Here is a 142979-nt window from a genome sequence, read left to right as displayed (position 1 = left end):
CAGGGTCACGAGTGGCAGGGGCAACTTCCTACCCAGGACTCTGACTCTCGGCCTCCTGTTCCTTCCTCCAGTGTGCACTGCCCTTCCTTCTGGGCAGATTTTCCAGCCCTTTCATGCTTTCTGCTATGCTGTGAGCTTCTGCAGTATTCCCACATGTTGTCTTTTGCAGCTTCAGAGAAATCCTTTTGGAATGTCCTGTGACTTCTCTCTCTCTGAGTTCCCGGCTTTGTTCAATTGTTCATGAGAAATTCCTGCCCTGCTGGGAGGGGCCCAGGAGGCTATTAAAAGAGTTTGCCAAAAATGGTGGTACCAGCTCAAATCCGAGGATAAGATTTCGACTTCTAAGAGGGCAGTGTGGATGGAAGCTGGGGCAGTGATCCTCTACTCCCTACTACTCCCAGATGCTGGTTTCTTTCTCTTTTTTTTTTTTTCGGTCTCTCAAACTGTACTCAGGAAGCCCAGGCATCTCTCTGTGATTCTCAGCCAATCAGGCTTGTGGTTCTAAGCATGGTCCAGAGGCTGTGGTACTACTCAGGCCCTGCAATGCCAGGGATTACCCAGAGTGGCTAGGAGACTCCCAGGCTCCAGCCAGTATTTCTTAGGAGAGCATTTGGTACAGGGTACAAATTAGGGTCAGTCACGTGCAAAGCATGTGCATTAACCCCTGTACTAGCTCTCTTATGTTTTCAATTTTTTTTTTTTTTTTTTTTTTTTTTGCGTTTTGGGTCATACCCGGCCATGCACAGGGGTTACTCCTGGCTCTGCACTCAGGAATCACTCCTGGCGGTGCTCAGGGGACCATACGGGATGCTGGGATTCGAACCTGGGTCGGCTGCGTGCAAGGCAAATGCCCTACCTGCTGTGCTATCGCTCCAGCCCCTGTTTTCAATTTTTTAAAATGTGGTACAGGAGTGTGTTGGGGGTAGGATTTGGGCCACACCCAGCAGTGCTCAGGGTTTATTCCAGGCTTTGCACTCTGGACTCAGGGAACACTTCTGATGTGCCGCAGGGGACCATGTGAGGTGCTAAGAATCAAGCTCAGGTTGGTCACATGCAAGACAAGCGTGTTACCCACTGTGTATCTCTGTGTTCTATGTTTTTTGTGTGTAATAAATGGAATCAGTCTTGTACAGACAGAAAAGACAGCAAGGAATAAAGAGGGTCTGAGAAGTGGGGGAAGAGAAAGGTATATTAATGCTTGGAGGGTTAATTGAAAGACCTCTCTGTCACCTTAGTGATATAAAATTTTGCATTTATTTTCTAGAACCATAGCTGATTATTTGTTTCAAAAGGACCATACCCAATTTTGCAAATGGAAAAAAAATAAGTACATTATCATGCCCCTGTGCTCAAAGTTACCAGATGTTGCAGGGATCAATGAATTGGGCCATTGAGACCACAGGAATTTTCTTGCTTCTTGCTTCCTTTATTGTTTCCTGGAAAGAGCATATTCTGAGTTAATGTTATTCAGGATGCCGGAGTTGAAGCAATGCCTTGAGGGTTAAATGCCACCCCTGCCTTGTTCAGTTTGCAGCATGATTGGGAGGTAAAATTTATCTCATTCTCTTGGATTCTAATTAACAAATGCAAAGAAAAAAAGAAACAGAAGAAGGAAAGGAAGAAAGAGAAAGAAAGGAAGAAAGGAAAGAAAGAAAGAAAGAAAGAAAGAAAGAAAGAAAGAAAGAAAGAAGGAAGGAAGGAAGGAAGGAAGGAAGGAAGGAAGGAAGGAAGGAAGGAAGGAAGGAAGGAAGGAAGGAAGGAAGGAAGAAGGAAAGAAAGGAGAAAAGGAAGAAAGGGAAAGAAGGAGGGAGGGAAGGAAGGAAGGAAGGAAGGAAGGAAGGAAGGAAGGAAGGAAGGAAGGAAGGAAGGAAGGAAGGAAGGAAGGAAGGAAGGAAGGAAGAAAAGGGAAAGCTGGAAGAAAATGCACACTGGTCAGAAAGCTCAAAGGTCACAGCCCGAGTTTTTTGTTGGGGGGGAACCCCAGCTCTGCTATTTACTAGTTACAGGAACTCTGACTCATTCCTCTCTTTCCCTGAGCCTCAACCTCCCTCTCTGAAAAATGGGATATACCACTGAACTCCCGGGGAGCAACAGGCTGAGAACTGTGTGTGAATCCTTGGCCATAAGCCCAGTATAGAGATGGCTGCTCAAGACATGACAAACTTCTCCAGGCGTGAAGGACTTTTCCGGCCCCCACCCCAGGTTGTGGGGGTACCTGTGCAGCTTCTGTACACAAGGTAGACAGCGCAGCAGGCTGTGGCATTGTTCTGCAGCCAACTCACTGCTTCCTGTTTACACAGACCCTGCCAGTGCACAGCTTGAACAGTGGACATGGATTTCCTGTGGTCCCCACGCCACGCGGAGCCGAGTGCCCTCTCTCACAGCTTTGTTTGTCTGAATTTGAGCTGAAGGCCTGCTGAAAAGGATTTGTAAGCCATACCTATCTATCCTGAGTAATAATTTAGGGCCAAGCAAATAGATTCTGTCCCTTAGGATACAATCCAAGCCCCAACCGACAGGTGAACTTCATCTGAGTTCTTCCTAAGTATGGGCTCTGTAATGCCATCTTGAGCCATCGATGTGCTCATTTGCGGAGGACCTACTATTTGCAAGACACTGTCATCATGAAGATAATGATTATTGGGCACCTGTACTCCTAGTTGTCTGTAATGATGATTCCGTTTTGAGTTTTGGTTTTAAACCCACACCCAATGGCTCTTAGGGCTTACTCCTGACTCGTGCTCAAGGATCACTCCTGGTGGTGCTTGGAGAAACATATGGGTGCTAAGGGTTGAACTCAGCAGCATGCAGGGCAAGTACCCTGCCTGGGTACTCTCGCTCCTGCCCTGCCATTTTTTTCAAAACACCTTCTATGTTTTCTGCATTTCTGTCACTGTCGCTGTCACTGTCATCCTGTTGCTCATCGATTTGCTTGAGTGTGCACCAGTAACGTCTCCATTGAGAGACTTGCTGTTGCTGTTTTTGGCATATCGAATACACCATGGGTAGCTTTCCAGGCTCTGCTGGGTGGGCGAGATACTCTCAGTAGCTTCCCGGGCTCTCCAAGAGGGATGGAGGAATCGAACCGGGTGGGCCGTGTGCAAGGCAAACGCCCTACCCGCTGTGCTATTGCTCCAGCCCAATCTCCATTATAAACAACTTTATTATAATAAATTATGCCCACCTTCCCTATGCCTCAGTTTCTTCATCTGTACAATAGATACAATAGAACATTGCCTTTTTCTGGGGGAGGGATCACACCCAGCTATGCTCAGGAATCACTCCTAGCATAGGAGGACCGTATGGGGTGTTGGGGATCAAAACTGGGCCAGTCCTGTGCAAGCAAGCCCCCTCCTTACTGTACTATCGCTCCAGCCCACATTAGTACCTTCCTTAAAAGGCTACAGTGAGGATTGAATGAGTTTGGGGCTGGAGCAGTAGTACAGAAGGTAGGGTGCTGGCCTTGCACATGGCCAACCCTGGTTCTATCCCCAGCACCCAATATGGTCTCTCGAGGTCTTTAGGAGTGATCCCTGAGCACAAAGCCAGGAGTAAGTCCTGAGGGCTGCCAGGTGTGGCCAAAAAATATGCAAAGCACTTAAACAATGCTTGGCATATAGTTGAGTTTAATAAATGTTGGTTGTCACCATTAATATTAATAGTTCTTAAACATGCACTACATGTGAGGTACTATGTTTATCCTTACTATGAGAATAGTTCCTGACTGAGCACTTACTGGGCCAAGTCCTTGTAATCAATATTAATCTAATTATTAAACTCCTACCTGAACTGGGGTAGATACAAAACACCTCCAGAGCATGGTCCTAGGTAAGGGTCTTACACCCTATTGGGGAAATCAAACCATTTTGGAGGTAGGCATCTCCAGAATGTGCAGAGGTGATTCTTACATAAAAGTGGACCTAGAGGGGCCAGGGAGAGAGAGTACAGTGGGTGAGGTGCTTACTATGCATGAGCTCAGCCTAGGTTTGATCCCTGACACCCCATGTGGTACCCCGTGTGCTCCCAGGAGAGATCCCTGAGCACAAACTCAGGAGTAAGCCCCGGGCATAACTGGTCCCAAAACAAAAACAAAGAAAAAGAACCTAAAGCAGTAAGAGGATGTCTTTGAGTGGCCACATCACAAGTTTGGAAATCAGAATATGCTGAAACTATCTCATGAACTGGGCCAGCATGGTTTTAACCAGTTGCATTCTTGTGGGTACGTGCCTTGAGAACGGGTAACTGAGGTTGAGGATCTGTTGCAGTGGCTAAGGTCTTCTCTTGGGGAAAGAAAGAATTAAAAAATAGTGAAAGGGATGTGCTGTACCACGGAGTTTTAAACATTTTTTTTTCTTTTTGGGTCACACCTGGCGATGCACAGAGGTTACTCTTGGCTCTGCACTCAGGAATTACCCCTGGTGGTGCTCAGGGGACCATATGGGATACTGGAAATCGAACCCTGGTCAGCCGCGTGCAAGGCAAATGCCCTACCCGCTGTGCTATCACTCCAGCTCCCTGTACCATGGAGTTTTGAACCCGGGGGAAGTCTGTCTTCAGAAACGGAAGAGGTGAATTCACTGGACTAGAGTTCCAGGACCTTTTCTTCTTCCTGCTGTGGGGTCGTCATAGTGATCTCATTATGAGAAGAGTCAGGCCCGCCACCTTCTCTGCTTGGCTATTGGGCTCAGTTACAGCGGGGCACTGCCTCCAAGACCCGCGGAACCTTGTTGTTCTCTAGGTTCTGCATTGTTAAACAGTGAGCCCCGCTCCAAACTCTGAGCTGCTGTCGGCCCTCCTATTTCCAAGGACGCTGAGAGTAGTGTAGAGTCCTGAGACCCGAGACAGCCCCAAGGCAGCCTGGGGCTCAGGAAGCCTAAGTTCTTTTTTTTTAATATATTAATTTTTAAAAAAATTTATAAAGTAGTAGCAATATTTGATTACATTTAATTTTCAAACACCAATCCCACTGCCATTATACCTTCCCACCACCATATTTCAGATGTGTCCATCCTGAACCCCAACCCCAAAGCAGATCCGAAATAATATATTTTGTATTGTTATGAAGGGTTGGAGTGATAGCACAGTGGGTAGGGCGTTTGCCTTGCACGCGGCCGACCCGGGTTTGGTTCCTCCGTCCCTCTCGGGGAGCCCACCAAGCTACCAAGAGTATCTCGTCCACATGGCAGAGCCTAACGAACTATCTGTGGCGTATTTGATATGCCAAAAACAGTAATGAGTCTCACAATAGAGATGTTACTGGTGCCGGCTGGAGCAAATCAATGAGCAACAGGATGACAGTGATAAGTGATACAGTGATACAGTGTTTGTTATGAAAAAAACACTTAAAATGTTACAAAAAAGTTTCCTTAGAGGAAAGAATTTGAAGATTGTTGTATTTCACGAAGGAGCCATTAAGCCCTTCAATAAGAGATCACTAACATGGTTCTTAAAGGTTGAGCCTTGTGTACTTATATATACATATATAAGTACATGTATAATACTAATTATATATAATGTATAATGTAATATATATTCTATAAGTACATATATAATATTAAAATTAAATATATATACTTTATATATTTTACATATATATATCTGTAAAAAATGTTTTCCTGTAAGTTTGGTTGTCTCCTACTTTGAACCCCATCAAATGTGGTGCGGTACTCTTGGAGTATGGGTAGGGTGTGTGGTATGAAGTGTTCAGGAATAAGAAAGTCTAAATTCTTTTTAAACTTTTTATTTCATTTTTTTAGTTTTTATTTATTTATTTATTTATTTGTTTTCTTTTTGGGTCACACCCAGCAATGCATAGGGGTTACTCCTGGCTTTGCACTCAGGAATTACTCATGGTGGTGCTCAGGGAACCAAATGCGATGCTGGGAATCGAACTCGGGTTGGCCTCATGCAAGGCAAACGCCCTACCTGCTGGGCTATTGCTCCAGCCTGAAAGCCTAAATTCTTGGGGGTAGGTGATCACTTTTCAGAGACAACCACTGGACTAGAGCTGTTACCGATTGGATTCCAGGGGACATCAAAAGACCGAGTGGCCGCCCACCAATGAGACGGTCAGACTTCTTTGTCAAAACCCTGAATGAACAGTTTGAGGCTCTTCCTGTTCCTGGAGTGAGCAGATATCACTGGGCTACACTAGCACGCGACAGGGACAAATGGAGATGTTACTGGCGCCCGCTCGAGCAAATCGAAGATCAACGGGAAGACAAGTGAGACAAGTGATACAAGGTGATCACTCCATTCTCAGCACAGGAAATGCCAGGATTATTTAGGACTAAGAAGAAAGACTGAGAGTCTGGTCATCCTTAGAGATCATCAGAGCTCTCTCTGTAATGCTAAAGAAGGGAAATAGAGGCTGAGACCACACTTAAGGTCTCAGGGCCGGTGATTCCAGACTGGGATCTAGACTGCAGCTCTGGTCTGCAGGATAGTGAAAAACTGGTTTACTCAGTTCCCAGAACCACATGTCCCAGGTTCCAAAACAGTTGAGTTTCTGAAGGTTTGGAGCTTTGGTGGGTCAGGGAATATGTTCTCCAAAACAGAACAAACTCAGGATCACCTCATTCTGACCTCCTCCCTCCCAGAGAGGGAGATGCTGGGAGATCCTGCAGACCTCCCCCCACTTTACCTGCCTGCACTCCCAACAGCCCCTGCTCCACCTGTCAGAATGTTTGCTTCACTTCCATAAGTGGCCCTGTCATACCTTGAGGGTTTTCTGTCATTATTTGTTTTGTTGTGGGGACACACCTGGCAGTGCTCAGGGCTTTCTCCTGTGTTCAGGGATCATGCCTGGCAGGTCTTAGGGGACCATATGGGATGTTGGGGATTGAACCCAGCTTGGCCTTGTGCAGGCAAACGCCCTACCCACTGTACTATCACTCCGGCTCCTTGCTGTCATTACTTCCATCATTCTGCTCACTTAGGGCTGTGCTAAAGTCAGCAATCTTGAAAAGAGTACGGACAGGGATTGAGAATGGATAATTAGTCTATTTCTCCACATGGACAAGGCTAAGGGAAGTTAGGAACCTTCCCCTGATCCAGTGAAACTTAAACCAAATATTCCAGATTCCTAAATCCCATAGGCTTCACATTCTGCTAACAGGTATAATTTTTCAGTCCCTTTTTTTTTTTCTTTTTTGGGTCACATCTGGCATTGCACAGGGGTTACTCCTGGCTCATGCACTCAGGAATTACTCCTGGCGGTGCTCGGGGGACCACATGGGATGCTGGGAATCGAACCCAGATCAGCCGCATGCAAGGCAAGCACCCTACCTCCTGTGCTATTGCTCCAGCTCCCCGAAAGTTTTTTTTTTTCCTTTTTTGCAGTGCTAGGGATTGAACACAGAGCCTCACACATTCAAGGCCTGTGCTCTACCACTGAATCACATCTGTAGCCCACCATAACAATAAAAATGTGTTGGAACATATAAAAGTCAGATTACTGGGACTGAGGAGGTAAGTTAAAGAATTGACTGCATGTTTTACATATGGGAGGACTGGGTTCAACCCTGTTGTCATTCGGTTTCCCCCAGCATCATCAGGGAATAGCCCCTGAACACCGTGTTAGGAGTAGCCCCCAGCATCATTAGATGTGCCTCTTCCTGAAAAAAAAAATAGATTCTAGTTTCTCATAAGGGGGGCAACAGCCTGGATGCAAAGATGTGGCTTAGTGGTCTAGCACCTGCCTTGCGTACATAAGGTTGTGAGTTCTACCCTACATGACTCACATCACTGAATCTTTCTCTGACACTGCTGAGTGTATTCCCTGGCACACCACAATTGTGCAAGAACCAAAACCAAGCACACTGCAGCTAAAAAAATAAAAAATTAAGGGGCTGGAGCAATAGCACAGCGGGTAGGGCATTTTCCTTGCACGAGGCTGACCCGGGTTCGATTCCCAGCATCCCATATGGTCCCTTGAGCACTGCCAGGGGTAATTCCTGAGTGGAGAGCCAGGAGTGACCCCTGCCCTGTGCATTTCGGGGTGTGACGCAAAAAAAATTAATAAGTAAACACTAAAAAAATTGTTTAAAGCCTAGTGAAAAGAGACTTCTCTTCCAAGGCTAATCTTAAAGCATCTCAATTCACTCAGAATAATAATGTCAGGAGGAAGAGGAGGAGAAAAAGGAGGAGTAGGAAGAAGAGGAGGAGGAGGAGGAAAAGGAAGAAGGAGGAGGAGGAAGAAGGAGAAGAAGGAAAAAGAAGGAAGAAGATAAAAAAGAAGAAAAAGTAAGACAATACCCCTTTGAGAGCCAGGTTGTTTTGATTAGATACTGGTATCAGTTCTCAACGCTTCCTACAACACTTTCATTCCCAGCTCATTTCTGGTCTGTCACCTACTCAGCCCTGTAATGTCCCTGGGTTTATTACCCCATCACCCCGCCCCCAGTCAAGATAACTGTTCCCTCAAAGGAGCCTGGAAACCAGCACTTTGCCACAGATCATTTATTTTCCGCCACTGGGGCCTGATGGTGTGCCCCCATTTCATGGCGGGTGTTGGTGTCACCACCAAGACGAGGGTTTGGAGACGGTCTCGGGAGCTCCCCAGCCCGAGCGAATGGCTTCCCAGAACTTGGGCAGTTGCCCTAAGGAAAAGATACCGTTGCCAAACAAAGGCACCTCGGGCAACTTGATCCCTGGCCTCTGTGGCTGTGCGGGTGCGACTTTTCGGCTATAAAACTGGTGTGAGCAACTCGTGTTGGAAGCGTTATCCACATACTCCAAAGCACGGGCTTCCCTGGGGACCGACACCATGCAGGTGCTAGCGCTGGAGGTATCCTCGTTGGCCAGAGAGCTGCTGGCGTTGGAGTAGGAGCGCGAGCAGGTGTGCTCCTGACGGCCCTGGTACATGGAGTTGGCCGCTCGCTCCAGGCAGTTGACCGCAAGCTTCGGCAGGCTCAGCGATGACTTCTTACAGAAGGCGCTGGTGGATCTGTCCAGGTAGTTGATGCCTTTGATGAGTTGGTCCAGAAAGGTGGGGCTAGAGGGGTCAGTGGGACGTTTTGTACACGGCAGGTACTGGGGGTTGCCACCGGAAGCTGGCTTTCTCGCCATGTGGTGGCAGTTTGCCACGTTGCTGGTCTCGACGCATTTGGACTTGTAGGGTTGGCCCATGCAGATCTTCTTCACCATAATGGAGCTGGGGTAGTTAAACTTCTCTACGGGGCTGCTGTGATCACTGCAGTGAGGGCCCCAGGGAGAACGGGGGTACTTGAGGCTGTTCGCCCTAGCGGGGCCGGTATTATGAGGCCATCCCTGAGTGCTGGCTGAAGGGAGAAAGTTGCTGGGAGGTTTCTGGCGGCTGTAAGTGTCGGAGCAGCTTAGGTGGCGTCCAGACATGGTGCTCGCTGCGCAGATCACACAGCTTCGAAGCACTGAGCTATTGTGAGCTCACCTGGACCTGGTTACCTGGGCCTGAGGGAAGAGGGGGGTGGTCAGCTCACAACGACTCTGCTTCCTGCTGCCAGATGCTATCTCTCCCAGGGTTCTCTCTGCCCAACACCACCACCCCTCTTCCTGCTCCCTGCCTTCCTCCAAAGCCCAGGGGTGTTCAAACTGGACAATGGATACCCTCTCCTTCAGAAAAACACAAAAATGAAGACTAGGATTTGGGGGAGGACAGTTAGACCCTAAGACAGAGTGCGGTCAGGAGGCCCTCCACTCTCGCCATGTTCTCTTGAGAATAAGTGGGGTGGATGCCTATTTTCTTTAGCTCTAGCCCTGAATCTGAAGTGCCCATTCACCTTCTAGCCGGGGACTCCAAAGAGCTCCAAAGCCAAGGATGGAATCTCTAATGGCAAAATTCCAGGCGTTGATATAAACCTTCTTTTAAGGGGGTATCGAGTTGCTACTTGTCAACTCTATAGCACTTTGGTGCTAAAAAAAAAAAAAAATCGTACATGTCTTAAAGGCAAGGCAAGCTATAGGCATTGGTTGGGCTAAGGTGCTTCCATGCATGCAGCCGGCCCCAGTTCAGTCCCCAGCATTGCATGGTCCCCCAACACAGAGGTGGGAGCAGCTCTCAAACACCACCAGGTATGGCCTCAAACCATCCCCCCATGAAAAAAAATAGCAAAACCCCCAAACTCTATTCAATCCCTGTACCACGCTCTTGGCTGGTTTCCTACAGAGAATTCTCACCACAAAGCCAAAGAAGTTGTTACTACTCTATTTCTCACTGACAGACGGGGAAACTGAAGCTCCCGAAGACGCTGAGACTTGCCTCAGCTCACACAACAGATCAGTGGTCACTACCTTGGGTGCGTCTGATGACCCCTGTTGTCAGAATGACTTTGCCCAATTCCCTCGTAGTCCACTAAGGAAGAATTTCCATCTCACTTGCTCTGCCCCTCCATTGAATGGAGAGAGAAGAGAGAGGCACCCTCGCTGACACCTCACTAAGCTGACCCCTAAAAACCCTAGAGGAAGGTGAAAAGGAGAAGACTACTAACTGGAGCTAGACTTGGGAGAGAAGAATCTTCTAGTACAGTTGGTCCCAATCCTCAAACAGGAAGTGAGCTCTTAACCCATTCTTCCTTGGGGTTCCTGCCCCTCCTGGTCCCCAAGTGGCCACTTCTCAGAGGCCAGGCTCACAACATGCCCATGGACTAGTCCACGGACCCAGCCCAGGACAGCACAGTCCTCCCCCCAACACCCCCCCTCACCCATGGCCCCTCAGTGCTCAGCACCCACTCCCACCAGGAGGAAGCTGATTTCTCTCCCCTACTCCCACCAACTTGATGCTCGTTTCCCATTTCTGCCTGGAGAAAACAGCAATATTTGAGTCTGTCCTACCCAGAAAACAGCTGCGCGTCTCTTTCCCAGCCCTTGGTGCCTCAGCTGCCCTTGTCCTTCGGGTCTGAATTGCCCGGAATGTCCAGACCCTGGTCTCTTCCCTCTCTAATCCAGCCCCGCCCCATCTCCTCCTCAGGAGCACAGGAGGTGACTGAGCACTGCCGCCCCCTCACAGCCCTGCCCTTCCCGGCGCCGCACCCCCCCCAGCTTCCTCTCTCACTGCTTTAGGAGGTAGATGGCTCAGCCCTCCTCCGGTGCTAAACGGGGGAAGCCCTCATAGCCACTCCAGACTGCTGGCCATGTCATAGAATCATAGAACCCTGGAGCTGGGAGGGGCCCCCAGGCGCCAGGGCCAGCGCCCTGTTAAGCCCTGCAGGACAGATGGGCCCTATTTTTAAAATGAGGCTGGGGGGGGGGTGGTTTCCTTGTGTTCCCTGCTGTTTTTCCAGTGCCTTTTAGGCTGGGGGGATTCTCTGAGGGGCTAATGTAACCCCGTGACTGTCGGTGGTGTCCGTGCTTGATGAAGAACAGTTACTGAGGACCCCTTAAAGGGCTGTCCCGTGAGAGACCTCATTCTTGGGCATAACAGCGACTTCTTTCTTCCCTTCCACGCATCCTCAGCCGCTAACAACACCCCCTCCCCAGGTCATCCCACACCGGCACTATCTAGAGCTGAGTTCCTTTCCCCAACGAGGAATTTGGGGCCTAGGTCATAGGGACATTCAGTACATATTTGTTAAGTTAAAAATCAAAATTTGGGTAGCCAAAGAGATAGTACTCTTAGTAGTGGGCTTGCCTTGCAAGAGACCCTATATGGCCCACTGAGGCCCACCAAGAGTGATCCCTGAGCATAGAGCAAGGAAACCAAAACACAACAACAAGAAAAAGGGGATGGGAAAGAAAGAAAGAGAGAAAGAGAGAAAGAAAGAAAGAAAGAAAGAAAGAAAGAAAGAAAGAAAGAAAGAAAGAAAGAAAGAAAGAAAGAAAGAAAGAAAGAAAGAAAGAAAGAAAGAAAAAGAAAGAAAGAAAGAAAGAAAGAAAGAAAGAAAGAAAGAAAGAAAGAAAGAAAGAAAGAAAGAAAGAAAGAAAGGAAAAAAGAAAGAAAGAAAGAAAGAAGGAAAGAAAGAAAGAAAGAAAGAGAGAGAGAGAGGAAAGAAAAAAGAAGTAGAAGAAGGAAAGAAAGAGAGAAAGAAAGAGAAAAAAAAGAAAAGAAAGGAATAAAAAGAAGAGAAAGAAAGGCAATTGCTCAACTACTGAGCCATCTTTTTGGTTCAGTTTTACTTTTTATTCCAATAAATTTTCAAACTTAGAGAAAAGTTACAATGAATCCCTATTTTACACTTCATCCAAATACACTGATTATCAAAATTTATCAGGAGTTATCAGCCCCTTCACACACACACACACACACACACACACACACACACACGAAGATAATGATTATTTTGAGAGTAACCTGCAGGACACCCCAGCCTTTTTAGCCTCTGAGTGTGGTCAACCTCTGACTTACTTAGAGAACATTCTCTGATGTATCTGTACAATGACCAGGAACTAGATAGGAAATGAGAACTAGCCCTTCCTACTGGAACCCCACATACAGGTCATTCAGATTTCATGGTCTTTTCCGGTCTCTTCCTTCAACCAGAAACAGTTCCTCAGCCTTTGTATTTTATGATGATGGTCTATTTTATTGTTGATGTTGTTTTAAGTTTTTGGTTTGGGGCTACTTCCACTGTACTATTACTCCAGCCCCAATGACAATGTTTGTTATATTGTTGTTTATTTGAGGGCCACACCTAGTGATGCTCAGGGCTTACTCCTGGTTCTGCACTCAGGAATTACTTACAGCAGTGCTCAGGGGACCATATGGGATGCCGGGTATCAAACTTGGGTCTGTAGCTACAAGGCAAACACCTTACGCACTATCATTCCAGCCCCAAGGATAATGTTTTTGAGGCATGCAGGCAAGTTGTTTGCGAGAACAGTTTCCAGTGTGGGGTCATAAAAAGTTTCCTGGTGGCCAGGGCTAGGACTATAAAACTCCTTAAGACAGAAAGCTGGTGGGACTGGAATGATAGTACAGTGGGTAGGGCACTTGCCTTGCATGCAGCCGACCCCAGTTCATCCCCAGCACCCAGCATGGTCTCCTGAGGGTTGGTGGGGTCAGTGTACAGAGAGAGGCAGTACAGTGGTTAAGGCACCCAACTGACATGCAGTTGACCCCAGTTCCACCCCAGCACCACATGCTCCCCTGCACACAGCAGGGAGTGACCCTTGAGCTCAGAGCCAGGAGCACAGCCAGCTATGGTCCCAAAATCAGTTAGAAAACAAACAAACATAGAGAGCTGGGCGTGTGTGCCCTTCCCGCCCTACGCCCCTCCCCGCCCCCCCCCCGCACTGTGTGAAGGGCCTTTTGTTCCGGGGGGCGGGTGGTTATAGTTCCTGACACAGGGAGCCCCTTACTGCTTCTCAGAAGGCGACTCAGAGGCCCAGGAATTGGGATCAACCGTTCCCTTGCAACAGCTCCCAGAGCCAGGCCTGGTTCAGCTCTGGCCTGGGGTGGGGGGGGCTGGGCGGGTCAGCCTCTGGCCAGTGAGAGAAACGGGCCTCTGTGCCACATGTCCTGATGGTACCCAGGCATCATGATCACTGGCCATTTCTGGCCTGGACAGTAAGAGCCTCTGGAAATAGCTTGGGCCCCGTATTTTAGGAAGAACGTGCTATTCCTTGTCTTCTCCGCAAAGCCAGGCTGTGTCAGGAAGCCGGTCCTGTGGCCTGCCCCCTGCAGGGCCACCCATGTGTCCCGGTTCCAAAGGGCCCATCCGCGCCAGCCGCTCCCTTTCCAGGGGATGTGCAGGGGTGTGGCTCTGTCCTGAGATCCCGGGTCGCAGGGCCCAGCCTGGAGTCAGGCGGGGCAGGCCGGGGTCCAGCTGACCGGGAGCCCGGGGACACAGAGGGAGAAGACGCTCGCCCCACCTCTTGCTCAGGCCCGTCCTAGAGAAGCTGTCACTGGCGGAGCACCATGTGACAGAACACCTGCCAGTCAGTGCCACGCCTTCTCACCCCCTGTTTACACCCACAGCACCCCTGGGAGGAAGGCACTTTGCTGACCAGAGGTCAGGGAGGCTCAGAGCGGACAGGAAGACTTGCCCCAGCATAGCCGGCAGCCCTCGGGTTCCAGACAGGCTCAAGCCCTACGTGAGAAAGAAAGTCCCCCTGGCTGGCTCCAAGACTGTCTGAATGCAGGTTTTGTGGCTTGGGTTTTAGGCTGTTTTGTTTTGTTTTGTTTTATTTTGGGGCCACACCTGGCGATGCTCTAGGCTTACTCCTGGCGAGGTGCTCAGGGATTACTCCCAGCAGGGCTCAGGTGCTGGGTGCTGGGGATTAAATTCAGATTGGCCTTGTGCAAAGCAAGTACCCTACCCGCCTTACTATGGCTTCGGCCCGTGAATGGAGTGGCTTTGGGAGGAGTACGGCTGGAGACTCAGATTTGGGGACACCTTCCCGGCCCGCCCCCAGTGAGCCCCATCCTCTCCCACAGAGGTGAGTTGCCGCTCTCTCCCTTTGCTGCAGAGTGGTGCCAGGGCCTCAGAGGGTCCTGGATGAATGGGGTGTTCTGTCCCACACAGTCTCGGGCCACGGCAACCCACACTGCCCACTTGCACCCAACATCAGCTCCTTGACTCCATCGCCAAGCTGGGGGCTCTCCTTCAGCCCTGCGCCCCCTCCTCCTGCTCCCTCTTCCCTTCTTCCTCACCCTGCAGTCCTACCCCAATCTTGGTGATCTCCTCCATGAATGACCCCACTGTGTCTATCAAGGGGTCCCACCTCAGGCTCAAAATCATCCTCAACAATCAGAGTGACAGTGTGTGGGTTAAGGAGCTGATCTTGACACAGCCAACCCCTGTGGCATCCCAGGTCACCGCTTACGGCCCCCCTCCCCACCCCGGTCCCCGCTCACAGTGACTCCTGAGCAGAGAGCCAGGAGCGAGCCCTGAGCCTGCTCCAGACAGGCTCTGCCTCCAGGGAGCAGAGGGTCCTGCTCCCTCCACAAGTGTCGCTGTCCATGCACTCCTAAGCCCCCCTCAGTGGCCGGGCTGGGGGAGGAGTGGCCCCTTGGCCCCCGGCTACCGGCTCTCCGGGGCTCTCAGCTCCCAGCGGCACACAGGTAAGGAGTGAGTCCAGCCTAGCAGCCGCCGAGCTGAGACGGCCGCCTCAGGAGACAGCTGGTTCCCATGGCCTTCAAACTCACTAGACTCCTGCGCGCTGCCTTTCGGGGAAGGCCTCTGTCCGACTGCAGGCTGGCGTGTGACTCCCCTCTCTGGCGTGGGGCCGGCCTGCCTACAGGACTGAAAACCTCTCCTGGGCTGGGATCACGCTCCCCACCTTCGACAGCCGCCCCCCCCCCCCACCCGGGTGGGATGACTCACGTGCTCATCTCCCCACACTCTCAAGGAGGGATGCTCGCCAGCTGCCAACGCAGAGCTGCCCCATGTGGCAGGTACAAGCCAGGACAGATCTGAGCTCAGGGACTGGGGCGGGTGTGGCTTGGCAGGAGCCCCGGTCAGCAAGCGCTTTCCTGCTGCCAAGCTGCCTCGGGGGCCTAGGCGTGGAGGTGCCAATCCAGGAGAGCACCGGGATTCCATCCTTCTGGGGCCCCGGGAAACTCCCTGGAAGGGATCCGTGGGACACGGTCCTGTGTTGGCTTATGCACAACCCAAGAGCTGAGACCATAGAACAGTCAAGAACAGCCTTACACAGGCTGTGACCCCTGCTAAGGAGCTGCCCCTTTCCAAGCCTCAGTCTTCTCTTCTGTAGAAGGAGGTAAGCACCGTGCCTGACCACCACAGCTGACTTGACTGACGTGCTGTACTAGCTAATGTTTCTGCAATGTCCGCGCTGCGTTCCAGGCACCCTGAGAACAGTGGAATGTGGGCACCAGCCTGTACTGGCTCCCAAGAACCAATCGTTCAGTGTTCTGGAATTTGAGGCACTGGTTGTTAAACCGTGTCCAACTTGATGTGTACCACAAAGGCTGGTGAATGCAACACACACTTTGATGCTGGTGGTGGGTTTTTGGTTTTTATTTCAAGACCTGATATATATACATATTGCTTTTTAGGTCATACCCGGCGATGCACAGGGGTTATTCCTGGCTCTGCACTCAGGAATTACCCCTGGCGGTGCTCAGGGGACCATATGGGATGCTGAGAATCAAACCCGGGTCGGCCACATGCAAGGCAAATGCCCTACCCGCTGTGCTATTGCTCCAGCCCCAAGACCTGGTATATTTACCAACATATCCTGGAAGCACAAAGGTGAACTCTTTTGAACCTGGTTTCATTTTATTTTTTTAGAGAAGCAAAATAATGGTTTGCGTTTTTGTTTTGTTTTGTTTCGGTTTTGATTTTATTTGTTTTTTGGGGGCAACACCCAGTGATGTTCAGGAGTTACTCCTGGCTCAGGAGCTCAGGAAGCACTCCTGCAGGTGCTCAGGAGGCCATATGAACGGGATGTGTGCAAGGCAAGTGCCCTACCCTCTGTATAACTGTCACTGTCACTGTCATCCCGTTGCTCATCGATTTGTTCGAGCAGGCACCAGTAACGTCTCTCATTGAGAGACTTATTGTTACTGTTTTTGGCATATCCAATATGCACGGGTAGCTTGCCAGGCTCTGCCGCTCGGGCTCGATACTCTCGGTAGCTGGCCGGGCTCTCCGAGAGGGGCGGAGGAATCGAACTCGGGTTGGCCGCGTGAAAGGCAAACACCCAACCGCTGTGCTATCACTCCAGCCCCCACAAAATAATTTTTATTTTTTTGCTTTTTGTGTCACACCTGGCGATGTTCAGGGGTTACTCCTGACTCTGCACTCAGGAATTACTCCTGGGACCACATAGGATGCTGGGAATCGAACTCGGGTCAGCCGCGTGCAAGGCAAACGCCCTACCAGCCCCACAAAATAATTTTTATTGATAGAAATTTACTTAGTGATGTGAGAAGAAGAGGGAAAGAAGAATACATACTCAAGAGACAATACTGGCTTCTCTAGAGGGGAAAAAGTTCACATCCCAAACATGGAGTATGGGGGCCATTTCCTCAGAACAGGGAAATACGTCCTAACGTGAGAGAGTTCACGTTTCAGGCCAAGGGGCCGAGGAGACAAGGCGGCAGCAATAAGCCCGCATCTCAGGAGGCCCCGGCCAATGCCTGGCTTCTCCTCACATCCTCACAGGGCCGAGCCAACAACGAGCTGCCTGCAGTCCTGACTGCGTCCCTGGAGGTGTGTGTAACTTTGTGCGTCCACTGGACTGGCCACAGGAGGCCCTGGTGCTGGGTTAAACACTGTTTTTTTTTGGGGGGGGGGGGTCACACCCGGGGATGCACAGGGGTTATTCCTGGCTCATGCACTCAGGAATTTCTCCTGGCGGTGCTCGGGAGACCATATGGGATGCTGGGAATCGAACCCGGGTCGGCCGAGTGCAAGGCAAACGCCCTACCCGCTGTGCTATTGCTCCAGCCCCTAAACACTGTTCTTGGGCATGTCTGTGAGGGTGCTATTGGACAGATTAGCCCTGGGACCCCCTCCTCAAACGGAGTCAGGCAGGTGGCTGTCCCCTGCTGTGAATGGGTAACAGCCAGCCTGCCGAGGTCCAAAGAGAACACACGGGCAGAGGAAGGGTGTGTTTCTTCTCTACCAGACTGTTCATCTGGGTCACCTGCCTGCTGCCCTCGGTGCTCCTGGAGCTCAGACCTTCATCTGTGGGCCGGAGTCAGCACCACAGGCTACCAGGCCTGTGGAGGCACCGCCAGCGTTCCTTGTACACGGCAGATTGTGGACTTGCCTGCTTCTATCTCCATCTATGACCTGTCATGTTAATTTGTGTAGACATTCTATGACTAGAGAATGAAAGTTTGCACCCTGGCCCCACCCCATACTCCGAAGCTGAAGTCTAATCCCCAGTGCGATGGTATTAGGAGGTCTTGTTACAGTACCTTTGTAAAGGAGATTAATCCTTTTTTAAAAAAAAAAATAGAATAGGCTGGAGCAATAGTACAGTGGGCAGGGCATTTGCTTGCACTCAGCCGACCTGGGTTTGATTCCTTGCACTCCCTGTGGTTTTCCCCCTCCCACGCCCTGGGACTGCCAGGAGTGATCCCTGAGTACAGAGCCAGGCGTAACCCAAACACGCAGAGCAGGGGAGTGCTACTAGACACAGCACCCACAGGCACTTTGCTCTCCACCTTCCTGGCCTCCAAAATGGTGAGAAATGAGTGTTTGCTAACCAAGCCACTCTGGTTGTTGTTGTTGTTGTTATTTTCCCTCTTCTGTTGTGGTTGTTGTTTGTTGATTGGTTTGGTCTGTGGCCACACCTCACAGGGCTCAGAGCTTTCTCCCGATTCTGAGCTCGGAGATCACAGGACCATATGGAGTGCTGAGGAGCTAACTCAAGTTGGCTTTGTATAAGGGAAGGGCCCTGCCCATTGGACTATCTCTCTGGCCCTTGATTAATAAATATTGTATTACATATTTTTTTTTTTTTTGGTTTTTGGGTCACACCCGGCGATGCACAGGGGTTACTCCTGGCTCTTCACTCAGGAATTACCCCTGGCGGTGCTCAGGGGACCATATGGGATGCTGGGATTAGAACCCGGGTCGGCTGCGTGCAAGGCAAACGCCCTACCCGCTGTGCTATCGCTCCAGCCCCTGTATTACATATTGTTAAAAAGAATTACTACCCTGAGACGTTTAGAGCCATCATCACTGTGACTGAAGCACTCTGTGTGGGGGTGGGGGCTGGGGTCTCTTGTCCCTCCCTTGCTCTAAATTCCTGCTTCAAAGTCCATTTCTCAGCCCCCTCTTGTACGACTGTCACCTTCTCTCAGCCAAGCTACTGTCCCCTCTGCACTGCTGTCCACAATGCCCACTCCCCCTCTTCCTTCGCACCCCGAGCCCTGGCAGACCAGCGGAGTTGTACGTGAGACCTTTCTTGCCAAAGCAAGGTCTGGGGTGAGAGAGGGAACGCAGCACAGCTGAGGGTTGAATTGGTCCCGACACAAGGAGAGGCCACAGCGGCTCTGCTCTGCTCTGCAAACCCCTGGCCTCCTCTCTCCGCAGGCCTGGTCTCCAATCTCGAGGCTCACAGGACGCCCTTCTCGGCTCCTCTCTTCCCCCGCCTCACCCGGGGCATTCTGCAGATCCCCCACCGCAGGCTTTTGTCCCAGTGTTGACATTTCTGATCCTTGATGGTATCGCCCAAGGTCTCCTGGCTTTCTCCTGGAGAGAGGCCGTGGAGGCAGTCCCCCTCCACGGACGATGCTATCTTCCAGATGCCCCTGCTACGCGGTGAAACAGCTGCGAACAATGGTTTTCCTTCCTGGAAACATACTTTAGATGACTGGGTTATTTCAGTAGCATCCTGAGGTGAAAGCCTTTGTCTTCCCGGGGAGGAATGCAGCCATGAGATTCTGCTGGGACCCGCCTCTCCCCACTCCAGGAGACACGATCCTGCACTTATCTGGGCCTCCAATCCCACCTCTGGGAACCGGGGGAGAATACCTGCCCGGCGAGCTTGATCCCTCCCTTACAAATCCTCGGTAAATCCTGGAGGTTGCTGTCATTCTTGACAGAGCAGGCTGGCTGAAAGTCCAGATCTGGTCTTCCTTTCTGTCTTTTATTATTATTATTATTATTATTATTATTATTATTATTATTATTATTATTATTATTAGTGTATCACCGTGATGTACAGTTACAGACTTACAAACTTCCATGCTTACATTTTAGTCATACAATGGTCAAGTATCCATCCCTCCACCAGTGCCCATTTTCCACCACCAATGGTCCCAGCATCCCTCCCACCGCCCCCATCCTGTTCCCCTTCCCCCCAGATCTGGTCTTTCTTATTCTTTCAGTTTGGGGATCACACCTGGCCTTGCTCAGTGGTTACTCCTGGCTGGCTACTCAGAGGACCATGCGGTACTAGTGATCAAACCTAGGTGTCCTTCCCAGAGAATGTATGCTCAGAACCTTCAAACTCTGTCTCCGGCCCGCCACCTCTATTATTATAATCTCCCGTGTGAGGGGCCTCAGTTAGTTCAACCAGAAACGGAAAAGGTGGGAACAGATAGTCTCCAAAGCTGCTTCCAGGCTCACCATTCCAGAACAGACGTTCAGTCTGGGGTTGTGATCTTCGAGGGACCCTTTCTGTGTGTTTCTCCAGCTCCATGTCCTTTTGAATCCTTTATAACAAACTCGAAAGATGAATAAAGATTTGCTGAATTCTGCAAGTCAATTTAGTATATTCTCAAACTTGGGTTTGGGATCATGGGAAATTCTACCCTTCTCTTAGCTATTTATTTCCCTTAAAGTCGTTTTTTTTTTTCTTTACACAATGGTCTGAAATACTATAAAATTTCAGGCAGACAAGTTGACACTCCATGTGTGTGTAAATCTCAGCACACCCACTACAAACGTTTCCTGTTAACCACACAATTAACTCTCCGCCTCTGTAGCGACAAGGGAGAATGCTCAAAAGGCTGAGTACACACTTGGCATGAGGAAATTCTCGGTTCAATCCCAGGCACAGCGTGCTCCCCAGAGCACTGCCAGGAGTGACCCCTTAGTACCAAGCTAAGAGTAGCCCTAAACACCACCAGATGTGTCCCCAAAACCGAAGAAAAAAAAAAATGCCGCCTTTCTCTCCATTCCTTCCACCCTCCTCCCCCTTCCCCTCGGCAATATTTTTCTGAGCCCGAGTTATTTCTGCAGTGTTTTTTCAGTTTGTTTGCTTTGGGAATGCCCAGTTTATAGGCAGGACCCAAGCACACAGGAATGGTTTTGTGAAACAGCCCTTTAGCTTGTGGAATCTGACACTGAAATCAGATAGACGGTGCTAGAAAGGAACCAAATTATTGGCTTCCCAGAAGGTTTTGTGGACTGTTGCCAAAATATCCCACAGTTTCTTTTCAAAGAAGCCCATCCATGACCTCGGAGAAAGCTCACCAGTCTGTGGGCAGGCTCTGCAGGCTGGAGGCCCGGTTCCATCCCAGTACGGCCTGGTCCTCAGAGGCCACCAGGAGCAACTCTGAGCATTGAGCCAGGAATGGTCCGTGAGTACTGCTGGGTATAGCACCCCCCATCCCCCACCCCCCGCCAATGAAACCAAACCAAAACAAAGAAGCTTTTCCACAATGACTCCCATTCCAGGAAGCCAAGAATGCATGTGGTTCCGGCTACGAACAGCTGTGCCAGCTGCCACTAAGAAAATGTGACAGAGGGGACTGGAGTGATAGTATAGTGGGTAAGGCATTTGCCTTGATAGCCAACCTGGGTTCAAGCCTGCCAGGGCTGATCCTGGAGTGCAGAGCCAGGAGTAAACCCTGAGCACCCCTCAATGTGACCCCAAAACAAAAATTACTGGTCACATGGCATGTTCTTTGTTTGTTTGGGGGACCATACCCAAGGGTGTTCAGGGAATACTCGACGCTCAGGGCTGGCTCTTTGTGGAACTTGGGATACACGCGGTACCGGGGATCAAACCGGGCCTCCAGCATGCAGCCGGCACTCAGCCCCCTGAGCTCCCTGGGACCCGGGCTCCTATTCTTCACGTTTTTCACAATCAGCTTGCACGACAGGCCAGGGTTGTGCAGTAGAAAGAAGCTTGGCTTGAGCCTGACTCTAGACCCTCACTCGGCTGTGCCGTGGACCAGCTCTGTACGTGAAGCCACCCTCTGGGCACACTCTAAGCCCTTCCCATGCCGAATGCTATTGGCTGGCTTTCATTCGATTGAATCCAAGCATGAATTGGATGCTACTAATGCTGGTCTGTTTACACTCTACCGTCAGACACAGAGCGAGTCCTGAAGGGTAGAGGCATACCTGTTTTACCGACTCCCCTATAGGCCTGTTTTTTGGGTTCTTTGAGGAAAGGAAGTAAAGATAAGGGACCAAAGATATAGATAGCACAGAAGGTAGGATGTAGGCTTCTCTCTCTCTCTCTCTCTCTCTCTTTCTGTCTTTCTTTTTCTTTCTTTCTTTCTTTCTTTCTTTCTTTCTTTCTTTCTTTCTTTCTTTCTTTCTTTCTTTCTTTCTTTCTTTCTTTCTTTCTTTCTTTCTTTCTTTCTTTCTCTCTCTTTCTTTCTCTCTTTCTTTCTCTCTTTCTTTCTTTCTTTCTTTCTTTCTTTCTTTCTTTCTTTCTTTCTTTCTTTCTTTCTTTCTTTCTTTCTTTCTTTCTTTCTTTCTTTCTTTCTCTCTCTCTCTCTTTCTTTCTTTCTTTCTTTCTTTCTTTCTTTCTCTCTCTTTCTTTCTTTCTCTCTCTCTTTCTTTCTCTCTTTCTCTCTCTCTTTCTTTCTTTCTTTCTTTCTCTGTCTTTCTTTCTCTCTCTTTCTTTCTTTCATTCTTTCTTTCTTTCTCTCTCTCTTTCTTTCTCTCTCTCTCTTTCTTTCTTTCTTTTCTTTCTTTCTCTCTCTCTTTCTTTCTCTCTTTCTTTCTTTCTTTCTTTCTTTCTTTCTTTCTTTCTTTCTTTCTTTCTCTCTCTCTCTCTTTCTTTCTCTCTCTCTCTTTCTTTCTCTCTTTCTTTCTTTCTTTCTTTCTTTCTTTCTTTCTTTCTTTCTTTCTTCTTTCTTTCTTTCTTTCTTTCTTTCTTTCTTTCTTTCTTTCTTTCTTTCTTTCTTTCTTTCTTTCTCTCTTTTCTTCTTTCTTTCTTTCTTTGAACCTGGGGTCCCCTCCCCACCCTAGTGTCTGTGCCCCTGGAGGTCTGTGCTCACTGGGGACCAAGGAGCTTCCAGAGCCCAGGAGAGGCCTTGGCGGCTTCCGCTTCCCGCTATAGAGAGTTTGCCCGCACCTGGCTATGGGCCTGACATTAGCCCCACAAGGACAGTGCCGGGAAACAGACCTGAGTGCAGGAAACTTCCGCTGGGTTTTCCTGGGCCAAGCCCCTGCCAGGTGCGGGCTGAATGTGTGTGTGGGGGGAAGGGGCTGGGGTGGACAATGGACCAAAGCCTATTTTCCTCTCCCACCTGCCCAGAGCCCACTGCTCTGCCCAGCCTTCCCAGAGAAACCATGGTGCTGTTGGGCGGACACGGAGCCGCGTGTTGGAAAGGGAGGGCATCGGGGTCACCCTGGTGCCAGCACCCTGCTCCTTGCAGAGGCTGAGTGAGCGTAGCACTTTACCCTGCCTCCGTGACCCTCAGCGTCTTCATCTTACTCTCTGGGGCGGGGTGGGGGTGGCTCGGGCCATTCAGGAGACTTGGGCTACTCCTGCCGATTGGGGACCACCAGGGATACCTCAGCAGTGCTCGGGAGCCTCCAGAGTCTCATCTGGCAGTTCTGGGGACCCCCAGGGCCAAACCCAGCTGTGCTTGGAGGTTACGCAGTGCGAGGTGGGGGGGTCAATGTTAGTTTGTGCCACTGGCGCTCCTGCCCTCTTCATCATATTTCACGCGGAGGACTGTGGGGATCAAAACAGGTTCAGACCTCAAGAAGCTCAGCCGTCAGCGGGGCTCCAGGTCCGCCCGCAGCCAGGTGAGGCCCTCGCCAACCACATCCCCTTCCTTTCCAGAGGTTCTCCATCCTGAGCCCGAGGATCTTGCCTGTTGTGGGTTTTTCCCCCTTGTTTATTTTTTGTGTTATTTTAGGCACCCTGGACTACAGTACTGTTAATGATAGGGTTTCATGGATAACACCATCCCTCCCCACACCTCCCCCTCCTCCCTCTCTTGTTTACCCCAATTCCTCCCACATTATAACAGAGCCTGTCATTGATCTGTGTGTTTTAAAATGTCTATTATGGTCCAACGCTGCATGCATTGTTCTGTAATTCTCTTTTTTCACTCACGGAAATATTTTTGAGTTCTCTCCATAGTAATATACATTACTTTGGCCCAACCATTTTCAATCGTCTAATGGCATATTCCACAAATACACCACAGCTCATTTCCTCTCCTAGCAACTTAGGTTGTTTCTGACTATTTCTTGCTGTTCTTCATTAGGTTTTTTTTTGTTGTGGTGGTTGTTATTCTATTTGTTTCTTCTTTTTCTTTGCCATACCTAACTACTCTCGGCTCAATGCTGCGGTGTTGCTCCCTGGCCATGTTGTGGTGCCAGAAATCAAGCCCATGGCCTGTGTGTCAGTCATTTGCTCTATTCCTTGAAGCTATTCCCTGGAATTAAGCTGCAGTGAAATAAATATTCTATTCTTGTACATGTGAAAAAAATGAATGAATGAAGCAAAGTTGAGTGTTTTCGTGAAGCTGACTTTATCCAAGGCCAGCCACTCACTATTTATGTCAATGACGATATTTTCTGAACCCAAATCAAGGAAAGGACAATGGAACAAATCATTTGAGGTTGGAGATTCCTTGACTATAAGAACAATGAATCTCTGTTCTCTGATTTCCAGCGATCAAACCCTAAGTGTTTTACCTACTCAAACTTTTACACAACAGAAATGATGAGGAGTCACTGGTGCCCTTCCCTTCTACCCCCACCCAGCTGAGGAAACAGGTGCACAGAGGTGGTACGTTTAAAATATGTTTTTATTACACTTTAGATAATGTGTTACAATAGAGTTCAGTGTTGAGATACCAAGTTACTGCACACCACCAGTGCCAAGTGCTCCTGACTCTCCCCCATGGACAGGAAGGCCAAGGTCACATGGTGGTTGAACCAGAAATCAGATGGACCTGATTCAGTCTGACTCCAGTTCATATTTGAAGGGTTTTGTTTTGTTTTGTTTTTTGCTTTTTGGGTCACACCCGGCAATGCACAGGGCTTACTCCTGGCTCTGCACACAGGGATTACTCCTGGAGGTGCTCAGGGCACTGTATGGTATGCTGGGAATCGAACCCAGGTCAGTCATGTGTAAGACAAAGGCCGTACCTGCTGTGCTATCACTCCGGCCCCTCCAGCTCATATTTTAATCCAACCAGGAGGACCCCAGGAATGTCCATTGCCTAAAGCTGTGGGAACATAATGGCAAAAGGAAAAAACCCGCTGTATCCAGGGAGTGTTTCTGAAGAGGGTGCCAGCCCACCCCCCCCCAGGCTAGGAAGATGGGTGCATCTCTTCGGGCAGCTGTGGGGGGCGTGTGTGAGGAGACACGTGGGGTAGTGTGTCCCCACCCTCATCACCCCTTACACACTTAAACCTCCTGCCACATGCTTTCTGTGTCATCTCCCTCCCTCCCTCCCTCCCTCCCTCCCTCTCTCTCTCTCCCCTCTCTCTTTCCCCTGCTCCCTCCTTTTTCTCCCTCTCTCTCCCATTCTCTCTTCCCCTCTCCCTCTATCCCCCCCATCTCATTTCTAGGCCACCCTGGGCTATGCTCAGGGATTACTCTTGGCTCTGTGCTCAGAAGTCACTCCTGGAAATGCTCAGGGGACCATATGTGTTGCCAGAGGTCAGCCTGGGAATGGAAGGCCAGTGCCTAAAACCTGGCACCATCTTTCTACCCCTCACCCTTTCTCTTTTTTGGGCTCAGTTCTACCTGAACTGCCTGCTGCCCCTCCCTCGCCTTTTTCTCCTCCTGTCATCTTTTCCTCTCTGTTTTCTCTATTGTCCCAACGATTTCGCCACCTCTCCCTTCATCTACACATTCATCGATCATAACTGAGTGTCCGAGAATCCAGGGCACTGGAGCCCGAGTGATGCCCCTTCTAAAACTGGTTAGTGAGCGTCCATCTGCTCAGTTATCCTCTGCTGGGGAACCCCTGAGACCTGACCTCTCCCTCAAGTGTGCCCTGTGATTCACAAACCCTTCGACAAACCCTGAAACCTTCTAGAATAAAAAAAACAAACAAAAACTGGCGTTTGTGGCTCTCGGGCATCCCCTGGTGGCCATTTAAGAGATTACATCCTGGGCGGGAATGTCCCAGAGTGACCCCAGGCATGGGCGGCTCCCGTTCTCTCACCTCACTCCTCCTGCACGGCAACTTCAGCAATTCCACTTCAGGGGCTCCTAAGGATGCGGCTCATCTCAGAAGTACTCAAAACCTTCGCCCACTAAGCCCAAGTCAAACACCAGGTTAAGAACCGGCAAGAGGCCATCAATGGCACAGCAGGTAGGGCGTTTGCCTTGTACACGGCTGAGCAGGGTTCCATTCCCAACACCCCACACGGTCCCCTGAGCCCTGCCAGGCATGATCCCTGAGTGCAGAGCCAGGACTAAGCCCCGAGCACTGCCGGGTGTGTCCCCCCTCACACCCCCGAAAACAGAATCCGAGAGCCTGTTATGAATTGAATGTTGCCTCATCACATACGTGTGTTGAAGAGCTGGTCCCCAGTGTGGCTATAGGAGGGGGCTGCTTGGGGGGGCCACGAGGAGCTGCATGCAAGCTGAGCGCCTCGACCTCTGGCTTCTTCCCAGCCCCAGACTGCTTCTTCCTTGAAACCCTCTTTGTCCCTCGGCCCGTCTGCTGCCCTCACCCTGGTTAGCAGGACCACCTCTGCAGAGCTCAGAGAGAGGATTGCCAGCCGGGAGCCAATGATAATAGTTGCCCCGTGGTTTTCTCGCTCCTCTTTGAACTAGTTTCCACTCAGCTGTCAGACTTGGACTACTTTCCACTCCGCAGTCAGGGTTTAGCAGCCCCAGTCGGCTCGTGACCCTTCAGTCTTCTAGTCTTTTCCTGAAGACTCTGCAAAGGCCCTGTGCACCCAGCTGCCTGCCCACAGCCCAGCGCTAGGTCCCTTTGCACAGAATCACCAGCCTGTGTGCCATCCTTGGCGGGCCCTAGGGCCAGGGGGACACAGAGAGGCAGAGAGGGTATCCCAGCACCCAGGACAGCTGGCCTCACACTGGGTCCAGCTTGGTGGGCAAAAGGATGAGAGAACCGGGCGCTTCTCTCTGTCCAGCTCCTTCAAGACCCCTGACCTGCCTGGTTGGGGCGTAGCTTCTGCAGGTGACCGGATTCCTGGGCTACCCCTGTGCCCACACGCGGAGGCTGATCTCTGCCTACTGCCTCTTGCTGTCTCGTAGCACTTTCCTCACCTGGGCAACCAACTCCTGCACTAAATTCCCTCCAGCTCAAACACTTGAGATTTTGACTTCTCATCTGACCCTGCCTGACCCGGCAGCCAGCTCCTGCAGGGTGTGACAGGGCGTCCCTTCCCGCTCTCTTGGCCCCTGCATGGAAGGTGCATCGGGGAACAGGCATGGGACCCAAGGCCCGAGGCCTCCAGCTGCCCCCTCCCCCAGCCCAGGTCACTTCCTTCCCGCCTGCAGCATCCTCCTATAGCTCCCAACTGTTTCCAAAGAGATGGAAACAACTCCAGGTTGGGTGCTGAGGGATAAACTTGCCCAGCCTTTCTTGTCCGGAACCTGGGGCTGGTGTAAGGGTCACTGCAAGCTGTGTCCCTCTGATGGTCCTAGGCAAAGCACCTGCTCCATCCCTTCTCCACGACTTGCAGATGACCATCTCCCCTGCTAACCATGTCTCCCTGTGTACAGATGCCCTTTGAGGACACAAGCCAGGTTGGGGTAGGGCCCAACCCAATGTTCTCCTCCTGCCTAATTACACCTGCAGTGGCCTGTGTCCCAGTAAGTTTCTGTTCTCAGGTCTGGGGGTTACGACTTCCGCAGAGGGGCTGGAGCGATAGCACAGCAGGTAGGGAGTTTGCCTTGCATGCGGATGACCCGGGTTCGATTTCCAACACTCATGTTTCTCCCCATACTGGAGTCTGGAATCCCTGCTCAGAGGCTGGAGCCATAGCACAGTGGGTAGGGCATTTGCCTTGCACGCGGCCAACCCGGGTTCGATTCCCAGCATCCCATATGGTCCCCTGAGCATCGCCAGGAGTAATTCCTGAGTGCAGAGCCAGGAGTAAGCCCTGTGCATCACCAGGTGTGACCCAAAAAGTGAAAAAAAAAAAAAAAAACTCCACAGGAGTCCCGTGGACACAGCTGAACCTGGAACTTGTATCTTGTGGCGAGGGCGCCCCCTAGAGGTGGAGGAACTAGGAGTCACAGAAGAGTTCCCACGTGGAGCTTCGATGCTGGCTGGGACTTTGCAGTGGGAGGGAACCCATGGGCCCATATGTCACTGCACCTGATGTCATGCTCTATGACTTGGGAGTCCTGTTATCTTCAAGGAAACAATGCACCATTGGTCAGAGTCTAAGAAGGAAGCAGATATCAACTCCGAGGGGTAATGGAGGAATATTGCTAGGGCCAAGCCAGAGAAGCTAAGTAGGGATGATGAATTATGTCAAGGCTAGGGCTGGAGCGATAGGACAGCAGGTAAGGCATTTGCCTTGCATGCAGCCAACCCGGGTTCAATCCCTGGCACCCCATAGTCCCTTAAGTCCCACCAGGAATGATCCCTGAGTGCCAGGACTAAGCCCTCAGCAGCACGGGGTGTGGTCTGAAAACACACTCAAGAAAGGCTGTGGAGGGGCTGGAGCGAGAGCACAGCGGGTAGAGCATTTGCCTTGCACACAGCTGACCCGGGTTCAATTCCCAGCATCCCATATGGTCCCCTGAGCACTGCTAGGAGTAATTCCTGAGTGCAGAGCCAGGAGTAACCCTTGAGCATCGCTGGGTGTGACCCAAAAAACAAAAAAACAAAAAACAAAAAGAAAGGCTGTGGCAGTGGGGTGCAGGGCCAGACGGGCAAGGGAGGAGGCAGTTACTGGGGCCCCGAGGAAGCGGCTGTGGGGAAAGGAGACGGTCCCTGCCAGGAGCCAGGACCCCGAGAGAGAGGCAGGGGGGCTGGGGAATGAACCCCCAGCCGCTCTCTTCCTGTCTTCTAATCTGGTTGGCACTTTCCATTGAGTGAATCATCCCCAGAGGTCAAGGGGCCCCAGTAAGGGTCAGCCTTGAAGCTGGAGACCCTAACCCCGTGGCTCTGCTCCTTGGGCCCGTGAGTACTGCAAGGAAGTGTGCAAACTTCGCTCTCTGGCACAGCACCGGGTATAAAAGCGCTGCCAGTAAAATGAGGGACCCGCACGGAGCAATGCCACCAAAAGATGTGCGAGTTACACCACACACACACACACACACGCACACACACACACACAGAGTCAGCACTGTGCCCCTAGTGAGCATGCACACACACACAGAGCACTGTGTCCCTAATGAGTACACACACACACACACACACACACACAGAGTCAGCACTGTGCCTCTAGTGAGCATGCACACACACACAGAGCACTGCACTCCCAGTGAGCAAATACACACACACACGCCCAACACTGTGGCCCCAGTGAGCACACACACACACACACACACACACGCCCAACACTGTGGCCCCAGTGAACACACACACACACACACAGCACTGTGCCCCCAGTGAGCGTGCACACACACACAGTTAGCACTGTGCCCCTAGTGAGCGTGCACACACACAGCACTGAGTCCCTAATGAGCACACACACACACAGTCAGCACTGTGCCCCTAGTGACATGCACACACACAAACACACAGCTCTGCACCCCCAGTGAGCACACACACATACACACACACAGAGCTCATAACCCCAATGAACACACACACACACAGAGCACTGTGCCCCCCCCACCGTGAGCGTGCGCGCGTGCGCGCGCGCACACACACACACACACACACACACACACACACACACACAGAGCTCTGCGCCCAGTGAGCATACATGTGCAAGCCTCGCACTTGACACTGCCATCCCCAGCAGGCACAGAGCGGAGGAAAGGAAGAGCCGCCAGGTGTGGGCCAGGCTCAGAGATGGGGGCGGAGCCAGGTGGGGCGCGGGGGAAGGGCATCCTGCTAGCTGGGATCCACACCAGGACAGTGTCGGGGATCTGGAGGGTTTGACCGGGAGCCAAGCACTTGAGGGCCGAGGGCGGTGGAGTAAAAGAAAGGGGCTCGCTTCTCCCCTCAGCACCCGCTTCACCCCACCCCCGCGGCCCGCAGGTGGGGCTCCGTCCAGGAAGGCGTTTGGGAAGGAGGCGGGTCCCTCTAGGGAGCCTTTGCGCGGCCAAACTCTGTGCACAGGTCCCAGGGGAGGCCATGGCTCTGGGGCTAGTGTCCCCTGCGTGCTGCCCTGCCCCGGACCCCTCTCTGGTGGCTCTCTGGTGCCACTGCAGGCAGATGTCCAGAATCCTGGGTCTCTCTTCTCTCTCTGAGGCTTGTAGCTGGGAACCCACAGGGCCACGCGGAACCAGAGTCCCGGACTAAAGCTCACTCTGGGAATGGCAGTGGACACTGGCACCTCACAGGCCCTGAGAAGTCCTGCAAGGAAGGCTTGTTTGAACTGTGTTTCCTCTCCATTCCCCATCCCATTTGGCCTTTGAAATTGTTATTTGTGGGAGGGGGTGATGGCGGGTGGTGGTGGTGGGAAGGTTGGCCTCATCCCACTGTGCTTAGGGGCTACTCCAGGCTCTGTGGTCAGGACTGACCCCTGGACCATATGTGGTGCTGGGGATCAAACTGGGAATAGCTACAGGCAAAGTAAGAGCCTTTACCCCTGTATCACATCTCCGGCCCTGACCTTTGCTTCTTGATCGAGTGCCCAAAGGGCCCCATCAGCGAACAGTCCAGCTCCTGCTTCATGATCACCACCCAACGGGCCCATTTCTCACAGGACACCCAGGGGAACCCTCTGCCCACGCAGTCTTCCAGAGCGCACAGAACCCTGCCTGGGGCAGGAGAGCGGGCGTTGGAAGGGCGCTCTAGCCTCGCTCAGACTCACTACCTGCCCAGCGAGATATGAGCACGGTCCAGTGTCTGCCGCCTGCCCAAGCCCCTTGGGGCACAGGGAACACAGAGATAAAAAAGAGAAAGAGTTTGGGGCTGGAGCAATAGCACAGCGAGTAGGGCGTTTGCCTAGCACGCAGCCGGCCCAAGTTCTAATCCCAGCATCCCATATGGTCCCCTGAGCACCGCCAGGAGTAATTCCTGAGTGAATTTCTGAGTGAAGAGCCAGGAGAAACCCTTGTGCATCTCCAGGTGTGACCCAAAAACCAAAAAAAAAAAAAGAGAGAAAGGGTTTGTCTGGAGCTAGGAACAATGGAAATAGCCCAGCCAAGAGAAAGGCACCCCAGCTGCAGCCCTCCGCCAGACCTGACTCCTCGCTCCCCATCCAGGCTGAGACCCCCTCCGTCTGGCCTCTCTGCCATCCCAGCCAGCCCCTTCCTTCAGGGACTGGGCGGGGGCACCTCATCTTTGGGCATTCTGCTTCCCTTTTTCCTAGACCAGAACCCTGCACCCCTCAGAGGGTGCCGTGATAGAAGCCCTGAGGGTGAGTGCCTCCATACTCCCCGCCCGGGTGGGGACTGCCCGGAAGAATCACCCACCTCCTTGGGGCCAGGGGCCACGGGCTGGTCTGCGGTGCCAACAGCAAGGCTGGACCTGCTGGGAGCTGGGTGACTCACCACGCGCAGTGGGCGGCCCACCTGAGCCCTGTGCCAGGCTGTCGTCTGGGTGTGTGCGTGTGACTGAGAGAAGCGGGGCCAGGCCCCCCTCTCCCTCGCTCAACTTTCTCCGGGGAAACCTGCCAGGGCCTGACCAGCGCCCGTGACCCTTCCTGCTTTCTTCCTCAAGTTCAAGGTCTGGGGAATGATTCTGAGCTTCAAAGCTGAGCAAACAAACATGTCCAGGCCCATAGAGAACGGGGCAAGAGAGGTCACGGCTATTTTTACCGCCGGTGGAAGGATTTTCACAGCTGCTCCTGTCCTGGGCGCGCTCTTCCCTCGGGCCAGGCTATTGGAGAAGCAGATGTCACGGTGGGTCTGAGGGAGGGCCGCAGGCCCAGGGCAAGCAGCCTGTGCACGCCTCAAACCCTTAGTTTCTTACCCAGAGGGGTTCACTTAGAGCCCCCAACATTGCCCTCCTTCCCCACTTCCCCACAGGCAGAAGCCCCCGAGGAGGCCTCTGTCCTGAGATGGGAGGGGATTGAGCAGTGTTCAGGGGTTATTCCTGGCTCAGTGCTCAGTCATCATTCCTGGCAGTGCTGGGGCACCGTAGAGGTGCCAGGGATTGAACCCAGTTCAGCTGCATGCAGGGCGAGAATGTCCTACCCATTGTACTTACAATCTCTCCAGCCCCGTGGTCTTTGATTCTTAACTTTATTTATTTATCTATTTACTTTTCAGGTCACACCTGGCAATGCTCAGGGGCTACTCCTGGCTCTGTACTCAGGAATTACTCCTGGTGGTGCCCGTGGCACCATATGGAATGGCAGGAATTGAACCCAGGTCAGCCGCATATGCAAGCCCTACCTGCTGTACTATCGCTGCAGCCTCAATCTTTCATTCTTGATTGAGTGCTCAAAGAGTTTTCAACATGAACCTCAAGGCTGTTCGGCAGGGGTCTGGCCAGGGCTAGGAACATTCAAGCAAGCCTACAGAGCCCAGGTGTCCGGGCTGAACCCCCTCTGCAGGTCTCCGGGACCTGTCCAGTCTGCTCTACCCATGAGTGGGACTGAGCTGTCCAGGCTGCGCCTGGCTCTCTGCGTCACACACACCTCATCGAGGTGGCGATCTCAGATTCTGTGCCTGCTCCCTGTGACCAGATCCTGCCCCCTCTCCATTCCCACTGCCTCTGCTCAGGCAACAGAAATAGCTCCAGCTGGCTCCCTCCCTCTCACCCCACCCTGTTCTTTCTGGGTGCTTATTCTGTCTGTCTGTCTGTCTGTCTGTCTCTGTCTCTCTCTGTCTCTCTGTCTCTCTCTTTTCCCACCTGGATGGAATGCAGTAGACAGAATTGGATTGAGCATAAGCCTCATTTCTGACATTCTCTCATTGATTTTTCAGCCTTCATTAGTCCTCTCACTGCAGGCCACTATTATTTAGCTAGACATAGAATTATTTATATAACGTTGTTTGTGCCGTTAAGACCCCATCGAAGGGGGCTGGGTGGGCAGGACTCTTGCCTTGCATGCACACCCCTCCCGGGCACCATATATGATCGCCTGAGCCGCACCAGGAGAGATCCCTGCGCATGGCATCAGGAATAAGCCCTCAGCATACTGAGTGTGGCCAAGACACCAAAACAGAACAAAAACTACATCTAACAAGGCAAAATAATTGATTCTTAAAAGCAAAATGCTAAGTAAAAGTTGCCCAGAAATAGAAGCACATACTTTATTTATGCTTCTCTCTGTTGTCTTTGTAAGTAAGAGTCCAGAACAGGCTAGAGTGGCAAAGCCAGTGACTATCTGGCATGGCGAGGGGTGGGGTGGGACAGGCCATGATGAGGGCAGAAGGCAACACTCTGGATAAAAAAAAAAAGTCCCACATCAGGTTTGTGATGGTGATAACCTGACTGTGTATCTTTGTCAAAAATTAACTAATTTGGGGGGGGGGGCACATTCAGTGATGCTCAAGTGTTGCTCTTGGATTTGCACTCAGGGGAGCAGATGGGATGCCAGGGATTGAACCATGGTTAGCTGTGTGCAAGTCAAATGCCGACCCACCCAGACTATCACTCCAGCCTGAAAACTTAACTAATTTTACAATTAAAACTGGTAAGTTTGGGTTGGAGAAATAGCACAGTGGGTAAGAGGTTTACATTGTGTATAGCTGACCTGATTCAATTTGCAGCATCACATATGGTCCCCCAGGCACTGATTTGAGTGACTTCTGAGCACAGAGCCAAGAGTAAGTCCTGAGCATAGCGTGGTGTACGCTCCCCCACCATCAAAGCAAAAACAAAACAAAAACAAAAAACCTGGTAAATTTTAATGTATGCAAATTAGTCTTCACTAAAGCCCCAAAACAAACCCCACAGAAAAAAGCTAGAATCTCTAGCATCACTGAACCAGCCTGAATCCTGTATTTTCCCACCTCTGTTTCTCTTTGATGTGGTAACAGCGGTGTTTGAGCTACCTCCAGGGGTACCTTACATGCAGCCGACCAGGGTTCGATCCCTGGCACCACATATGGTCCCCCAAGCTCTGTCATTGTGATCCCTGACCACAGAATCAGGAGTAAATCCTGAGCACAGCTGGGTGTGGCCCATCCCCCATACCTTTCCCCCCCAAAACTGTATTTAAAATGGAAAGGAAAGAAGGAAGGAAGAAAGAGGGGCCAGAACAATAGTACAGTGGGTAGGGCACTTGACTTGCATGCACGGCCAACCCAGACTTAATTCTCAGCATCCCATATGCCATAAGGTCCCCCAAGCACTGCCAGAAATGATCCCTGAGTATAGAGCCAAGAGTAATCTCAGAGCACAACTGGATGTGGCACACATACACACACACACACACACACACACACACACACACACAAAGAAAAGAAAAAGAAAAAAGAAAGAAAGAAAGAAAGAAAGAAAGAAAGAAAGAAAGAAAGAAAGAAAGAAAGAAAGAAAGAAAGAAAGAAAAGAAAGAAAGGCTATGATATCATACTTTATGGAACACTAGAGATGAAATGGTGTCATTTGGGAGAAACTGGGTAGAACTGGAGGTGACTCTGCTTAATGAAGGAAGGAAGAGAAAGAGGAATACAATCATCAGATGGCTTCCCTTATAGGTGAAACATGAGTAACGAAGACTAAGAAACTCACAAAGAAGCCAAAAGCAAACTCCTAGGCTGGGGATGGGGGGCTCAGGACTTGCCTCACCTATGGGGGCCCTGGCTTCCCTCCTGACATTACGTGGTCCCCGAGCAACCCCCCAGCACCGCATCCAGAGTGGCAATGAGCACCAGAGGGTGTGTCCCCAAACCAAAGCGAAACAGAAAACACCCACCCTCATTGAAAACTATGGAGGCTCTCAGAGTGTAAAGCAGGGTGGGAATGCATTGGGGGGCCAGGATAGGGTGGAAACAGGGGTCTTTAGGGTGGTGGGATGGCTCTGGAACTTTAACGGCAGGGCCAGTGAGTCCTGTACACCGAGGATGGGGTCTGAAGCATGAATCAATTCTAAGAACAGAGAGGGGGGTGGCAAGAGAGAGAGATAGAGCAGCAGCAGGTAAGGTCCTTGTATAGCATGAGGCTCTGTGCTCAGAGCGGGGCTCAAGGGACCTGAGGGGTGCTGGGGATTGAATCAACCATGTGCAAGGCAAGTGTCCAGCTTGCCATACTATCATCCCAGTTCCCTCTTCACTTTATTTCTGAGGGGGAGCACATACCTGGGGGTACTCAGAAAACCACGTGGTACCAGGGTCCAACCCAGGGCTCCTGCAAGCAGCAAGGGCTACAGCCCTTTGTGTCTTTTTTTTTTTTTTTTGCTTTTGGGGTCACACCCAGTGATGCTCAGGGGTTACTCCTGGCTCATGTACTCAGGAATGAACTCCTGGAGGTGCTCAGGGGACCGTATGGGATGCTGGGAATCGAACCCGGGTCAGCCGCATGCAAGGCAAATGCCCTACCCGCTATGCTATCAGTCCAGCCCCCTGGCTACAGTCCTTTGAACCATCATGCCAACCCCCTCCCCCAACTCCACGTGAACCTTACACAGCTTCTCTGACCTCACCTTCGAGCAAGTCAAGGCCACTCCAGCCTCCACACCGTGTCCCCGCTAGCCCTCCTACCTGAGTGCTTTTCCTGCAGGGTGGGCCTCATTTCTCCCCCAGGCCTTCAGCATTCCCCCAGGTGCCCCAGGTCACTCTCTGCCTCTCACTCCTGTATCTAAGTTACTCCCAGGACCAGAGAGATCTATAGAGCAGGTAGAGTGCTTGCCTTACAAGTAGTCAAACCAGGTTTGATTCGATCCCCAGAATCCCATATGGTGCCCTGAGCCTTCCCCCTACCCCCAGAATGATCCCCAAGCTGAGAGCCAGGAATAACCCCAAGCTCTGTCTGGTGTGGCCCAAAAACCAGAAACTAAGCAAGTCAATAGAAGACTTACTCTGCTTCCCATCAGTAACCCACATCCAATTCTCTTCCTTGCGTTGAGCATCATACTCAGAGCAGCCCCTGTGAAAGAACAGTCATCGGGGCCCGGTGCTCTTCCTCTCACTCCCTTATCTCTTTGCTCGCTTACTTCACTCTGGAGAAGCTTGTGTTCTCTCTTTCTCTCTCTTTTTTATTTTTTTATTTTTTTGGTTTTTGGGTCACACCCAGCATTGCACAGGGGTCACTCCTGGCTCTGCACTCAGGAATTACTCCTGGCGGTGCTCAGGGGACCATATGGGATCCTGGGAATCGAACCCTGGTCGGCGGCGTGCAAGGCAAACGCCCTACCCTCTGTGTTCTCTCTTGAACACTGGCTTCTCTTCCCTCATATCTTTCTAGATGAGTTTCAATAAAAACTCTTGCTTCTCAAAAAAAGGAAAGAAAAAAAGGAAGGAAGGAAGGAAGGAAGGAAGGAAGGAAGGAAGGAAGGAAGGAAGGAAGGAAAGAAAGAAAGAAAGAAAGAAAGAAAGAAAGAAAGAAAGAAAGAAAGAAAGAAAGAAAGAAAGAAAGAAAGAAAGAAGGAAGGAAAGAAAGAAAGAAAGAAAGAAAGAAAGAAAGAAAGAAAGAAAGAAAGAAAGAAAGAAAGAAAGAAAGAAAGAAAGAAAGAAAGAAAGAAAGAAAGAAAGAAAGAAAAGAAAGAGAGAGAGAAAGAAAGAAAGAATAAAAACAGCTGTTTGGACCAGAGAATGAGTTCAATGGGCTGGCACATGCTCTGTGTGTTGGAAACCCACATTTGATTCCTGGGGTAACCTGGTCCCGTGAGCACTGCCAGGAATGATCCCTGAACATAGCCACACCCAGTGACCCCTAAACAAAACAAAATAAAGAACAGAAACATTCTGATTCTTTTTCTGGGTTTTGTTTTGCTTTCTTTTGAGGGCACACCCAGTGATTCTTGGGTTCTACTCTCAGCTCCGTGCATGGAGTTCACTCCTAGGAGTGGTTAGGGGACCATCTGGTGGGCCTGGGATCAAGCCTGGGACCCCCCACACAGAGCACGAGCTCTAGCTGTTTGACCCCACCTTCCCAGTGCAGATACATTCTTGATGCTCTTTCGATTTGTCATCGACTCCCCGTCTAGACTCAAGTTCCTACAGAGAGGGGAATGCACAACTTATTCACAGCTGTGCCCCTGGCAGTCTGATGGGAAGAACAGACTCAACAACACGAAAGGAGTCATCGGGGAGATCCCAGCATCATGTCTGCGTCGAGACAGAAGCTAAGGGTTCAGAGAGTGCAAGTCAGTGGCCCGGGTCCCAGGCGTTGGCCATCGTGGAGGCAGCCTGGACCAGCGTCTGACCAGTTCCAGAGCCCGTGTCCTTTTCTGGGAAGTTACCTCCCTCTTCCCCTCTTATCAGCCGCCATTCAATGCCACCTGTGCAGCCACACGTCATGGGAGCCTCGGTCCTGCCATTGGTCGTCCTTCCCCATCGGTAGCAGGAGGGGGCCATGACCTTGGACCCTGGGAGACCTGCCTTTCCCACCAGCTGTTCTGGGAGTGGGGCCCAGTCCAGCCCCCCACGGGCTACCTCCTGCCCTATATTAAAGCCCCAGGCCCTCGTCTCTCCCATCACTCAAAGCCTCCCAAGATGCTGCGGCTGCTGAGTTCCTTCCTTCTTGTGGCCCTTGGTAAGCCCCAGCCCGTGTCTGTGCGCCCTGAGTCGGAAGCCCTTTGAGCTCAGCCCCCTGAGCTGAGCCTCGGGAACCCAGGCCCTGGTACCACAGCGGGGGGGCCCCGCTTGCACCTGGGAAGTAACTGTGGAAACTTAGCTTGGAGCTAGAGCAGGATGGAGGGGAAGCATGGGCAAGGCAAGAGCAGGAGGAAGGCTGGGGGGAACCCAGAGGCTCTGTGTGTGTGTGTGTGTGTGTGTGTGTGTGTGTGAGAGAGAGAGAGAGGGGGGGGGCGGGGGTGTCCACAAAGGGGGCTCAGACAAAATCGAATGGTTAAGAACTGAGGCTCTGGGGCTAGTTGGTGTGGGCTGGACTCTTTGCCCCATCGCCGAACCATGCCTCTCCCCGCTCAGATCCCCCTGCCCTGCGCATGTCCTTAGCTTGGTCTTTTCCAGGTCTCGACTCCATAACACAGTTCCATTCAGGACCACCCCTCTGAGCTTCCTCCCTTGAGGAAGTAAGAGTAACAGAGGATATTTGGTCTTGTTTTTTGGGTCATACCTGGCGATGCTCAGAGGTTACTCCTGGCTCTGCACTCAGGAATTTACTCCTGGCGGTGCTCAGGGGACCAAGTGGGATGTTGGGAATCGAACCCGGGTTGGCCGCATGCAAGGCAAATGCCCTCCCCGATATGCTATCGCTCCAGCCCCAACAGATGATATTTGTTAAGTGTTTCCCAGGTGCCAAGACAATGCTCAGGATTTTCAAAAAGTTATGACCTGTCTGTCAGTCCTATTGCGCCCCCACTTTCTAGATGGGGAAAATGAACTCCCAAGAAAGATCCCTTTCCTAAAGAGGGCCAGAGCAGCCTTTTGAATCCCGGGCCGTCTCACTGCAGAGCCTTAACTCTATGTCTGTTTGGTTGAGGGCCACATCCAGCAGTGCTCAAGGGCTACTCCCAATTTAGGAGTCGGGGGTCACTCCTGGCGGTGCCCGGGGAACCACCATGTGGTGCCAGGATTCGTGCTTGGGCTCCTGCATGCAGAGCCCGTGCTCCAGACTCTGTCCATCTCCCTGACCCCACAGTATCCCTCTTCTGGATAATTGGTGTCGCTTCTAGAAAGCGTGTTGGGCTTTAGGCAGTGCTCTAAGTGTTCAAGCCCTTTGACCTTGCCAAGGAAGGACCGTGTCTCATATTTAACTCTGCCCTGGGACTCTGAGAACTCTGCCAAGCCCTGTTCTGGCCGGAATGTTCACTGTGACGGTGACTGTGTGGTTCAGAGAGGGAAGGGGCTGGCCCCCGGTCACAGAGCCAGGGAGAACACAACTAGGATGGGGACCTGGGCTTCTTCTTTCTCTGGGGGGCCCTTTGGCTGATGGGTCCCGATACTCTCTCCTGCAGCCTCAGGCTGTGGCAGGCCTGCCTTCCAGCCCGTCGCCCGCGTTGTGAACGGCGAGGACGCCGTTCCCTACAGCTGGCCCTGGCAGGTAAGAGCGATACCGGCCGAGCTGTTTCCCACCACGGGCTCTTCAGGCCCCTGTTCTGATCCCAAGGCCTCCACCCTGAACACCTGTTTGCTTTCAAACCACCTGTTCGTTTTCAGATAGTCCACTTGGGATTTTCACCTGTTCAGTCCCTAGCCCTCTCCCTGCATGGTTGGCAAGATAAAAGTGGGAATCGAGGAGGAATTAAGCTTGACTCAGGGGAAGAGGGAAGCACCACTAGTGAAATTGGAGCCACTGTGCTTTCAGTGTGGGGCCACACGCAGCAGTGCTCAGGGATTTGTCCTGGCTCTGTGCTCAGGCATCACTCCTGGCAGGCTTGGGGGCCCATAAGCAGGGACATGGGTCAAACTTGGGTCAGCTACGTGCATCTCCCAATGATCTTATGTATAAGCCAGATTTGGCCCGTGGGCTACAGTTCGCCAACCAAAGATTCAGCTTTTAAAAGTTAGAATAGGTATGAAAGAAGAGACGCGAAGGACTTGTGCCTCAGTTGCTGAGAGAACAGAGTGCAGAAGTGCTGGAGGCCTCGGGGGCTCTCAAGAGACAGAGGACTGGAGAATGTTCTAGAGGGCAGAGCACGTGGAGGGCCCCAGGGGAGTCACTAGGCTGAAGGTCGGAGGTCTCTGGAGCGTCTCCTCGTGGAGAAGTGCCGGAGTGGCCATGAGCTGTGGTGCATGTTGGGCACTGCACAGTTCTAGAGGGCGCCATTCCCGAGGTTCACGTGATGGTGTCCGTGTGGAACGCCGGCCACTTACGGCGCCTCCTGCCCACAGGTGTCCCTGCAGTATGAGAAGAACGGCGAGTTCCACCACACCTGTGGCGGCAGCCTCATTGCCCCCGACTGGGTCATGACCGCCGGCCACTGCATCTCGTAAGTGCTCTCACCTGCCCCATCCTGGGCCTCTGGGCGGAGACACGGCGGGGGGGGGGGCAGGAGGCGGGAAGCCAGCCAGGCCCCCACTGACTCCACCTCTACCGCAGGAGCTCCCTGACCTACCAGGTGGTCCTGGGCGAGTATGACCGGGCTGAGAAAGAAGGTCCCGAGCAGGTGATCCCCATCAACTCTGGCGACCTCTTCGTGCACCCCCTCTGGAACCCCAACTGCGTGGCCTGCGGGTGAGTTGAAGTCTCAGACCGGGACTCAGGGCCCACTACCCCCCCAGGGACCCCAGGACACGCTCCTGGGAAGCCAGCTCACGGACTGTCCACACCAGACTCATTCTCTTCGAAGGGAACAGCAGGGCCCAGGTGACTCGACCAGATCTCAGAGCTGCTCCGCTGGCCCTGCCCTATGCCCAAGGCTCCTCCTCTCAGCCGACTGGAGCTTGAGCACTGGGCTGGGAGTCGGACTCCAGCACTAAGTGGTAACTGGGCCTGGACAAGTCCCTGCCCTTTCCTGGATCTCACAGTTTTATCACTGGTCAATGATAAAGCCGGACCTTCTGGGTTTGCTGGTGATGGTAAAGGTCAGGGAGGGGATCACCAACCACCAGTCAGGAACACTGAACCCGGGAGGAGCTGGAGAGAGTTCAAAGGGCTGCGCATAGGATTGTCTTGAAGGGCTGAGAACAAGTTTTGGCTGCAGGCAGCTAAGCTTCAATCCCGCACATCGAGTGTCCCTGCTCCAGCTCTGCTGGAAGCGGCCCCTGACCACTGAGCCAGGAGTAGTCCCTGGGCACTACAGGTGTGTCCACAAACATAAAATCCAGGTCTTCTTAAAGCCCCCCAATCCTGGGGCTGAAGAGAGACAGCGGGTAGGGTGTTTGCCTTGCATGTGGCCAACCTGGTTTTGATCCCCAGAATCCCATAAGCAACCCCAGGAGTGATTCCTGTGCACACAGTAATTACAGAGTAATTCCTGTAAGCCCTGAGCATTACCAGGTGTGGCCCCCAACCCCTCAAAAAAAAGTCACCCCAATTCCTTGTAAATAGCATATGTGGGGAGTTTCAGTACTTCCCTGGTGAATGGGTTGTAAATGAGCACAGCACCCCAAAAGTGTAGTGCCTCGGGAATGTGGGGCTGCGCCTCCCCAGGGTCCAGGGCTAAGTGGGAGAAACTGTCTCCCATCCAAGCATCAACCAGTACAAACCCGGCCTTGCTTAGCTTCTGAGATCCAACGGGAACGGGCGTGTCCAGGGTGGTATGGCCCTAGACAGTGGAGAGAAAGGGACGCGTTCCCTACCTACCCCAGCGCCATCAGCCTCACCAGGAGAGGGAGGCTCGCTGGGTCCAGCTGGGCCGTGATGCAGGCCCGGAGAATGCGTGTGGCGTTGGGAAGGGAGGATGGGGGGCAGAGCGGTGAGAGCTGGGGGTGCGCTGGTCTGGCTGCAGACCCAGCCTCCCCGTGACCCTCCCTGTCCTGTCTTCCAGCAATGACATCGCCCTCATCAAGCTCTCACGCAGCGCCCAGCTGAGTGACAGGGTCCAGCTTGCCTGCCTGCCCACCGCCGGCGACATCCTGCCCAACGATTCCCCCTGCTACATCAGCGGCTGGGGCCGCCTCTACAGTGCGTCTCGTCCTTGTACCCTCTGCCTCCTCCTCCACCACAGTCTCTGTCTCCATCACTCACTGCACTGGGGCCACAGGGCAGTGCTGGGGGCTGCTCCTTGGCTCTATGCTCAGGGGTTGCTCCCAGCAGTGCCTGGGGGACCATGCGGTGATTTTAGAGGGCTCCTGGGTGCCAGGTGTGGGGCTGCCATGGTGCAGGGCCATGTGACTTGGTGGGAGGTGCTTCTCTGCTCCAAACTCCCCAACCTCTTGGGGGTTCCCAGCCCTGACCCCCAGACTGCAGTGGAGGCTGGCACCCCCACACCCCTGACTCAGTGCTCTCCCCGTGCAGCTGGCGGACCTCTCCCCGACAAGCTCCAGCAGGCTCTGCTGCCCTCTGTGGAATACGCTACCTGCAGCAAGTGGGACTGGTGGGGCCCTACCCTGAAGGACACCATGGTGTGCGCTGGTGGTGACATCCGCTCTGGCTGCAACGTGAGTCCTCCTCGGAGCAGTCCTCCACGGGCCCATGGGGACACCCCACCTCCACCCCCTAGGAAAAGACATGCAGTGTTGCTGCTGCAGGCCCCACTGATCCACCACGCCAGGCATGCATTGTAGAAAGTCAGTGTGGCGTAGAACCAGCCCTGGCCCAGAGCGGAGCCCCTGCATTTTAGTCCCCTCTCACATGCTGTCTTGGCCAGGGAGGAGTCTCAGGCCCTCTCAGACTTTGGCATCCAGAAGCTTGAAGTGTTTTATTTTTTTGTTTGTTTGTTTGTTTTTGGCTTTTTTTTTTTTTTTTTGCTTTTTGGGTCACACCCAGTGATGCACAGGGGCCACTCCTGGCTCTACACTCAGGAACCATTCCTGGCGGTGCTCAGGGGACCATACGGGATGCTGGGATTTGAACCCGGGTTGGCTGCGTGCAAGGCAAACGCCCTACCCGCTATGCTATCACTCCAGCCCCTGTTTTTGGCTTTTTGGGTCACACCTGGCGATGCTCAGGGGTTACTCCTGGCTCTGTCCTCAGGAATTACCCCTGGCGGTGCTCAGGGGACCATATGGGATGCTGGGAATCGAACCCAGGCCAGCTGCATGCAGGGCAAATGCCCTACCCGCTAAAGTATGGCTCCGACCCCAGAGGTTTGAGATGTTGACACGAGGACCTCTCAAGGCCCTTTGAAGTAAAACATTGCCCTCATTGTAAGTGCACACCAATACTAATGTTCACGGTTCCCGTTGTACTCTCCTGGGAACGCCTGTCTGTTGACTGCACCCTCTCCACTAGGCTATTCTTTTGCTTTCTCTCACAAGATCCGTCAGGCAAACCTTACTCCCCATCACTGAAATGGAGAGGCCCTGAGCGGTCAAGTCCCACTGAGGTTTCCTAAACGCCCACCCCCAGCCCCCATGTCAGAACTAGCTGCTGGAAGCTCAGACTCGCTCAGCTCCCTACCTTGCCTCTCTGACTCTTCCAGGGTGACTCCGGAGGACCCCTCAACTGCCCCGCTGCTGATGGCTCCTGGCAGGTCCATGGTGTGACCAGCTTCGTGTCTGCCTTCGGCTGCAACACCCGCAAGAAGCCCACTGTGTTCACACGAGTGTCTGCCTTCAACGACTGGATCCAGGAGGTGAGCGGGCAGGGCAAGTGGGCAGGGTGGGTGCGGGTGGAGGCCTGCCACAGTGTGGTCCCAAGACCTCTAGCTCCTGGCTGGAGCTCGGCGTTGCCGCTGAGTTTCCTTGAGGCTGCCAGTGTTTTTGAAATTCCTCCTCCAGGGAGGTCCGTTCTTGGTCTTGGATGACGGAGGGAGGTGTCAGGGCTGCTCGTGGGGGACAGACTCGGTAGCAAGGGAGAAAGAGGCTGAGAGCTGTGTTAGGGGATGCTCAGGTCCTGTGGGATCGGTGGTGAGAGCAGAGTATTGCTGTTTACAACTGTAGTAGCGGAAATTTACAAACAAAACCGAGGCACTGAGATAAGCTCCTTAGTTAATAGTTTACTCCACCCCCCACCACTCACCAAGTAAATATTATTATTACTCCATTATATAGATGGGAAAACTGAGGCTCAAAGAGGTCAAATCATCTCTCAAGATCACATAGCTAAATAAGTGGCATATCTGGGAGTTGAATCTGGACCTATCTGGCATCAGAATCTGTGACCTAACTGCTCTTTTTCCCCCTTTTTTTTCCAGACAATGGCCAACAACTAAACTCCAGACCTGGATGGCCGTGCCCACTCATAAGCTTTGCAAAAAATAAACATCTCTCAGAAAACCTCAAATCAGTTCCTTCTTTGATCATCTTTTTGCCCTGCAGCTCATTCCTAAAGTCTTAGATCTGGTATGCAGAGATAAGACCAGATCTGATGCTCTCCTATAGAGAAAAGAGGAAAGGACTGGGGGCAGGGAAGAGAGAACAGGAGCTAAGGCGCTCGCCTTGCTTGTTGCTCTAGTGGCCTGAAAGCCTGGTTTGAGTCCCCCATACCACATACGATTCCTGGAATATCTCCAGTGGTCATTCCTGAGCATAGAACCAGGAATAGCCTCTGAGCATTGCTGAGTGTACCCCGACTGCCTCCCCGCCCCCTGATAAGGGGAAGACTGTCAGAGAGATCAACCATCCCTGCATGTCTGGGACTGAGGGGCTCCCAAGACTCAAGACTTTGAGTGCTGAAGCAGGACAGTGCCAGGATGTTGGCCCCTTAGTGCAGAGTTACACAGAACCACTGGCTGTCTACTGCATGCATGAAACATGAGAACATGGAAAAATCTGTAGAAAATCACACAGTGCCTTAGCAGGCACCCGGTGATGGGGAAGGACCATTTGTTCTTTGCATCCATGGACAAGCTGGGAAAGGAGGGCTGCACTCATTCATTCCAGGAGGCTCATTCTGCCTATAATGGCCCATTATTTGGACAAAAATGAATATATAGGAGCCACTGCTTAATCATTTACTAGGCACCTTTGATATGGAAAGATTAGAGCTGGGAGTAAAGAGGTTAGTAAGACAACTTTGGGAAGACCCTTTGCACAAAATCACAATCCTTTCCCCATCATGTACATTAACACTGGGGCCAATGTTTTTCCTTCCTTTTTTGAGGTGCCAAGTATTGAACGCAGGCCCTCACACATGAAAGGCAAGTGCTTAGGGCTGGAGAGACAGTGCAGAAGTTAAGGCACTTGTCTTGAATGCAACTGACACAGTTTGATCGCTGGCAATGGCCCAGCCCTCCCCTCTCCCAAATAAAAAATAAATTAAAAAAATTTAAAGACTGGGGCTGGAGCAATAGCACAGTGGGTAGGGCATTTGCCTTGCATGCTGCTGACCCAGGTTCAATTCCCAGAATCCCATATGGTCCCCCGAGCACCACCAGGGGTAATTCCTGAGTGCAAAGCAGGAGTAACCCCTGTGCATCGCTGGGTATGACACAAAAAGAAAAAAAAATTAAAAGGCAAGTGCTCTTCTGAGTTTTATCCTTGACCTCATTAGGACCAATTTGTGTGTGTGATTTTCACTGTCAAGAACACTCCAGTGAACATCCTTGGGCCTATCTCTAGGTGCGCATCTGTGAAGGTTTTTCCAGGGCATTTTCCAGGAAATAAATCTGCCGAGAGGGAGGGTATGCTCTTTGTCAGCCTTACCCACTAGACTTTTCCAAGCTGCTCTCCAAAGTGATCAGGTCAACTATACTTATTTTGGGGAGTGGGGTGGGGGTAGGGGGCACACCTGGCAGTGCTCAGGATTTTCTCCTGGCTCTGCACTCAGGAATTCTGGCAGATTCAGGGGGTCATAGGAAATGCCAGGGATTGAACTCGAGCCAGCCTCATGCAAAAAGCACTTACCCCTCTGGACTATCTCTCTGGCCTCTCAACAACACTTCTTAAAAATTCCCTTTGTTGGTATATAAAGCACTGGTTGAACTCTACAAGAAGAAAACATCCAACCCCATCAAAAAATGGGGCGAAGAAATGAACAGAAACTTTACCAAGGAAGAAATACGAATCGCCAAAAGGCACATGAAAAAGTGCTCTGCATCACTAATCATCAGAGAGATGCAGATCAAAACAACTTTGAGATACCACCTCACACCACAGAGACTAGCACACATCCAAAAGAACAAAAGCAACCGCTGTTGGAGAGGATGTGGGGAGAAAGGGACCCTTCTTCACTGCTGGTGGGAATGCCGACTGGTTCAGCCCTTCTGGAAAACAATTTGGACGACTCTCAAAAAATTAGATATTGAATTCCCATTTGACCCAGCAATACCACTGCTGGGAATATATCCCAGAGAGGCAAAAAAGTACAATCGAAACAACATCTGCACATGTATGTTCATCGCAGCACTGTTTACAATAGCCAGAATCTGGAAAAAACCCGAATGCCCCAGAACGGATGACTGGTTGAGGAAACTTTGGTACATCTATACAATGGAATACTATGCAGCTGTTAGAAAAAAGGAGGTCAAGAATTTTGTAGTCAAGTGGATGGGCATGAAAAGTTTCATGCTGAGTGAAATGAGTCAGAAAGAGAGAGACAGACATAGAAAGATTGCACTCATCTATGGTATATAGAATAACAGAGTGGGAGACTAACACCCAAGAACTGTAGAAATAAGTACCAGGAGGTTGACTCCATGGCTTCGAGGCTGGCCTCACGTTCCGGGGAAAGGTCAACTCAGAGAAGCGATCACCAACTACATTGTAGTCGAAGGCCATGTGGGGGAAGGGAGTTGCGGGCTGAATGAGGGCTAGAGACTGAGCACAGCGGCCACTCAACACCTTTATTGCAAACCACAACAGCTAATTAGAGAGAGAAAACAGAAGGGAATGCCTTGCCACAGTGGCAGGGTGGGGTGGGGGGGAGATGGGATTGGGGAGGGTGGGAGGGACACTGGGTTTACGGGTGGTGGAGAATGGGCACTGGTGAAGGGATGGGTTCCCAAACTTTGTATGAGGGAAGTATAAGCACAAAAGTGTATAAATCTGTAACTGTACCCTCACGGTGATTCTCTAATTAAAAATAAATAAATTTAATAAAAATAAAATAAAATAAAATAAAATGTCTCAATAAAAAAAAAAATTCCCTTTGTTGAGGCCCACGTGATACTTTGGAAGGTAGGGCATTTACTTTTTTTTTTTTTTTTTTTTTTTTGGTTTTTGGGTCACACCCGGCAATGCACAGGGGTTACTCCTGGCTCTTCACTCAGGAATTACCCCTGGTGATGCTCAGGGGACCATATGGGATGCTGGGATTAGAACCCGGGTTGGCCACGTACAAGGCAAATGCCCTACCTGCTGTGCTATTGCTCCAGTCCAGGGCATTTACTTTTTACACAACTGACCCGGCTTCTATCCCCAGTACCCCATATGGTCCCTGAGTGCAGAGCCAGGAATAAGAACTGATGGCTGCTGGGAGTGCCCCCCCCAAAAAACAACAGCTTCCTGTCTCTTTTCCTACCCACTAGCCTCAAACGTAGCTGCTTGTCCACATTTTCCTTCTAAAACCAATGTGAAATCTGATCCCTCCTCCCCCAAATTCTCCTCCATCCCTTACTCCCACACCCCTAGCCCCATCATACCAGTCTTGCAAAACCCCAAGAACTGGTCTGGTAAGACCAGAATATGAGCAAGGGAGGAACTGAATCAAGCGAGGTAGAGACCTCTGCATCATGGGTGTGTGGGGGAGGGCGGGAGAAATTTGGGAGCTATACATTTCTATTGAATCATTGTATTGAGTCAGACTGCCAAGCCCAGGTGACAGGTAACTGTCTGATTTCCCAGACACTTCAAAACCTGAGCGTCTGCTTCCTCGCAGTGTATCAGGAAAAGACTCTGGACGTTTTCCAAAGTCCTCACAGGATGAAGGGAAGTCAGGCCTGAGATTGCACCCTCTGTTTGGACAATGGATTCTCAAAGGCTGAGATTGCATCCTCTGATTGGGCAGTCAATTCTCAGGGACTTGACCCCAACCTCTGGGGATGCTAAGAGCTGCTGAAACCCCTCAACCCCTCTCAAAAGAAATGCACGTGCGAGAGTATCTTGAAAGTGTCAATAATTCAATTTTTTTTCTTTTTGAGTCACACCTGGCGATGCACAGGGGTTACTCCTGGCTTTGCACTCAGGAATTACTCCTGGTGGTGCTCAGAGGACCATATGGGATGCTGGGAATTGAACCCGGGTTGGCCACGTGCAAAGCAAACACCCTACCCGCTGTGCTATCGCTCCAGCCCTTCATTCAATTTTTATTTACTAAAATGTCCAGGTCTTGGGTCAGAGAGATATTAAAGGGGTTAAAGTGCTTGTCTTGTACGCAGCCAACCCCATTTCAATCCCTGGCACCATCTATCATCCCTGAGTGATCTCTGAGCACATAGAAAGGAATAAGTGCTGGGCATGGCTGGCCATGACCCTAAACCAAACCAAGACAAAAATTTCCAAGTTTCAGTAATTAAAAACCTGGGAAGGGATGACTACCAAGCAGTGCTTAGGAGGTCTTATACTATCTCTCTGGTCCATCAGTAATTTAAGTTTAAAAGCCATCTAGTCAAAGTTTTTCTGAGCAATAATCAAGGATGTAGATGCTAATGATTCTTGTTTTCTAAATCACGAAGACAACCCACTTTCTGATGAAACACAATCATAATACTTTGATTCCCAATGAAAAAAATGGTAAGTAGAGGGGCCAGAGCAATAGTACAGCCAGTAGAGCATTTGCCTTGCACATGGCTGACCTGAACTCAGTCCCCAGCACCCCATATGGGGCACCAAGTAATGCTGGGAGTGATTTCTGAGTGCAGAGTCAGGAGTAAACCCTAAGCATCACTGAGTGTGACCCCAGACTTTCCAAGACATGAGAAGAGGAGCTGGAAAGAGAGGTCGGTGGGCTAAGTGCTTGCTTTACATGCAAGAGGCCTGAGTTTGAACCCTGCCACCGCAGCATTCCCTGACCACTGCCTGGAACACCTGCTGAGCAACAGGCTGGGGGTAGATGCTGTGCACGACCAAGCAGGGCCCACAAATGAAACCAAAAGATAAGAAGTGCTTTCTCTTTCATCATAGGATATCAATAATTCAGTTCTTATTCTAAAATTTAAAAAATTGGAGGTTCCTGTCTTGGTGGTTGTCAGAGGTGCCTGGGGGGCCGTGCAGTGGTGGGGATAAATCTTGGGCACACACTCTAGCCCGTTGAGTTATCGTTCCAGTCTCTTTAATTTTATTTTAGTTCTGTTTTGGGAGCCACACCTCGTAGTGCTCAGGAGTTACCCCTGTTTCTGCACTCAGAGATCACTCAGCAGGCTTGGAGGGCCCAATGGGGTGCCAAAGATCAAACCCAGGCTAGCCACACGCAGGGCAAATGCTTTACCTGCTGCACTATTGCTCCAGCTCTGTTCCCTTAAGATTTAAAAGTAGTCAACAAACCTATTCTCTTTCCATTTTCAGAATATAAATGTTGGCTACATTTTAGAAACTTCTACTTTGGGAATATATATATTTTTAAATCACCCTGTGGTTTCCAGGGAGATAGCTAAAGGACTGGAGAGCCTGCCTGGTGTGCAGACAACTTGTGTTCCATCCCTGGCACAGGGGCTGGAGCAATGGTCCAGCGGAGAAGGCATTTGCCTTGCACAAGGCCGATCCACGTTTGATCCCCAAAACCCCAAATGAAATCCCAAACATGCCAGGAGTAATTCCTGAGCACAGAGCCTGGAGTAACCCCTGAGCATCGCCAGGTCTGGCCCCAAAACAATAACAATAAAAAACCAAACAGTTCCTCAATTCCTGGCACAGTATGTTCCCCTAAGCACCACTGGGATGACCCTGATAGCCCGCAGCATATCTGGCCCCAAGTATCACCAGCCATGGTCCAGATTCCCCAAGCGCTGCTTTAGAGACTTACCCCCCCAAAAAAAATTGCCTCCATGGGGCTGGAATGAAGTACAGTAGGTAGGGCATTCGCCTTGCACTTGGCTGACCTGGATTCGATACCTGCATCTCATTTGGTCCCCCAAGCACCACCAGGAGTAGTTCCTCAGTAACCCCTAGGCATCACTGGGCCAAAGCATAACAAAAAAATCACCGATGTGGGGGCTGGAGAGATACTGCAAAGAGTCAGAGTGCATAGCTTACATTCTCAATACTCCAAGTTCAATCCTTGGCATGACATGACCCCCTGGTATGCCCCAAGAACTGCCATGGTGCCCCAACAAAACATTTGGACTGGGGAGATAACTTATTTTCTTTTAGGGGGGGGAGATAATTTAAATAGCAATTCAATTCCTGGTACCTCGTAGCCCCCTGAGCACTGGCAGAAGTACTATCAGGCCCCCTGAACACTGCTGGTGGCCCTAGACTACTGGATGTGGCCCCAGTGGTCCTAGAGCCACTGAAGTCTGGCAGGAGTATCCCTGAATCCCCAAGCATTGCTGAGTGTGGCCCCCCGTTTAAAAAAGTTAAATAGTGCTACAGCAATAGTACAGCAGGTAGGGCATTTGCCTTGCATGTGGCTGACTCAAGTCTGATTCCCAGCATCCCATATAGTCCCCTAAGCACTGCCAGGAGTGATTCCTGAGTGCAGAGTCAGGAGTAAGCCTTGAGTATCTCCAGGTGTGGCCCCAAGCCCAAAGATAAATAAAATAAAAACAAACCACTCACACTTTTGAAATTCAATTTTAGGAAGTATAAAATGTTCATAGTGCCTGGGGTCAAACTCAGGCCTCACACATCCAACGCAAGTGCTGCACCACTGAGCACACAGACATCCTCTGGAAAGTCTTTTTTAATTTTTTTTAGTCTTTTGTTTTGCTTTTTGGGTCACACTTGGCAATGCACAGAGGTTACTCCTGGTTCTGCACTCAGGAGTCACCCCTGGCGGTGCTCAGAGGACCATATGGGATGCTGGGAATTGAACCTGGGTCGGCCGTGTGCAAGGCTGTACTATTGCTTCAGCCCCACAGAAAGTCCTTTTTAATCACTTTCCTATTTCTCTTACACTGTAACTGTCATTGTGTGGGGGTTAGGTTTGGTTTTGTGTTTTTGGACGACACCCAGCAGTCCTGGGAGGCTATTCTCAGCTTTCTGTTTATGCATAACTCCCGACAGTACTCAAGGGATCATGTGGTGTCATAGATTGAACTCAGGCCACCTGCATGAAAAGCATGCAAAATACCTTTCAGATAAATATGTGCTTTGGGCCACACCCAGTTGTGCTCAGGGATCACTCCTGGTGGGGATCATGGGGCCATATGGGATTCTGGGGCTCGGATCAAACCAGGGTTGATTGCGTGCTAGGCATATGCCTTACCCTCTGTACTACTTCTCCGACCCAACCTCAGCTATATTTTTAACTTTGTAGTATCTGAGGACTGTGTTAGTTCAAGTCAAATGCTAACCCATGTCCACATGACCAAGTGTGCTTTGAGCCTACCAACACTACTTCGTTTCAGCCAGAGAGATAGTACACAGTTTAAGGTACTTGCGTTACACGTAGCCAATCTCTGTTCAATCCCCAATACTGCACATGGTCCCCCGAGCACTGCCAGGAGTGACCCTTGAGCAGAGCCAGGAGGAAGCACTGAGCACCACTGGGTATGGCCAAAACACACACACACACACACACACACACATACACCTTCATTTTGTTGCTTATTTTGTTTGCTCTTGCGTTTCACCTGGCAGGGCTCAGTGCTCACTTCAGGCCTGGCTCTGCTCAGGGGTCACTCCTGGTGGTGCTTAGGGGACCATATGCCATAACAATACCAGGAAATGAATCCGAGTCAGGTGCAAGCAAGGCAAGTGCCTTACCCACTATACTATCTCCCTACCCCATGGCTTCAATTCACCAAAATTCCACCTTTCTCCCAAATCTTTTGATAGTCCTGATTTTTCCTTATTTGCCACGATCCCCCGGGGTTCTGAGTGCAGTGCCCCTGTTGCATACCAAGTCCATAAACCTGACATTGTTAACTGCACCAGTGTCCCTGGTGGTCTCTAGCACACTCACATCATCATCAAATGCTGGCCACCGCTGGGTCTGCATGAGATGACCCAAAGACGCACCACAAGGGGCTGTGCCATCGTTGATACTCAGCCAGGTGTCGTGTGAGCATTGAAGTGTAGTGTGCACCACCCAGCAAGCACACCCAGAGCTGTGTCAGTACAGAGACCAGCAACACTAGCCACAGCCAGCATGTGTGTGAGCCACACAGAAAGCCCAGGAGAGGTTCACGAGCGGCAGTATAGCAGGTGGGATGTTTGCCTCTCGCACAGCTGACCTCAGCTCAACCCCTGGCACTGCAGATGGTCCCCTGAGCACTGCCAGGAGTGATCCTAGGAGTAGGCCCTGAGCACCTCCAGGTGGGGTGTGGCACTGAGGCTACTCTGAAGGGCAAAACCTGATTTGGAGCAGGAACGTAGACAAACAGAAGTCAGGGAAGAGCACGCCCAGCAAGGAGGAAAAGATGAGTGTGTGTGTCTTGAAGGCAGAGAAGGCACACCTAGGCAGGTGGGGAAAGTGGGCGGAAGGACAGTTTCTATTTTATTCTGAGTTATGATGCAGTGAGCTTGGGCAGAGCCACCACAAGTGTAGATATTTTGAAACCTCTAAGGTTGGAGCTGCTTGGGGCTGGAGCAATAGCACAGCGGGTAGGGTGTTTGCCTTGCATGGGGCCAGCCCAGGTTCGATTCCCAGCATCCCATATGGTTCCCCGAGCACCGCCAGGAGTGATTCCTGAGTGCAAAGCTAGGAGTTACCCCTGAGCATTGCCGTATGTGACCCAAAAAGAAAAAAAAATTAAAAATACCTCAAAGGTTGGAGCTGCTTGGGGACCCAAAGGGTTGGTCCCTCTACTCTCACGGGTTTCTGAAGCATCCCCAAGGAAACCAAGAATGGGTTGGGAGTGGACGGAGGGGAGACAAGTGGAAGTCCTTCATCTAGTCCGACTAAAAGAAACACTGCAGAGACGGGAAAGGTTAATTAAGGTACTTTATTTTCTGAGTTGAAAGTGAAGACCAGGGACCAAAGTAATAGTACAATGGGTAGGGAATTTGTCTTGCACACAGTAAGCCCGTTTGATCCCCAGAACTCCATATAATCCTTCAAACCCTGCCAGGAGTGATCACTGAGCACAGAGCTGAGAGTTAAGTCCTGAGTACTTCTGGATGGGGCACCCCAAAATAAAACAACAGCCAAAAAAAAAAAAACAAAAAACCCACACCAACGCCTTACTTCTCCCTTCCCCAGTCCCTGGTAACCAAAAGAAAGACAGAAAGAAAATGAAGATTCACCCAGGGTTGGGAGCCAGGAAAAGCTGTGCCAGCAGCCAGCACCCACTGTTCCAGGTCGCTCCACACAGGCACGCTGTGTCCTGTGTATGTGGACAGTGCAGGTTGTGTTATAGCAGTTTGTGTTTCTGAGATAGGGGATGGCTCGATGTAGAGTTCCTGCCTTGCAGGTGTCAGGCCAAGGTCCGTATCTGTTACTTCCCTTCGCACTCAGTGAGGTACTGCAGCGCTGCTTTGGGCGACCCCCAGCACCCTAGGAGAATGTGATCGCCATTACAGGGCAGCCAAGCGTGTGCAAACACTATAACTGAAGTGTACACCCCTCAGTGAGCCCCCAGTGTGCCCCACCTTTGGTCACTGCCGAAACCAAGGAAGAAAAGTGTGTGTGTGTGTCAGTGGTGGGGTGGGGGTAGGGGGTGTTTCTGGCAATTTTCTAATATCCTCATGATACTCGAGCAATAGTACAGCGGGTACGACGGTTCCCTTGCACACAGTTGACCCAGGTTCAATCCCTAGTACTCCATATAGCCATCTTAACACTGCCAGGAGTAAGTCCTGACCACCTCTGGGTGTGTCCCCAAGCCCCACCCCCAATTGTTTCCTATTATCTCCAGGGGAAGGAGTTTTATTGGATACCTTTTTTTTTGCTTTGCTTTTTTTTTTTTTTTTTTTGGTCACACCCAGCGTTGCACAGGGGTTACTCCTGGCTCATGCACTCAGGAATTACTCCTGGAGATGCTCAGGGGCCCATATGGGATGCTGGGAATTGAACCAGGGTCGGTCGTGTGCAAGGCAAACACCCTACCCGCTGTGCTATCGCTCCAGCCCCTATTGGATATCTTTAAGGGGTTGTTAGCTCTATGGTCAATTTGTGTGTGAGAAATGCAAGAATGAGATCAGAAAAATCAGTTTCTTCAAATACCTCTTTTATGGACTCAGGTCAAGCATTCCTTCATCTGACCTTCTGGCTGTGGCAGGAAAGTGCGGGGGTTTGGAATGACAGTGGGCTGGGTCTCTGCAGGCAGTTTACCAGACATTTTCACAAACTGCTCTTTTGGCTAACTCAGCCTCTGTCATTTTTTCTGTGGTCAAGACAACTGATGATGTTTACTTTGTTCCACTTATTTTACACATGGGGAAACCAAGGTTAAAAGGAAGTGAAAAGCAATAACTCTGTTGTGGGCTGGGGAGATAGGTCAACCGGTTAGAGTACACATTATGTATGTGGGTGCCCTGGGTTTGATTGCTCCCCACCTCCACATGCTCCCCTGAAGAGTGCCTCACAGCCCCAGCTCCATTAGGTTTGACCCCAAAACAATAAAAGGAAGGAAATAAAACTCATTTGCAAGATTGAGTGGTGTGGGGAAGAGATATAGCTCTGGGGTTAAGGTCTTGAGTGCAGTAGACCTTGGTTTAATCCCCAGCACCACATGGTCCCAGATCTACCGGGGTGTTCTGGGGATTCGAGGTGCTTAAGCGAGTAGCATTGCATCCTCAGTCCTTTGCACTGAACTGCAGGCCTGATCTGCCAAGAACCTCAGTGGGGTCCCCAGGCCTGAATATCACTTGGGTGCCCCACTCCAACAACCAAAACAGTGAGTGATGCAATGGAACCCCATCACTTGGGGAGGCAGGCATAAGGCCAGATGATGAACTCTGGTTCTTTAACTACTGCTGAGTGTCTGGGAATACAGAGCCTTACTGACTGAGCAGCAGTGGTGACTTAAACAAAGGGTACATTTTCTCTTCCCCAGGGGTTGGCTCTGGAAATTATAACCCAGCAAAAGTGCTTTAGGGTCTTTGTTTGTTAAGCTTTGGGTGGTGAACTTAAATGGGGGTTGTAAAAAGTTAAAAAAAAAAAAAACAAATATCCACCGGGCTGGAGCAATAGCACAGTGGGTAGGGCGTTTGCCTTGCATGTGGCCAACCTGGGTTCTATTCCCAGCATCCCATCTAGTCCCCTGAGCACCGGCAGGGGTAATTCCTGAGTGCAGAGCCAGGAGTAAGCCCTGTGCATTACCGGGTGTGATGCACCTGGCTATTGGTCCTTTTGGGAGTTTTATTTCCTTCCTTTTATTGTTTTGGGGTCAAACCTAATGGAGCTGGGGCTGTGAGGCACTCTTCAGGGGAACATGCGGAGGTGGGGAGCAATCAAACCCAGGGAACCCACATACATAATGTTTACTCTAACCCACATACATAATGTTTACTCTAACCTATCTCCCAAAAGGATCTATCCAAAAAGGAAAAAAACAAAACAAAACAAAAACCCCATCTTGGTTGTTATTGTTTTGGGGCCACACTAGCTGTGCTGAGGACTTATTCCTAGCTCTGCGATCAGAAATCACTCCTGAGGGTGATCAGTGGACCATATGATGTGCCAAAGACAGAACTCAGACCGGCTGCATGCAAGGCAAATGCCTTACCTTCTGTACTCTAGCCTCTCAAAAATGTCTTACAGTGAATTTACTTATGATATATTAGCTGTAAAGGTTTGATTTGTACACCTACAAACTCAGAGCACATACAGGGATGAAAAGGGTTGCAAATGGAAAAGTTTATGTAGCCCAGATTAAGAGCACTTTCACTCCCCAGTTCATCCACTGAGAGGGTGTGGAGAGTATGAGACGCCTGTGTGCCTCCCTTGACCAAGTAAACACCGTCTTCCTCAGGGTTGAGTATGTGGGAGGGCTGCTTTGGTTAGCATCTCTGCACTGCCCCTCCCATCTGTGCTATTCACCATCTATGACAAGGGGTAGAGCACTTCCCCGCTGAGAAGGCAGGCTTGGTTGGCATCCCCATATCACATTTGGCCCCCTGAGCACCGCCAAGAGTGATCCCTGAAAGCAGACCCAGGAGGAAGTCCTGGGCACTGCTGGGTGTGGACCCAAAACGAATAAACAAAAATCTCTGGTCAGTTCAAACTCAGATTAAATTCACACTCAACCAAACCAGCAGTTTGGTCTCCAGTGTTCACCTAGGGGGAGCGGGTGGCTTGTAGGAAGGGATGCTAGAGGTCAAGCATGCGCTCCCTGAGTAATATCCGGGCCTCCCCAAACTTTAGTTCTTAACCATCAACAATCAGAACATTAAATCGGGGCTGAGATTCAATCTCCTAAACCCACGGGGTCTCCCCCAGGACACCTTGTTAAAGCCCCCGATAGTCGCATGCCTACTCCTGCCTGGGTACACAGAGGCGGTGCAACCGAACAGAGCGTGCCCGCTGGAGTGACCCCACGGGGCGCTCTCGTGGACCACTGCCGCTGAGCCAGCTCCTTTGGGTTTCCGTCCTTTGGATGGTGCAAAGGTGCAAGGGCGTAACCTCAAGGTGGGGCACTGATTCAGCTGCGGGCCGGCTCCCACTGCGTCCTCTTTCCATTTTGCAACTGGGCCAACTGCGGTGCAAGAAAGACAAGGAAGTTTCCCGAAGCGGAAGAGCTGCATAAAAGGCTTCACACCACCTGAGGAACCGAGGACGGAGAGAAACCCCAAAACGACCACGGTTTAACACCATGAAGTTGCGGGCCGCCAAGGAGGCCTAGAGAGACCCTGTCGCTCTACCCACCCCTTCCCCTCGCCGCTTCCCACTTCCGGGAGCGCACTTCCGGTTCCGGCGGTGGGTGACCGAGCTGGGCGCTGGGGAGACGGTTTACTTTTCTCGGAGTCGGTGGGGCCGGAGTGTCGACGGCTGTCGCCACTCCCCTACCCCCCCGCCCCGCGAGGTGGCCCCTGCGCAGGTGATGGCTTGCCCTCTTTCGTCAGCTGGCCTTGGACCCCGCGGAGGGAGGGGGCCCGCGGCGGGCGCCCTTGAGGCGACCTGGGCCCTCGCCGCCGCGCCCGGGAGGTGCCGCTGAGCTTCCCTCCGGGGCTTCTCTGCGTGCGTGGCCGAGTGCCCCCTTCGCCCGTCCAGCCCTGTTGACCTGGGGCAAGCCCCTCTCGCCGCGCCCTCCCGTCGGTGTGTCCAGCGGAACTGGCTCGGACTTTCCTCCTGGGTTATCTGGAGGCCCAGTGACGGAAAGCCCCGGCCTGTGGGGCCCGGAAACTTAACCCATACGGATGGGAACGATAGTGCAGCGGGTCGGGCGTTTGCCTTGCAGGCAGCCGACCTGGGTTCCATCCTTGGCACTCCATATGATACCCCCGTGCACCGCCAGGGATAATTACTGCGTGCAGAGCGGGGAGTAACCCCAGGTGTGGCCCCCAAAACAAAACTGCGGTTAGTGGGCAACACTGGGCTGCAGAGTCCTATAACCCGCATTGGCACCAGAGAGAGCGGGTAGGGTTATCGGGGTTCAATCTTCAACATCCCCAGGTGGTCCTCTGAGCACTGTCAAGAGTAGCTCCTGACCTGATCATCGCAGGGTGTGACCCCAAAGCAACAAAAAAGTTAATGGAGTGGAGTAAGGGGCTACTTAAGAGGAGAATGTAAAGTGCCCTCCACAATATCCAGGGGAGCAGATGCTTAATGAACTGCACTAATTAGCTTCTGAGGGGTATGTCTGGCAGGTGGTCTGAAACTATTAAGATAGATGCACTGCACTGTAGCACATTCATCGGTTTGCTGGAGTGGGCACCAGTAACGTCTCCATTGTGAGACTTGTTGTTACTGTTTTTGGCATATCTAATTCGCCATGGGTAGCTTGCCAGGCTCTGCTGTGTGGGTAGGATACCCTCTGTAGCTTGCCGGGTTCTCAGAGGGACGGAGGAATCGAACCCGGGTTGGCCATGTGCAAGGCAAACGCCCTACTCTCTGTGCTATTGCTCCAGTTAAGATAGATGAGCTGCAGAAATTGAGAACCTGTTAGCTGACCATTCGGACTATTCCTCGAAGCTGAGATTAGGAAGGACTTGGAAAGATGGCACAGGAGGTATGGTGCTTGCTTTGCATGCTGCTGACCTGGATTCAAATCCTTGGACCCCTGAACCTCCTAGTGGAGTGATTCCTGAGCACAGGCCGCCAAATGTAGCTCAAAACAACATACAAAAAGTCCTTGATGACTGAGAACCAGAAGAAATAATAAAAGGGTGTTTTCCTAAGTGGTTTGGGTTTTTTTTTCTGTCAAAAAGTTTTGGGGCAGGAGGGGAAAGCCTGAAGACACTTCCCTCTCTCAAGTTGTCAGGAAAGTAATACATGACCTGTAGTTCAGAAGATAAAACAGGAGCTGGCGATAGCATGCAGGAGTGAGGTGTGATCCATATCTCAGGGGCCCCAGCACTGCCCCACCACTAGGTAAAACACCCCCAGATCCCCCAAAGAACAGTACAGGATAGAAGGTGGAAAATAATTCCCTCCTCTCTTCCAACCCCTAATAGTAAATAGAACTTAATTTCTTTGCTAACTATTCAGGTATTGTGGATAGGTGGGACCACATAGGCTTATGCCCATGCCTTTACATTGGCACCACTTCATGGCGTGGTGATAAGTTATAGACAATTCTGTGTAACAACACAAAAGCGTGCTTTGTTTTTTACTAGGATGCACAGTGTTCCATAGTAAATGATGGTACTTCAACCATTCCTCTGTTGATGCTATTCAAGTTGCAGGATTTTGCTTTCCCAGGGTTTCATCCAACCCCTTGTTGGCTAAATGCTTCCTTTTTTTGTTCTAAGCACTCCTGGGCTTGGGAGATAGTTTGTATCTGGACTCATCACTCTGGGTTAAGAACAACTTGAGTGAGCGTATCTACTAGTTGAGTGAAAACCCACAATAAGAAGAAAAAAATCAGGGTACTCTTAAGAATATCCAGGTGAGGAGCTGGAGAGAGTGCATGGTGTGTGGGATGCTTGCACATAGCCAACCTAGGTTCAATCCCTACATATATCAGGTCCTGTATCAGCCATGCCAGGAGTAATCCCTGAGCACAGAGCCAGGAGCACAGCCAGGTGTGGCCCAAAAATAAAAAATCTAAGCTGGGCCAGGATGTTAAGAGAAGTGACTAGGAGTGGAGAACATTGAAGGTTAGGGCTGGTGGTTGTTGGCCTCAGTCATTTGTTGCTGAAGAAATTTGAGAAAATCTCCCAAGTGGGGGTGATTTTAAATGTCAGCACTCTGTACTTTAGGGAGGATTCTTGGGGAAAGAAGATCAGTGACTACATCATAGGGGTTACAAGCTTTTTTTCTGGGGGGGGGGTCACACCCGGCAATGCACAGGGGTCACTCTTGGCTCATGCACTTAGGAATTACCCCTGGTGCTGCTTGGGGACCATATGGTATGCTGGGAATCGAACCCAGGTGGGCTGCGTGCAAGGCAAACGCCCTACCCGCTGTGGTATCATACCAGCCCTGGGGTTACAAGCTTTGAACATACTCTGTTCACAGTAGGAGATGTTAGTATTTGTGTACTGAAATTTGAAGGTTAAAAAAAAGTGTTTTAAGAGGATGTGGTTTTCTACCCCCCTCTTGGACTGGAAGCCTGACTTAAGTGAAGCAAGGCCTTTTTTTTACGTCTGTCATTTTAGAGTTCCTTCATCATTATGAAAGTGAAGGGGGAGTAGAAAGGAGAGCAGAACAGAGAAATGAACAGATCTTTTCATTTTCATTATAAACCAGCATTTACAACTTGTTTTTAGACATTGTTAATGCTCTGAAAAATTGAATAAAATTATTTTTTGGTTATATGTTATTTGGTTGTATGTTTGCTTTTGGACCACATCAAGTGACACTCGGATTACTCCTAGCTCTGCACTCAGAAATTACTCCTGGCAGTGCTCTGGGGAATCACATGGGATGATGAGGATTGAATCCTGATTGGCTACATGGAAGTTAAGCACCCCACCTGCTGTACTCGCTCTGACCTTATAAAATGCGTGTAGGGGTACTCTGACCCCTCTGCAAGCAATGTACATATGGGGTTGGTTCTGATTGGAGGTTATACCTAGGGCTTGGGCTCACTCATGGGGACCATGTTGTGCTGCAGAGAGAAATCAAGCCTCCATCCTCCAGCATCTTGTTTTAATGTAATGTAAAATATTATTTGTCATGGGGAGGGGAAAATGAAAGAAAGATTCTGTAACTAGCAAAGTTTCCTTCTGGTACGCCATAACGCATTTCCTCACTTGTGTCTGTGGGTCTGTTTGTTTTTTGAAGCCACTCCTGGCAGTGGGCCGGGTTGGGTTTGGGGGACCGTGTGTGTGTGGTGCTGAAGATCGAACCCAGATCGTCTGTGTGCAAAACAAGCTCTCTACTTGCTGCATTATCTCACCCCTCTGCTGATCTATTAAGAGGAGAGAAAAAAAAATTGAGTTGCTCACAGCTTTATTAAGAAATGCTGTTAAATTTAGAAAACCAGTGGAACCTGGCTCTGGACCAGATCAATGAGATCAAGGTGTTTTTAATAGCCTTTAATGGTCTGTTTCTGCTGACCCTGATTTTTCTGTGACTAGGCGTCAGATATTTCTACACTCTTCCCTGAGCTCTAGAATGGAAACTGAAGGCCACCCAGAGAAACAAAGAAACCTAAAGAATCCAGGATGATCAGATAAGGTCACCATCAATGAGGGGAAGGCTGAGGAGTTAGCAACTGCTGCGGTTCAGGGTTCGCAAAAACTTTCTGGCTTCCATCAGGGAGACTGCATGAAGACTCGGTGGAGGAGCAGGAGACCCTGGCACGAAAGAATCCTCCCGACCCTTCAGCCTCCAGGTAGATATTCAGGAAGTTCAGCTGTGAAGATGCTGCCAGACCCAGGGGTGTCCTCAGACATCTCCGGGAGCCCCCTGGACGTGGCTGACACCTGAAATTCACACCAAGGAAAAAGTGGTGCAAGAGCAGTGCCAGGTTGTTCTGCCTGAGGAGCTCAGAGAAAGAAGGCAGAGATGTTAGCAGGGGGTCAGAGTCACTGGCTACCTCTCCCCGCTGGCTGCTGCTTGTTCATCCTACATGTGAGGCAGAACCAAAGGTTCTCTTTGTTGCAGCCGTGGGAAATCTGAAGCCTGGTGTTCTTGGAGCTTGCCTTTGACGCGCTGTAATAAGAATCCAATCCTGCCAGAAGCAGCTCCTTTCTTCGGATTGTGAACTCTGCAAGGACTTTCTCCGCCCTTTGGTTAGGACAATCAATCTGCTGCTTGTTTTTGCTCTGATGAATGCCTCTTTTTTATTTTCTTTTTCACTTTGTAACAGCCTTTAATATATTGTTTTGATGTATGCGAAGAAGTCATTGCTTTAACTTTCAGAATTCTTGTGCCGCTCCCTGTGGGGGCATGATTAGAAGCTTCTGAAACCCCACCACCAGCTCATGTGGGATGTCCCTGAACTATTAAAACTTGCTCCTTAATAAAAACGTTTTGTGATTGACCAGTTGCGTGCTTAGAAGTCAGCTTTTGAGCAAGGTGAGATAATTACCAGGAAGGGAGGGCTACGAGAGATAAGAACCTTGACTGTGGCATTCACTCAGCTGGGAAGTAGGAACAGGCCTGGCCTTAATTTTCAAAGACAGAATTTAAGTTGGACAGAGAAGCGGGGTTAGGAGAGCAAAATAATGCCCACGGCCATTTGATTTGCTCTTCCTTTTGTCCAAGGGACATCCTGTTGTGCGGATGCCGCAGGTCCTCTTGGTTCTCTGTGTGAAAACCTGTCAGCTTTGGCAGATGGCAGAGCCAGAGGACTCAACTGTGGTCACTGCAGACAGTAAACAGCAGCTGCTTCCCCCGCGTGACCTAGACCCAAGGAACCTTGCTTCTGCCTCTGAGGCCCGGCCTTCAGATTTGTAGATCTGCTCCGGTAACCAGCTTCTTGCCAAAGGGAAAGTCATCTATCAGGACAGGGACTGATTCGCTTCCTGCTGGGACTCATTTATCCTGCAGAAGTTTGCTTAGTCTTCACTGTGCCTTTATAACTCTTCTCGAATATAAGTAAAAACTCATAGCTTTAAGGAAACAGACCTTCCGAAGAGAGAGGAAGAAGCCATCAGAATATATTATTAGTAGTAATGCTAGGAGTGATAGTACAGTGGATAAGGCATTTGCCTTGCATGTAGCTGACCCGAGTTCTGTCCCCGGGATCCCATCTAGTCCCAAGCACCACCAGGAGTGATTCCTGAGCATTGCTGGCTGTGGACTTTTCCCGGAGAATGCTAGAGCTGGAGAAATGGAATAGTGGGCAGGGCACTTGTCTTGCATGGGCAGGCCTGGATTTGATATCTGACCCCATACAGTCCCTTGACACCCTGAGAGTGATCCCTGATCAGAGTCAGGAGTAAGCACTGCCAGGTGTAGCTCCAAAACAAAAATGCTGTCTTTTAAAAAGTCTCTTTTTAAAAACTATTTTGAAGAGCTGGTGCATTAGTACAGTGGGTAGGGCACTGGCTTTGCACATGGTTGACCTGGGTTCGATCCCCAGCATCCCATATGGTTCCCTGAGCACTGCCAGGAGTGATCCCTGAGTGCAGAGCCAGGAGTAAGTCCTGAGCACTGCTGGGTGTGAAATCCCCCCTCAAAAAAACCATTAAACATTATGTTGGTTTTGGGCCCCCCACCTGGGTGTACTTAGGGATTACTCCTAGTTCTGTGCTAAAGGGTCACTTCTAAGGGTGCTTAGGGAACCATACGTGGTGCCAGAGATAAACCAAGTCAGCTGCATGCAGGGCAAGTGTCCTACCTGCTGTACTATCCTGAGCCCGCTTTATTCCTCTTGGTTTTTGGAGGTACATCCAGTGATTCTCAGGACTTTGGACTTTACTAAGGAATTATAACTGGCAGTGCTCAGAGAACCATATACACTGCTGGGAATTTGAACTGGGATCAGCTGTGTACAAGGCAAGTGTCTTAACCTCAATTATTTCTGAGCTCCCTAGTCTCCCTTTTCGTGTTGGTTTTGAGATAACACTAAGGAATCATAATTTCAGTTATAAAATACACACACATATATGTTAAAACACAGAGAACAGAAGGAGGAGTGGGCTGGAGGTAGCTCAGGGCAGGATGGAGCATATACTTTGCCTATGCTAGGCCAAGTTTGAACCCGGGCCTGAGTAGTTCTGCATCCATAAGGCTCAAGCAGCTGAACAGTATTGCCCAGAGTGGTCCCCAGCCCTTTGAGCACTGCTTTGGTAACCCAAAATAAAACTGAAAGAGGAAATAGTCAAGTGGAGGAAGTGACACTTTAATTGAACAATAGAAGTAGATCACTGGATAGAAGTCACATGTTGGGCAGTAATCGCAGGAATGTAAAGGTATGTACCGTATGAGAAATAGTGACCTACAGGTGAGTGAACTGTGCCCTTTTTTGTTGGTAGCTTTCTGTTTTGGCCACACCCAGCACAGTGCTGGGAGAGCATGTGGAGTGGAGATGGATTAGGGACTTCCACATAGAAACCTGCACTCCAGCCCTTAAAGCCATCTCCCCAGCCGCTGAACAATGCCTCTTACTGGCTGGATTGAGCTTTTCTAGACTTAATTCTGAGACAAAAATTGAACAAAGGGAATGGAGATAGGCATCCTGATAGTGTCACTGTATCTCAATACTTAAATCTGCTGGGAACAATCTGGGTTTTTGCTTTTGTTTTGGGAACACACTCAGGGGACCATATAGGATGCCAGAGAGTGAACCCAGATCAGCCATGAGCAAGGCAAGCACCCCTACCGGCTGTACCATCGCTCTGGCACCATGTTGGGAACATTCTGAGGGAACTTTTTTTAGACTGCACGAGTCAAGAATCCTGGTTGAAGTTCTGGGCCTGCCCCAGTTTTTCAGTTGCTTTGATGCTTTCAGACCTAGCTTTTAAAACACCTGGTGGCGACCCCATCTGGCCTTACATGGGGGTGGGAGGTCACACAATTCAGCAACAATAAAAGGCATGTGCAGTGATCAAAAATTCAAATTCTACCACGTAGGGCTGGGCTGGAGCAATAGCACAGAGGGTAGGGCATTTGCCTTGCACGCGGCCAACCCGGGTTTGATTCCTTGCCCCTCTCAGACAGCCTGGCAAGCTACTGAGAGTATCTGCCCACACGGCAGAGCCTGCCAAGCTACCTGTGGCGTATTTAATATGCCAAAAACAGTAACAACAAGTCTCACACTGGAGACGTTACTGGTGCCCGCTCGAGTAAATTGATGAACAACGGGATGACAGTGACAGTGACCACGTAGGGCTAGAAAGAGAGTACAGCCTGTAAGGTTAGCCTTGCACACAGCCAACCCAGGCACCACATTTGGGTCTATCTATCTCTGGCTCCACATACGGTTCCCCAAGCACCGCCAGAAATGATCCCTGAGCACTGCCAGGGTGTGACCCCCAAACAAAGTCAAGCAAGAACCCTCAAACCCACCACATAATGAATCAGGTATTTCCTGCAGCCCTTGCTCCTGTTACATTTCTCAGGAGAAAAGGGGTCAACCGTGGACAAAGTTGAAGAAGTGCTGCTCTTTAGCCCACAGGTAAAGGTTCCAATGTAGCAAGGACTTTACCCCTTAGGGATCTCTTCCCGGCAAGACTGCTGAACTCCCTGACTACAGTGATACTTAGTGAAGATTTTTTTCCAACCTTGGTACTTGGGGACAAATAATTCAATTTTGTGCTATGCAGTACAGAAGGCTGATCAGCTTACCTAGAGTCTACTCCAGAGCTACAGCGTTTGCGCGTGCGCACACGTGTGACATGTGACCACGGAGAGTGTCTCCAGACATTGCCACATCCCTTTGCTGCTGGCTGAACACGGCTGGTTGGTTAGGAGAGTTCCTCCCAGCAGAGCCCCAGCTACCCTCAGGCGCTTACTCTGCAGGCTGCGGCTGGCTGAATTGAGGAAGGAGGTGGCGTGTAGGAAGTGTAAGAAGAGGGGGTGAACTCGAGCTCGGCCTGAGAGCTGGTCTAGGAAGAGGTTAAATAGATTCATGATTTATTTGATCCTAGCAATCATCATCCATTCACATAAAATACCTATTTTACAGGTGAGAAAACAGACCCAACACTATTTACATAGCAAATAACTGGTAAAGCTAGAATCTGAGCCTGAAATTCTCTCTCCCTGGTTTTGGCTTTTTCCATCGTTTGGAACTGTTCATTTAACAAGTGTCTTCTGAATCTCCTGTGTGTACAATGTGTCTCTTCTTTGGCTTTATTATTATTATTATTATTATTTTCATCTTTATCTTACGAGCAGTGTTTCTTTGAGTCAGTTGATACAGAAAAAAAAAAGGAACAAAGCAAAAATGGGCCTTACGGACGGGAAAGATAGTAGGCAGATAGATCTGATTCCGTTCCCTGCACCCCCAACAACCCTTAGGAGTGATCCTTGAGTGTATAGCCAGGTGCACCCCCCACCACCCAAAAAAGTCCTAATCTTCAAAAAAAAAAGAAAAAAATAGGAGCTGAAGCGATAGCACAGCAGGTAGGGCGTTTGCCTTGCACACGGCTGACCCAGGTTCGATTCCCAGCATCCCATATGGTCCCCTAAGCACCACAGGGGTAATTCCTGAGTGCAGAGCCAGGAGTAACCCCTGTGCATCGCAGGGTATGACCCCCAAAAAAAGCAAAAAAATGAAAAGTCCTAATCTTCCTAAGTAACTCCTACATTTTCTGTTCCATTGTCCTCGAGTCACACCTGGTGTTGTTGGATCTTTGCCTGATGGACACAGGGTTTCGGGTAAGGCAAAGCGCTCGGCCACTCGAGCCACACCCAGTTCCCTTTCCCCTCACTCCCTTTTATTTATTGTTAGTACAACGATGAGGTCTCACACTTTTTGTGCTCAGTCAAGGTCTCAGATGAGCTGTGGGTATACAATCATCACCTGGGGTGCACACACGTTGTGCTTGCATGCTCTGGGGTGTGAGAGGTCTCACATACATTCAGTTGTGGTGCTTATTCACATAGCGGTCATATACTCGGGCTTGCATGCCTCATTGTGGAGTCAGATCCCCAAACAGGAAATTGTTAGGATCCCACTTGAGGGCCTAGGGACAAAACTTGCTGCCTTATCAGCCTCATGCTTGTAAGGCGGTGCTCTACCATTGACCTGCCCCTAGGCCCCCAGTGACATTTTTTTTTTTTGAGGGGGTCACACCTGGCAATGCATAGGGGTTACTCCTGGCTTTGCACTCAGGAATTACTCCTGGCGGTGCTCAGGGGACCATATGGGATGCTAGGAATCGAACCCAGGTCAGCCATGTGCAAGCAAATGCCCTACCCTACCTATCATCCAGCCTCCACTGACATAATTTTAAGGTAGAACAGACATTTGCACGCGTGGATAGAAAAGGCATGAAAGAAATTTTGTTTTTGGGTCACACCAGTGGGGGACAGGGGACTATTCTCAGGTTTGTGTTCAGGAGTGCTTGGGATACATGTGGTACCAGAGACTAAACTTTGGCTCAGCCTGTCAAGCTATCTCTCTGGTCCATGAAAAGATTTAAAGGTTTTCTTCTCAGGGCTGGAGCAAGAGTACAGTGGGTCGGGCATTTGCCTTGTATGCGGCTGGCTGGGTTTGATCCCTAGCATCCCATGTGGTCCCCCCAAGCACTGCCAAGAGTAATTCTTGAGTGCAGAGCCAGGAGTAACCCCTGAGCATTGTCAGTGTGGCAAAAACAAAATAAAACCTTCTTTCCTTCCTTCCCTCCTTCCCTCCTTCCCTCCTTCCCTCCTTCCTTCCTTCCCTCCTTCCTCCCTCCCTCCCTCCCTCCCTCCCTCCCTCCCTTCCTCCCTTCCTTCCTTCCTTCCTTCCTTCCTTCCTTCCTTCCTTCCTTCCTTCCTTCCTTCCTTCCTTCCTTCCTTCCTTCCTTCCTCCTTTCCTTCTTTTCCTCCTTCCCTCCTTCCCTCTTTCCTTCCTTCCTTCCTCTCCTCTTCCCCTCCTTCCTCCCCTCCTTCCTCCCTTCCTTCTTCCCCTCCTTCCTTCCCTCCTTCCTTCCCTTCTTCCTTCCATCTTTGGGCCATACCCTGCAGTGTTCAGGGCTTACACTTGTCTCTGTGTTCATGGATCCTGGCAGGATTTGAGGGATCATATGGGGTCCTGGGGAGTCAAACCCTGGTCTCGGTGTGCAAGGCAATCCCCCTACCCACTGCATTATTGCTCTAGCCCCTCATTTACACTTACTTTGGGGGGGAGGGGGCAAAGAGATTACAGCATGTAAGGCACTTGCCTCGCACACAGCCGACTCAGGTTCCATTTTCCAGTACATAATGCAAGATAGAGAACTTAGTGCTGTATTTAGTTCTTTCCCACTATGGAGTTTTTTTTTTTACCTTTCCTTCTATTTTCCAATCAACATTTCTATTAAAAAAAGCAAAGCAGAGAATTTAGAGAGTCAAACTTCCAAAGCTTAAACAAATTGTAGAGAAGCGATCGAGTCAGGCCTCAGCCCCCACATTCTGGAATTAGACAGTAACCAGCAAGCACGTGGCACCAGTCCTTTCCCGTGGAAGCGAAAGAGGCTCCTGGCTCCAAACCAACCGAGTAGAACAAGAGACTGAGTTCATCTTTTATCTGCCTCTAGGCCCATGCACTGCCTGGACATTAACAAGTTTCAAGGTCTCAGTGTTTCAAAGTCTCAGCTGGGCATTTGGGAGTCCAGTAACTCCCTGTCTCCGCCGCCACTCCCTGATATCATGCCTGAGCTTTCCCCACAGCACTACCCGGGAACCGCCAGTGTCCATCAATAGTTTTTCTTTTCTTCTGGTTTTGGAGTCACACCCCGTGGTGCTCAGAACCACGCCCGACGTGGTGCTGGGGACCACACCATGTGATCAAGCTCAGGCCGCCTGCGTCAGTGCATGCGTTCGGCTTTACGAGCTAGCTCTCTGGCCCTGTCAGTGTAATTTCTTGTGTGGATCTGGAGCAGAGTTTCTCAATTTTTCATTTGTTTGTTCTTGGCCACACCCAGTGGTGCTTAGGGTTTACTCTGTGCTCAGGGATGGCTTCTGGCAGTGGGGGTTATATGCGGTGCCGGAGACCCAGCCAGGTCAGCTGAGTGCAAGACAAGCACCAAATACCTTTTCTCAGCCCCATTTCTCGACCTTCTTCTGACTGTGGTCCCCTTCTTGACCTTGTTTCCATCCTATGGTCCCCCTGTGCTACTGGTTAGCCCCCAAGTCTCACGTTGTGCCCAAAATAAAGAAAAGGTAAATCCTTATTTCTAAGAGTGATAGGGAAGGAGGAAGACAATGTAGAGGAATTAGAAAGCAATTCTAAAACTCTTGTGTTGATTTTTTCCTTTGTGATTATTTTGACTTCAAGTTCCACAGAAGAATCCTTTCATGTAGGGCTGGGGTATTGGCTCAGAGGACTGGGTCTTATACTTTGCGTGCAGTAACCCCATATTTGATCCCTGACAGCCTATTGCTCCTGAGTACTGCTTGGTGTGATCCCCCAGAAAAAAAATTTACCCAGCTATTTTTAAAATTTATTTATTTATTTATTTTTATCCAGTTATTTTTAAATGCTCCTCCCAGATGAAAATCAATGTTGGAACCACAAGGTAATATGAGATTCTTGGTAACTGACTAATGCCACAGGAAAACGTGTCATCCATTGGGCAGCTACTTCCTGAGCTGTGAGTAGATGCCAGGTGCTGGCTATAAGAAAGGATGCCAGGCGCATATGCTGCCCGAACCCGTGTGATGCTTGCGCCCATGTGCGCACACACATGCGGTGCCCAAGCACATGTGTCACCCACATCTCCCCTCTTGAGATGTGTACTTTCATGATTTCCTATCTAATGTTGGGGTATGCTTAGGGGCTCTCTCCACACTTGGAGAAGCCCGAGTTCTCTCTTGAGCGCGTTACTCTGTCTCTCTTACTCTTCACTCCCCCACTTTTCTCTTCCTCCTTCCCTTCAAAAATCCTCCAAATAAAATCTGTTTTACTTAAAAAAAAAGAAAAAGAAAGGATGCCATTTTCAGACTGTGGAAGTCTATAAGAGTCCACCACCAGTGGCCAGATAGTATAGCAGGCAGGGCACTTGCCTTGTATACAGCCGACCCCGGTTCAGTCCAAAAGCATCCCATATGGTCCCCTAGCCCCACCAAGAGTGACCCTTCACAGAGAGCCAACAGTAAGCCCTGAGCATTGTTGGGTGTGGCTCAATAACAAACCAACAAAAAAGGAGTCCACCATGATAGGGGCAGGAGAGATTATGCGGGGGTTAAAGTTCTTCCCTCACATGCAGCTGATGTGGATTTCACCCCCCAGTTCCACATGTCATCCCCTGAACACATAGCCACGAGAAGCCCCTGAGGACTTCCAGGTATGGCCTCAAACTGCCCCTCCCCTCTTCTAACACTCACAAATAAAATTCATGGTGATGATCAGTCAGGAGATAGTTCAAAAGACTGGCATGCATGACGCCTGGCATAGATGGCCTGGGATTCAATACCCAGCACCATGTGGTCCCTCGGGCTCTGCCAGGTGTGCCGCCCTGGTGGCTGCCCGTATTGCCAAGAGGTCCAAAAAGCAAGCAAGCAGCAAACAGAAACAAGAGTCTGCCATAGTGGTGACGGTGGTCGGGGAATGAAGTGTAAGAGCTCTTCTCGGGAGTATCATGTGTAATCAGCTGCCACGGGCAACTCTGTGCAACGCACTGGACAATGACTCGACTATTTGCTTGTTCCTTCCACCCACTGCTATGCATTTATTAGACATTTTCCCTTAGCCTGGAATGCCCTTCCCCACGCCTCCCCCATCTCAGCCAGCCCACTCCTATTCATTCTTTCCCCCTCCCTTCCCTCTCCTTCCTGCTGCTGCAGCAGTGACAGGGGTGTGTAGCAACACACACACATGCTTGGCTGTGCTCACTCCGGAGCCAGAATGCTCGCTCTGATCATCCCATTCAGTTATGGTACTTGTCCATGACCAGCTGTGTGTCTCGGATCACACTCTTGGTTGTGACACGGGGGTTCTCAGCAGAGCCATTGGGACCACCCCTAGTGGCACATGTGCGCAGCACCCACAATCTAACTTAGCAGGTTCCCAAACTTACCTGGCCAGCCATCCTCTTTTCAGAATAAAACAAAACACACAAACAAAACCCAGTAGGGCCAAAGAGATAGTAGAGCATTTGCCTTGCATGCAGTCGACCTGGGTTCAATGACCAGCATTCTATGTAGTCCCCTGAGGCCTGCCAGGAGTGATCACTGAGCACAGAGCCAGTCGTAAGCCCTGAGCACTGCCCCAAAACAAAAATACAGAAGTAAAAAACAAACAAAAAAAACACACTCGGTATCCTCCGGAAATCTAACTGCTTTAGGAAAACAGACAAAGTGCCACCCCCATTCTTCCCCTTACACTGAGGCTACTATACCCTCCCTGACAGTTCCCTCCACCTGGCTTCTGGGAACACTGATCTAATTGGTGGCCTTGTATTATTTACAAGGCAGGCACTTGTAGTCTCTAAGGCGTCCCTTGGGTCCCTTCTATTAGCTCTTCTTTATTTGTTTCCTTTTTGATTTTGGGCTTAATCTGGCTCATTATTCAGGGATCACTCCAGGCATGGCTCTGGGGACCATATGTGGTGCAGGGGTTGAACCTGGGTCAGCGGCATGCAATGCAAGCATCCTACCCGCAGCACTATCTCTTCACTCACTCCCTTTCTGGCTCCCATCCTTTTGATTTGTTTTTGTTTTGGGGGCCACACCTGGCAGTGCTCATGAATCATTCCTGGCAGTGCTTGAGATGCAGTGATATTAGATTCTGGGGATCGAACCTGGGTCAGCCATGTGCAAAGCAAGCACCTAACCTGCTGTACTATACCTATGGCCCCCTCACCCCCATTCATTCTTATCCATACAAGTAGGCACCATCACCTTTTTGGGTGTCTGTGATTTGGCCTTAAGTCAGCATTGAAGATCCCCTGTGAACACCTTAACTTTTCTCACACCTTGTCCATTCGATAATTTATAGACGACGTGATTGCAGTGTGCTGGGCCCTGCTCAAAGTGCCTTACTGTGGGGCAGCGTCCCCAGGACATGTGGGGAGTAAATAAAATGTCCAAAATTCATAGAGTTTGTGTCCTTATGCTCCTTCATGAAGCGTAGGCTCCATGAAGACGGGATCGATATTCTCAGTCTCAACACAGCACCTGCCCGTGACTGATTCTCAAGGAGCAGCTCGAATTTTGTGGTCGAGAGATGGCTCCTCCCTGGTAGGTAAGGCAGTACCTACGAGTGGACACAAATAGCTGGAGTCCATGGGAAGCAGTGTCATGCTGGGCAGGGGTGGTACTTGAGGTCATGCATTCAGGTGTGAGGGCTGGGGATCCAAGGAAAACTCACAGCCTTCTCGAGGCAGGGGCTGCTGGGGTGGGTTTCACTCCCACCTCCCCTGGTGCCTGGCTTCCTTCTTCATTTTGCACCCGACCTTGCAGTGAGGTGAGTGAGGGTAACTGTGGGCAAGCTCACGGACCCTCTGGGTACCTAGCAACGACCTAAATGTCCGGGATGGTGATGGTAAACTGGGTGTGTTTCCTGGGCAGCAAGCTGTTTGGGTTACCCTGGCCACCAAGGCCCTCCCAGAATTCCTCTGGGCCCAAACTCTGCCTCTTAGACAAAGCCGTCTGTTCTGGAGCCCTGCTGAGGGCAACTTCTGTGCTTAAGAATAACTTCTGTCATCTTAGACAAGTCAGGCCCCGTCTCTGAGCTTCAGCACCCACACCCGTCTTCATCCTGTATCTTCCCCAGCACAGCACTGCCGGGAGTGCGAAAGCATTCAATAAACGCACCAGGGCCTGAATTGGCATGTCAGGGGAGGAGGCTTCTCTGCGGGCCTGGGGAATCTTATTTCTGAGCATCTTGCTTCCATTTTTTCCTCTCACATTTCATTTATTTATTTATTTTTAATTTATTTTTGCTTTTTGGGTCACACCCAGTGATGCACAGGGGTTACTCCTGGTTCTGCACTCAGGAATTACCCCTGGTGGTGCTCAGGGGACCATATGGGATGCTGGGATTTGAACCTGGGTCGGCTGCGTGCAAGGCAAACACCCTACCCACTGTGCTGTCGCTCCAGCCCCTCCTCTCCCATTTCAATCCATAAAATTCTGTTCTTGTTTTTCCCTATCCCTCTTCTCTTTGATGCCTTTTTTTTTTTTAATTTGGTGGTGGTGGGAAGGGGGACACACCTGGCAATGCTAAGGAGTTACTCCTGGCAGTGCTCAGGGACCATTTGGGGTGCCAGGAATGGAACGTAGTCGGCTGTGTGCGAGATAAGTGCCCTATCTGCTTATCTCTCTGACCTCTCTTTGATGGTCTTTTCTACAGGACTCAAACTTCCTCATTGAGACCTGCAGAAAATCTACACCTCTCCCACAAGTGACAAATATGTTTGCTTTTTTGATCAATACAATTGCTCTTAGTATCTGAAACTATTTAAAATTCACGTCTTGTGTGTAGCATGAAAAGTACACCAATCTTAATTAGGAATATGACTTTGTACATGGTGTGTCTACCCCATAACCACCTCCCTGAATGAATTTCAGCAGCAGTTCAGAAGTCTCTCTCCCACAGTCCAATGATGACTTTCTTCATCATTTCCCATAAATTATGTTTTCTATTGTCCTAGAGCACTGCTCACTGTTTCTGTTGTTTTTCTTAGGGGGTGGGGGAGGGGGGTGGGTCACACCCAGCTGTGCTCGAAGTTTATTCCTGGCTCTGTGCTCAGGGATCCCTCTTGGAGGCCTCGGAGAACCATACAGGATGCCAGGGACCAAACCCTGGTCAGCAGCGTGCAGTGCAAACACTCTAGCTGCCATAATATTGCTCTGGCCCTGCTGCCTGTTCCTGAGCCCGGTGAATCCCAGCACATAGCTATTGCTCCTTGTGTCTGACCCATTCTACATCATCCCCTGAGTTTCCTGCCTTTCTGTCTGTGCACCTGGACAAGCCTGTTCTTTCCGCCAGGACTCAGCATGCCCCACCCTGGCCTGGCCAGTCTGTGCAAGTTCTCTCGACTAGACTCAGATCAAACCTTGCTCCGTAGGGAAACTTTGCCCGACCGACTCTGGGTTTGAATTTCAACTGCTCCACCTACCAGTTATATGCCTTTGATCAAGCGTTACTAATCTCTTCTTACCTGGTTTTGTTGAAGATGATAGTTTTTATATTCGAGAGTTCTTGTGAATTTAAAGCAAAATAATAGATATTAAATTCTTAGAGCAGTGACTGGAGCATAGGTAGTATTTAATGTTAGTTATAACTGTTGTAAATGCTGTGTTTTTCTTGTTTTGTTAGATCCTTGTACATACCTGTGCAAATAGTAGCACTGTAGCACTGTTCATCGATTTGCTTGAGCGGGCACCAGTAACGTCTCCATTGTGAGACTTGTTGTTACTGTTTTTGGCTTATCGAATATGTCACAAGTAGCTTGCCAGGCTCTGCCGTGCAGGCAGGATACTCTTGGTAGCTTGCTGGACCCTCTGAGAGGGACGGAGGAATCGAACCCAGGTCGGCCGGGTGCAAGGCAAACGCCCTACTCGCTGTGCTCTCACTGAATCCTGCTTATTTCCTTTATTGTAAGGTCACTATCTCCTGGAAGGACTCTGCAGATCTAATGGATTCTGGGAATCCTACCCAGATTCGTCCTGTGCAAGGCAAGTGCCTTACCCACTCTATTATCTCTTCAGCCCTGCTATTTTAATTTCTCGAGTAGGAATTATATCTTAGTTCATGAATTTCTTCAGTAGATATTTATTGAGCGTAGTCTAGTCCTGAGGCTACATCAGCAAAAATTAAGTCCTTGATTTTATATTTTTTGATGGGAGGAAACAGATAAGACCAATAAAGAGCTGAGATCATTTTGGATAGTGCTATGAGTTATAAAGGAAATAGGCGATAGCAAAATTGGGGGTGCTGGGTGAGGAAGAGTCTTTTTGAAGCAGTAATATTTGAGCAGAGCTCAACAAGGGAGAGCAGAGAAGGCATATGACAGAGAGGAGTGAGACCTGGGTTGACTATGAACCAGGCAAGTGACTTACTTGCTATACTATCTCTCTGCCCTATTCTTTTTTCTTTTTTTTTTTAAAAAAAATTTTGTTTTGGGACCATACCAAGCAGTGCTGGAGTTATTCCCAGATCAGAAGTTGGGCGTCACTCCCAGTAGTACTCAGGGGGAGTATGTAATGAACCCTGGATTTCTGCACCAAAGTGTGTCCAACAACCCTTTGAGCCATCTCCCCAGTATCTTAGATTGGTTTCAAGTTAAAACTTCACCCATGTGCTACATGCACATAGAGTTATTACTTGAAAAATCCTCCTGCTAGGGTAGGACTTTTCTCCTGCCCCCTTTCTTTTCATTCACTCTTCTTCAAAGACCTAGATTCTCTCCATCAGAGATGAGGAGGCCGCTTTGGGCCAACCAGAGAAAAGGCAAGCAGGAAACAGGTTTGGTCAGTCTCACTCTTGGCTCCAAGAAGTCAAGTTCCTAGGATAAGACTCAGGAGCTGGCAGAAAGTGACAGAGGGATGCTGAGTGGACAGACTGCTGAGCTGATGGGGGCCTCAGTAGGCTACTGCTGCCACAATCCTCAGTGGCTGGACTAACTCAAACCATGAGGATGTCTGCAGGACCAGAGGAAAATAGCTGCTGGGAATATTAGCATCTTAGTGAAAGGAGTTTATACATAAATCTTTTAGTAACCATAGTCAGATTTTTTTTCATAGTCAGATTTTTAAAAAGATTTATTCTTCTTAAAAATTTTGAGTAGAGCAATTTTTTTTTTTTTTGGCATCACAACTGGCAATGCACAGGGGTCACTCCTGGCTCTGCACTCAGGAATTACCCCTGGCAGTGCTCAGGGGACCTTGAGTAGAGCAATTTTTAGGCCATGCCCAACAGTGCCAAGGGGCTACTCCTAGCTGTATATTCAGAGGGTCCCTCCAAACAGTGCTCGGGGGCCTTTATGGTGTCAAGGACTGAATCCAGGCCTCCCACATGCAAAGCAAGTATTCAGTCTGTTAAATGATGTCCCTAGTCCTTATTTAACTGTTTCTATATTTTGCCTTGTTTTGTAGTCTACCCCACTCAGGCCAGGACTGATGTTCCTTTAGGTCACCCCAGCTGTGCTCCAGGGCTCTGAGAGTAGCCCAGCAGTGTTGGTGCTTGAGCATACAGTGCAGAGGACTGACTAGGCCTTGTGCATGCCAGGCTCGCAGACCTGTCCTTTAATCTCTCTCCCAAGCAGAGAGTACAGGGGTTAAGATGCTTGCCGTATGGGGCTGGAGGGATTGGACAGTGGGGTAGGGCACTTCCCTTGCATGTGGCTGACCCAGGTTCAATGGTCCCCTGAGCCCCACCAGGAGTGATCCCTGAGTGCAAAATCAGGAGTAAATTCTGAGCACCACTGAATGTGCCCTCCCCCACTCCAAAACAAACAAACAAACAAACAAACAAACAAACAAAAAACCCAACAGTAAATCAAAATGCTTGCCTTGCATGCAGCTGACTAAGTTTAGTCCCTGACACTCCATATGGCTCCCTAAACACTGCCAGGAGTGACCTCTGAGTGCAGGGCCCAGGAGTAAGGCTTGAGCACCACAAGGTGTGTCCAAACCCTGCCTCTCCTCCATCCCCTGCAAAAAAATTAAAAAAAGAACCATCTCCCTGGACACTCCAATCTTTATTTAGTTATTTTGTTTTGAGGTATTAGCACTACCTCTAACCTTTTTTAGGGGCACTCTTGTTCGTGCTAACTTACACCTGGTTCTGTGTTCAGGAATCACTCTTGGCGGGGTGATCACTTTTGGCGAGGAGACCATATGAGGTGCTGGGGATTGAATCCAGGTCAGCGGCATACCTGGCAAGCACCTTATCCACTGTACTATTTCTGCGCCCCCAATGTTAATGACATATTATACATGAGACAAATGTACAGTGTAATGAATAAAGCAAGCACATCAATGTATGTCATTGTTACCAGATCATAAAATAAAACATTGCCAATACCATCATCTCTGTAAACTCCCATCCCTGCGAGATTACAACCTTCTTAGATAAAACCACTTGTTGGATATTTTTTTTTTTTTTGGCTTTTTGGGTCACACCTGGCGATACACAGGGGTTACTCCTGCCTCATGCACTCAGGAATTAACTCTTGGTGGTGCTCAGGGGACCATATGGGATGCTGGGAATCGAACCCCAGTTGGCCACATGCAAGGCAAATGCCCTACCTGCTGTGCTATCGCTCTAGCCCCACTTGTTGGATTTTTTAAATAACTATCACTTCCTTGCTTTTCTTTATAGTTTTGTCTATAAAGACAAACCTATAAATGACCTGGAAAGTCTTAAGTTCGAATTTTCTCATTTAAATCTCAAGACCTATAAGAGATTACAAAGGAAGCCTCTATTTTTGTGTGTGATAGTGGAAATCACATCTGGTGGTGCTCTGGGGCCATTCCTGGCACAGTGCTCTGCTGCCAGTGGTCATGGAACCATAAGTGCTCTGAATAGAACCCAGGACTCCCTCATTCAAAACACACACTCTGGCCCTTTAAGCCAGTTACCCAACCCAAAGGGAACATCCACGATGTAGTCCCTCAGATTCCTCAGTAAATGTTGGCAGACCCTGAGAGATCCTAGTAGATGTGCATCTGGCAGAGAATGCAGGTTTGATTTTGAGGCTTCTTTCCTTTAGCCAGTGCCTAAGTGCTCTTTGGGTTGAAGGCGCTGGGAGGGGCATGAAGAACCATCCACAGCTCACCTAGCCCTGGGAGCTCATTTTCCTGGGGTAGGGAAATCAGGAGTGAATGTGAGAGAGCAGGCGAGGTGCTAACAAGTCCTTTGCTAAGCAAGTGCTGTGGCGGTCTAGAAGAGGCAGAGATGACTTTTAGCAGGAGCAAGTGAAGCTGGTTTCGTGGGAGTGGTGGCGTGATGCTCATCATGTATTATTTATCAAACTTTCTCTGTTGCTTTTGTTTTGGGGCCTCCCCAGTGATGCTGGGGGCTACCAGGACTATGCTGGGCAGTGTTTGGGAGGTGATGGGGTGCTGGTGACTGAACCCAGGGCTCTGTGCATGCCTGGCATGTGCCCCAGCCCTTTGAGTTATTACCTCTTTTTTTTTTTTCTTTTTGGGTCACAGCCGGGGATGCTCAGGGGTTACACCTGGCTCTGCACTCAGGAATTACTCCTGGCAGTGCTCGGGGGGGCCATATGGGACCATAGGGGATCAAACCCAGGTTTAGCTGCGTGCAAGGCAAATGTCCTACCCCATTGTAGTATCACTCCAGCCCCTGAGTTATCAAGTTATCACCTCTTTGAAAGATCTTTTTTTAATTTATTTTTTATTTTTTATTTTCTTTTGCTTTTTGGGTCACACCCAGCAATGCACAGGGGTCACTCCTGGCTCATGCACTCAGGAATCACCCCTGGCGGTGCTCAGGGGACCATATGGGATGCTGGGATTTGAACCAGGGTTGGCCGAGTGCAAGGCAAACACCCTACCCGCTGTGCTATCACTCCAGCCCCAAGATCTTTTTTTTAAAACATATTTAATAGAAGATTTATATTTTTTAAGAGTTTTTTTTTTCTTTTTGGGTCACACCTAGCGATGCTCAGGGGCTACTCCTGGCTTTGCACTCAGGAATTACTCCTGGCAGTTCTTGGGGGACCATATGGGATGCCGGGGATCGAACCTGGGTCGGCCGCGTACAAGGCAAACGCCCTACCCGCTGTGCTATCGCTCCGGCCCCTTAAGAGTTTTTTTAATTGAATAACCATGAGATATACCATTATAAAGTTGCTCATGATTGGATTTCAGTCGTTCAATGTTCCAATACCTCCTTCCATCAGTGTACATTTCCCAGTACCAAGTTTTGCTCCCAGCCCCCAACACCCTGACCCCTCCAACCTCTGTGGCAGGCACTTTTCTTCTTTGAGTAAAGCAAATTGTCTTTACTGCAGTGATGGGCTATATGTAATCAGTTGAAGGCATGAGAGCAAAATGAGTGATTCTCTGGGGTTAAGTGAGTCTGCGAGTTACTCTCTGACTGCTTTTCTCTCCCCTTCCACCCTAACGGTTCAGGAAAACCCTGACTAATACTAAGGGAAACAAACACCTTTGGAGAGGCAAGTTGGTTCCACATCATGGAGGACCCGGAATGCTTGGCTAAAGAACTTTTAATTTTATTTTAAAGATAAAGGGGAAAAACACCGAACATCCCTGATCTGGGAGGTGACTTAATTGATCCTGAGGTCTGGGAATACAAGGGCTGTTATGCACAAAGCAACTTAAAAGAAATTTTAGATGGGGTAGTATTATTGTTATTGTCTGCACTGTAGCACTGTCGCCCCATTGTTCATTGATTTGCTCGAGCAGGCACCAGTAACATCTCTATTGTGAGATTTGTTACTGTTTTTGGCACATCAAATATGCCACGGGTAGCTTGCCAGGCTCTGCCGTGTGGGCAAGATACTCTCGGTAGCTTGTCGGGCTCTCTGAGAGGGATGGAGGAATCAAACCTGGGTCGACCACATGCAAGGCAAACGCCTTACCCACTGTGTTATCACTCAGGGGCTATTATTATTGCTATTACTATTTTTTTTTATTATTTGATTTTTTTTTGCCTCATCCGGTAGTGGTCAGGGCTTATTTCTGGCTCTCTATTCAGGGATTACTCATGGCAGAGTTTAGGGGACCATATGGGATGTCCAACCATACGGACACCATATGCATGCCCAACCATATGCAAAAAGCAATTACCTTACCCCTGTAGTATCTCTTTGGCTCTAGGAATTGGATATTAATTGTGTAGACAGAGGATCTATGATGCAGAAAAGTTGAGCACCCTGGGATGTATATATGGGTGCTGGGTCTAAAAGCACTGGAGATAAACACTGCAGAACCGGAAGCAGGAGAGCACTAAAAGATGTTTATGGAACTTATGAAAAACTGGATATTTAGAAATAGAGGTAGGACTAATAAAAATATTAGGATATTTAGAAATGGAGGTGGATGAGATTTGGGATCCGTCTACCTAGGGGATAGTGGCAAGTCCCAGACAAAAGCGGTAAGGGGTTGGGGCTGGCAGAGTAATTGATTTAAGAGTCTTACAGTTTCAGTACTTGTTCAGGCAATATGGAGGATTCATTGGTAAATGTGGGTGATAGTTGAATCAAGATTGAGTCCATGGGCTCAGACAATGCAAACAGCTTAGGTTTCTCTGCTTTCATCTCTCACCTGTGTTTTCCTCCTTTGTCATGCTCTCAGGAATCTCTCTCCTGGCAACAGGAAGATGGCTGCCACGTGCCGTGATCACAGTGTGGCCTCAGCAGAAAGATTCAGTCAAGTGCATTATTCTGACCAAAGTCCCAGAACGGAATCCCGTTTGTTCAGGTTGGATCCAATGCCCATGACTAAGCTGTGGGTGTCTCTCAAATGCTCCCTCTGACTGAGCGTGACGTTCTTCTTTGCAACTGGGCCAGAATTATCTTCTTTAATGGCACATGCAGGGGGCCAGAGAGACAGGAAAAAGTGCTGGCCCTGCACAGAGCCAACCTGGGTTTGATCCCCAAGTCCCTCCAGGAATGATCCCTGAGTAAAGAGCTAGGCGTAAGTCCTGAGCACCACTGGATGTGGACTCCAAACCAAAGATAAATAAATAAATAAATAAGTACATAAACAAATAAAAATAAAGACACATGACTTTATTTTTACATCCACCCAGACCCCCCATTTTCCAGTAGCTTGGCAGCCACACCCACAAACTGCCCCCAGCGCTGTGTAATCCCACTAACGGCCAACATCCAGAGACTATAAAACCAAGCTCCTGGAAGCACATGTCCTCAAAGTGGCTGCATGACATCTAATAGCCTTGTTCTCCCTCTTGGAGAACCTGACAAACTACCAAGAGTCTATTGCCTACCTGGGAGAGCCTTGCAAGCTCCCCATGGCGTATTCATATCCCAAACACAGTAACAGATATATACATACCTCTTGGAGAGCCCGGCAAGCCACCGAGAGTATCCTGCCCACATGGCAGAGCCTGGCAAGCTACCCGTGTCATATTCGATATGCCAAAAACAGTAACACTAGGTCTCATTCCCCTGACCCTGAAAGAGCCTCCAATTGTTGGGAAAGACGGGTAAGGAGAGGCTGCTAAAATCTCAGGGCTGAGTGTAATAGAGATGTTACTGGTGCCCGCTCAAGTAGATTGACGAACAACAGGATGACAGTGATACAGTGAAAGACACATGGATTGACAATTAAGCTTCAGCAGAAACAGAAATGCTGTTACTGAAGGAGGAATGGGCGCCCAGCTGATCGTCAATAGTCAGCAGGGGAAGGGGAGTCAGATACTCTGAGGGCTAATATGAAGCAGCCTTGGCCGGTGGGATAGTGAGGAAGAGGTACTAGTAGTCTAAGGTCTGCGGGAACAGCAAGAGAAGGATAGAATGGGATCAGGTGGCAAGACTATATAGCCTTCTGGGGTGGGAAAAGGCGGGGGGCGGTTTGTTTTGACAAACACCAGACAGCATAATAGACAAAGTCCTCAGTGAATCCTTGTCCTCAGAATAAAGGCAGGGAAAGTCAAGCAGTTGGGTGACACTCCATCAAGATATTGCAGCGGATGGAAAGGGCAGACATTGTCTGGGGACATTCATCGGTTTGGGAGATGGGATGAAGGAAAGGTCACGGCCAACTGGCTTCCCAGAAGGATAAAACACAACAAAATTTTCTTCAAGTTCAAGGAATAAAGAGTTTTAAATTATTACAACAGTAAAAAATTCACAATTGTTCTAAATAATCTAAATTCTAAGAGTAGGGGATTAATAACACAAATACTGTTGTGCCCATATGACAGGCTACTACAGACTTCCAAAATGATACTGTATTTAACATGAGATATTTACAATGTGTTTCTTTGGGGGGGCACACACCCTGTGGTGCTCAGGGATTTGTTGCTAGGGGGTCACTTCCTGTGGTGTTCAGGTGGGGGGGTGCTCATGAAGTGCCAGGGATGGAGTTTAGACATCCAGCCCTATGAACCATCTCTTCAGTGTACAATATGAGAATTTGTTTTGTTTTGTTTTGATTGAAACTTAGGAAGATGTGAGATGATGGGGGGTGACAATGAAGGGGGTAAGGACATGTTCAAAAGAGAACAAGAACTTGAGAGAGCAAGCAAGCAAAGAAACATAGAGACAAGCAGGCGAGACACATGTTTCAAGGGAGAACAGGGGCTTGTAGAGCAAGCCAAAATATGGTTCTGAAAGGAAAAGGCATATTAAAATATTTTTGTATAATAAATATGTGTGGATGTGTATCTATCTGGAAAAGTATACCAAAATATTGGTAAAAATGCAAACTTTGGTGGAATCTCCTGGCCCTGTGCCAGGCTATCTTCATCAGGGCACCTCAGAGGGGGTTGGGCTGAGTTTCCCTCCCTGCCCAAGCAGAACCCTGGCAGCAGAAAACCTCTAGAACCCAGCCTCAGCCATGCTCACGGCCACTCTCTACACACTTGGATGAGCCTCATCCATGAAGGAACCGGCAGAGGAACCCAGGTATGCAGGACCTGTGGCTGAGATCTCCAAGCCTGCTTGGATTTAGGGACTGGGCCTCCTCCACCCAGCTCCCCAGTTTTCCAGTAGCTTGGCAGTCACCCACAAACTGCCCTGGCAACATGTAATCTCATCAATGCCCAATATCCAGAGACTATAAAATAAAGCTCCTGGAAGAGAGTGATGCAGTATTTTCTGGAGTGCTCGGCCGCAAATATACTCTAGTCCACTGATGTACCTAAAGTAGCACACGTTTGTTTGGTTTTAACATACTTACTCATATTCTTGTATATACGGGCTTAAATGGCCCCAGAATAAAATACAACAACCTTCACACTTCCCTCTTATTGTGGTGGAAAGATGCTCGCTGGTGGGGTGGGTGTTTGAATATTATCTGTAATAAACTATTGTGAACTAGCTTTATGAAAATAAAATGTATAAAAATCGCAAAAAAAACCCAGTAAAATGAAAGAAATTTAAAAAAATGCAAACTTTTGTAGTTGGTTTTATTAAGGGTAGTTTACCTTATACCTGAAGCTTATCTTCTAATTTCACTATAGTATGCCTGAAGGCTAGTATCATATCATGGTGGTCAACTGGATTCAGTCTCTTGAGCTCAAGTCACATCTTTGCCCTGACTGGCTAGGAAACCTCTGCCAGATCCTTAATAATCCAACCTCAAAGGTTCAATAAATGGAGGACTTCTGACTTTATAGGGTTGTGGTATTACTTTAGTTGTTATTACATGGAAAGCTGTTAACACCATGCCAAAACTGAAAAATGTAGTTATTCTTCTTTCCTTTGGGTATTTGGGCCGTTCCTGGCAGTATTCAGAGGCAACTCCTGGTTTTGTGTTCAGGGAGCTATATGGGTGCCAAGGATCGAACCTGGTTTGCTGCATAGAAGGTAAATGTTTTGTCTCCTATACTATTATCTGTCCCCACATTGTGTAATTATAAAATCCAAAAGAAAATGACTTTTAAATCCAGTATTTTGGAGATAGGTATCCTTTTTGTTCTGATTGAATTGTGTGGTAGTCATCAATAAATGAACTGAGATATTTCCTTTGGCGCCTGAGAAATATCTTAAGTGGAAGCCATGTCAGGTCCCCGGCACCGCATGGTCTCCCCTGAACTCCAGGTGTGACCCCCAACCCCCACATCGGACCCAGAACAGAGCCAGGAGTAGCCCTGGAACAGGTGTGACCCAGAGGCCCTACTCTGTCTTCCTCCCCCCAAGATATTTTCCTCTAACACGGGGAACAAGAAGTGAAGAACAGTGATTCTTGTTCTCCTAAAGCTGGAGCAGTGGGAGAAAAATGGAAAATACGTTTTGTGAGAATAAGGTGATCAGAAGGTATTTACATTTTAGGGCTGAAAGTCAGTCAAAATCCTCCTGACGGGGAAGTAGGCAGAGCAAGCAGGGTAGCATAAGTCTAGGTCTTATGTTGGGGAGAAGGTCTCCAAAGCAAAATAAATCACTAGGTCTTGGGAGCCAGGAGACCATGCACTTGTGGTGAGACTTTATTTATTCAGGCCAGACTCAAGCTGTGCTTAGGGGCTAGACCCAAGTGTGCCTGGTGAACAGTGTGATGTCAGGGATCTATCAAACCTGGGCCACCTGCATTCAAAGCATGAGACAAGCCCTTTGAGCTGTTTCTGATGGCTCTTGCAGTGAGACCTTGAAGTCATCGTCTTTGAAAAGTTTCTCTGCAGAGTAAGAATATAATAAGGATATACTATAATAAGGATAATGCGATTTTGCTTCACAAGGTTGCAAGTACCTAGAAAAATGTTGGTAGAAACGCTCTGCAAACAACAATTAATAGCATTATCACAAATACAGCCTCCAGAGCAAGAAATGCGGATCTCAGCGCGGGGGCGGGGGAGGGCGGGGTGGGGGTGGGGCGGAAAGCCAGCCGCCCCGCCCTGCGCGTGCGCGGTGGGCGGCCCCCGCCCGCGGCGGGCGTGTCCTCGGGCCGCGCCGCCCCGCCCACTTCCGCGGGCTCCCGCGGTGCGGCGCCTGCGTGCTGACGTCAGGCGCGTGCCCCTGTCCGGCAGTCGAGGAGACCCCGCGCAGTGCTGCCAACGCCCCGGCGGAGGAGCTGAGGTGAGTGCGGGGCCCGAGGCTCCCCGCGGGAGCGGCTCCCCCCTACCCCCGTCCCGTCGCGGCGCGCCGCCCGCCGCCGCCCGCCGCCCGCGGGACAGCGCTCCGGGGCGACCCGCGGGGAGGCTGCGGGCGTGGCGCGCGGGCCGACGCGGGGCTCGCGCGGCTCCGTGCCGGCTCGCGCGGCTCCGGGGTCCGGAGGGGCGCGGGCGGGTCCGGGGCGGCGCGGGGCCGGGGGCGCCCGCCCTTCGCTCGCCCGCACGGGGGCCCCCCGGGACGCCGGTGCCGGCGAAGGGCGCGGGCCGGGGCGCCTGTCAGCGGGCGGCGGCGGAAGGAAGGGGTCACACCCATCGCGCCGGCCCGGCTCCCCTCCCCCGCCGCCCGCCGCCCCGGCCGCCACTTCCTGCTGCTCGGCGCCGCCGACATGTTGCGGCGGGCGGCGGGGCGGGCCGGGGGCCGGCCGGGGCCGGGGCCGGGGCCGGGCGGGCCGGGGGCTCCCGTCCGGCTCCCGCCCGCAGCTCCCCCGGAGCCGACCCACCTCGCCTCCTGCCGGGCCGCCCGGCCCGGGCCTCCTCGCAGCGGCCCTGCGAGCTCTGCCCTCCTTTTCTCCTTCCCTGCTGCTCTTTCTCGGTCTTTATTTTTCCTCCTCTCCGTTTGAGTCCCCGAGAAATGCAGTGTGCAACATGACGTCATCGCGGTTTAAGTGGGGGAGGGCGGCCTGGAGCTCCTCGGAGTCGGGGCGCCGGGGGCCCCCCGCGAGCCGGGGCCCGGGCCCCTCCGACCCCTCCTGGGCGGCGCCGACGCCCTGCCCGCGGGGGAGCGCCTCTCCCCCGGACGGTTCACTTTCCCGGCGCGGGGCCCTCCCCCGTCCACCCTCGGGCCCCTTTGGGTGGCCAGGGTGTGGTGAAGTGAGTGTATTTCACACCTGACGCTGCCCTCCCGACCCGCACCCCCGGTACTTGAGTGTTTGGAAGGAGTGATGCGTGTTTTGGAATTAACCCCCCCACTCCCCCAGGTCGGAAGGAACGCTTTCGGACTTGGGAGCACAAGGTTCCCCCAGAATCCAACTGGGTGCATTTTCGACTCTGCGTTTTTGGTTAATGGGTCGGAGGGTTCAGTGGCAGGGAAAAGTGACAGTACTGGAAAGGGAGTGGGATCCAGCTGTAGGGGAGCGCAGGGTTGCAGCCAGCTCTTCCTCTTTATCCTTTGTATGGCGAGAACAGATGCTTGTGAAGAAATAGTAGAAAGCAGTGGTAGGTTCAGATCAACTCTGTAAGGGTGGGTGTGTAGACGATGGAATACTTGTGTGTGGCTTGGGTTTGCCGTGATCCGGAGTCGGTTTTTAAAAGTACAAAAACAGCACACTTAGCGCCTGCCTTCTTGCTTGAGTCCTCTGTATTTACAAAGTCTAAATATATAGTCTTTCATCTTTTAATATATAGGATAGTTTGATTTCGTAGTTTTTGGACAGAAGTCCAAACATGGGTGGTGGTAAAAATGAATTCAGTATTAAAAATGACCTCTTTTTCAGTAGTTTATTCAAGACCTGAAATGTCCTGAATATCCTCTTAAAACATTTTCGCAGAAAAGCCAATGTCAGTGCTCAGTTAAACTTAATGTTTTGAATCTAAGTCAGGTATTACAGCATAGTCAGTGGTCAAATCAGATCTTTAGGTTTTTTTTTTTTTTCTTTTTTTGGGGGCTATACTCTATAGTGTTCAGGGGCTCCCAGATTAGTGCTTAGGAGATCATGTGGTACCAGAGATGGAATCTGGGGCTCCTATCTGCAAAGTATGAACTCAGTATGAACGCCAGTAGATGAGTGATCCCCTGACCCCATTAATGAAATGACTTTTTAAAATTTTGGGCCACACCTGGAGGTGTTCTGGAGATCATATGTGGTGTTGGGAATTTGACAGGATCTGCTGCATGTAAGGCAGATACCTTTCTTTTATTATGATACTTTTTTACTAGAAATTTTATGTGTTGTTAAAAAGCATTTCCAGATAAAAAACATTTCCCCTGCGCCCAGAGCTGTCACTTTGGAAAACTGTATTTACTGTGCCATTCTGAGAGTGATATTGACAGGTTTTTGGAAAGTAAAGATCAATATGTAATTTTATTTATATTTATAGTGTATTTCATTGTTCCAGGTTTTCTTATAAGATGAGGAACTTTCAGTGTGGAGCACTTTAGGCTCCAGGACTTCTTTTACAGGGGAGGAAGGGCTAATATTTCATTAACTGTTTAATAAATCTACATATAAAAAGAGTCTGTAGGGGCTAGAAAGACACTGTTTAACGCACTTGCCTTGCACCTGGGTTTAGTATCACTACATATGGTCCATGGGGCATCACCCTGAGTGCAGAGCCAGGAATAGACACAGCATCACTAGGTGTAGCCCAAACCCCTTCCCCTCCCAAAGAAATTCCATGATAGGCTTTATGCTAATCATGCTTATTCAGTGTTCTCTTCAATATGTTAATTTTCCCCACTAGAACATAAGTTCCATGATGATAGGAATTTGATTTGGCGTAGTCAACCTTGTATCTCTGGCATATATGCCACACACATAGTATGTCTTAAGAAGTGTTTGTCAGATCAATGTATAAGGTAATAATTGAGGATTAATAGTTTCTCTTTATGCAGGTTACAGAGGTCAGTGTATATATTTCCAGAAACTTCTTTTGGTCATCCTGTATTTGAGCTGAAGTGATAACTAAGCTACTCTGGCTTGATCTTATCCATTTATTCAGTCCAGTATATTCTGTAGCTGTACTGTGCACACAATTTACCATTCTTTAGAGTCTTATTTTTGATAACCAGTTCTTATTTCTCTCAAGTTATTCAGATTTGAAAATTTGTTTCCTTTCTGTTTCTTTTTTCTTTTTTTTTTTTTGCAAATAGCAGCTTCTTTCTGCCACTTCTCTCTACTCAACAGTGTCAGATTCCAACTCATTATGCTTTGTCCATTACCAGTTTCTACTTTTAGTTACTCATCCCTCAGTCCAAAATATTTTTTTCTGCAGCAGTTTTCATTGCTTGTCAGTTTAGCTATGGCTGCCACTGCTGCTATTTTAAATGCTGACTGTCAGAACTTCCTGAGTAGTTCCCTCTGGGATGTTATTCTCAAACTGTTTGTTCCTTGAAGTGAAACCATATTTTTTGCCACCAAAATGAAGTTCCATTTTTAATTTGAAAATTAAAAAAAATAGGAGATGTGGAGATAATACAGCGGCTAAGGTGCTTGCCTTGCACAAGGCTGATCTTGGTTTGATTCCCGGGCTACATGTATGGTCCCCTGAGCACAGAACCAGGAGTAAGCCCTGAACACTGCCAGATGTGCTCTCAAACCAAAAAACAAAATAACCAGTTTTTGGGGCTGGAGAAACAGCACATCGGTGGAGTGCTTGCCATGCGTGCAGCTCACCTGGGTTTTATTCTCAGAGCCACATACTGTCCCCCTGAGCACCACCAGGAGTGATTCCTGAGTACAGGAGCTGGGCGTAAGGCATGAACACTGTCGGGTGTGGCCCAAAAGCCAAAAAATTTTGTTTAGTTTATTTTTTTAAGTTTCCATTAACAGTGGTGCTCGGGGAGCCTCCTGGTTCGGTTCTCAGGAGTGACATCTGCCAGTCACCATGTGTGGTGCCTGGTACAGAACTAGGGTTGACTGCATGCAGGCAGGTGCCTTACTCTTGTTTTTTTTTTTTTTTTTTTTGCTTTTTGGGTCACATCCAGCATTATTCAGGGGTTACTCCTGGCTCTGCACCCAGGAATTACTCCTGGCTGTGCTCGGGGGACCATATGGAGGATTGAACCCGGGTTGGCTCTGCGCAAGGCAAAACGCTGTACTACAGCCCCGGCCCCAGTTGTCTTACTCTTGTATTATCTCTCTGCCCCAAAGTTCCACTTAAAAAAGAAAAATAGAGAAAACATCCAATTTAAAATATTTGCCATTATGCTGAATGGCAAATTTTTTTTCTTAGGTGGGGGGTCACGCCCAGTGGTCATCAGGGCTTCTGGCTCTGTGCTCAGGGATCACTAGCGGGGGTAGGAGACCATATGGGTTGCTGGGGGACTAAACCCAGGCCAGCTACATGCGAGGCAAGCACTCTACCTGTAGTACTATCAATCTGACTTACCAAAAGTTTCTAATGTGGAAAAAAATAGTCATGAAACTTAATAAGCATCAGTATTGTCACCTCAGATAACCTCTGACTTAAGCTGTGTTGCTCACGTTGTTCTTTAACACCTTACACTCTTAACACTTGCATCATTTTCTCCAAAAGTAAGTCACTGCTGTTTATCATTTTAATTGTGCTGCTGCTGTGTTCTTGAGAGATACACTGTAATACATTGATCAGAGTGTGAAAGCTGGAACCTGGCTGCCTCTTTATTCAGATCCTTGCTCTGCTGTTTATTCTAAGTAATGTCTTTGTGATGCTGTTTTATTTTCTTTAACATAGAGCTAGCAATATTTCCTACCTTTCTTAGGAGAATCAAATAATTTAATCTTTGTGAGGGACTATTCAGTGGCACCTGCATACTAAATTCTCAGAAAATATTTGCTCTTGTTATTACAACTTTTAGTTCTCTAATCTTTGAATAGGTATCTGTTTCTTCCAGACACTAACATTTTAATAACCACCCTCCTCCAGATGAATATGAAACCTCAGAAATTATTAGATTATTCTTGCTTTAAATTTTAATTATCTGAACTGATATCATAAGAACACGGTATATAGTCTCAAGTATGAAGTGACTTACGGTTCTGTAGGGTAAGAACAGCCGAGAGCTCATTAGAGAGTTCGGGCTCCATCCCAATCCTACTGAATCTGAAACTGTGTTTTAACAAGATTCTCACAGGATCTTCCCCTTTGTGGTGGCTTGGTCAAATCCAGTTGAACCCAGGACCTCAAACTTGCATGATTTCTTTTTCCTCTTAGGCCAATCCCACTCTCTTCAGGGCTTATTCTGGGCTGGACTGAAGATTCACTCCTGTGGATGGGTTTAGGGAACTGTGGAGTGCCATTGATCAAATCCCAGTCAGCTGCATGGAGGGCGGACTCCTTACCCACTGTACTTACCCACTGTACTGTCTTTCTGGCCCCATACATGATTTTTATGAACATTAAAGTTTGAAGCATCGTCTTCAGGATTAGAGCAAATAGTGTGTTATGAATTTCAGAAGAATGTTGAGTGCTTTCTTTTTTTAGTAAATTATTTTTTTGAATTTGGTGGTGGATGGAAAACCTCCGTCAGTGCCTCCGATTGCAGTTAAAGCCTGTGCTCCAACTCTGAGCTATTTCCCTGCCTTAGTGCTTTATATTTTAGTTATCCCTTCGTGCTGCCCCAGTATAACCTGGTTTCTTTTGGATAATATCCTAGGTTATAGCAAGGATCATATTCTGCAAATGAAAGTGAAGCCTATTTAACAATAAAAGAATTAAAATTTCCCATTTTTAATGTAGACGTGTCTCATGTCTGCATTCATTACCAGGAACTAATTTGTCTAAAGTTAACGCAGACCAGGGATGTAGTTCAGAGGTGTAGAATGCTTCCTTTGCATCTATCAGTTTCTGGGATTGGTCTCCGTGCTGTAAACAACCAAACAAAAAAAAGTTGTTAAATACCATTCATTCATTGCCCACTTACTAATATAAAATGATCTCAGCTTACAGTTGTATATCTGGTACATATTTGAACTCAGAGATCATTGAAAATCGTTTGAACGTGCATGTGTTATGGGCTGGGGTGGATGAGAAAAAGGGGGAGGGAGAGGGGGGGAGATCAAGGGTTAAGATGTTACTTTGCCATGTGGCAGACCCATTTTGACCCCCTAGCACTGCATATAGATCTTGAGAAGTACCAGGAATGACACTCTATGCACTGTCTTGTGTGGCCTAAAGTCCACAAGAAAACAGGATATATCATGTAATTGTTGGTTATGAAAACAGGTGAGATACATAGTTGACATTTGCTCAAATATAAAAAATATGTTTTCTGGGACCAGAGAGGTAGTAGAGGAGATAAGGAACTTGCTTTGCAAGCAACCACATCCACTTTTACCCTGGTTTGAATCTGTCCCCTGAGCACTGCCAACGGACACTCCTGAGCACTCAGCCAGGAATAACTCCTGTACTTCCAGGTATGGCTGAAACCACCCCTGCCCAATTCCAAAATTTAAAAGTTTTCTGCTTTGGGGGCTGGAGTGATAGTACAGCGGGTAGGGCGTTTATTTGCCCTGCACGTAGCAGACCTGGGTTCTATTCCCAGCATCCTATATGGTCCCCTGAGCACCGCCAAGAGTAATTTCTGAGTGCAAAGCCAGGAATAACCCCTGTGCATCGCCAGGTGTGACCCAGAAAGCCAAAAACATTTTTTTTCTGCCTTCTTTAGAAAAATTGTTAAAACAAAATCTTATCTTTTAAAAGTTTTTTTTTTGGGGGGGCCACACCTGGCAGTGCACAGGGCTTACTCCCTGCTCTGTCCTGGGGGTTCTGGGGACTATATGGGGAGCTGGGGATTGAACCTTACTTGCCGTACTATGGCTCTGGATATGTATTTTTCTATGTGTAAGGATGGAAAAATTTTAACAGTTGGTAGTATGTTTCCGATAACATTGTGTTCCTATGCTGATAGTCTTCCCAACAAAAGTTTTGGGGGCCATACACAGTGGTGCTTAGGACTCATGGTGGGAGTCATTGTGGTTGGTGCTCAGGGAACGCTGTACTGGGGATCTAATACAGAGTTTGCCCTGCAGCTCATGCACTTCAGCCTCTGAACTATCCCCCAGGTCTCACAGCTTTGTTTGTTTTTGGGCCACACCCTGCAGTGCTCAGGGCTTATTCCTGGCCCTTTTCTCAGGGATCATACCTGATGGTGCCAAGGATCAAACCTGGGTTGGCTGCTTTCGAGGCAAACGCACTCCCTGCTGTACTATTGCTCTGGCCCCAATTCTTAGGATGTAAATTAAGAACTTTTGTGTTTGGTCTATTAGGTCTTTAGACTAGGTTTGCTGGTGTGTTTTTATCCCCCTTTTTTTGTGCAGAGGAGGGTGTATCTGCTTCCAACAATTATTCAAGGGACCAGGCCTACTTCCCTCGATAATTCTGCCTGACTGTGCTGGCCTGATGGTTCAGTGCTTTGACCTAGTAGTTCTGGCGGTGCTCTGGGGGCTACCAGTGCTATATTCATGTGGGCCTGTGTGATGCAGATCAAATTTGGCACCCCATACATTCATTGCATGTGCCCCAGCCCTTTGATGATACATTGCCAGGCCTTGATATATATATTTTTTTCTTCTTTTGGTTTTTGGGTCACACACCTCACATCCAGTGGTATTCAGGGCTTACTTTGATTCTGTGCTCAGGGATCACTCCTCGAAGGACAAGACACTCCTGGGCGGATGGTATGGGCTGCACCACTAGGGGTAGTAACACCTGACTGACAGCTATGAATAGTTTCTGAACACTGGGATTTGGTCTTGGAATCACAAAATAAATAAATGCCTTTTTTGGGTGTTGGGGGTGGGATGTACTCCTGGTGATGCTCAGGAGTTACTCCTGGCTCTGCACTCAGGAGTTGCACTCAGGAATTACTTCTGGTGGTGCTCAGGGGACAATATGGCATGCTGGGGATTGAATCAGCATTTAGGTGACCCTCACATGTAGTTGTCACTTAAAATTTAAGAAGCTAGGACTTAGACAAAGGTAAGCTGATACTTGAAGGGCTTTTTATCAGCCACACCTGGTGATTGATGTTCAGGGGTTACTCCTGACTGCATTCAGGAATTAGCCTTGGCCGTGCTTGGGGGACCAACCGAATGGGGTGCTAGAGGTTGAACCCAGGTCGGTTGTGTGCAAGGCAAATTACCCTACCTACTGTACTTTGGCTCTGACCCCCAATATCCATGCTTATTTTAGTACATTAGTCCATGAGAGGTTTGTTTGGGGGGAGGGAGACACACCAGTGGTGCTCAGGACTTGCTCCTGGCTCTGTGCTCAGGGATCCTCAGGACCATATGGGGTGCCAGATATTAAACCAAGGTTCCGTACATTGTACTATGCTCAGATCTAGTCAAGGTTTTAAGAAACATTAAGAAAATTTTTCCTTATTTTCAGTGTATACTCAGTACTGAATAGATGCCTCAGGAGGTAGATAAAGAAGTACGAAGTATAAACTTTTGTTTTTATCTTCAGAAAGTTTGCAGTCTATTAAAACCAAACACAAATGTGTGAATAAGAATGAGATGTTTGACCTGATATACTATAGCAGGTAGGGTGCTTGCGTTGCACACGCCTACCCAGGTTCTATCCCTGGCACCCCATATGGTCTGAGTCCCACCAGAGTGATCCCTGAGTGCAGAGCCAGAACCAGGGCTAAGCCATCTGTGACTCCGGGTGTGGCCCCCAAACAAACCAAAGAACCTACCTAAAAACAAACAAAAATAGGATGTTTAGGGATGGGGAAATAGCTCAGAGGTAGAGCACTTGACTTGTATGTGTGAAGCTTGAGTTTGGTAGCTGCACTTCATGATCCCCTGGAGCACCCCTATCCTCCAGAACAAATAGTATGATTAAGTATTTACTTGTGTGATTGAAAAGTTCCTCCCTTATTTTTATGTTCCTTTTCTGTGTATAACAACATCAACAACACAAAAGGATTATAAATAGTGACTTTAAGGAAATAAGCAGGACTGGAGCTATACCTTGCACGCGGCTGACCAGGGTTCGATTCCTCCATTCCTCTTGGAGAGCCCGACAAGCTATCGAGAGTATCCTGCCCGCACAGCAGAGCCTGGCAAGCTACCTGTGGCGTATTTGATATGCCCAAAACAGTGACAAGTCTCACAATGGAGACGTTACTGGTGCCCGCTCGAGCAAATCGATGAACAATGGACCGGCAGTGCTGCAGTGCTAATATGATAGAAGGAGGAGGGGTCATTGGATAGTGTGCTTAGCAGAGGGTTTTCTGAGATCTGAGGGATGTGAAGCCACAGCTTTAAGAGCAGAGAAAAGAGTACTCTTTTTTGGGGGCGGGGGTGGTGGTGTAGTACCTGGTTATGTTCAGGGGTTAATCCTGGCTCTGTACTCAGGAATTAACTGCACAGGGGACCATGCGGGATGCTGGGGATTGAACGCTTATGCCTGTACCTACCTCTCTAGCCCCGTGGAGAAGTACCCTTGGCAAATTAAAAATCTGAAGCAAGGACAGGGCCTGGCTGCCTTTATGTTTGAGGAATAGAGTGACAGTGAAGAATTAAGTGAAGAGGTGATGAAACATGAGACTGTAAGAGGTAGTAAGATGGGCTGGAGTGAGATGAGTGATAGTACACTGAGTAGTGCACTTGCCTTGCTTGTGACTGACCTGGGTACGATCCCTAGCACCCCACACATGGTGCCCCGAGCTCATCAGGTGTGTTCTATGAGTGCAAAGGGAGGAGTAATTCCTTTTGGGTGTGGCCCTAAAACAAACCAAAATGAGAACTGAAAAACAGACTTGCCAGAGGTTAATTGTACCATTCTATTGATAACTGCAGTAATTAGAATTTTTTTTGTAAGTTAGATAGTAGGATGAGTTATGAGGAAGAATAAGGTTTGGGGAAAGATGCTAAAGTTAAAGTCTGAGACTTTGAAACCAGCACCAACCTCTATTGTATAGTTTAAATGGCATCTGGTAGTTGACAACTGATTTAATGGACAGAGTATGATACATAGAACTGGTTAAGAACTTTAATTCCTAGGGGCTGGAGAGATAGTACAGTGTGTAGGGGATTTGCCTTGCACATGGCTGACCTGGGTTTAATCCCCGGCATCCCATCTGGTCCCCTGAGTACCTCCAGGAGTTCCTGAATGCAGGGCCAGAAGTAACCCTTGATATACGTCACCAGGTGTGACCAAAAAAGCCAAAAACAAAACAAAACAAAACAAACACCAAACCAAAAAAACCCCAAACTTTAACTCCGGTTTTAAGTCAGGCTCATCTACTTTTTGGGGTGTGTTGCCAAGGATTTAACCCCGGCTTACACATGGGAGGCATGTGCTTCCTATAGTTGCCATACATCTGTCTTCTTCCCTCCCCGTCACCCTAAAACTAGGGAGGTTTAGAATTTGCTACAGCTATAGCAAATTCAGATTTGAGCTTTGGGATAAATGAAGTGGCTTTTCATTTTTTGTTTATTTACTTTTGGCTTTTTTTGGGTCACACCTGCCAATGCTTGGGTCACTCCTGGCTCTGCACTTAGGAATTACTCCTGGCTGTGCTCAGGGGACCATAATGGGTGCCGGGGATTAAACCTAGGTCTGCCTTATGCAAGGCAAATGCCCTACCCACTGTTATCTTTCTGGCCACTGTTTTTTTTTTTTCCTTCTTGGTGCAGGGTGGTGGGGAGTTGCACACCACAGTGCTTGGGGATAGCTCCTGGTATGGTGCTTGGGGTGCACAGGGATTCTGGTGTCAGGGTACTGAGTCCCCAGGGTTCTCACATACAAAGCATTTGCTTCAGCCCTTTGAGCATTCTCTCCCTGTGTTTTCTGGGGTTTTATTTTATTTCGTATAAAATTGGAGAGATCTTTGCATGTAATTAAAGATGGCATAATCCTGTTCTCTCTTCCCTCCTCCTCTTACCTCTGTTGACAACCAGGGGTTCCGCACATACTTGGTTTAATGCTCGCTCATTTTGAGTTATGGTGCTCACCAAAGACTGTTCTCTTTTTATTTATTTATTTTTGCTTTTTGGGTTGCACCCGGTGATGCACAGGGGTTACTTCTAGCTCTGCACTTAAGAATTACCCCCGACAGTGCTCAGGGGACCATATGGGATGCTGGGAATCGAACCCGGGTCGGCCGCGTGCAAGGCAAACACCCTACCCGCTGTGCTATTTCTCCAGCCCCAAGACTGTTTTCTTTTTAGTTGCAAGTCTGACCCTTGGTCAACACCACAGCAGTAAATGTGTGAGCACCAAACCAAGTGCCAAACTTACACAATTGGTGCTTTCTGGGGGTGCATTCCTGCTGCTGTGCTCACACCTTTTTAGTTAATGGTGTTTGTCAGGGGTTGCAACCATTTGGTGCAGTGCTCACACATACCTGACTGGGGCACTGCTGGGAATTGTTCGCAGTATTCAGTGGCCGGCACCAGGAACCAGATTCTTGTCTTCAGGCTTGTAGGGCAGGTTCTTTATCCTCTGAGCCATCTATCTCCTGGTTCCCCTATTCTCTTAGTTAAGAGACACGAGTGGCAAAATTGCTAATGAGTGTCAGTATCCTAATGGGGAGAATGTGTGTCTGTGTAAGTTATGCTTTTTTATTGTTGTTTTTTGTTTTGAGGCCACACTTGGAGGGGCTCAGGGCTTACTCCTGGCTCTGTTTTTAGGGATCACTCCTGATTCCTGATGGTGATGGTGAACTATGTGGGTACTAGGCCAACACCCCACATACTGTACCACCAGCTCTGCCCCCCTGATGCTTATTTGTGTGGCACATCTCACTAGCATTGTTTGAAAAGGATATAAACTTTGCTGTAGACATTGGATGATAATGGTTGTGTTAAGTACTTAAGACTTAAATGCTTAAGTCTGTATTGAATGCATATTCTTCTTTTTAATATTTTGAGCAAAAATCCTGTTGTAATTTCGAGTCCCTTCTAATGAAAAGATATTAGTGTTCTTTCACATTATTACATGCTCCTCAGTTTCTAAATATTTGTTTAGAAATATTTAAGTATTGAATTAAAAAACTTTTTGGGGGACGGCAACCAAGGGATGTGCACACATTGTTCATATGAGGAAGGCTCTGAGTTCGATCCGTGGTATTGTACCGAACATTATTTTCAGGGGCCAGAGAGAGGTAGTACAGTGGTTAAGGTGCTTGCCTTGTATGTGACTGACCCAGGTTTGAACCCAGGCACTAGATCTGGTTCCCAGGTCCCTGACAGGAGTGATCCCTGAGCACAGAGCCAGGATTAAGCCAGAGTGCACTGCTGGTGTCTCCCACAAAAACAAACAAAAGAACATTATGGTTTGAGCCCAGGAGATGGCTCAGATGGCTAGAGAGCTTGTTTTGCACACGGGAACTTTGGGTTCAATCCCTTACACTACATGGTTCTCCAACAGTTGCTCAGGATCCCAAAACAAAAATCCCCAAACTGTAACCAAAAATGCTATTAGCCTTACTAATTTAAAGCAAGTGAATTATACATAATTTCTTCCTTTCTAACATATATTTACTGTGAGGAATCTCCTTGCTTACTACCTTTCTTGATGATAGATCTTTGCCCTCAGTAATTTATTCCTACTGGAATGGACATTTAGAATTTTTTTTTTTAATAAAAATTTTATTTTATTAAATCACCATGTGGAAGGTAACAATGCCTCCAGGCTTAGGTCTCGGTTGACATTTAGAATTTTGAAGATGGAATATAAATTAAACCAACTTACCCATAGAGAAGATGTGCTGATTGGCCTGGAAGTAAGATGGCTTCTCCCTACTCCCCAGAACTGGGGAATCAGACATAGTCCCTCACATGTGTAAGGCAAGTGTTATATATCCTAACTTAAAAAGGTGGAAAATTGGGGTTGGAGTGATAGCACAGTGGGTCGGGCATTTGCCTTGCACGCAGCTGACCCGGGTTCGATTCCCAGCATCCCATATGGTCCCCTGAGCACTGCCAGGGGTAATTCCTGAGTGCAGAGCCAGGAGTGACCCCTATGCATCGCCGGGTGTGACCCAAAAAGAAAGAAAAAAAAAAAGATGGAAAATTTAAGCAAAAAGAATTTTCAGCAGTATTTTCTAATAAAAAAATTTGATGAGCTCTGGGATATGACCCAAGTAGTGGAGCACATACCTTTTATATGCAAGGCCCTGAGTTTGGTCCCCGGCATCACCACATGCCCCTCGTCCCTCTTGTACACCCAAGAGAGACTGGTGGCTCCTGAACTCTGCTGATTGTCTTCTCACAATAGGGTCAACATTTTTGGGGCAGGGGCCCCTATTCTTACCTACCCTCCGCCCCTCTCGGACAGTCTGGCAAGCTATCAAGAGTATCGCACCCGCACGGCAGAGCCTGGCAAGCTACCCATGGCATATTGGGTATGCCAAAAACAGTAACAATAAGTCTCACAATGAGAGACGTTATTGGTGCCCGCTCGAACAAATCAATGAGCAATGGGATGACAGTGACAGTGACAGTGACCTGGCTTTGCTCAGGGCTTACTTCCGACTTGTGCTCATTAATCATTCCTGGTGCTGCTGGAAAACAGTATGGAATGCTGATCAAGCCCAGGTTAGCTGCATACAGGGCAGGTACCGTACCCACCGTGCTATCTCTCTGGCCCTCTAACTTTTATTCTAAAACTGGCCCCTTAGCTTTTATTCTAAGAAACCACTTGCTGTGTTGTTCACATACAAAGCTTAAACTCACCATAAAATGATTTATCCTGTACAAAGCTTAGTAAAGTAAACATGGCTTGGGATTTTATTTTACTCTTCCTGTAAGATAATATGTTAGCCTGATGTTTATTTTCTGTATCATTAGTTACAGGATTTCAGGGATTTAGATACTATAGTGTATGAGATTTACTACTTCCACCACTAAATTTCTATTGCCATCTTACCACCAGAAAGACTCTGTAAACCAATTTCCTCACCCTCCTTCCTTTTTTCTTCTATGGAAACCTTTGGTAACCACCATAATTTTCACTGAGTCTAGGAGTTCTTTTTTAACCTGTTTTTGTAATTTATATTGTATATATGAATAAAACCACCCAGTAATTCTTTTACTTACTATGCCATTTATATGGACTGGAGCGATAGCACAGTGGGTAGGGCGTTTGCCTTGCACGGAGCTGACCCAGGTTCGATTCCTCCATTCCTCTCGGAGAGCCTGGCAAGCTATCCGTGGTGTAGTCGATATGCCAAAAAACAGTAACAAGTCTCACAATGGAGATGTTACTGGTGTCTGCTCGAGCAAATCAATGAACACCGGGACAACAGTGCTATTATAACTTAGCCTAAATGCTATTTTATTTCAAAAAACAGAATTTTATGTTTTTAATCTTAGTGGCTTTGTTAATCAAATTATTATTTTAACTATAATCTATTATTTTCATTTTTCATATTCTAAAGTTATGGGTAATGTGACTATTTTCATGCCACTTAGAACTTAGGTATAAAATTATAGTGTTATTACAAGTGCTGGTATGTATGATAGATTTTCTTTTCACAGTATAACGTCTTTAAAAGATCATTGCTTTTAAATGTGCTGAAGCAAATATGTTTTTTTTTTTCTTTTTGGGTCATATCCAGCTATGCTCAGGGGTTCCTCCTGGCTCTGCACTCAGGAATTACTCCTGGCAGTACTTGGGGTAGGAGTATGAACATATGGGATTCCGGGGATCGAACCCAGGTCAGCCGAGTACAAGGCAAACATCCTGTTTGCTGTACTATCGCTCCGGCCCCCAAAATACATATTTTCTATTTGTAATTTATTCTGTTGTCTGCTTGATCTATCATTTGAAAGACTTATTTATTTATTTTTTTAATATGGGGATTTTTTTTTTTTTAATCACCAGAGACTGCAGGGTGTGAGTGTGTACTTTGATTTATTGTTTTGTGGTGGTAGGGGTTGAATCCAGACAGTCTGGCTCACTTAAAAAAATTAAACTCGGGGCTGGAGCGATAGCCCAGCGGGTAGGGCATCTGCCTTGCACGAGGTCGACCCGGGTTCAATTTCCAGCATCCCATATGGTCCCCTGAGCACCGCCAGGGGTAATTCCTGAGTGCAGAGCCAGGAGTAACCCCTGTGCATCGCCGGGTGTGACCCAAAAAGAAAAAAAAAAACTCATGAAAGAACTGAGAATTCAGAATGAGCTAAGTAATCTTCCAGATAGTAACTCGCCTTCATAGGCTCAGAGACACTCAGGCATGGTCTTTCCTTGGTAGAGTGATGGGAGAAGAGAAGGAATAGACAGTAATAGGGGGGAAGTAATGAGAATAGACATCGTGAGACAATAGAGAAAAAAATGAGAGAAAATTCCTCTATGGACTTTGTAGTATTTTGGGTGCATCCTCTCGCGGTAACAAGTAGAAATCAACACAGTTTGCTTTCAGTAATTATATACCACCTTGCTGAATGTAGAAGAAACTGAGTGTGGCCCCCAGGTGCCACCACCTGGGACACTTAACACTGACCTGTTGTCCTGGGGGATGGAATAGCACTGGAAGCTGGCCCCCACTTGGGCGGCCAAAAAGGAATAACATTATAATGTCATCTTCCTTTCACTTTGTACTCTAGTGACCGTATACTTTACTTCAGCCTGTGTGCCAGACCCCACGATCACTGTCACTGTCACCATCACTGTCATCCCATTGCTCATCTATTTGTTCGAGTGGGCACCAGTAACGTCTCTCACTGTGAGACTTATTGTTACTGTTTTTGGCATATCCAATACGCCACGGGTGGCTTGCCAGGCTCTGCCGTTTGGGCGCAATACTCTCGGTAGCTTGCCGGGCTCTCCGAGAGAGGTGGAGGAATCGAACTTGGGTCGGCCACATGAAAGGCGAACGCTCTGCCCGCTGTGCTGTCATTCCAGCCCGACCTGACGATACATTACAAATATTTTAAATTTAAAATATACTTTGGGGGCTTGCTAAGCTGGTATGGGGGTTAAAATGTTTACCTTGCACCAGCTGTCCCTAGTTCATCCCCTAGACACTGTCAGGTTTGGCCCAAAAGCCAAAAAGTAAATAAATGCCTGTTACTTTCATCCATGGGCCGGAGTGATAGCACAGCGGGTAAGGCGTTTGCCTTGCACGCGGCTGATCTGTGTTTGATTCCTCTGCCCCTATTGGAGAGCCTGGCAAGCTACCCGTGGTGTATTTGATATGCCAAAAACAGTAACAAGCCTACAGTGGAGAGAGAGATTGATATCTCTCACAATTGACACGTCACTAGTGCCCGCTCAAGCAAATCGTTGAGCAATGGGATGACAGTGACAGTGAATCTTAGTAGTGGCAGAGTAGCTATCTAGTCATCTGCTGGTGGGCATTTAGATTGATACCGTATTTTTGCTATTGTGAATAAGGGTGCTATGAATGTAGGGATGCAGATACCTCCCTTTTAACACATCCCTTTTAAGTTTCTTCATTTCAAAGGAATATTTCAGTGAAAAATTCTTGTTCTTTATTTTTGGTTTTGTTCCCCCCCTTTATTTATTTATTTTTGGTTTTTGGGCTACATGGGTTTGTTCCCAACTTGGTGCTTGGGGGTTGCTCCTGGTGGTGCTCTGGGGACCATTGCAGTGCTGGGGATTGAACTCCTACATATAAAACATGTACTTCAGCCCTTTGAGTGTCTCCCTGGTTCTTTAGATTTTCTTTTTCCCTGCTTTTTGGGTCACAGCCAGGATGCTCAGAAGTTACTCCTGGTTCTACACCCAGGAATTACTTACGGTGGTGCTGGGCAACCATATGTGATGCTGGGGATCAAACCCGGGTTGGCCGTATGCAAGGTAAATACCCTGTCTGCTATACTATCACTCCAGCCCAGCTCTTTTGATTCTTGTAAATATTGGTTAAATTCATTGGGGTCTCTGAAAATTTGCTTGAAGTTGACCATTTTAGAGTTTAAAGACCTTGATTTTGTAGTGCACAGTAAGATCTCACTTAGGACTTAGATCATCATCAATAGGAACTTGAAACTAAGTGAAATGACCTGAAATAAAATTAATTTTATCACAGGCTAATTGGTATAAACAAGATAAAAGTGTTTTTTTTTTTTTTGCTTTTTGGGTCACACCTGGCGATGCACAGGGGTTACTCCTGGCTCTGCACTCAGGAATTACCCCTGGCCGTGCTCAGGGGACCATATGGGATGCTGGGATTTGAACCCGGGTCGGCCACGTGCAAGGCAAACGCCCTACCCGATGTGCTATATCTCCAGCCCCAAGATAAAAGTTTTTATAGTATAATCTAGTTACAGAGGCATGACCAGCATTTAAAATAAAGACCCTAAACTCTTCTGTTATTAAGACAATAATTTATATTTATTTTCCAACTCAACTTACTGCAGGTCAGGGTGGTAGGTGGACAGATCTTATCAAGGCAGTGTGTGATATAGGGTGGCCATCACTGCTGGACAGGACACCCTTTCATCACAGGGTGCATCTCATACAAATGCCAGTATTTCCTCAGAGAGGACCAATTTAGACATACCAGTGAACCTTCTCTGCTCCTTGTGATATGGTAGGAAATCAGAGCACCTGGAGAAAACCCTGGCAGACTTGATGAGATTGTGCCAATTCCACACAGATAGTGGCCTTGACTGGGAATCAGACTTTTTCCTTCATCAACATTACCACCATTATAGGAGTTAACTGTTATATTTCGTTGTTTGTTTCAGGGTGAAGGTGTAATAGAATTTGGGGGCAGGGCTTTCTAAAAATATATGCTGTTTGTTTTCATTCTTATATTCTGATGCAGGACCAAATAGGGTAATGTAGCGGTGTCTCAGCGACTAGTTGGCAGGGTGCTGCCTATCACCAGGAATGTTAGCACATCCATAATGTGTAGCTGTAGAAGATTTATCTTTGTAATTTGAGTGCTTTAGGTTTCTTAATAATCACAGGTGCTCATGTTTAAAAATTGTATGTTAGGGGCCAGAGAGATAGTATACTGGGTAGGATGCTTGCCTTGTACCTGGCTGAACTTGGTTTGATCCGCATATACTAAGCACAGGGCCAGGAGAGATACCTGAGCACAGAGCCAGGAATAAAACTTGAGCACAGCTAGGTATGGCCCCAAACCAAAACAAGACAAATTGCACTTTAGTTATGCTACTATAACTTAACCGCAAATGAACTTATACATATGAACTGCAGTTTATAAAGTTGACTAGATTTGATAGGAGAGACAAAAGGTGTGATTCTATCAAGTCATGCAGCTGTTCTATTGGGTAGATAAGGAAGACTTGTGAAATTCAGGGTCATTAGTCTCTTGATTTTTATGATGGCTATTGTTTCCCATCTAAGTATTAAAAAAAGTTACTTTAAGGCGGCACGGCAGAGCCTGGCAAGCTCTCTGTGGCGTATTTGATATGCCAAATACAGTAACAATGATGGGTCTCATTCCCCTTACCCTGAAAAGAGCCTCCAACGCAGCATTGCTGGGAAGAACAAGTAAAGAAAGGCTGCTAAAATTTCAGGGCTAGGACAGATGGAGATTTTACTGGTGCCCGCTAGAGCAAATTGATGGTCAATGGGATGACAGTGATGCAGTGATACTTCAAGGGGGATATGAATTTCAAATGTAAACCACATTAAGTGTATTTTATTTTTGGGCATGGTGGTGGGGGCACACCCAGCAATGCTCAGGGCTTACTCCTCCTGACTTTGTGCTTAGGAATACTCCTGGCAGGGCTTAGGTGACCCTCAGAGTGCTTTGGGTCAGCCATGGGCAGGGCAAGTGCTCTACCTGCTTAATTAACTCTCTTTGGCTCCTGCATCAGCATGTTTTAAGTTAAGGTGAATATTGTGTCTTTTTTTTCTGACCCCACTTCTGATTCAATTCTGAAGCTAACTTCCAGAGTTAGTGCAGATCCCACAGACATCACACTTTTAGATAGGCAAGTCATTTTTTATTTCCCCAATCCCAATTTTTAAGTTCTGATGCAAATAAACTTCATTATTAAGTTGCATCCAGGGCTGAAGGGTTAGTACAGCAGATAGGTGCCTTGCACGTAGCTGAGCCAGGTTTGATCTCTGGCATCCCATATGATCCTTGAAGACCTGCCATGAGTGATCCCTGAATGCAGATCCAGGAGTAACCCCTGAGTACAGCCGGGTGTGGTCCCAAACCAAAACAAAAAGCATTCAGATATTGGTGCAAAAGAACATTTCTACATGTTCTGCTTAGCAGAATGGTGGTACTTACTGTGTGGCTTCCAGATTGCTTTGATGTGTTAAATTTATATTTATTTTTTAGTTTTCAAGGCCATACTTATTGTGGTGTACAGTGGCTGTTTCTAACTCAGTGATGGGGAGTTTGCTTCTCCTGGCTCCAGGGCAGGTCCCAGGCTTCCACATGCAAAGCATGTTTCTAGCCCATTGCACCATCTCCCCACCCTAGTTAATTTGTTGTTGCCTTTTTAATTTTTATTTTTTGACTTTTTTGGTCACACCCGGTGATGCTCAAGGGTTACTCCTGGCTCTGCACTCAGGAATTACTCCTGGCAGTGCTGGGGGACCTTATGGGATGTCAGGGATTGAACCTGGGTCAGCCGCATGCAAAGCAAATGCCCTACCGGCTGTACCAGTTCTGCCTCTATTGCTTTTTAAAATTTTTATTTAGGCACTAGTACTGTTAATGTTTCAGGAAATACACTTAAATTTCTCACCTCGAGAGTATCAGCATCCCTTTAGGTCCTCTCTCATGTAGCAAACTCAATTGTATAGGCAGACTTTTAGGGATTCTGATATATATAAACACACACACACAATGTTTTTTTGTTTGTGTTCTGGGCCACACCTGGTGATGTGGGGCAACCCTGGCGCTCAGGGGTTACTTCTGGCTCTGAGCTACTCATGGCGGTGTTTGGAGGATCAGATGGGATGCTGGGGATGGAACTTGGAACTTGGAACAGTGGCTTGCAAGGCAGGTGCCCTGCCTGCTGTAGTGTCTCTTCAGATACATTGTTTTTATTGAAAGAAATTTACTTAGATGAGGGGAGAGAGGAATACTAAGTATTCAAGAGAAAATAGGCCTGAAAGAAAAGCCCCTTTACATGAGTTATTCAGTTTTCCTTATGAAGAAAGTATTATTTTCATTTTTAGCAAAGGGAAAATGAGCCACAGAGAGATACTAAATAATTTCCTTAAGGTCATAGCTAGACTGTAGAAACAGTCTCACTCTACCCTTATTCTTAATGAAAACCCATTTTCCTGACAGATTGCTGAGCTGTTAGGTCAGGAAGTCTAAGAAATGCAAGATTTATTAATGTACAGAAAGGGAAGAGAAAACGTCTTACTAATCTTACTAATTCTCACTTCTTGCTTCTCTTCTCCCAGTAAAATTTCGTAGTTGTCTGCAAGGTGAAGAAACAGGAAATAACTTAGCTCATGTTTCTTGCTTCCTCTTCTGTCTTCCTTTTTTCAGTGCCAGCAGTTGTCAATAGGTTATTCTTACCTCTCCATTTGCAGTAATCATACTTGTTTTTAATTTTTTTCTTCTTTTTGCGCCACACCCGGCTGTGTTCCCGGCTGTGTTCAGAGCTGCTTCTGGCTCTGAGCTCAGGGATCACTGCTGGTGGGGCTCTAGGAAACCTTGTGGGATGACAGAGATCAAACCCTGGTTAGCTGCATGCAAGGCAAGTGCCCTACTGGCTGTGCTATTGCTTCGGTCCCATGCATTTTTTTAAAAAAAATAATTGTCACTTCTCAGGAGAAAGAGTAGTGTTTTGATGTAGAAACTTTGATGTAGAACTGCTTCTGTTTAAATTTGTTTTAATTACTGACTAATCCTTTACTAGTGAGCTTCACTTATTTAGATGATGGTAGTGAGAAATGTAGAAGTACGTATTATATATTTAGAAAAGTGTATGGCACCTAGTGTTTACTGCTAGCACTATTATTATTTTATATTTTTTGTTCAAATCACATTATTACTTGGGAACACTTTTAGGTTCATCTAGTAATTAAAGCATGTCTGAAATATTTTGGATGACGACTCAGTATCCAGTGTGAGGTTTGTAGGGAATTCAGACTCACCCCGCTCCTCTAGCCCCTCCCGTTTTGAGCCTCTCTCCTGGTGGTATGCAGAGCCTACCCCTGGCTCTGCACTTGGTCATTCCTGGTGGTGCTTGGGGGACCATATGGGGAGTCAGGAATTGAACCCTGGTCAGGAGCATGCAAGGCAAGTGCCCCACCCACTGTACTGTCTCTCAGGCTCCAGAGAGTTCAGTTTTACTAGATTTTGGGTGAGGATTCGTGGATACACCTGATGGTACTCAGGAGTGATTTCTGGCCCTGAGCTCATGGGATCACTCTGGGCAGGACCTGGGGGGATCATATGTAGTATCTAGGATTGAATGGCTGCTTACACAGCACCCTTAGCCACACTGTACAGAGATCTGAATTTGTAACAAGCCCATACCAGGTAATTATTACTGGTAGTCTGGATATTAATTTTGGAATTGCTGATTTAGAGGCTGAATTCAAGTAGCAAAAGGAGACTCAATTATAACTGTCAGATTTCAGTAGTTTGCACTTAAGGGAATAGTAGCTAATTCTAAACTAGAAAAAACATATAATTTGGGGTTAAAGCTAATGTTATTGGATCTTTTTGCATTTTGCTAACACCAGTTAATAACTTTGTTTTAGAGACCACTCTGTAAATAGTGAACGAAATAATATAGAAATCTTCAGTTAGATACGAAATATTTGGGGACTGGAGAAATTGTGTGGCAGGCAGGGCTCTTGCCTTGCATGCGATCTTATGAAAAACACTTTTAATTGATGGCAATAGCTAATAAAATAAATGAAAGAACAGTAATTTTATTTACAGATAGACATTAAGAAAAGACAGTAAGATCATATGAGAGGCAGACTGGTGTGGGGAATTTAAAATAGAGGAAGGTTGTTGTGCTTTGAAAATGACATTTGAGCTGAGACCCAAAATGATGAAAAGGAGCCAACTCAATGAAAAACTCGATGCAGACAGTTCTAGAGACAAGGGAAAAAGTACAAAGACTCGGGAAGACAGAGGGGCACTGATGTATTCAAGTCATACCAGTTAGCGGAGAATGAATGGTAGAAAAGATCAGAAAGATCAGAAAGGTGGCCAGTGGCCAGAGACTGGCAACTACTTTGTAAGTAATTTTTTTAGTTTTGATAGTTCTTATTTGGTTGCCTTTCCCAGACACTTTAACAATGCTAATAAAATCACTAATTGATATGATCTCATTTATATCTTAGAAAACTACTTTGCTAGGCTGCTTGCCTTGCATGTAGTGGACCCCAGGTTTAATCCCTGACACTACATCTGATCCTTGAGCCCTGCTAAGAGTGATGCCTAAATGCAGAGCCAGAAATAAGCCCTAAACACTATTTGTGTGACTCAAACCCCCTCCTTTCAAAAAAGAAAGAAGGAAAGAGAGGGAGAGGGAGAGGAGAGAGAAAGCGATACTCTTTACAAAGACTCAAATGGAGAGGAGATTGTAGAGTTGGAGACTAATGAGTTGGTAATGGATAATATGGGGAAAAAGACAGTGAAAATTACCATAAGGTATCAGATTTAACAATGGATGAGAAATAGGCAGAAGAGGGGGAAATATGAGTTTGTGCATGTGAAAAATTATGTGCTCTGCTTTAATTTTTAATGTGGAGGGATAGCACAGTGGGTAGGGTGTTTGCCTTGCACGCGGCCGACATGGGTTTGATTCTTCCGTCCTCTTGGAGAGCCAGGCAAGCTACTGAGAGTATCCCACCCGCACGGTAGAGCCTGGCAAGCTACCCGGGGCGTATTTGATATGCCAAAAACAGTAACAACAAGTCTCACAATGGAGGTGTTAACTGGTGCCCACTTGAGCAAATTGATGAACAACAGGACGACAGTGCTACAGTATCACAAAAATATACTATACTTTGCATTACTTTTGTTTTTGGGTCACACCTGGTTGTCCCTAGGTCTTACTCCTTGCCCTTGGATTGTTCCTGGTTGCCTCTGGCACCCTATGTGGTGCCAAGGATCAGGACAGGTTGGGCTTACGCAAGGGAAGTATCTTCCCTGTAATGCTCTCTCTGGCCTTCACTTTGCATTACTTTGGACTGGGTTTTTTTTTTTTTTTTGGCCACACCTAATATTGTGGCAGCGCTTGGTCTACAGGGTGTTCGTGTTGGGGGCTGCTGGAACGTGTCCAGTTCTGGACGTGTTGAAGATCTTGTTCTGGGGATTGAGTTTGGGCTTGCTGCATGCAAAGTATATACTCAGCCTAGTCCCTATTTGGGATTTTTTCAGACAGTTTAGAATCAAAAGCAACCAGGAATTAGAAATTAAAAAAAATAACTTAGTGTACATTGTGTAAATCATTACTTTTCTTTTTAGGTTTGTCTGTTTGTTATTGTTTTCAAGCCACACTTGGCATTTCTTAGGGGCTAATACTCCTGACTATCAATTAAGGGGTCATTCCTGGCAGTACTTGGGTAAATTTATAATGTGGGATTGGCTACATTGAAAGCAAGAGCCTATTAAACTCTCTACTATCTCTCTTGGCCTCTTTTTGGGTTCTTTTCAACCTAGTATTTGGGGTGCTAGTTCTGTTACTTGTTTGAATAGAATGAGTGAACCGTTTGTTGTTGAAGAAAAAAATCTAAGTGCAAATGAGAACCTCTTGTGACAGGGCTCTGGGCACCATAGACTAGTACCTGCTGTACTTTTTCTTTGGCCTTCAAAACAAATACCTTTATTTAATCTTTTTGTAGGTCATCATTGAATTTGAAGTAAAGTGGATACAAAACTGTTTCAGCAATGCAGACGATTAAGTGTGTTGTTGTGGGTGATGGTGCCGTTGGTAAAACATGTCTCCTGATATCCTATACAACAAACAAATTTCCATCTGAGTATGTACCAACGGTAAGTATAAAGGTTTCTATCTTTTGTACCAATATTTGTTAGTGAAATCTTATAATTTGATCTCTTTTTTGAAACTCCTTTTCTGCATTTTGTAATTTTTTTGTTAACTATCTTTGTTTCTATTTTTAAAGATCTTGACTTCTCATGGTAAATTATGTAATTTACTCTTTAAAAATAAAGAGCTGAAAAATCAATGAAAAGTTAGAAGGGGTGACACAGGATTGCAAGAAGGACTAGGAGCCAGAACACCAACAGATAAAATTCTAAAGAATGGTGGTTTCTGGAGAAGTAACCCCTACACCTTGAAACGAGGTGACACTTTTTAAAAATTGTCTTGGCCTAAGATTGATATTCAGAGCTTGGAGGTCTTTGGGGATTTTAATTTTTAAAAATTTTTTTTATCTTTTAACTTCAGAGAAAGTCTTTGTTCTCCTTAGGTAATAGAAGAGTCATGAATAGTTATCTTTTAGTTATGGAGCGCCAACTTGGCTTTTTGTTAGGGGAAGGAAAGACCTATTTTGAAGAGAACAACAGCAGTCTTTGGAGGGGGCCTCTCTCACCAGTACTTTTCATCAGCTCCCTGGAAGAGTAGAGTGAAAATGTAAATAACAAAAGATGATGATGAGTTATTTAGAATAACATTCATTTGTGAAGGGACATGTTTGGGAGTCCAGTGTTGTCTCAGTTGCTTGCCCATCCCAATGCTATAATTATGTTAAGCATAGGTGTCCATTTAGTGGTGGGAGGGGAGTTAAGAGTTGGCCTAGCCAATTTTAACCATCCTGTTAAGTATGCTATTTTAGGGGTTATGGAGCACCTGTATATACTTAATTAGTGTTGTTTGGAAGTAAAAAATAAGAAAGTGTATGAGTCCTTTAGGTTAATCTTTAGACATGAGCATTATTGAGAGCATGAATGCAGGTTAAAAGTCTAATATTTACGTCAGACTGGAATTGACTGTCTATAATGTCCCAAGGCCAGTGGGGTGTTTGAGATAGGTAAAACCTACAGGAAGAGGAAAGATAGTGAAAGAAGCTCCAAGGTTGAAAGGGAGATCTAGACTTATGAGGGCATTTCAGAGTGAGGATCAGTATTTTCTTTCTTTCTTTTTTTTGTTAAAAAAAATTGTGATCCATAGCCAGCAGTGCTCAGTGATTACTCTTGGCTCAGTGCTCAGGGATCATTTTTGTCAGTGCCCAAGTAACAGAATGCAATGCCAGGGATCGAGGGATTGAATCTGGGTCAGCCACTTGTTAGGTAAACACCTTACTTCCTCTACTATCTCCTCTTGGCCCTGTAAGTTGTTTTCTTATATACCTTATACACGTGATTTCTTTTTTCCTTTTTTTTTTTTTCTTTTTGGGTCACACCCGGTGATGCTCAGGGGTTACTCCTGGCTCTACACTCAGGAATCACTCCTGGGGGTGTTTGGGCGACCATATCGGATGCTGGGAATTGAACCCGGGTAAGCCGAGTGCAAGGCAAACGCCCTACCCATTGTGCTATCGCTCCAGACCCCTATACATGTGATTTCTGAGCCTGTTCTGTAATTTGGGTTAGGTGTTCTATTTAAGGTGGGCTGTAGGTGTTTTGTATCTGAGTTTTTTTTGGTATGTTTGTGGATCTCAAAAAGGGAGAGTTTAGGCTTAAAAAAAAAATCAACCTATATATGTAGGGAGTTTAGCCACATTCTTTACATTTCCTTGTTTTAGTATCAAGATCTGGTTTTCCTTTATCTCCTTCTCATGTTCTTTCCTCCACTTTTGTTTACGTTTAAATAATCCAAGAAATCAGTAAAATATGAACTAGAAAGTCGATTTTATATTACTAAAAGATTGTTAGATAACTAAAAGATTAAGTACAGCCATTTTTCAAATGTAGAAGCTTTCTCCTAGTTGGAAAGTATTGTTTTTCAGTTATAAATTAATCCGAAGGAACCTGTGAATTAGTGTTCTCTTCTTTCATTTCATATCTTTACCTCACAATTCCACAAATAACTCAGTTATTAACAAGATTAATGGTATGTCTGAGTTTGTCATGCTCCTTAGGAGTCTGTTTATAAGTAAATCATCTAGTTAAATAAGATATGCTAGAGCATGTAGTTTGTACCTAATATGGGTTTTATTCATGAAATCCCAGCAAATTTGTTACCCTTTTCATGGACACTTTTCCTTGAGTACTTGAGAGAACCTTTTTCTCTAATAGTCTTGTTTGCAACAGTGCTGTTCATATATCTTGGATATTGAAAGGAAAATGCTGGAGTTGGAGAGTCCAATAGGTACATCATTTGCCTTGCACACACCCAATCTGGTTGCAGTGTCTGGCATTCCATATGGTCCCCTGGGGACCCCAGGAGTGATTCCTGAGTGCAGTCAGGAGTGATTCCTGAGCATTTCTGGGTGTGACCCAAACACTAAACAAACAAAAAAAACCAAAAAAAAAAAAAAAGAGAGAGAGAGAGAATGATTGGTTTTAGAAGATTTTGTTTTTAGATAGAAAGGAAGTGATCTGTGGAGAAAGAATTGTGTAGAAATCAGATTGAGTATTGAGGTAAATTTATAAAACCAGCACTGTTTCTGCATTTGCAAACCAGATTTATTTTATATAGTTAGGGTTTCTGCTCCTGTGACACCTCTAGTCCTTCTATGACTTTTTATCCAGATTAATGGAGTAAAGGTTTGGAGTGATAGCGCAGTGGGTAGGGCATTTGCTTGCACATGGCTTACCCGGGTTCAATTCCTTCGTCCCTCTCAGAGAGCCTGGCAAGCTACTGAGAGTATCCCGCCTGCACGGCAGAGCCTGGCAAGCTACCCGTCTCGTATTCGATATGCCAAAAACAGTAACAACAAGTCTCACAATGGAGATGTTACCGGTGCCCGCCCCAGCAAATCAATAAGCAACGGGATGACAAGTGACAAGTGACAATGGAGTAAAGCATACATTCTATTATTTTTTTTCTTTTTTGTCTTTTTGAGTCACACCTGGTGATGCTCAGCGGTTACTCCTGGCTCTGCACTCAGGAATTACTTCTGGCAATGCTTGGGGTGGGGGGGCACCATATGGGATGCTGGGGATTAAACCAGGTTGGCTATGTGCAAGGCAAATGCACTCTGGCCCCTTGAGCATATATTCATAAACATACTCCCTGTCACTTTTCTAAAGAACTTCTTAGCTTACAGTAGGTCTTAGTTGATAAAGTGATTAATGTAAGGAACATTGGCTAAGAGAGAGTTGTCCTAGAAAGGAAACAATGCTGTTTATTAAGAGATATCTTTTCTTATTTTGGCATACTAACAAAGTTGTATTTTTGTGTTTTTAGGTTTTTGACAACTATGCAGTCACTGTTATGATTGGTGGAGAGCCATATACTCTTGGACTTTTTGATACTGCAGGTAAAAAGTTCTGTAACTGAAAACAGTTGCTGGTTGTGATTTTTTTTGTTGTTGTTGTTAAAATTTTGAAAAACTAGTTTATCAGCAGACTCTTTCCCTTTTGTTAATAGTTGGCAGGATTGAATATCTTGGTTGATCCTTGCCCAAGGTATAATTTCAGACTAGGAAATGGCAGTTTGGGATTTGGAGTACCCAGTCAGGATGGTGTGATGGTAACAGATGAAGTAGGATATAAGATAGGCTGTATTATCACTCTAAAATTTGAATGCTTACTTGGTGTGTCTTTATAATACTTAGGAAGGTAAGTAGTTACAATACATAGATAATTTTTTATGTTTTTGTTTTAAGGCCATGTCTAGCAGTGGTTTGGGGTTACTTCTGGCTTTGCACTCAGGAATGCACTCCTGGCTTTGGGGACCACATAGGATGCCGGGATCAAATGCATGTAATATTCTGCGTGCAAGGCAAGCGTATTACATGCTGTAGTAGATCTCTGTTTCCAGATAGCTTAATATTTTGCATTACATCAGAAAAGAATTTGAGGGCACTCCAGTTTCTAGCTTACAAACTTGACATTCTGGCCAGTTTTTCAAATGTCAGTACTAATTTCTTCATTTTTTTTTTTTATTTCTGTTAGTTCCTCCTCTATTTTTTTCAGCGTCAGGAATTGAATCCATATGAAAGGTATATGCTTTGCTACTGAGCCATATAATACCCAGTTCTTTCTGATTTCTCGCTTCTCTCTGTTATCAGTTAGCCAAAGGAAATTTCAGAAGGGCACATTCTTTGAGAATGTGGATATTCTACACTTTTTTTTTGTTTATTTTGCTTTTTAAGTCACACCCGGTGATGCTCAGGGTATACTACGGGCTCTGTGCTTAGGAATCACTCCTGGCAGTGCTCGGGGGACCATATGGGATGGTGAGAATCAAACCAGTGTCAGCCGCATACAAGGCAGATGCTATACCTGCTGTACTATTGCTCCAGCCCCTACGCTTTTTCTTTTTTTAGAAGGGGGAATGCATACTGGGGATACTCAAGGATCACTCCTGGAACTGCTTGAGGGGATCATGTGTCATGTCCTTGGTTAAATTTTAATATTATCTTGCAGGGCCCCTAGGGCTTTTGAGGGGGGGAGGGAGGTGTAGGATTTTGGGCCACACCCATTCAGGGTTTACTTCTGGCTCAGGGATAACTCCTGGTGGGCTCAAGGTACTATGTGGGGTATACCAGGGATTGAACCCAGGTAGGCTGCATGCTTTACTTTCTGTTTTTTTTTTTTTTTTTGTCCAGGGCTGGTGTTTTTTTTTTTTTTTTCTTTGCTATAACTAATAGTGCTCAGGAGCTACTCCTGGCTATCTGCTTGAAGGGTCTCTCCTGGCAGTGCTCAGGGGAAAATGTTGAACTGGGTTGAACAGCATACCTTCCTGTAGCCAACTCCTCAACATGGGATTGAACCTAGGGCCTGGCCTTAGAAATGCAAGGCATGTTCACTACTAATGAGCCACACTCTCCCTCTTTTAAAAAAAGTTATATTTCTTTTTATTTTTGAGTCACACCTGCTGGTGCACAGGCTTATTCCTGGCACTGTTCACTCCTGATGATGCTCAAGGAATCATATTTAGTGCTGGGGATAGAACTGGGTCTGCCATGTATAAGGCAAGTGTATGGCTTTTCTGGCCGTGCATATTACTCTTAGGGAGTGTACTACTCATTTTGGGCACCTACCCAGATTTAATTGGGAGGATCAAACAAAGAGAGAATAGTAAATAGTTAAGCTTAGTGAACAAGGATATTTGAATGTTGTCTAGGCCTGCTAATATTTTTTCTACCACAGCTGATGTTGCTCAGGGCTCTACACTCAAGGATCACTCTTGGTGGGACTGAGGGGACAGTATGTGGTCTCAGGAATTGAACCTGGGTTGGCAGGACCTTAACCCTTGTACGATGTCTCCAGTTCATCATTACTCTTTTTTTTTTTGTTGTTGCTTTTTGGATCACACCTGGCGATACACAGGGGTCACTCCTGGCTCTGCACTCAGGAATTACCCCTGGCGGTGCTCAGGGGACCATATGGGATGCTGGGAATCGAACCCGGGTTGGGCCGCGTACAAGGCAAACGCCCTACCCGCTGTGCTATCTCTCCAGCCCCCCTCATCATTACTCTTAAAATGTTAAATTTATAAAAACTTTTCTGGAGCGATAACACAGTGGGCAGGGCGCTTGCTGGGTTCGATCCCCAGCACCACCATGGTCTCCCTAGCACCAGCAGGAGTGATCCCTGAGTACTGCTGGATGTGGCCCCAAAACTTTAAAAAAAAGGTCATAGTATATTAAAGAAAACTTGGAAAATGGGTAAAATAATACAACAGCCTCTGTCCTTAGAGATGGATTGTTTTCTTCAATGTGTGCCTTGGTTATATTGTAATCTATTGTATGTCAGATCTTTTGTTAACATTTCGGGTTGTTTGGAGTTTTCCTTTACATTACAGTTTTCTTCATACTTTTTTTTTTTTTGCCACACCTGGCTGTGCTCGGGAGCCCTGGCTCTGTGCTTAGGGATTACTTCTGGCAGGGCTTGGGAGGCCATGTAGTGTCGGGGATCAAATGTGGGTTGGCTGTGTACAAGACAAGTGCCCTACCTGCTGTACTGTTGCTCCCGTCCTCACACAGAATTTTGTATTTTGACACTACTTTTTCATTTTCCCCATCTCTTCCCTTCTCTGCTCTGCTTCTGTGATGACTGGGTTCCCACCACCACTTGCTCAGCCTCTTGCACTTTCAGTTGTAGTGCTTGCAGGAAGCTGCTGTTCAGATGCAGCAGTTCTTAGGGGATCCTCCTAGTAGATTCGGGGGGACCCTGTGGGCTGCTGACAATCGAACCAGGACCTCAGCTATGTACAAAGTGCCTTACCTGCTATATAATCTCTTGAGTCCCTTTCATTTCTTTTTAAAAATTAATGGGAGGGGGTCGTAGGGCTGGAGGGATAGTACAAGGATAGTACAAGAGGGCAAAGTGCTTGCATTCAACCTGGGTTCAAATCCCTGTTGCTGCATGTGGTCCTGGGTTCCACCAGGGGTCACTCTTGAGCAGTCAGGACGAGCTCCTGCAAGGCAAGCGTCCTACTAACACTTGAGCTTCCTGCACATCTGGTTTTGGTACTTGGTCACTTGGCTGTGACGCTCTCTGGGGTGAACACCTCTAATTGCAGCGGCAGGGAACAGTGTACATTCTGGTGAAAGTGCTTGCTGGGGCTGACCTAGTGCTTGTGCTCTTCCCCCCTTTAAGTTGGGCTCACATATACCTGGTTGGAGCATGATCAAAACCTGCCTGTAGCACTCGGGCTTAAAGAACTGCCAAGGACAGCCAGCATTGCTGCCAGGATCATGTTCTGCTTGTGTGGCAGCACCCAGGATTGGATGCATGAATCATCCTTGCAGGGAAGCTTTCTAAATCCCTGAACTAGGCCCCAGTATGTGTTTCTAGAACTTTCATTTTTCATTTTCTTTCCTATTTGCGATGCTGGGGAATGCTCCCAGTAGTGCCCAGGTTACCATGTGGTGCCTGGGACTATTATATGCAATACAAACCCCTCAAACCCCTTCAAACCCCTCAAAGCCATTTGCTCATAGCGCCCCCCTCCCCAGTGCGCATACACACAATTAGTTATTTATATTGAATTCCCTTGATGTAGACCATTACAAAGCTGTTCATGATTATCTTTAAGTCATACAATGTTACAACACTCATCCCTCCACCACTGTATGTTTTCCATGACCAATGTCTCCAGTGTCTCTGTCACTACCCTCCAGTCTCCCCTCCCCTGCCTGCTCTATGACAGGTACCTTCTCCCCCCTCTCCCCCCCCTTTTCTATTTGTGCATTGTGGTTTGTAGTATTGGCTGCAGGGATAGCACAGTGGGTTGGGCGTTTGCCTTGTACGCAGTTCGATTCCTCCTCCCCTCTCAGAGAGCCTGGCAAGGTACCGAGAGTATCTTACCCGCATGGCAGAGCCTGGCAAGCTACCTGTGGTGTATACGATATGCCAAAAACAGTAACAACGAGTCTAATAATGGAGACGTTACTGGTGCCCACTCGGGCAAATCGATGAGCAACTGGTGACAGTGACAGTGGTTTGCAGTAGAAGTGCTAAGAAGTCATTATGTTTGTTCAGGGCATTCAGTATTTTTATTGCGAAAGAATATCTGGAGCAGCTTATTTTTAACTGGGTAGCAGCTTTGGGGTATGGACATGACTGCCGGGGCTTTTGGAGGGACAGGGAGGTATGGGGAGGAAGCCCATCATGGTCCTGAGAGAAAGCAGGAGATTACAGTCACAAAAAGCACATACCTGAATTTTCAGCAGATTAATATCTTGGTGAGGTTTGGCCAGGGGCATGGTGGTGATTTTGGATTGTGGGAGCAAGAGAGTGCCGGAGGCTTTGTTTGGGTGGGCACCAGAAAAACCTGCCCTCCTCTGATCTACCCTGGTCTGTTCAGTCTTATGTGGGTCTGAGATTTATTGCAGCTTCTGATCTCTTTTGAGATTTATTTTTGGGTCTCTGAAGTCAGGCCAGTAGTAGAGCTTACATGGTAGTGCTGAAGTTGGTTCGTGGGCATGATTGCCAGTGCTTCCAGGAGTGTGGGGAAGGGGGGGGAGGTAGCCCATGCTGACCCAACTCCACCTGAGAAATTCTGGAGATTTCAGTCACAAAACCTCTATACCCGAATTTTCAGCAGATTAATATCTCAGGCCCGTCCTAAGATGGTGGAGTGCAGCTGGGGGCATGGCTGTGATTTGGATTGTGGGAGCAAGTGGCTGCTGGGGGCCCTGCCCGGGCTGGTACCAGGCAAACCGCCCACCTCCATCTACCCCGGTCTGTTAGCCTTGCATGGGTACAAGATTTACTGCAGCTTTTGATAGCTTCCTGGTTTTATTTATTCTGGAGCAAGGCTGATAAATGAGCTAATATGATAAGCTACTATAATATGATAAATGAGCCCAAGTGGTTTGTGGGTGTAACTGGTCCTGAGTTGTGTCAGGAAGGCTGAAGCCACCATTAGGTTGCTGATGCCCTTGACCCTCATGTCCAGGTTGACCCACCCATGGCCCTGTGTCCTTTGGGCCCCAGTAGTGGCTGTAGCTGCGGTCCCTGTAGGTACTAGGACTGAGCCAGGGCTGCTACCGTTCACGGTTCTGGTGCTCTGGGTGCACTGTAGCCACCAGTCTGTCAGAACCCGACCAAGAGGCACACATACCATCCTTGGTCTCCAGACAGTTGGCACTCAGGGAGGTTTTCGTCCATAACACACTGCGGATGGCACTGGCAGCGCAGGCTGGTCCGGGGAAGAAATGGTGGCAGGGATGCCCTGCTGGCTGCGAAACCAGCTTCCCATGGTAGGAACCTGGGCGTCCCCTCAGCCTGGGACCCTCGTACCACAGCAGTGCCAAGTTGAACCCGAAGAGCCCCACTCATTCATGCCACTATCAGCAAGGCTTGTGGTATTTCCCTTATGTTCAGAACACTCACAGGCACGGCACCTCTTCACGAGGCCTACTCTGGTTGATGCTCCACCGTGGATGCCGGCTTGGTTCCTCTTAAAGCCACTGTTTTTGAGAAAAAATATTTAAAGGGCTTATAGTCATTCATGCAGAAATTTTATTTTTTTCGCCATCCCTCCTAGGGCTTTTTATTATTTTAAATGACATATTAAGAGATGAGTCAATTATGTTCTTTGTTTTCATTTTATAAGTTTCCGTTTCATATTTCTTGTATTTTTAGACATTATATTTTTATAAAGTTGTTCTTGATGATTTATTATTTAGTATTCCAACACCAATCCCACCATTGTTACACCTTTCCACAACCATTATTTCCAATTTTCCCAACCATTTCCCAAGCCTACCCCAATAGCAGGCCCTAAATAATTTATTTTATATTGCTTGTTATGAGTAATTCACTAAAAATGAAAAAAAAATATTTCCTTAGACGAAAGTGTGTGAAGATTGTATCTTACCCTGGACTCATTAAACCCTTGTATAACATGTTGCTATACTAACTTGTTGCAGGTTTTGTGTATTTATATTTTGTTAATCAAGACTGGTTGTCTTCTACTTTACATCCTACCTACTCCTGGTATATCAGTGTAGAGTTTGAGATGTCACTCTAGGGATTCAAACATTTTGAATAGAGTGATACCTCTGGACTTAAATTTTTAACTGGATGGTGACTTTGGGGTCCGAAGCATCTCTGCAGCTTGGTGATCTCTTCAGTGATTTATTTATGAGTCTCTGGATCATGACCGGTTAATGAGCTCATATGGCACCAGAGGCAGTTTGTGGGCGTGACTGCCAGGCTCCTGGAATAACAGATAGAGGGGAGGTAGCCCATCCCGAACTCCATGAGCACCTGGAGATTTCTGTCACAAAACCTGCATTTTTGAGTATTTCAGCAGATTCACTCCTGGGTGAGGCTTGTCCTGAGCCTGTGGAGGTAGGCCATGAGCATGGTGGTGACTGGGGTGTGTAGTTTTGGGCTGTCAGGTCTCTGTTTCAGCAGGTGGTGGGCTCACCTACCCCTCCACCCCCCGGGTCCCCTGGATTGAGACTCAGCCTGGCATGGGGGCTGGAGGCATCTCTGTCACCCAGACATTTTATGGCCCCGTTAGCCTAGCCATTCAGCTCTTGAGGGCTGCTGGCGCTGGCCTGCTCTCTGCCTGCTGCCATCTCCTCCCTCCCCAGTGTGTATGTGGGAATAGCCGTGGGTGATGCTCCTTCTGAGCACTTAGTCAAAAACGGGATATTGAGCATTATATACGACATTTTAAACTTTAATTAACAGTGAACTTTCTGATTTTGTCAGTTCTAATAATGCATGCCCGTTACAGAAATTTTGTGTCTGTGTGGGCACACCTATATAAATGGTAGAAATCTCAGAGGTGTCCACATTTTTTTGTTTCGTTTTTGAGACAGATTTTCTTTTGGAGCAGATTTACAATTTAAGCTCTGAGCTGGTATGCTGTTGTAGTGTACACAATTTTTTGTTTGTTCTTGGGCCACACCTGGCAGTGTCAGGACTTAGTCCTGGCTCTGTGCTCAGGGATCACTCCTAGCAAGTTTGGGGCACCTTATGTAAGGGGTACTAGAGATTTAATGCTGGTTGACCACGTTCAAGACAAGCTCACTACCTGCTGTGGTATTGCTCCAGTCCCCTGTAGTGTATATAAGTTATCTGTAGTCAGAACCAACCTGTTTTACAGAGTGGAGTGAAATGGTCTTGATTATTTTATACTTTGAAGGATGGTAAGTGGTAATGCTATCTCATCTTGATTAGTGGTTATTCATAACATGTAGGGTTAAATTTATTTTTTGTGTATGAAGAGAATGGGCTGGAGCGATAGCACAACAGGTAGAGCGTTTGCCTTGCACGTGGTTGACTCGGGTTCGATTCCTCCGCCCCTCTCGGAGAGCCCGGCAAACTACCCATGGCATATTCTATATGCCAAAAACAGTAACAACAAGTCTCGCAATGGAGACGTTACTGTTGCCCGCTCAAGCAAATCGATGAGAAACGGGATGACAGTGTGTGATACAGTGTGATGAAGAGAAAATTGTATTTAGGAACTGAGAGAAAGAGAAACACAGATGCAGACTCATAAGACAAAATAAGAGAAATTATGTGGTCTGGTGCAGTGACTCCAGATTGGAATCCACTTGTGCACTAGAAGGGTAAATTTGATTTATTTTTTTATTCATTTCTTTGTTCTTGTGTTTGGGCTGTGCTCAGTGGTGCTCAGGAGTTACTCCTGGCTCTGTGCTCAGGACGAGGGAGTATTTTATGGGATGGTGGGGATTGAACCCGGGTCAATTGCGGGTTGACCTACAGCCTGATCTATTGCTCCAATCACGAAGGGTAAATTCTAGAGAGGGTAAATTTAACTGGTAAATTGTGCTTTGGCTCACCTATGGGGTTTACTCTTATTTTCCTAAATGTAGCATTTGTAGCAAAGTAGATGTAAGGTAGACTACTTTTCTGTTAAGTGAACAGTTTTTCTTCTTGATTCTTTTTTTCTTCTTGGGAAAGAAGAATGATTTTTGTTGCTTTGAGGGCTTGTTCATCACAAATAAGTGGACTGACTCATTATTGCTTTGGACAAGATACTCTAAAATAATGGTTTAATTTTCTGTTACTAATCCATTTGAGTGGAGGTTGGTTGTGCATGAAATGTTTTATTTGACATTCATTTATTTAAATGTTCTTAGTGGTGACACTTAGGAATCTAGACTTGGATCTAGTTTTGATGCTCTCTTACCCTGATTTCAGCGGCTAAAGGCTAAAAATGAATCTATTTCTTTGCTAGATTTTTTTTTAGCCTTTGCTAATAAGGTTATATATGTATGTATATTGATTTTTGGGTCACACCTGGTGTTGCTCAGGGGTTACTCCTGGCTCTGTGCTCAGAAATTACTCTTGGCGGTGCTCAAGGGACCATGTGGGATGCCGAGGATTGAACCTTGAGTTGGCCACATACTATCTGCCATACTATTGCTCCAGCCTGGGTTAAATTTTTTGGGGGTGTGAGGTGGGGGAGGCAGGGTTTGGGCAACACTTGGCGTTGCTCAAAGCTTATTCCTGGCTCTGTGGTCTGGATTTACTCCTGGTAGTGCTTAGGGAATTGAACTGAGGTTAGCTGTGTGCAAGGCAAGTGCTTTAATCCCTGTACTATCTCTCTGGCTCAAGACTACATTTAATTTGAATTGGTGTTAAGAAAAGGAATGCAAACATTTTGTATATTCTTTTTACAAAGTTTAGTTCACTTTCTGAAGTACTATTTTATTTTTAAAGTTTTTTTCTGGGTTGGAGAGAGATAGCACAGTGGCTAATGTATGTACGTGGCTTGCATGTACCTAACCCAGGTTCAATCCCCAGCACCACATATGTTCCCCTGAACCCTGTCCTTAAGTGCAGAGCCATTAACTACTTGTAGAGTAAGTCTGAAATAATTTCTGGGTGTAGCCCAAAAGGAAACAATTTTTTTGGGGAGGGGGTTGCTGTTAGGTATGAAACTTAGGGCTTACACATGTTTTTTTTTGGAACTTGGGCATATGATGCTTTAAAGTTCAGTTAGTGCTGCACAGAGCTCAAGCAGTTTAGATGAGAATATTGTGAAGGAGTTTGGCTGGTTTATCCTTTTTTTTTTTAAATCCCAAACTCCCTTTATGTCTAAAATTACATATAATTTAAGAAATGAAAATTATACATGTAAATTGCATACTTTATATTCCTTGTCTAGCATAGAATGTATGCTGTTTGATGACCCCCGTTCAGTCCCTGAGCACTATAATATTAATAGCATGTTGTTATGTTAAATGTTCAATTGTTAGAACTGCTTATGTTGATTTTAAAGTTTTTTTTTTTTTTAAATAGTCTTCATTTGGACATCCCCCTTTGGCCTTAATTTCTGTTTTGACCCAAAGATGACTATTGTATGCTTGTGGTGTGGGAATTTTGTGTGTGTGTGTGTGTGTGTGTGTGTGTGTGTGTGTGTGTGTGTTTTGTTTTGGACCACTGTGCTAAGGAATCATTCTTGGCAGCACCTGGGGCCGTATGTAGTGCTGGGGGTTGTACCCAGGTGGGCTGTGTGCAAGGCAGCACCCCACCCACTTGACTAGTCCTAGGATAAAATAAATCTTATTTGTTTGTTTTGGACCATACTTGTGGTGCTCAGAGCTTACTCAAAGCCTTCTGCTCAGGTATCATTCGTAGTAGTGCTTGGAAAAACCATATGGGGCTCTGGGGATTGAACTGGATCAGCCATGTGTAAGGCACACACCCACTGAACTATTTCTTTGGGCCCTAATTCAGTTAATTGTTTTATTGCATTTATTCTTCTATTTACCACTAGTCATGCACACAAAGCTCTATAAAACCAGACTGGTAATAAAGTAATAAAAAGGAAAGAATATGTAATGTTTGGCTTAGAAGCTGGCCTTGCATGCTGGGGGAAAAGGCAGCTCAGATAGAGAAGGGACCACCAAGTCAAGGGTGCCACCAGGAAGGCCCATTTGGGATGGGAGATGCGGGTTGAAAGTAGACTATAGACCGAACATGATGGCCACTTAATACCTCTACTGCAAACCACAACACCCAAAGAGAGATAGAGCAAAAGGGAATGCCCTGCCACTGAAGTGGGGTGGGGCGGGGGGGAGGGATGCTGGGACCATTGGTGGTGGAAAATGGGCACTGGTGGAGGGATGGGCACTCGACCACTATATGACTGAAATGTAAGCACGAAAGTTTTTTTTTTTCCCCCCAGGGACATAATTTTATTTAATTATTTTTATTTTAACACTAATTATTCAATCAGTTGCATTTGTTTACTGTTACATATATACATATATATATATTTTTAATTCTTTTATTGATTCACCATGTGGAAAGTTACAAAGCTTTCAGGTTAAACTCTCAGTTATACAAAGGCACGAAAGTTTTTAAGTATAACTATACCTCAGTGATTCACTAATAAAAAATTAAAAAAAAAACAGAGAGAAAAAAAGAATATTAATGTTTGCTCTCCTAAGGACTAGAAACAGAAAATAGAATTAGCTGAGTGGTATTTCTCATGTATTACAAAGTTGAATATTTAATAATTAAGGTGCTTTCTGGTTAATGATCAGTGTACGTGTTTAATTTACTTACTGATAAGTGATTTTAATGCTAGGAGGTTATGCAAGATTCAGTTACTGATTTCTTTTATTTGAGGAAGTGGGTGACACACCTGGCTGTGCTCAGGGATTACTCGTGGCTCTGTGTTCAGGGATCACTCCTGGCAGGCTCCGTAGACCATATGGGATGCCGGGGTTGGCCCAGGCAAAGCAAATTCCCTCTCTGCTATAGTACCTCTCTGTACTCAGTTGCTGATGTCTCCAATTTGTTTTCTTCCTAGGGCAAGAGGATTATGACAGATTACGGCCACTGAGTTATCCACAAACAGATGTATTTTTAGTCTGCTTTTCAGTGGTCTCTCCGTCCTCATTTGAAAATGTGAAAGAAAAGGTGAGTTCTGTCTTATGTTTCTCCCCAGAAAAAGGTCGTCAGGTTCTTGATAGCTTGTAAGTAACTGTAGAGTTTTGTGGCTTTAAAAAAATATTCTTTTGGGGCTGGAGCAATAGCACAGCTGGTAGGGTGTTTGCCTTGCATGCAGCCGACCTGGGTTCGATTCCCAGCATCCCCTATGGTCCCCTGAGCACTGCCAGGAGTAATTCTTGAGTGCAGAGCCAGGAGTAACCCCAGTGCATCTCCAGGTGGGACCCAAAAAGCAAATAAACACATAAATAAATAAATAATTCTTTCCCCCTCCATTTCTAGTGGGTGCCTGAGATAACTCACCACTGTCCAAAGACTCCTTTCTTACTTGTTGGGACCCAAATTGATCTCAGAGATGACCCCTCTACTATTGAAAAACTTGCCAAGAACAAACAGAAGCCTATCACTCCAGAGACTGCTGAAAAGCTGGCGCGCGACCTGAAGGCTGTTAAATATGTGGAGTGCTCTGCACTCACACAGGTGAGACTGGCGTGGGGCTCTCGGTTTCCTGCTGTGTCTTCATTATGTTTCAGAGGTCATTTCTAGCAAGTACTGCCCGGGAAAGCCGCCCAGGAACCCTGCCGTTGTAATGTATGTTGCTTTGCTTGATGTCTCTTCATTTAAGGAGAAAATTACCAGTCTCTAAGAGAAGCACCTGTTTGTGAGCTTCCGCGTGTCCCTGAGTCACTTTGGGAAAGGGGGAAAGGCTCAAGTTAGCACAGAAGAGAGTAGTTCCCTCACCGTTTCTTAGACTTAATTTTTGTTTTGTTTTGTCAAAAATATATCTGACCTTCAATTCTAATACTTGATGCTGTAATTTCTGGGGTAATTCAGTGGTGGGTAGGTAATTTATCATCGCAGTTTAGCTGTTCATGTCAGAGAGATGTATCTTACTGTATCTCAAGTAGGCTTTTTATATTAATGTCTTTTAGCTCTGTTTTTGGAAGCATTCCTTCTTTTTTAGTTCTTTTATCCTTCTGTTTCTTTCATAGCGATTTAGTTGGAATTCTTACAGTTTGATGGGAAGTTTTTTTTTTGTGGACAGAGAGCAGTGTTAGAGTATTAAAAATAAGAATTACAGTAGGCTAATATTGTCTTTATCTTTCCTACCTTTATGGTTTTATTGACTGGTTCTCCCCTTTGAGAACTGTTCAGGGGGCAATAAATGAAAATAATTAGCGCAGATAATTATTTTACTGGTACTAGTACTTTGAAGTTTGAACAATAAGTGTGGATGATTAAAATAGGGCAGGGAAGAAAGCATAGATTTTTTTTTTAATATTAAATCCATGGTTTTTTTTACATCAGTAAGTTATCAGTATTGCTTTTCTTGAGCTCGGCTGGCATGTGGTGCAGATGACGGGAGCACATGCTCTGCATGTGGAAGCCCTGGTTTGGTCTCTGGCACTGCATGGTCTCTGTAGCACTGCTGGGTCGTGTCCTCCAAGCCCGGAGTGTTTTTTAATTTTTTTTTTTTAATACTAAGGTAAGTGGTAGACAAAATGGGATAGTATGTCAACCTTGATTTAGTGCTAGGTTACTTAAAGACATTGGCTGGAGGGCTTTGGGCCACACATGGTGGTGCCCAGGGGCTACTCCTGGTTCTGTGCTCAGGAATCACTCCTGGGGGTGCTCAGGATGACCATAGGCAGTGCTGGAGATTTAGCCGAGTGCAGGGCAGACACCTTAGCTAGCCTTGGCCCAAGGTAAAATTTTTATGCTTAACCGTTATTTCAAAGGTTGACCTTAAGGTATAATATTATTTTTCAAAATCTAGCTTTCCTTGGCAGTTTAGTGTTATAAAAACAGATACTTAAAAGATCAGAAGAATTTATATTTTCTAACACACAGCACAAAGAATTTGCCCATTTTTGTGTGTTTTGTTACCATCCTGAGAACAAAGTTCTTGTGTGTCTGAGCCTATATATGTATTGGGGAAGGCTACTTGTGGAACATGTGTGTCCGTTTGTAACCGACCATATGTATCAGTTACATATCCTTATCTCTAAATAGGGGGATATAGAAGCAAACTGACCCTGTGGACCCAATTTTAGGCTATTAATAAAACTTATTTTAGAGAATTGTGTGTTTCCATATAAGATTTTTAAAGTAGTGCTAACAGCTTTATATAGTAAGTAATTTTACAGAAAATAGGAATTTGAAAAGGTGTTAGCAAATACAATTTTTCTTAAAAGAGAAGATAGAAAATGTTTCTCGTTTTTATATGGGAACTAGGACTTTTAGGACTTCAGATTTTGTTTGTTAGCACCTCTAAACTGAACTCAGCATATAACTAGATAGTGTGGGTAAAGCAGCAATTAATTTTGTTATCTCAAAGTAGTTAATCTTTGTCAGTAAGTAAGAGTTTGCTTTGAGATGCACTAGTTCCTGGTGTTCCTCCTTTTCGTCATTTTACTTACAAAATATATTATCTGTTTCATTCTTCTTGCTTTTCATACAGTATTTGACTCCCAGCATTTGCTCCAAGAGATGCTAAAAGAATTGTAGAGGAACTTTGACACGCAGTTTTGTTAAGCACTTTATAAAATGAGTAAAAAGATGAAAAATTTTTAACTTCTTAAAAAAAAGTTCTGGGGGCCGGAGCGATAGCACAGCGGGTAGGGCGTTTGCCTTGCACGCGGCCGACCCGGGTTCGATCCCCGGCATCCCATATGGTCCCCCAAGCACCACCAGGAGTAATTCCTGAGTGCAAAGCCAGGAGTAACCCCTGAGCATCGCTGGGTGTGACCCAAAAAGAAAAAAAAAAAGAAAAAAAAAAGTTCTGATTGCTAGTTCTCATTTATTTTGAACCAAATGGAATATGTGGGTGCCAGGTCTCTGATTTGGTGGTTTGCGGGGGTAGTGTAGAGAGGGGGAACAGATGTGGTGATCGGGCCAGAGTCGGTAGAGCGCTTCCTTTGCACTCAGTTGGCCTGGGTTTGATCCCAACATTCCCTATAGCTCTCTGAGCACCACTGGGAGAGACGGCAGAGTGCAGAGCCAGGAGTGACTCCTGAGCATTACCAGGTGTGGCCCCAAAACAAAGAAAATGTTGGGGAGTTGTCTGGGCCTGGAGCCCTGTTCTGAGACTTTTGAGAAAATTTTTACTTGGGATCAAACTGACCTAAGATAAGAGAATGTCAAACTTCTGGGCCTGGGGAGATCTGGTATACCAGGATACATAGATGTATCTGGGTAGAGCAGATTCCTCATACGTTTGAGACCCTGGGTTTGATACCTAGCACCTACCATCCTTTGAAAAAAGGTTACGTGTTTGCTTGGTCAGCCCATGGCTTTACATTAGGTGAGTGGATCTGGGCCCATGATGTGAGGTCTACCAAATGACAGTTAACGTGAGTTCTGGCTGAGGTTATGTGTATATCTGTATTCGACCTTCATTAATAATTCTTTGTTTTCACTCCATGCTTTATGCTGTGATATTCATGCAAACATCTTAAAGCATTGACTGCTTGCTGAAACCCATTCCAGGACCCCATTCTTTATTTTCCTATGACTTGGGTGGTGGTTACTTGCTCTAATAACATTACTGAATAACTGAAGTGTAAACTGTTTCTAGAGTCTGTTCTTTAAGCTTCTCCCAGTTGGTACTGTTAAACAATTAACACTCTTTCTGTCTGAACCTTTTTACTCTGGGAAACTTTTCACTCCAGAATTCTGATTAATCCCACCCAGATGTTATTTTATCTTAAATCTAGAAACTTATAGCATGCTTGTTAGTTTGCTATTTGTGTCCTTCAGTTATTCAGTGGCTGAATTCACAGAAGCCTGACACTATTTTATTTATTTATTGTTTTGGGCCCAGAGCTGATAGTGCTCAGGGGCTATTCCTAACCCCTAGTGAGGAAGTTGCTCCCAGCAGTGCTGGAGGGACCGTGTCATGTTGGGGATTGAACCTAGGCATACCACATGCAGAGTAGGGACTCAGCTATTGAGTGGTCTCTCGGACCCAGAGTTTGAAATTTATGTAGATTGGTCCCAAAATACTTATGTCGTCCTTATCCTTTCAAATACTGATGTATTGTCTATTTGATGAAATCCATCTATCTTATTTTTAAATATTTATTTCTCTCCTGGCATTTGCATTGAAATATTGTAACCTTAGAATTACAAGAGTGCTCTTTTAGAAATTAGGGCATGCATTTTTATAAAAATCACTCTCGCTCAGTTGTCTGTTTTTGAGGTAAGAAATTTGTTTAATTATCTATTTCCCCAATAATGGGGTCTATAATTGAATTTTCTGGCAGTTTTTCTTACGCACATTGCTTCTGTGAATTCAGCCTATTTAATCCAGACTGCTATTTTATCTGCTAGTCTTTCTAATCCTCTAACCTGGCTGCTATTCTCTCTCCTCCCCTCTGTCTTATAGAGAGGTCTGAAGAATGTGTTTGATGAGGCTATCCTAGCTGCCCTCGAGCCTCCGGAAACTCAACCCAAAAGGAAGTGCTGTATATTCTAAACTGTTTTCTCCTTCCCCTCTTTGCTGCTGCTTCCTGTCCCACTACTGTAGAAAGATCATTTAAAACAAAGGAATAAAACTGTCCTGTTTGAAAGCCTCTGCGTCTTTTTACTTGCCACCGTAGAGCAACCTATGTATTAGTTTTACTCAAGAATGCAATATCTTAATAGAACATTTTTTGTGATCAGTCGTTAAGTTGGACTTATTTAACTCTCAGCTGCTTGAGTTGTGTGATTCTCAGAGCTTTTCGGTTGGATTACTATGGCAAAAGGGATCCTGGTCTGGCATTAAGATTGTCCTCTGGGAGAAGAGTCTTAACACATCTAGATCTTACTTCTAGATGGAGAAAAGAACACAGACATTTTACTCTTATGATAAATTGTTAATTGTAATTGCATGACAAACCTTATGGGAAAAGGGGTGACCTGCTAGTAGAGTGTAATGGGGAAGGGAGGATTCTTCTCTGGTTTTTCTTTGTGCAGTGAAACTTTGTGTTGCTATTATTGCTTTGGCTGTTTGTGCTTTAGTGAAGTATTTGTCAGTCTGGGGTGGGAAAGATAATTGATTGATGTATCTGTTACTGCTTTATGAAAGCATTTGTAACATTATCTTTTAAGAATAGCATCCATTTTAACAGTTGACTTAAGGTTTGTTAATGTTGAGATGTAAAGCTGCCATCTTTATATTTCTGCTTCTGATTTTATTGTTGTGAGGGAAACATATAATTGTGGTAACTTTAAATTTTGAAATTAAAAATATACAATTGTTTATATAAATGCCTGATGAAGCTTTATTCCTGTTGCACTGACTGGCTCTAGTTTTACATTTGTATTAGGAATCCACATTTTTGCTTCTTCAAGCTCCCTAAGTTCTAAGTGGTGGGTTGAAGGGAGTTTAGAGTGAATCTCTCTGATGCAGCCACTTTAACCACTCTGTCTTTGCCTGCGCCTTCCATATAATAAGGGTGCCACTGCCTGTGCCTGTCTTCTCAGTCCTGTTTCACATCCAGCGGTCTCATTTGAATGCAGAGCTACTTCACTTGTTTTTTATTTAAAATGTTTCGGTAGCACATTACAAAACTCATATTGAATGAGCAAATGACACATGTGCTTTGCTTCTTGTGACATATGTTGGTCTGCAAAACTGCTTTCTCAAAAAACCACTGTCTCATTCATGACTATCTATCTGCTCATCTGTTCTGAGGTGCTGAATCCTCCAGTGCCCTGTCTAGACTAAATATGATGAAGTGAGATGGTTGTGTTGAGATGTAGGATTGTTTTTAATGTTTCATTCTTTGCCAACTCTTGGGGTGTTTAAATGTTTAAAATTTGATAATTATCTTTATTATACTGAAAATCAGACTGCCCATTTTTTTTTCCCCCTACCCCTTTTCAGAAAGGCCTAAAGAATGTATTTGATGAAGCAATATTGGCTGCCCTGGAGCCTCCAGAACCGAAGAAGAGCCGCAGGTGTGTGCTGCTATGAACATCTCTCCAGAGTCCTTTCTGCACAGCTGGTGTCGGCATCATACTAAAAGCAATGTTTAAATCAAACTAAAGATTAAAAATTAAAATTCGTTTTTGCAATAATGACAAATGCCCTGCACCTACCCACATGCACTCATGTAAGACAGGCTCATAGGAATGGCCCTCCCTCTCCTGATACTAGTTAATTTTGAGTAATTGTGTATTTGTCAGAAAAGTGATCAGTACTAGTTTCAGTTTTGTTGTTTTAAAATTTTTTTGTTTGTTTCGTTTTTGTTTAAAAGCAAGGCATGCTTGTGATGACTCTGTAACAGACTAATTCGGATTGTTAAAGCTGCTCTGGGGCTCCACTCTGGAGAGTAATCTGGGGCATCTAGTAATTGGGTTTTTTTTTTCCCTCCTTTTTTTTTTTTCCTTTTGTGGAGGGGGGGAGTGTGCGTGGGGTCCGTTTTTATTTAGTCCTTTTTGTTTTTATTATTATTTTTTTAATTCATTAACTATTGGATAGCCCTTAAGGAGAGGAGGATGGATGGATTCCACATTCCACTTCCTATGCCTGGTTTAGAGGACACGCTCCCCGCCTGGTGCTCTTAGGAAGGAGTATAGCAGATGCCTCGTGCAGTAAACATACTCCTTTTTGAAAGTTGCCTTTTCTCTCCACCCCTGAGTAGGTTCAGTTTTTGATGAAACTCATGAAAGTGGAACCAGATTTGCCCCTCCTCTTTTCTAGGATGCACTATATATGTGACTGTGACTTTCAAGGAAATATGTTTGCCATTTAATTTTTTAAAAAAGTTTTTCCCCCTGAAGTTAATTTCTAACTTCTCTAATAAATGAAAAGTATTGCACCTTTTGAAATATACCGAATGGATTGAGTACATAATTAAAAAGCATTTTTCCCTTGTCAGTCATTGTCTTACATGCTTAGCATAGACAAGATGTGTAATAGTACAGTAGTCCTAGAAATAGCTAAAGACCTGGTATATAGAGGAAATATGAGGGGTGGTGCTAGAGGAAAGATACCCTTGCAATGATACGCATCCTCTTCCAAGTTAAGAGGATGGAGACCTGCTTCATTAAGAAGCTAGGGATGGGGTGGGGTGGGGAGAACACTTAACAACATGGGGACCAGCCAGGGGCATCCCTTTATTTCTGTTGTGCATCTGAGAACTCTAGAGCAGCCAACTGAGGCTCTAGGTTAATTAAAAATACAAAACAAAAAAATATGGGGAACAGAGACTTATAAAGACTCTTTATAATAAGTGTTAATAGGGATTTTATCAGCTCATTTTGGTTGCAAAAATTCCAGTTTTTAAAAATGGTCGGATAATTTTTCCCACCTTCCCCAATCCTAATTCTTGTAGAATCATTAGTGTTGAACAATGCTTTCTCATGTCTCAATTCTTTGTATATGCATTCTTTTCAGATGTATTAAACAAAAAACCCTTCACAAGGCCTCCTGAGGGTTGTTATTTTCCCTCCGCCTCTTTTTTTACATATTTAGTAGTGGGATTTGACTCTTATTAGTAGCAGTTTTTAACAAATGTTGGGATATGGATTTAAGTTTATTGATCTGTTCATCTCTAAATTTATTTATTTTGACTTTTGGACAGTGCCTGACGTTGCTCAGGTCTTATTTCTGGCTCTTACTCTTACTCCTGGTGGTGCTCAGAGGACTGGATGGGATGCCAGGGATGGAACCTGGGTCTGCCACATGCAAGGGAAGCACCTTACCTGTTTTACTATCTCTTTGGCCCAAACTTTCTTATTTTTATGTATTTTCTTTCCTGGCATTTAGTTTAAAATCATGTTTTCCCCTTTATATATTTGAATTGGTACCTTTTCCCTTAACTTTGGCAGGCAGCCTAGAAACTTTTCCTTAAATATCAAGTAGGTCATAACACTTCATAGTGAAGAAATGTTCAGGAAGTTCATTGCTCATGTTTTTGGAAGGAAATATCAGTAGACCTTTAGTCCTTAGATTAGCTGGCAAGCAGCCAGCGTTCCCCCTTCGTTTTCCAGTCACTGCATACTGTAGCACAGCTTGAGCAGTGAACTATTTAAAATTTTTTCAGGTATTTCCAGAATGCGGACAGATTAGAGAATAACTGCTCGTAGGTTAAAGATACTCAGTCAGATTTTAAATTCTGTGCTGTAAATCTGAGTAGGGGACACATTTTGTTTAGGTGATAAGGATTTTTTTACTGAAAGACACTTTATACTGCTCTGTATAACAATCTTACAAACTAAGAACTTAAAATTAAAAAAAAAATTAAAATATTAAGATACCGTGATTTACATATTCAGGACAGTGTTCCAACCCCATCCCCACCCCAGTGTTGGCTTTCTGCCACCAGCATCCGCAGGTTTTTCCCCAATCCCCAGTCAGTCTCCTGTAAGCATATTTGCAAGTTTGGTCATGTCAGTTTAGATCTCATGCTTGCAATCTTGTTTTCTCCTTAGTTTACGTATATTTGTGTGTGTACCATGCCCATGCATTATAGGCACAATTCTGCATCTACACCACGGATGAGCTTGAGGCACTTGGCCCCTGCCCCTGTTATCTCTGACCTTTTATTATTATCTCGTCCCTCCTCATTTTCTTTCCTTCTTTGGTCTTTTTGTCTCTGTAATCAAAGGTTAGGGGTAATCTGGGTATCCCCCTTTGCAACCAGGCAATTTCTCCTCTTGATAGTCTGTTATATACTACAGATGAGTGAAGTCACCAGGTGTTTCTCTTCTGCTCACTTCAGTCAGCATGATAGTCTCCAGTTCCAGCCAAGTTGCAGTGAATTTTATGATTTTATCCTTCCTTGCAGCTGCGAAGCATTTTATCATGAAGATGCATCACACTTTCATCCCGTCGTCAGTTGCTGGGCACTTTAGCTGAATCTTACCTAGGAATGCTGAGTGTTGCAATGGATAGTGGCACGCATGTGTCCTGAATCAGATGCTTTTGTGTTCTGGGGGTAGATACCAAGAAATGGAATGGCTGGGGTATATAGAGGCAAACCTCCACACTGAGAAACCAAGCACTGAGAATCCAATTAAGGTTGATGCAGTGTAGCCTCATTTCCATAGTTTGCCGACATGGAATCATGGCTGCTTTGATTCCTTTCTGTATGGGAACTAAGTTTTGGATTAAAAAGATGTTAGGAAAATGCATATCTCAGCTAACTATTCATTTGTTTTTGGTGGGATAGGGAAACTGCGTACCCAGCAGTGTTCAAAGGACATCCCTCTGTGCTCAGGGAACCAAAGCGCAATGTCAGAATGTCAACCACTGTTATGGAAGTGGCTGCAGGCAAGGCAAATGCCTCAACCTTTGTGCATCTCTCTGGCCTGGAGCTTACTATTATAACCAGTGTACCCCCTTTGAATGGGCTTGTTTTTTAGGTCTGGACTTGTTTTTTTCCACTAGTTTTGATATTATTGTGGTTACGTGTGTATTGAGCGCTAAGAAACTTGTCTCTTGTGAGTGCAGCCCACACACATTGGAAATTTAGGATGTACCGATGTAGAGAAGGGACAAGGTTTTGCCAGGAAATGCCAGGAACTGACTTTTAGGAAGGGCTGATCTGTTTGTGGTTGGGGCACTCTGAATGACAGGTGAAGGCTGTAGCTTCAGCATGTTGGTACTGCAGTTTGTGCCAAGCCACATTCAGGTGTGAGCCTTAGCAGCAGCAGCATGTTAGTTGTGCCCTTGTTTTAGCTCTCCTGTTTCCTGTAAGCTTTATCCCAGGTTCTCCTTGTTTGAGGGCTGGTGGGTTTACTCCAGAGAAGAACAGAGTAGCTCGCTTTGTAGTTTTCTTTCCAGTGTTGCTTATATATCTTGAGTTCATATATATCCTTTTGAGTTTTTCTCCAGAGGGTCCTTACCATCTTTCAAAAGCCCCCTTTTATTGGCTTTTGCTACAGTAACGTCTCTCCCACCCAGTGGCTTACTATGGTAAGTATTATTTTCTTATTTGTGCATCTATTGGACTTTGCCTCACTCCTCTCCGTGTTTTTGACTCGAGAGCCCGCCCAGAAGGCGGGTGGTTTCCTGAGAGTGCACTTTGGGGAACCCAAAAAGCCAAAGGGAATGCAAGTTCAAACGTGAAGTGTCTCTAGCACCATTGCCTGGAGCCAAAGGTCTCCACCATTACATAATAGTCATTTAGTGAGTTCAAAAATAGTTGGTGTTTTTTTTTTTTTTTTTTTTTTTTTAACAAACAATACGACTCTGCGGTAGAGATAAGGGTTAAAAGTGCATGTTCTGCATCCCACTGACCTGAACAGAGAGTCAAGAATGACACCTAAGTATCCCGGAGTGTGGCCTGATACCCCCACAACTTGCAAAAAAACAACCCCCCCCTGCAAAGCCCCCACAAAATGTGAGGATATGGCAGAGAATAAAGAGGCTGGAATATTTGTTTCCCTAGGATTTTGAATGTTGCTTTTTCTGGAGTACTCAGGTGTCTCTCACGTTTAGGAAATCTCTGAGAGTAAAGTGCTTCCCTGTCACCCTCATGCCACGTGCGCTAGACCACTTCTTCCCTGTTGGCCTTTGGAGACATTAGAGAACGACAATCTTAAGTTATGCGGCCCTTTCCAAGTCACATCTGTTCTCAAGTTCTCATTATCTGCAAAATAATTACATACCTAGTCATCATTAAGATCTCACACACAAGTTGGGTGCATGGTTGGTCAGCAGTGGGAAGCTTAAACGACGTCTGAGAGTCTGAATATGGGTATGGAGCGGGACCTGGAAATCCGTCTAGTTTTCAAAACCTTCCCAGGGTTAACTTTGACTAGCTGTATTTTTGGAACTACATTCCAGACTGGAGCCATAGCACAGTGGGTAGGGCATTGCCTTTTACGCAGCCGACCCAGCTTTGATTCCTCCGTCCCTCTCTGAGAACCTGGCAAGGTACCGAGAGTATCCCACCCGCATGGCAGAGCCTGGCAAGCTCCCCGTGGCGTATTCAATATGCCCAGAAAAGTGACAAGTCTCACAATGGAGACGTTAACTGGTGCCCCCTCGAGCAAATCGATAAACAGCGGGACGACAGTGCTACAGTGCTACATTTCTTAGTGATTAGCACGCTATGTTGATTTTCTTTTGAAAATCATTTGAAAAAAAAAGAAAAGCAGGGTTGGAGAGATGGCTTTCAGTGCTGGAATGCATGCTTTGCACTCAGGAGCCCTGTGTTCAATCCCTGGTTCTGCATGGTCCCCAAGCACTGCAGGTAGTGACCCCTGAGCATTGAGTGGGGAGTAGTTCTCAGCCTGGTATGTCCCTAGACCTTAAAAAAGAAGACATACAAAAAAAAAAAAACCAGAAAGAAACTACCAACACGAGGAGCAGTGCTCAGGGTTGCTCTAGGCAACCGCTGCAGAATGGGTGTGGGCATCATTGAGTATTTTTCAGATTGTCATTTGAGGGACATTACCTACCAGATTATTTTGTTTCATTTTTCACCCTTTCCTTCCCTCTGTGGGTGTTGTGATGGGGGTTGCACACAAGTTGGATTGCAGTGCATGCATACTTTAGTTCTGGCCCTCACCAGACACTGCATATCAAGCTCTGGGACTTGTACTCTCAGCCGTGGTGTTCTGGGGAAGCCAGGGTTGAACTGTAAGTCACTAGCACTTGCTTCTCTGCTCCCTGGGGGAGGGGGGTCTCTTTAGTTGTGGCACTTGTACACACTTGTCTTCGTATTATTTAAACATTCTGTGGGTTTGAGGAACCACTGCATGACATGGACTATTTCTCTCCATTTATATCTTAGATTTTTTTTTTTTTTTTTTTTGTATTTTTGGGCCACACTCATCTGTGTCAGGGCTTACTCTTAGCTCTGTGCTCAGGGATCATTCTTGGCTGTGCTTGGGGACCATATGGGTGCTGGGGATCAAATCCAGGCAAACACTGTACTATTTATCCATTACCTCTTCCATTTATATCTAACTTAAATTTAACTTTTTTTTTTTTTTTTGGTGTTGATGGGGAATGAACTTGATTTCATGAAAGCATTCAAGGCAAGTGCTATACTGAGCTATGTTTCTGATCCTGACATCAATTTCAATTTTGGAGTAACTTTGGGCAAAGGGTTTTTATAGATTTATTCTTCAAGCAAAAGAATTCTTCCAACCATGTGATCCCAAAATAGCATTCATTTCTTCTTAATCAGTAAAAGGGTTTATAAAGTTCACAGTCATGTAATCTTATTGATGAAGTGACACTGATATAATATGGGCAGACTCCCGAATAATTAAGTGACCCTCAATATCAGAGAAATGTTTGAGTTACAAAAGTCAGCTGAAGTTTTCTAAATTGCTGCTGGAATGTAAAGGAAGACAGTATTTACTTCTAACTTTTAGGCAAATATAACATAGGAGGTTTCATTGGAGATGGATGTTCTTCCACTTCTCCTAAGAATATTCTAATTCATCTGCAAAGAGCACATAAGACCAAACTCCAAATTGTGTAAACATACTAAAAATGAATGTGAAACTGAAAATAATCCAAGAGACAAAATTTGATTTTTTTTTTTTCTTTTTGAGTCACACCCGGCAATGCACAGGGGTTATTCCTGGCTCTGCACTCAGGAATCACTCCTGGCGGTGCTCAGGAGACCATATGGGATGCTGGGAATCGAACCCAGGTCAGCTGCGTGCCAGGCAAACGCCCTACCTGCTGTGCTATTGCTCCAGCCCCCAAAATTTGAATTTCTAGGAGACAAGTCACTTGGTAACTTAGAAACGAGGATACGTGGAGCTGAGGAGATGCTTGAGGTGGTAAGCATATGCTTGGCATGTATAAGGCCCCGAGTTCTGTTTCTGACACCTCACATGCCGCCCTTCCTCCTAGCACCACCGAATAACCTGATGTTCCTGTCCACACCACTGGCAGTATAGGCTTCTGGGTGGGTCTCAGAGTGGCTGGGAGTGGCTGCTAGACCCCTTCAGCGGTGCTGGGGAGGCCATTATTGAGAGAGAGAGAGAGACAGACAGACAGATAGACACAGACAAGAGACAGGGACAGAGAAACAGTTATACACATATGGGGGGGGGGAAGCAGAGGGAGGGAGAAGAAGAGAGGAAAAGAGAAAGAGCGGACGGATGGATGGACCACTTTGTTTTACAGTTGCTCCTGGTCCCCATTCCCCGCTTTTCCCACTGCATTTTGTTGTTTGTCAGGCCTTTGGGTGTATAATACGGACTTTCCTTGTTACTTGCCTTTCCCCTTTCTGACTGACAATGAAAATGCAGTTCTAGGAGGGCAGATTTTTAGGGCCTTGTAATTGACTAGATTACTGCAGTCTTTGTACAGTGGCTTGATACTGATGAGTTAATATTTGGTTGGGTGGGGTCTTAGTTCCTGTATCTCGATTTGTGGTTTATCTGAAGAGGCATGTAATGTTATATGGTCAGTCTTTCCAGAGGCAAGGAGAGGGATCTGTGTGATCTGGAAAGGTTTGTCACTGTCATCCCGTTGCTCATCGATTTGCTCGATCTGCTTTTAAATCACAAGCTGTTCCTGTCCTAACTCCCTGGGTGGGGGGTGGGGGTGTAGTTTCATGTTGAAGGGGAATCTTGTGCTGATACTGTAGTTACCATCTGGTACTGTGCCACTTCATGCTTCTTTAATATAGTTTTTGGGCCACATCTGGTGCTGCTCAGGGGTTACTAGTGGCTCTGGTGCCCGAGGGTCATTACTGGCAGAACTTGGCGGAGCATGCAAAACATATGCACTAATCCTTTGCGTTAGCATCCTGGGCTCTTTTGTTTTAAATGACTTACTGAACAATTTTAGCTGTCTCCTTCGAGCTCTTCAGCTTGGACTATTGATAATAGCTCCACCTAGTGGTGAATTTAAGTTACAAAAGGTGGTTCAATCCAGGGCTCACAGCCTGTTGTTACTGGCTACTCTCCTTATGAGGTCTGATAGGTGGTGATGCCAAAGGGGATAGAGTCAGTACATTAGTATAGGTGAGAGACTTCTGAGTTATAAGAACCAGCCTGAGGATTGTAGTCAGAAATTGAAATTCAAGGGGCTGGGGAGATAATACAGTGGATAGGACACTTGCAGGTTTGACCCAGAGTGCCGCCAGGAGTAATTCCTGTGTGCAGAGCCAGAAGTAACCCCTGAGCATTTTCTGGGTGTAACTCAACACCCACCCATTCCAGGTCCCCCTCCATTAAGATGTTTGTATTTGTAAGGGAGTTGCCTTGAGTCTGAACTTAGACCATAGTGGCTGTATGGTTTTGGATGAATGAGTATTCCTACGTTCTCTTGTTTCATCTATAAATGAGGAATTATGATAATACACTATCTTAGGGTGAGGATAAATGAGACTATATTATGGACTGTATTATATTTTCTGCACACACACGTGCTATGCAAATATCAGCAATTACCATGTTTTGCATTATAGTGGGAAGAATCTTGATTACGTGTGAAAAATTACTGATACTGTGGCTTGCTACTGGTATATAGTGGATATTTTGTTTTTATAGTTACAGGGGAATAATTTATATTTTAGAGCTAGAATGTTAGAGCCAAGGTAGTTCAGAGTCCCCCCATCCCCAGCCTCACCTGGCAGTGCTCAGAACTTACTGTGGCTCTCCACTAAGGGATCACTTCTGGTGGGGTTCAAGGGATCATATGGGGTGCCAAAGATGAGCCCAGGCTGGCTGCATGCAAGGCAAGCATACTGCCTGCTGTACTGTCGCTCTGGCCTCTAGAAATTTCTTTAAGAAGAACCTGAGAGGGGCTGGAGAGATAGCACAGCGGGTAGGGCGTTTGCCTTGCACGCGGCCGACCCGGGTTCAAATCCCAGCATCCCATATGGTCCCCTGAGCATGGCCAGGGGTAATTCCTGAGTGCAGAGCCAGGAGTAACCCCTGTGCATTGCCAGGTGTGACCCAAAAAGCAAAAAAAAAAAAAAAAAAAAAAAAAAAAGAAGAACCTGAGACCAGGAGATGGGATTTCTCCCAATCTTTTGAATTTTCTGAAAGTACTTCATAATATGTTATATCCAAAGAAATCTAGATGTTTCCTCTCTGGGATTACTTTGCCTTTTAAGAACAGGGAAAACCATCTGCGGTGCAGAGAAATAACCTGAAGATTAGGTCAAAACTGTGCAGGTTCCCCTGTGTCCAAGGGCTACCAGGACGTGTTTTCTTAGTAGACTGAAGAAGCTGGGATGAGGATGTTGCTGGCCCAAGACAGTTCGTGAATGTCAGGATGTGAAATGTTTGGGAGACATTGATTTTTGGGAGGGGCATGGTTGGACCAAACCCCGTGTTGCTCAGGGCTTACTCCTAGCTCAGGGATTACTCCTGGTGGGGCAGGGGATCTAACTGGAGTTACCCATGTCCATGATAACCGCTTTAGCCCCGCAGTTTCTCTTGCCCTTGGAGGCATTATTAATAACAAACTTATCCCACGGCTTGCTTTCTGTATAGATAGTTTTTGTATTTATTTTTGGGTCACATCTGGCTGTCATACCAGATATCACTCCAGGAGGTCATTTGTAGTACTGGGGGTAGAATCTCGGTCCAACACTTGCAAGGCAAGAGCCCTACTAATTTCCGTCTCTTCAGCACTAGTACGGACATTTAACAAATTCTTACTTAATACTGAGGTTCACTTTACAGTAATATGGCTGAGAATGGTTACAGGAAAAATGAAAATGTTAGCGAATATACCTTAAGAAGAGAGGGCTGGAGCAATAGCATAGTGGGTAGGGTGTTTGCCTTGCATGGGGCTGACCCGGGTTTGAGTCCCAGCATCCCATATGGTCCCCTGAGCACCGTCAGGGGTAATTCTGAGTGCAGAGCCAGGAGTAACCCCTGTGCGTTGCTGGGTGTGAGCCAAAAAGGAAAAAAAGAGAGAAATCATGTTTAGTTGTGTATTAAAGGTGGGAGAAGGTCCAGAGAGATAGCAGAGGGGTTATGGTACTTACCTTGCATGGTGCCAACCTGGGTTGGATTCTGGCACTGCTTGTGGTTCTCTGAGCACTGCCAGGTGTGGTCTAATGCCAGAAAAACAAAAATCAAACAAAGAGGGTTGGGGAGGCAGAAAGAAGCCCGGCATCTTCACAAAGGTAGCTTGTTAGCTGTACCTGGGGAAAGGAATCTGATTTGGACGTGCAGAGATACCTAGTGGCTGGGGACGGGGGTCAGTGTGGGTATGGAATTTTAGGGGGAAGGAAGGTGAAAAAAGATGGTAACACTTTACAGGCCTGGAGAGTGCCAGGCGCCCAATTTAGGGATAGGTGTAGAGGGAAGGAAACTGGCTCTTAATTCCACTATAAACAAGTGTGCAGTTCTAAAGAAGAAGCATTAGCCTCACACAGGGAGGATTGTCATCTGTTGCAGGGCTGGGCTTTTTTCTGAGCGTAAGACCCACCTTTACACAGTACTGTGAGGGCTGATGAGAGAGATTTTGGACTTGGTTCTGTTCAGACTCCCTATGATCTGCCCCTTTTATCCAGAATTTTAGTACTTCGTAATTGTGCTTGTCTTAGGGAATTGGGTGTATGCCTTGGCAGCTTCTGAAGACAGGCTGTCATCTCTGGGTTACTCACTTGGCCCATGTAAGGAGAATGATTTCACCTTGGGGTGCTGTGTTTGCAATTATCTGTTTAGATGCTGCTTTCTTCTAAGATCAGTGTTTCCTTGCTTCTCTGGATCATGAGCCCGGTTGTGTGTAGTACACCAGGCAAACTGATGGTATCCTGATTGTGCTTTTTGATTGCGTTGCTTGATTGCGTTGCAGTGTTTGATGTTTCTCTGTTTGTCTTAATGGTTGTATTACCACTACTGAAGAAAGCTGCATCAGGAATTGGGTTCTAGTTGGGGCACCTGTGTTCCCTTGGATAAGTTGCTGTACATCTGGGTTTCCTTTTCCCTGTTTTTATTTTTATTTATTTATTTTCCCCTGTGTTTTTAAATGGTTTCTGGCATTTTAGCAATAGAACTCTTTTCTTCCAAGTAAAAGTTTATAAAAGCAAAAAAAAAAAAATGTGTCTTTTGAGACAACTGTTCCGACTGAAGTAAACCCTTGAGTCTTGCTGTTTTGCACACTGCTGCCCACATGGACCCAAGTATCTGCACACTCTGTGGGTGGGGTTGCCAGGGCTTTGCAAAAGAGATTAGAGCAGATCATCTCTATTGCGATAAGAGTTTTGATATTGACAGGTGCTTAATAAAATCTATAAAATTTATATATTAGGTTAGTGAGCCCTTGAGAATTAGGTGTTCATTGACATTTGAGCGGACCTAAGATTTAATTTAGTCAATAGCACTTTGCATACCAACTTTGATTTTGCTTGTAGGATAAATATGGTTTGTAGGCAATGACATAGATTACAGTTTCTCTGGAAATACCAGTTAGATCCAAGTATTACTGTGATTCAGTAGTGAAATTAATTTCTTCTACATCTATTTTTTTCTTGTAGATATCTTGGTGTTCTCTATGACGAAAATAGAATTTTGCTGCTGTTGTATTTCAGTAGCTGTTCTAGTATACCAGTTCTCTGTAGAACTTAATTTTAAAGAGAAGTGGTATTAAAGAGTAGGTAAAGCACGTGTCTTTTAGAGTAGAAGGAGCCAAATTACTAAATTTGATTTTGTCAGTAACCAGCTGTGTTTGAGTAAACGGTTTTTTAGAACTTGATTTACACACAGTATAAGTGGAATCAATAATATCTGCTAATTTTTTTGTGGGATTAAGTACTAGTGATGACTATCTTTACACCCCTAGCCCAAATGAGTGCTCACTCAGTCAAAAGAAGTATAGGTCTGTTAGAAAATTATTCTTGTAGAGAACATCTGATGTTAATGGATTTATTGTTGATTTTAATGGCTTCAGAATAAAATAACCTGTGATTTATTCTAGCTTAGATATTTACTCATTTCAGGAACCCTTTAAATTTTATTTTTTTTGGGAGTGGGGAGTTTTGGGCCATACCTGGCTGTGTTCAGGGCTTACTTCTGGCTCTGTGCTTAGGGATTATTCCTGGTGGTGCTTGTGGTGGGGATTGAACTGGAACTGGCCATGTGCAAGACAAGAGCCCTATCCCCTGTACTGTCTCTTCAACCCTCACGCCCCTTTATAGGAGATAGTATAAAGAATAGCACTTCAGGACATTTGCTCTAGATTTAGACTGCCAGGGTTAGAATCTTGGCTCTACTTGTATGTTTTTAGACTTCTTTTGGGATGATACTGTCGAATTCACAGGATTGCTGTGAAGAGTAGGTGAGTTAATAGGTACAAATGCTTTGAACAGTGTTAGGCTATTGTTAGCTCTTACAGGGTGAGAAGTGCATGCTTAGAGACTTGACTTGAGAAGATACCCTCAATTGGTGAGAATGTTTCAATTGAGCATTTCCTCCGAGACTGTGCTTAATAGATGTACCACAGTCACTGTCTGGGGTGACTTCTGCCATATTACTTATAGCTTCGTTTAGCTTCGTTGGTTGTCTCTGGTGTGCTTTGGTGGTGTGAAGGGTACAGGTATATTTCACCGTTTCTATACCAGTAACACTGACTCCTGCAAATCCTTTCTTTGTTTATTTCACAAATACTCACCCAGTGTCTACTGTGAGCTGAGTAATGAAGACAAAATTCTTGTGCCTTGAGATCCTTACTTTAGTAGGAGGTGACATAAAACGTATGCCAGGTTACAGTCTGTTTACTCCGTGAAAAGAAATGAAGTAGGCATCTCTGCAACCCCAGCAGAGCTAATCTGTAGACGTGTAGGGCTTTGAAAAGGAGGGCCATGTTAGTTTTATAAAGAGAGAAAAAATTATTGTCAGAGTCTAGGTTTTGTGGCACTTTAGGTACGTTAGGGAGCTAGAAGACTTTCATACTGCTGTTTGTTTCTTCTTATTTCTTGTCTTTGAAGATCTGATACAATATTAGAGATATTTAGTGCTCTCAGAAGTTGTCTGTGTTTTTGGTGGGGTTGGGTCCACACTTGGAGGTTCTCAGGGCTTACTCCTCACTCTACTCGGGGGTCACTCCTAGTGGTGCTTGGGGGACCATATCAAGTTCCAGGGATCCAACCTGGGTTGGCCTTGTGCAGGGCAAGTGCCCCACCCACTGTATTAAATCTCTGGCTTCTCCGTAGGAGTTTTTAAAAACTAGGCTGTCAAGTACTTGCAGAGTCATGTAGAAGGAGAAACAGTGTTAGGCTATTGTTAGCTCTCACAGGGTGAGAAGTCCATGCTTCGAGACTTGACTTGAGAAGATACCCTCAATTGGTGAGAATGTTTCAGTTGAATACAGCGAGCACTATTGATTGGTATCCCCAGTGATAGGCATGTGTTTCTGCAACAGAGAAACAGAGACTCAGAGAGGCCGAATAACTTGCCCATGAGGAAATTTCTAATCAATGAAACCGCAATTGAGTTTTTGATCTGATTCCAAAACCAGTAGGATACTCATAGTACCCCCTACTCCCTAAAGTTTGAATGGGTATTCTCTCTTTTGGGGTGACTTCCAAGCAGTGCTCAGGAGGCGTGAGGCTGGGGGTAGCCTACCCACAGTTCTCAGGATATTCTGCTTGTCAGGCCAGAGTTTCAGGTGGGGGCCTGAGGATGTGGTGTGCTCAGGTCTTGTGGTGGTGGGGATTATCCAGGCCACCGCAGGGGTGCTTGGGGGCCTCCGGCACTGCACCCGAGGATGTGGGGTCGGGATCAAATGGGTCAGCCGTAAACGAGACACACGCACACACACACACACACACACACACACACATTTATTCATGTTATACACACACCTTAAACACTGTACTGTGTTGTTAGTCTTTTGAGTTGGGGGCAGTGTCCAGCATTAAACCTGGTGCTTCACACATACAAGGCAAGTGCTCTGCCACTCAGCTACTCCTCTTCTTAGAATGGGTCATGTCTGAAGAGTAGGATTCAGACCAGAGCCAGGCTCTTGGAGAACCTCAGGAAGGAGAAATGACTGAAACTGGAAAGCTGGCTTTCTTTCCTGGAGTCAGGGCCGTGTGGATGTTTGGGGTTTGGGTCCTGAGGTACTAAGAGAGGGCGCCTACCTCTGAAGGCTTGCAACGCGAGGGCTCAGAGCAAATTTTTTTAGTTGACCAGTTTTTGGGTGCAGGGAACACACACTATACATATAGTCCTGTTGTGCTCAGGAGTTACTCCCAGCTTGGTGCTTGGAGGACCATGTGACACCAGGGATGAAACTCATACCTGCATGGAATGCATGTGCAATTATTGGATGACCTGGCTGGCCCTGTAGTTGACCTTCGATGGGTTACTGGTTAGAGTTGACTGAAGGCTACATCACTGTCCTGGTGATGTCAGTGACTACTTCAGTTAGAAAGACAAAAGTAAGGGCTGTTACAGGTCATGTGGTACACACACCCCATCCTCCCCCTTTTTTCAGTAGCTGAAGTGTGTAGTTTTATTTAGAGCTAATTCACTTAAAGCAGACACTTTGGTGGTTCTTTGTATCCATAGAATTGTGTAGCTGTGATGGAGCTGGAGAGATAGCACAGAAAGTAGGGCGTTTGCCTTGCACGCGGCCGACCTGGGTTCTATTCCCAGCATCCCATATGGTCCCCTGAGCACCGCCAGGAGTGGTTCCTGAGTGCAGAACCAGGAGTAAACCCTGTGCAACACCAGGTGTGACCCAAAAAGCCAGAAAAAAAAAATTTGTGTAGCTGTGACCATGATATATTTAAAAACATTTCTTACTTCAGAAAAGCCCCCACTTACTCTTCAGCTATTTCCTCCTAAACTTTTCCCATGACCCCCATTCCTGCACCCCTAAGCAACCAATAATCTATAATCAGATTTCTGTTGAAATAGATGGACTCTTCTGGACAGTTCATATAATGGAATCGTGAACTGTGTGGTCTTTTATAGTTGGCTTCTTTCTCTTGCCATAATGTTTACACTATTCATTCTTAGAATATATCAGAAGCAATTCTGTATATACGAGAGGGCATTCATATCTTAGAGTGTATCAGAATTTATTGGTGTGTTTGAGAGTGTGTGTTAGAGTGGAGAGCAAGAGATAGCGAGAGAGCGTGTGTATATGTGTGTGTGTGTGTGTGTGTGTGTGAGAGAGAGAGAGAGAGAGAGGGAGAGAGAAGAGAGAGAGAAGAGAGAGAGCGCCCTGGGGTTTTTGGGCCACACTGACGGCGCTCAGGGCTTTCTCCGGCCTCTGTGCCAGGGATGGAACTCGGGCTGGCTGCATTCCTGGCAAATACATTATTGCTCTTTTCTCGGGGCTACTCCTGGCTCAGTGCTTGAGGATCATGCAGTGGCAGGGATTGAACCCAGGCTTCCTGTGTGCCTCAAAGCATGGGTTTCAACCCGCCAAGTTATCTCTGGCCCAGAATATAATTTTTGTTTGTTTGTTTTTTGGGCCACACCTGGCAATGCTCAGGGATTACTCCTCACTCTGCACTGTTTCTCACTTCTGGCAGTTCTCAGGGAACCATACGGTATTACCAGGGATCAAACGTGGGTTGGCCACATGCAAGGCAAGTGCCTTACTACTGTACTCTCTGAACTTAATCTTTTTAATTGCTAAGTGTTACTCCATTGTATGGGCAAGACACATTTTGTGTCATTCATTCTTTCATTCATTTTGTCTCCTGAGTTGTTTGACTTAGGAATAGTGCTCGTATGAACATTCATGAATACATTTCTGGGGGGACTGAATAGATGGAGAAATTGATTGGATTGGGGTGATTTGCTTAATTCCCAGTGCTCTGCCCAGCATATTATGGTAAGTGAGGGATTGTGGTGCCATCTTTTTATTATTTATTTAATTTTTAAAAATTGAATCACCATGAGATAGTTACAAAGCTTTCTTGATTTTCAGTCACATAGTGATTGAACACATCCCTCCACCAGTG

General features: G+C 47.1%; 2 protein-coding genes and 1 long non-coding RNA gene across 4 annotated transcripts; all 3 read left to right on the top strand.

The window, feature by feature from the left end:
- Positions 1–37196: 37196 nt before the first annotated feature.
- Positions 37197–43504, top strand: CELA3B (chymotrypsin like elastase 3B). Its single transcript, XM_004603409.2, has 8 exons — positions 37197–37246; positions 38631–38716; positions 39508–39605; positions 39716–39850; positions 41106–41242; positions 41576–41718; positions 42702–42854; positions 43416–43504. The coding sequence occupies exons 1-8, from the start codon at positions 37207–37209 to the stop codon at positions 43431–43433; spliced, it is 810 nt and encodes a 269-aa protein (XP_004603466.2). The 5' UTR covers positions 37197–37206; the 3' UTR covers positions 43434–43504.
- Positions 43505–56111: 12607 nt separating this feature from the next.
- On the top strand, positions 56112–60794 carry LOC129404897 (uncharacterized). Its single transcript, XR_008630238.1, has 2 exons — positions 56112–57371; positions 59887–60794. It is a non-coding gene; the product is annotated as an uncharacterized LOC129404897 (long non-coding RNA).
- Positions 60795–82898: 22104 nt separating this feature from the next.
- Positions 82899–128541, top strand: CDC42 (cell division cycle 42). Of its 2 annotated transcripts, none has more exons than XM_055139415.1 (6): positions 82899–83022; positions 106497–106647; positions 109967–110039; positions 120986–121095; positions 121408–121605; positions 126998–128541. In XM_055139415.1, exons 2-6 carry the CDS (start codon positions 106543–106545, stop codon positions 127085–127087), a joined length of 576 nt encoding a protein of 191 aa, XP_054995390.1. In that variant the 5' UTR covers positions 82899–83022; positions 106497–106542; the 3' UTR covers positions 127088–128541. The 2 variants fall into 2 exon arrangements, with proteins under 2 accessions (XP_054995390.1, XP_054995389.1); XM_055139414.1 differs by lacking the exon at positions 126998–128541 and adding an exon at positions 125513–125699.
- Positions 128542–142979: the final 14438 nt, after the last annotated feature.

The sequence above is a fragment of the Sorex araneus genome, chromosome 5, assembly GCF_027595985.1.
Source record: "Sorex araneus isolate mSorAra2 chromosome 5, mSorAra2.pri, whole genome shotgun sequence".
Classification (NCBI taxonomy): domain Eukaryota; kingdom Metazoa; phylum Chordata; class Mammalia; order Eulipotyphla; family Soricidae; genus Sorex; species Sorex araneus.
Note: the sequence above shows the minus strand (reverse complement) of the source record. Positions and strands in the feature narration are given on the sequence as shown.

Bases quoted from the DNA above. Each gene is read 5' to 3' on its own strand.
- CELA3B (XM_004603409.2), top strand. From the start codon at position 37,207: ATGCTGCGGCTGCTGAGTTCCTTCCTTCTTGTGGCCCTTG. The intron at 41,243-41,575 runs GTGCGTCTCGTC...CTCCCCGTGCAG, and splicing joins CGGCTGGGGCCGCCTCTACA to CTGGCGGACCTCTCCCCGAC. The intron at 41,719-42,701 runs GTGAGTCCTCCT...TGACTCTTCCAG, and splicing joins ACATCCGCTCTGGCTGCAAC to GGTGACTCCGGAGGACCCCT.
- CDC42 (XM_055139415.1), top strand. From the start codon at position 106,543: ATGCAGACGATTAAGTGTGTTGTTGTGGGTGATGGTGCCGTTGGTAAA. The intron at 106,648-109,966 runs GTAAGTATAAAG...TTGTGTTTTTAG, and splicing joins CATCTGAGTATGTACCAACG to GTTTTTGACAACTATGCAGT. The intron at 121,606-126,997 runs GTGAGACTGGCG...ACCCCTTTTCAG, and splicing joins AGTGCTCTGCACTCACACAG to AAAGGCCTAAAGAATGTATT.